This window comes from Ischnura elegans, chromosome 1 (genome assembly GCF_921293095.1).
Source record: "Ischnura elegans chromosome 1, ioIscEleg1.1, whole genome shotgun sequence".
In the NCBI taxonomy this organism is placed as follows: Eukaryota; Metazoa; Arthropoda; class Insecta; order Odonata; family Coenagrionidae; genus Ischnura; species Ischnura elegans.
This window is the reverse complement of record NC_060246.1, coordinates 156,495,632-156,639,810: the sequence shown is the minus strand read 5'-3', so window position 1 is coordinate 156,639,810 and position 144,179 is coordinate 156,495,632. Positions and strand designations below refer to the sequence as shown.

The window sequence follows — 144,179 nt, the reverse complement described above, 5'->3', positions numbered from 1 at the left end:
ACTTTAGATATTAATAATAAACAGCTTTGTTATAAGCATACCACAAGTTCTCAATCACTAATAATGTTTTAGGGTACTCAATGGTCCTGAGGTCTAGTATTAGTTCAGATAATAATCACTGGCCAGAAGTTATATTCCAAAATTAATACCATCGGATGAGTGATTAGAAGCGTTAATTATTCCCATATGTTTAATATTAATACCCACGGTTCTCACACAGTGCTACAAAGCGATGGATTGCGATCGGGAAATTTCAGACCCTTCGATCAGAAACTTGCTACTACGCTACTACTCTACTCGCAAGGCAACCAAGCAACCCACGCCCAAAAAATAAATTTTTTCTTTTTTTCATGTTTACCATCTATTATTATTATTATTATCATTAATATTACCACACACAAAAAAGATTTAAACAATATTCAAGAATCTTTTTTCACTTTTAGAAAAGAAAATAACATAAATCTGCTCGGAGACCTTGAGTCTTAATTCGCAAAAAAAACACGAACGTGATAGCAAATAAGAATTTACTTGAAAACAGTGGAATCATTTCCTTTATTGATAAAAGCACAGGAACAGAAATGTTTATGTTTATTATCACCTCTTTTTTATTTTCTGTTCTTGTCATAATCGACTATTTATTTTCGTATGCATCTTTTTGCCTTGCTCTGTGTCCAAGTTCCTTCACTCCTCCATTCCCAGTACTATTTCCTCCTTTGTCCAATGTTTCTTTATATTATGTACTGCCAACTTCACCAATTTACTTTTAGGTTGCATTGACTTTTCATAGTGTAATGTTATCCTACCCTTCCTCTATAGTCTGACCATCTCCAATCTCGCAGATACCATTGTTCACTAGTTTATGGTATTCTCTTCTCAAGACCCCTTTCTTTCTTTCTTCTCCTCCATTCCCAGTACTATTTCCTCCTTTGTCCAATGTTTCTTTATATTATGTACTGCCAACTTCACCAATTTACTTTTAGGTTGCATTGACTTTTCATAGTGTAATGTTATCCTACCCTTCCTCTATAGTCTGACCATCTCCAATCTCGCAGATACCATTGTTCACTAGTTTATGGTATTCTCTTCTCAAGACCCCTTTCTTTGGTTACATTTACTCTCCTTTCTGATTTTCCTCAGTCTTTGGAATTTTACATTGTATTTCATTATAACTAAAACTTGATCTGACTCCGCATACACCGCAGGGAAATAGTTTTTACACTATTCCTAAATCTCTGCATTACCATGATGTGGTCTATTTGGAATCTTCGCGTACTCCCTGGACTATTCCATACATACCTCCGCTTTATGATGATTGAATCATGTGTTTGTGATGAATAACTTGTTTTTCCTGCTAAATTCTACCACTTTCATTCCCCGGCTGTTTCGCATTCCTTATCAAAATTCTCCAATTTCTTTTCCAGTTCTTCCATCCCCGACTGAGGAGTTCCTCGTTAAAACTAGATTTTTCTTCCCCGTGCTTTCCCTGATTTTATCCTCGAGCTGTTAATGAACCGTATCTATCTCTTCCTTCCTATTGATTGGAAGATTGAAATTTGGGTGTTTGAGAAATGAAACATGTTTCACAATTTTTTTCCACCTGAAGTCCAGCATGGAGTCTTAAAAAATATGGCATATAAATATTAAAAATGCAAAATATATAACTTAATTATTTCAAGACCTTAAGTAACAAAGATAATAAATTGAATATGGTATATAATACGATAATCGTTGATGATTGAAGAGTTTGCTAATCTAGTTATGTTAGTAAATAGTTTCTAATCATCGTGTACCCAAAGAAGGGTAGTTTGAGCCCTCAGATCCGTTGAAACTGAAACAAAGTCGAATACATTTCTATGCTATGATCGGAATGAAAATATTTTGCGAATGCGTTTACAATTACTAACATCCTTGAGTTACGGGAAACCCACATAAACGTGTGATCATTCACTTTTATCTGTTTGGGGATGTATAAGAAAGCTCCGTCTCGCATTTTCCGGTATTGAGAAGGATATACCAATGGAGGACTCCTGCATATGTGTCCCTTTTCTATGCATGCTTTCTCACGTTCCTCAGACGAGGGCACGCATTCATGCGGACTATCCTGGAGGGCGATAGCGCGGAAGGGTCACCGAGGCCCACTCTTTTCATGGCGCCCTCCTATGTCACTTGACTCGTGAGCAGGGCTCTCACAAAGGTCTATTGCCCACGACACTTGAACGTCCGTCCCTTCGATGGCAAGTCATCGATTGTGGAAAGAAGGAACCTCTGAATACCTACTATGGAGAGAGAGCTCATATACCTCGCTATCTGCTGGGACCTCACTCTTCCAACTGTGTAGGATCATACACTTGACTCGGCACCATCTGTACTGTACCCAGTAAGCACCGGGTACTTAGCTGAGCATTCTTAACTTTCTCTTACCATTTTCTCTTATCATGTCTTCATTTAATTAATGATTAAATAATTCATGGAGCATAAGTCATATGTAAAGTTGTTTGCCAACCTTTCGGTTTATTTTAAAACCTTTATCAGGGCTATAAATGAAAAAAATGAGAGTACAATAAATAACAATAATTATAGTTCTCGTACTTAAATATTTTTCGGTGAAATTATTTTAATATCTCGTACCTGTTTATTAAAAATTTCCTTCACAAATTGATAATTACCTAGTTTTATTTCAGAGATGTGGGGAAGGGCTGAAATTAGATCCTCTAGCGGTACCATTAGAGAAGAATGACATTCATAGGAGTGAGGCTTCATGGGTGATTCTCGAGCCACAGCTTTTCCAGTGTCAAGTTGATTTAATCGTCATTTTTCCAGTTTTATGATTAGTAAAAAGTGTCTGGATGTTCTTGTTGTAGGATTATGATTGTGGTGAAGATGAATAGTAAAATTAGTTAATGAATAGCTCTATTATGGTCGAGATTTGGGTTTCCACAGCAGTTTAAGTATCATGGTTGGCATCTTGGAAGCTGCAGTCGCATTAAATTTTTTACGTTCATTCAGTTTTGTCCTGCTACAAATCGCCGCTATTCCGGTTGAGTATTAAAACAATGATTTTTTAAAAATAAGGCACCCGTTACGGGCATGAATAAGCAATCGAAGAGCCCAATGAAAAGTTGAAAATGTTCTTCTCTTATTCATTCATATATAGTAAGTAAAGCTTGCTGAGAAACGAATAAAATTCACGAATTCACGAAGGTTATCTTTCATATATCATTGACTCTCACTAGTTAATTTTAATTTTCGTAGAAATTTCTCATTCCCGTTTCAAGGGGAGGAAAAACCAATGTGACCATCCAGGAACAAGACGATACGGATCCACATCGCAGAGGTCTGAAAAAGTGCTGTTCCCTAAAGATTTGGATAACACAGTCACACCTCGCCTCACTTCAACGCGCTTTAGTGAATTTTACCTCCATCAATAGTTTATTTTAATGCCTTCACTTATCTTTACCCACAACCTGCTACGGACAATGATTGACGGAAGAATGGGATTTGAGTAATTTCACTCCTCGAATTGCGCGCGTACAATCAGTTCAAGAGATGCTGCTTACCAAAGGTATGGGAAACTAAGCTGGTGTGTTCATTAATGACGAGTTCCTTTTCGTACGCTGGCGACTCCCAATCATAGATAATGGGATTCGTGGAAAAGCTTAATCCAAGATAAAGAGGCCAGACTTGATGCAATGCAGCCAAATGGCTGACTATTCTAGCGGTAAATTCATTATTCGGTCCCAGCTGTGAATCGTTTCATTGGAATTGCGACTCAAAAGAAAGTTAATCAACTTCTGGAATAGGTTTCAACGATTTATTTACTTTATGAATTGATGAAAGCCATCTAAATTAGTAAGAATAAATATAAAAGGTAACTTGGTGTATCTTTCAATGGATAGTAGATATTTACCAAAAAATGGCATTTTGTGAAAACAACGTTCCTAAATCAATCTCAAGCAAGAGGCTGCAATTGTTTTAAAACGCATTAAAAATCTAATGTTTTCATGAAATATTGCTGATCAAAGATAGTCCCATTTTCAAAATAACCTTCTATATTAGCTGGAATAATTTACCTCTCCATTCATTAAATGAGTGAATTATGAGGAATGAATCATAATCGAAGGTAAGCAAGCATGGGGGACACATATTATGGCAAAGGTCTTCTGCAATTGCTGTTAAGATTCAGATCCATCAGATTAATAGCTGGTATATTACAGTGAAGTGAATTTTTATCGAAATTGTTTTAAAAAATTCCGATAAATTATGTCCATAGTGGAATATATTTTTAGGGAAAATAATAAAATTATATTGAAATTATTATTTTATTACGAGATACAAATTTCAAAACTGGCTTATATAAAGAGAAAATCAGTTACAAATTTTGGAAGTATGATCTCAGAATGCGTTAGAAATGAATAAGTCGTACGCTCGCGGTGCTAGTCAAATCTGAATTACATTAGAACTTCCTATGTTTCATACCCGCATGGATTTTATTGTACAGGGGTGAGTTCATAAAAAGTTTGAATGTATCAAATGACATATATTGTGTAGCATAATTCATATTCGTCCGACTATTTGTATTATAAATTATTTTGGTCGTATCTAGGACAGGATTTGTTATGCATTCGCATACAGCTCTTCATGTAAGAATGTTGCCAACTGAGTGTGTTAATTATGAATGCCATTTGTAACTCTATACGATCTGTCATCCTTCCTTAGGGCTTAAAGATGTTGCAGGAGGAAGCCCCTATGGGGACGGAAGCACTAGAGAAGAGGAAGAGATAATTAGAGCTCCCTGTGTGTGCCCGAAGAAAACCATATGACGCATAATTGGAGTAATATGGAGGAGGGAATCCAATTAGCTTTGTCGTATCCCGCGTAAAGGCATTATCCGAATTACTAAATGTTCCCAGAATACATACGGATTGCAACGAGATGGCCAAACTAGTGTTGATGTTGAAAATCAAATAGTAATCGTAATGGAAAACGGGGTGGTATTGTTCATGCAAATTTTAGTGTTCTCTTACGTTTTACTTACCGATGGCGACTTAATGACAGAGGGGGGGAAGGTAGCATTTTCCTTTGCAGCGAGGAAATTCAGCGGGCGGTATGATGGGAATGAATACGACTAAGAGAGTGGGATCGTGTATCCCAGTGGGAGGGAAACTAACTATAAAGGGGAGGGCGTCGGGTTGCTTCCGTTCCCTTCACTAACTCTTTGGGGAGGAGATGTTGGGCTATATCAGAGAGGGACTCCCACGTGAAATAGTCCCGGCCACCACCTTAGAAACTGCTCCTCTCGCACCCCGTTCCTTTGGAAAGCAGTTCTGCCCCATTACAATTACGACGATGGAATCCTTTCACTCCTGACTTGACACTCCTATCCTACGAAGCGTTCCCATGTTTCTCCAGGTTTTCATGTCCTGTAAGTATTTGAGACAAATTGGAGATGGCGGGGCTGAGTTTAATGAAGACATTTTTAGCTGCATTCTCATGGTGCCCACGAACAGAAAATACATATATACTCTGTAATATTGATTAAGAGAAGTGTATTTTGACTATAAGTTGGAGGATGAAGTTTATGCATGCGCATATAGCATCTTATTTTTTTAGGGGAAATAAAAATCAAAAAGGCTCTCTTATTAACAAAAAAAAACACAGTTACTTGAAGAAATAGCCCCAGATAAACGTGATTATACTTATAGTTTCAAGTCTGGTAAATGATAATTTCTTTTTAAATTATACTACTATTCATATCAAGGTTACCTTACATATATAATCCACTTATCAAATCCTGTGTTCATTCATTTTTGGATATTTCTCTGTAAGTTATATAGGACAGTGCCATGATGCCCATTATGAGGCAAACTCTCTCTCTTTGCAATCATTAATATAGCTATATGCTTAGAATTATTATGTGCCAGTCCTATACTATTTCAATTTAATTTTCCTCATCACTTGACCTAAGTACTGACTCTGATTATCTTCGGTTATTTTTTCTCGATTTCTCAATTCGTAATTTTTAGCATAGAAATTGCAACAAGAGTAGGTAAGAAGAGGAACGGTTCTAAATCAGACGGAAGACTTCCGCGTGAAAGTGTCCGGGTCACATCCTTGGAAACTGCTCCTCTCGCACCCAATTCCTGCAGAAAGGAATTTTGCCCCATTACATATACGCTAATGTTATCCGTCGTTTTTCGCCCTCGGGTTGACATTCCTATCCCACGAGAGATTACCACACTAAGGAGTGTAATATATAGGAATGTGAGGCACAAAAGATATGTTGTTTCAGTAAAGAAATTTTATCATCTGCATTTACTTGGCGGCGAAGTACAAAAATCCAAATGATTTCCAGGAATACGTAATTATTTTGACGATGAGTTGAAGAACGAAATTTTCGCACAAACAACGTAAATATTGTTTAAGGAGCTGAAATCCATGCCTATTTATATGGAAATGTAATAAATTTTCAATGGAACATAAGCTAGCATGTAAACTTTTACGGGTCTAGTCATGAGTGCCCACCAATGACGGTCGTTGGTTGAATTGTTGGCGAATCTCAGAAGCTGATATGCATATATTTCTTTTTTCCTTTTCCCATACATGCGCACTTACCTCAGACGAGGGCTTACATTGATGCAAATGGCGAGCAAAAGCGCGCCAGGGTTGCAGAAGCCCTTTCCTTCCACAGGGCCCTCGTGTGACGTGACTTGCAAAGAAAAGTCTCCAACAAAAGTCGGGCACTCATCACATCTCGAACGTCGTTCACTTTGATGGCAATTAATCGATTGTCGAATGGAGGCAACTCAGCACATTAAGGAGAAAGGACTCCCCTCAAGGGTTTCTGCTGGGGCCTCCTTCTTTCAAATTTTAAGGGTCCATTTGCCTGACTCGGGGTCCTCTATACTCTTCCTAGCAGTACTCGTAAGATACACTCATTTTTATCATTTGCTGGTAACCTTTTTTCGATGATTCGTTTATACCTTTTTCCTTTGATAGCTAATTAATGTTAACCATCAGTTTAACTTTGAGTTTTACCCGAAAACCTGGGGGTAATCAAATAAATCATTCTAGCGGACGCTATAGAAGAAATTCTTTAGAACGATGACATGCGCACTTGGTATTTAGGATTCATGCGTGATTACTGCGATCCATTGTTTACAGTTTTATGTAACTGTAAATGGAACAGTTAATTTTCCATGAAATTTATCGATTTTGAACCAGTTGCTGGATGCAGCCTGAAATACAATCTGTTGTGGTGTGATAGTTGTGAAGATGGATGGTAGAATCAGCTAATGAATAGCTCTATATGTGTCTTGGTTTAGGTTTCCTCAGCGTTCAATATCATGGTTAGCATCTTATACGCTGCAGCTGCATTAATATTTGTTCACAATATTCAGTAAATAATATTCAGTTTTGTCCTGATACAACTCCGCCATAACATCTGCTTGAGTATTAAAAGAATTATTTCTTAAAACTCACACACCCGCGTTGATGTGAATAAGCCATAAAAGAGCCAAATGAAAGGATCTTAGCTTAGTTATTAATAAATAGTAGAAATATTTGTTCTAAACGGAATAAGTTCATGAACGCTGTTGTTAATCACAATCCTATAACATTGTCTCTCAACAATAAATTTTAAATTTCGCTGAATTATCTCATTCCATTCTCGTGGGGAGGAGCAATAAGGATTCCTGGATTAAGTTATGATAGCACCGTCGCAAAGCATGCCTAACCTCTGAAGGAGCTGTTCGCTGAAGATTTCAATACTTAACTCACATCTCGCCTCACTTCAATGCGCTGAAGGGGATTTGATCTCCGTCAAAAGTCTATTTCAATGCCTTACCTTATCTTTACGCATATCCTGTCACGGACAATGATCTACGCATGAATGGGAATTGAGCAAATTCAATCATCGAAATGCGTGTGTACTATCGTTTCGAGCGTTGCTGTATGCCAAAAATAGGGCCATCCATCAACAAGCTGTGACATTGTTTAAAAACGAGTTCCGCCTCTCTCACCACTGGTTTCTCATCATAGATAAAAGTATTTATGGCGTTCGTTAATCCAAGTAATGAGGCTAGGGTTGGTGCAGTTCAGTCAACTGCCTGCCAGCTCTAGCGGTATATTCATAGTTTGGTCCCAACTGTGAATTATTACTTCATCGGAATTGAAACTCAACGAGTGTATGATTTTTTGGAACAATTTTCAACGATTTAATTCTAGATGAATGCAATTTGAAGCAGAATGAGCAAATAAAATATTCGACGCAATGCATATTTCCGTGGGTAGTTGATCTTTAACAAGTTTCAAAATATTGGATTGGGCGAGAAAAACTTTTTTTGAATTTATCGAGTAGCAATCCTTAATGAAATATTCTAACTCTGATATTTTGACGGAATATTGCTGAACAAAGTTAGTACCTCTTTGCAATCACCACCTGTTTAAGCTTAAGTAATTAACTCTTCATTTAGAAAATATGTGCATTATGAGGAATCAACCATAATCGAAGGTAAATGAACATAGGAGCCTCATATGGAGGCAAAGTTAATGATAACAACAAAGAGGACCTCAGAATTCGTGAGAAAGTCGATGAGTCGTACGGTCATATTTGTATGGTGCTAGTCAAATCTGGCTTGACTTTAAAATTCCTAAATGATTCACACCAATATGGATTTTATTGTGCAGAAGTGAGTCGATAAAAAAAGTTGAAGTGATTTAATTACACAAGTGCATGGCATAATTTATATTCTTCCAACTATTAGTATTATAAATTAATTAGTAACAGTATCCGTATCTATGTTTTTAGAGAAACTAGCAAAATATATTTTAATTTTTATTTCATTACGAGATACAAATTTCAAAACTGGCAAATCTAAAGAGAAAATAAGTTATAAAATTTGGAAATATGACTACAGAATCCGTGAGAAATCAATGAGTCATACGCATAAGTTATATTCTTTCAACTAGTATTATTATAAATTCATTACTGGCAGTATCTAGAACAGGATTTGTTGTAAATTCGCATACAGCTTTGCACGCAAGAATTTTGCCTACTGATCGTGTTAGCTAATTCTGTAAAAATGGTTTGTGGGAGAAAAATCAAGTATATAACCCTTAATTAAAATTACTGAAAGAATATTATTCTGAGATATACACTCAAGTTACTGATATTTTTTTAAATACTGTCAGTATAAAAATCAAGTGTATATGACATTTATTAAAATATTGAAAGAATATTTTCCTGCGATGTATACTTAAGTTACTGATAATTTGTTTTATACCGTCAGTAGAATCTCGAACTATGGTTACACGATGACCATGTATTCTATTACCTATATTTATACTCATGGACTTGGAAGCTAATGGTTATAGCGAAGCTAATATAATAAAATTATTAAAATGATCATTGCAAAGAGTCTAAGGGCAATGCAAGAATCTAGACGATCTTTCATCCTTGCGTAGGGCTTCAAAATGATGCTGGAGGATATCCGTAATGAGACGGATGCAACAGAGAAGACTTAGGGATAATCAGAATGAGAGCTCCCAATGTGCACCCGAAGAAAACCGTATGGCGCATAATGAGAGTAGGAAATCAAATTAACTTTGTCGTGCTCCATATTATATCAAAAATATTATCAAGAGAGAATCCTCACATTACAACACGTTCCCAGATAGTATACGGGTCGCAACGAGATAGCATGACTAGAATCATTCGATTAATGTCAAAGATGAGATGGTAATCATAGTGGAAAACGCGGTGGGATCGTTTTTAAACGGTGGTATAGCACTTGCAAATTTCACTATGTGATGTTCTCTTACGTTATACTTGCCGAAGGCAGGGAGGGAGTCATGGCGACGAGATGTATAGTTGGGGGAAAAGAAGGCTTTTTCCCTTTGGATGTGTATAGCGAGGGAATGTAGCGGGCGATAGGGCGGGAATGAATACGATTAAGGTAGGAGGGACACAGACGGGGGAGGAATAATTTTAAAGGTAAGGTCGCCAGATGGCTTCCGCTTCCTTTACTAACAGTTTAGGGAGTAGGAGGGGGTCTAAATCAGAGAGAGACTCTCGTGTGAGATAGTCCGGGCCATCACCTTGGAAATTCCTCCTCTCGCACCCCATGACTACAGAAAGCAGTTTTGCTCCATTGCAATTACGCTGATGGCATCCTTCATTTTGAAGTGTCCCTGGTTTCGATGGTACCCCTGAGTTGAAATTCCCAATTGCCCTTCCCGCAGTAATTATTGTAACGGGTATGCATGTTAGACGCAGTAAATATAGTAGCATACCCTTGGTACCAAAGTACGAAAATACACGACGATTTCAGCAAGTATGCGTGCACTTTGGCATTGAGCTGAAGGGTAAAGTATTTGCACTGAACCAGAATGTTATTGATGTGTATGAAATCCAGGGCTATTTATTTGAAAATAAAATGTTTTTTTTTAAGGTTATGTTAGCTACTAGTTTAACTTTTCGGAGTAACTCGTAATTTTACACAAAAAGAGCTTTCTGGCGAAGTTAGAAGCTTGGAATACCAAAGTAAGTAAGAATTATACGACATGCTTAGTGGTATTTTTATACCTGCATCAAACACTGCTACACGTGAGATAGTCTTTATTATGTTTGGAGCTATGTTATTCATCGTTCGTCACTCCCCACTATGAATATTTCCATTCCATGCCATTCACAGTGATTTTATGAGGTTGTTTTTCTCAGGTTTTCATGTCATGTCGAAATTATTGATCGACTGATATTCGTCGGAGAACTTCTATTGTAATGTTTCTCACCACAATGTTTTCAACGTGATCGCTGTATTGCGAAAGGTATCCGATCTGACTTGTTATTTCTCAGATCTTAAGAATGTATATTGAAATATTGTTTTAAATACAATTGAAATTGAAATTTTGAAAATTTGAAATATTGTTTTAAAACGAGGGATATCAAAATGTCTTATATTATTCTTCAGACATAGACGAGTTGTTGTGGAATTTTAATTCTCGCAAACAAAAGAAATAGATTAAAAATGAATTGAAGCATAAATGGGATTGTAATTGACATGAAATGCCTTAAATTATTTGATAATAACCGTATTTATACACATGGAGATGGACACAGATGAAGAGATAACCTAAGTGTGACGGTGACTGGTTGTGCCATAATGAGTAAAAGGTCGTCCGGTTATAGATGGGTGCATGTATATTTTAAAAAAGATACGTGCTGAGGACAAAGCGAATTTCGGAGGCTGATTTATTAATTTCTTTGTCTTTTCTAAACTTAGATCTTTTGTGGGAAGGCCGTTCGAAATGGAAATGAAAAGTATCTCTCAAAAACTGCCAACGAAACACACCCATTCATTGAGGTATTTTGGAATAAACTTTCAGCCTGATGCAAAGCTTTGCCATTGAAAAGGACGAATATTATGACTCTCAGGAGACATACTCATGCGCCAACTGGTGGTCGTTAATCTCTCGAGAGAAAGGAACCGCCGAGAACAAAGGGAGGCGGAGGGAGAATTAATCACGCATGTATAAAAGGAGGATGCAAAGCATGGGCTCTTGAATGTTTTCCTTCCTTGTGTGTGCTGGTCCTGTTTTAGCGAATCCGAATGAGATATTTGAGAGAGGATATGGCACATGTAGGGCTAACCATTCGTAAATTAAAGCCTAAGGGAATCCTTTAAAGTTGATTAGGTTCTTATCATATGCGGTGGTTTGCCTGTATGAGCTTATATAGATGGTATTTATATATTAATTCCTTACCGTTCTTGTAAGGATTCGATGAAACCTCAGCTATCAAAGGTTTAGTAGTAGTATATTTTACGAAAAAATGTAAAATTAATGATTTTGCACGACACAAAGACGAATTAAAATGATTATATGTATGAAATCAATGGCCGAGAAGCTTATTTTTTGTGGGAGAGAGAGGCATAGAAATGAGAAATGAGTTGCATTCCACGTTTAATCAAGGCATACGACCGGTTTCGAGCACTTCTGTTAATTATTACCTATCGAATGATTCTGGATTTTATTCATGTCAAAGGGTTCTTTATAATCTTTAAGAAATACTTGTGGATTTGAGATCTGTCTTTAGTCGGCCAATGATCTCTCCAGGGGGAATATGGAGGTTATGGTTGGTGAGAGAGGGAGAGAGTGAAGGGGAGATGAGAAATTGAGGGAGAGAGAGGGAACAGTGGGCTGTATCTTTCGATGTTTTCTCTTGTCTGGAATGCGCCATTGCCGTTTCCAATTAGGAATGAGAAAGAGGCATACGGAACAAAGGGCAGAGCAGTTGTTGCTAGGGAAACACGCGCAGCGGCATTGATATAAATTCAGCGACTGTGATCTTTACCGGATCTCCTAAATGCTCGCCGCTCGGATTATTGCGAGGCAGGCCAGGAAAACCCTCCGCATTAGGTAGGCGGATATTCCCAGGAATTCGCTTCCGTCTTGGTGCACCTACGTTGAACATGCTCGATGCTACAAAAAGAGATATTTTTCGCGGATATAGAGGAAAGACTATTAACTTTTATTTCCAGGGTCAAATCTAACTAGGACTCTTTAATGCATCATGTAAAGATTATTTCAACATATATGTTACTTTGAATGCCAAATTTTAGCTATAAATGGTTTAACTCGATCAACTTGAATACTAATCAAAATTTGTTAAGACAATTTATCATGGAAACAAAACTAAGCTACAAATTTAACTCTGGAAACTGATATTCAGTGATGTGATAAACTGATGAATAGGTTTTCACCATCATAGTTAGCATTTCAAAAAGTTAATTCATTACAGAGTCGGCCATTTCCATTTTCTAATCGCCTCACTTCCTATTTAAGTTTTTCTCTGCTGTCAGAGATCCTGCTCAAGTCTCAGAATTAAAACTGAAGATATTCTAAGAAGACTGTGGAAGTTATTTGGTATCATTTACTTGTCCAGCCTAGTTATAGCATTTTATGTGTTATACAAAAAAGATTTCGTTTACGAAAAAGTTTCGTTAAAAACCATAAACTGCTATATTCCTATTTTTGCTCTTCTAAACACTTAAATTTGTCTAAAAATGCTGACACTTTCCGTTCCCCCAAAAAGGTGTTATTTATTATTCTAAGTTAATATTATGCGGTATATCGAAAGCATTTTCATTTGATGTAAGGGATAGTCAGTCCAAGACATATTTGCCAATAGGAAGGTGGTTTCACTGACTGATGAACATTGCATGCAGAGGAAATGTATGCGTAGGTAAGGGCAGCCTGAACAGCCGAACTCGTACAATGCAAGGGAATACAGGGTACATAATATTCGGAATTGGAAGGGACGTGGAAATAAAAGATGTTTTAATTAACTGCATCGATTGAGAACAGGTCGCTTAAGGCTCGGAAGGGCATCACCAGAATTCTCGTCCTTACAAAGGTTGGAGTTTTATGCCTGCGGAAAAATTTTCCTCGAGAGCCAAAACAGGATGGGCATCCTTTTCATTTGATTTCTTTAAACATCTCGAGGAATGAGAGAAGAATATTTACCGTCCATACCAATAGAGGACCATCAATAACGGCGCTGAAAATCATCCGATTTAATGAAGCAAGAAAGAGGTAGTAGCATAAAATTTGAGATCTCTCACTTCGAAATTGTTTGTGTTATAAGTTCAGATATTTTAAACTCTCCCCTTGAGTTGGTGATTATGTTTCAGAGTTTTGCTTTTACCCTCTTTAATGACAACGGTGTACTCATTGGAGAATGAAACACTTCGTCAATTCGTCAACAAACAATTAGTCAAAGCTAATTAATGAAGAAAAAGCGGATTAAAAACCTTGAAAGAGACACAATCGGTATTGATCAGTATACTTGAAAGAAGGGGTACACGACTAAAAATCATAACATCATAGCATCCAAAAAAGTGAGTCAATAATATTCTTTAATTTTTCAATCAAGTAGGAGGATTAATTGACGTCTGGCCTCTTAAGAAGATGACTGTGCTTTTCGGACGCTGCAAAATCCTGATTTCACATCAACTCGACGCTGTAGAAGAATTAATTGCCTAGAAAAATAATTAAAATATATTGGAAATTATTCTTATTTTTTAAACGTTTCGTACAGTCACGTATGAGTCTCTAACAGTCGATCGGCCAACTTATAACTGTTAAGAAAACTTTTTCGGTACATTAATGCATCAAATATAGCAATATGTATAACATCAAGGCATCAATGGCTTTACCAACTACAGATCTGCCGATAGCAGTAACGACATTCGTCATACCTACGCGTATGCTTTTGCTTCACTCCAATGATTTCCACGGATTCCCTAATGTCGCTCGTTCGAGAAAACTTTTCAGCAGATGAGCCATGTATCATCTCATTGGGCTCAACCTCCCATCCGAACCCTCGTATCTTCCCAAGAATTCCGCCTCTCGTTCCCTTTTTCTCTTCATCCGTTCGCCGCCCTCCTCCTTGCCATGTGTTTCGCGTTTTTCTCATTCCTCCATTTATCTTCCATTCCATAACCTCTGCTCGTATCCCTCAACCGATGCCTTTATCCCTGGTACAAATATTTCTCTCACCTTTCTTATCTCACCCTCCACCAACCCACAACAAAGAAATTCCCCCGTGAATTCTTTTACGCAAATACAACCTCTGAAGAATCGCTCACAATCGTTCTCATGCGTCATGAAAATCTCTAATCCAAACAATTATGCGGCATTTCAGCCCCCTCGAAATCGAAATGAGTGAGAACATAACAGGCTTGGATAAAATACTAGCCAGATAAAACTTAGAAAGTGGAATTAATTAACATCGAACTAAAATGGTTTAGAGCCCCTCGCAAAATTATATTCCCCAAAGTTTGGAACAGTGTTAAATAATTGAAAATACACGGAATTGTAAGTGTAAGCAAATATCAAATGCGGTATATCTTATGAAAAGTAAGTGTAAAAAATATCTTATGTGGCACGAATTATTATAATAAATACGTTTGAATGTGTTTCCAAGCTTTCGCAGACGGTAGTATCATTTCCCGTTAGGTCAGAGTATTTTTACCGCTATTTGAATACAAAATAATTAGGTACTATTTTCAGTAAAATGGGAAATAAGTATTAATATATATTTGATTAATATATATACATAACCTTCCCCCTTTCGCCTTCTTCCCTTCATCAGCCCTTACCAATGGAATTTCCCCGTTCATTCTTTTAAGCAAATCATTTTCTGATGGTTGCCAAAATCTCCAATTCCAGCATTAATGCGGCAATTCATATTTCTTAATATGACATTTAATGAAATCATACCGTGCTGTTATATAATATTAACCCATTAATGCCCAGACGTATCTTTAGATACGTCACACTTTAAAAATTACTAAATACTCTGTGGTTTGTTGCTAATGCGATTTCTTTACGTAATATGACAGAATAAAGTCTTCAAATGGTATATAAGTGATTTAGATTATTTAAGCCAATATTTGCAATATTTATGCTTACTTACACATGGCTGGTCATGAACTACTCAGAAATCGCTACGCTATGGTCATGTGAAAATTAAATTTTCACATAAGCCATTGAGTTATCTGAATCCAGTTTTTACCTGTTTTATTTTAAATGTATAAGGAATATTATCTTTTTAAAGATATTCATTTTTCTTTCAAGCTCATCACAAAACTAATCAGTAAAGTTTTGACGTATCTAAAGATACGTCTGGGCACTTGTGGTACTAAAAATTCAAGTTTTGACTTATAGGCATGTTTCATTCTATTTATTGATTAAATGAATAAGTAATAATTTTATTAACCTAATTATGTGATAGATCGAAGACAGTTTTATATTCCTACTATTTCATGAAGTATAATATTGAACAATTAGGTAAATACAGCAAAACAGGAATTTTCTCAATTGTTGTGCATCCTCATTTGAATTGTGATAAAGTACCTTTATTGGAAGCAGAAAATGAGTCAGTATTGGATTTCTGGAAATGCAAAAACTCGCAATATCAAGTTGCCTATCCTGGCACAGTAGCGGATACAGAAAAGAATTCAAGGGGGGCACAAAAGATATCTTGAGCTATCTTTACTTGTATCGTAATGAAAAATAATCAAGTCACGTGCAAAGTTTAGGAAAGTTTTATTTATAATGATTATAAACGAGGCATTATTATTATTATATATATTATATAATTATTATATATACAAGGCAATGCCATCTTATGATATGAAAGAGTTACAATTGTAGTTCTGCCCTGTTAGGCAATGTGGGCGGCCACGTAAGAGGGGGGCGCGCTCCCCATTCGCCCCCCATATGTATCTGCCACTGTCATGGCATTACTTGTATTCTGTATCGCCGACGGTGGAATGGATTGATTACTTTGTTTCTCGTTCAACTTTCCCATGGCAATAATATCCAATTTGCAAGCCGGAAATCAGTGTATGAAATAAGCAACTTTGGTGAATATAGATAAAGAAACTTTGTACTACGCTCCATCACCAAAAACTCTGTACTTTGTATTCAAATTCGACTCTCCGAAAGATATACCTGACATAAGGAGGAATCTGCGCTTTAAAGACTTTTCAACCGTCTCTTCTGTAAATACGTTTTTGTTACTTTTGTTGCACACTGCTTGCTATATAAGTCAAGAAAACAGCATAGGGGCTCCCATTTACCGCTGAGAAGAGAAGACGTACCTTAGTGATGGAGCAGAGGTGAAACAAATCTGAAATAGCTCTAATATCAGTGCTGTCAGCATATAAAATTCAAGACAAATATTATGAACAATTGTTAAAAATGTTAGTACATTCTTAGTACGCACAAATCGAAGTGATTTATGAAGTGTTTGCAATATTGCTTCTCTCAGGTCACCGTCTACTTAGTTGATGGCTTTATCGGAGGTCATCTCCAGACTGCACCATCGAAATACTTTCTCAGTCAATGTGAAGGAACAGGTTTGAAGAAATTTTAAGGTTTCTGCATCTGGCAGATAATTATTATAATGGGAAGAATGATGGCAGAGGATAGGCTATATAAAGTTCAACCTTAGTTTGAGGTTTTGAACTAGACTTTCGAAATTGTAAGCGCTGGAGAATACTGTTTGGTGGATGAATCAATCAACCTCTACTATGGTAGATATGGCTGCAAGCAATGTATTAGAGGGAAACGAGTAATATTATGGTTAAAATTATGGTGTATTTTCGAATCAAGTCAACCTTTATCATGCTGTAGCCAAACTTCAGAGAACAGGTCTTGGTCAAGGAGATGTACTTTTAGGACTAGTGGATGAGTGAAAATTACCACCAGGTACAAAAATATTTGCTGACAACTTATTTATATCAGAATTAGCATTACTATTAGCATACATAAAAAGTGAAATCTTCTGTTTGTTAAATTCTCACATGGGTGGAGTGGACCTGTGTGATCAATTCCTGGCAAATTACCGGACAACAATTAGGAATAAAAATGGTGATTCAAATATTTCAGATGAGACTTGGATGTATCAGTTGTACAGGGATGGATACGGTATAAAAAACTCGGATACAGTATCACACTGCTGTAAAATTTCAAAATGCAAATGTAAATTGTTCACGTTATAATACTATAATAATACTCAAAATTATATTATGTGATGCATAATAATTCAAATTCAAGTATTAAAAACTACTGATGAAGGCATGGGTAGTTGGCATGAAGGCATTATATAGAAAAAACGTGCATAAACACAATTAAATGATAATGTGCATTTTTGACCCCTTAAGTGCCCAGATGTATCTTAAGATACGTGTAGGATTAAGTACTATGCAAATGTTAGAGATTTTAAAAATATTTTTTCCCGCATCAGGTATGATGCCTAATCATAATTTAAGCAAAAAAAGTGAAATTTTTAGAAAAAAATCTTCTGGGCATTAATGGGTTAACTAAATAAAATTAAAAAGAATGAAGCAGAAGTATTGAATTTCAAGCTAAAATATTTTCAGAAGACGTTGTAGAAATCTGCTTTAAAAAAATGAAAAACAGAACTTTTATTAACGGAAAATATGCTGATTGCGAATAAATTGAAAAAAAAATGTGGATGTTTTTAAGCGTAATGAAATCAATAACTCCGAAAGTTAAATTTCCGATTGCTGTCGCAATATTGTTAACATTTAAATAAAATTAGGAATGATAATGAGTAAATGTATAATTTCAACATTTTTAGTTTAAATGACAGCTGCATAAAATCATGAGCAATTGGACTCATAAATCATGAAAATTTTCACTGAATATCATCAGCTTGGATAATACTCTGCTTTTCATTCTTTCATTTCGGGATTATTCAGGTGATTTTTGCACACATTTTGCCAAAAATTGCAATTTTTACACAAAAACGTGGTTATCATGGGTGAAACAAATGTTTTACGGTTATATTGCGCTGGTTTTAAACCACAGCTGAAAGGAAAGGAGTTGTCTCTGAGGACATTCCCTATATCAGGGCTATTCTGTATATTGGGGGCGCTTTATTGCGCCGCCGCTATTTCCCTCTTTCAAATGGCATCGATTTTGATCCAGCAAATAGCATCGCGTTATATTACGCCGATTTTGGGGGCGTAATATATCGCCCCCGTGAAATCTGTAGTCGGTATGAAAATTAGTGTAGGGCAAGTAATATAAGTCGAGAAACTCATTGAGTTATTTATAAATATCTTATTATTAGACATAATAATGATTAAAATATCTTTTTTAAATTATTCCATCGTTATCTAGCAGTCAGCGAAAGCCAATTTTAGGTTTTATGATATTACCTACAAATCCAAGATCTCCGAGCTCCGAGAGCAAGATACAAATGACGGTCGAAAACAGTTCCGCGCATTGCAGACGACGAAAATTTCTTACAGAACTTATGATCAAGCTCATCAGCAGAGAATGGGATTTAACATGAAAATATCTCTCCTACCTTCATAAATGCCCTTGCGAGCATTCTATCACACAGCACCGCTGCAATTGACAATGCATACAAATATATACTATTAAGTACTTACCGTGATTTCCAACGGAAGAAAGGGGCAAATAAACAGAATTATTGCTCGAAACAAAGAAATATTTAATGAATCATTCATCATAAAACTGCATACATTTCATTTCAACATCATTCCTCCGGCGGCATATCACAAATTTACACTATTCCGCAGTATATTTAGTCCGAGTCATATCAACGTACGCTAAGTTGTTTGAAGTAACATGGAAATGGTATCAAAATGCAAACATTATAACACTTCCATAATCATTGCTCGAGAAATTGGTATTAGAAACCGTAAAGTATGTCACACGAGTTCACAATCACAACACTCGCGATGATTCCTAATTCCATGACATCCGCGTAATCTAGAAAACAGCTGTTTTCCTAATCGAATGTATTTAAAATGGCCTAAAATGTGATTTCAAGTGACAAAAATGTTTAATAATTAAATAATTACCCTTGTGGACAACTGTGGATTAACTGTGGACATCGCAGAATTACGGCAAGCAATGAGGCAAACGATGTAAACAAGCCGTGGCTGAAGATGAACGTACTAGTAAAAATAATTTCGTCACCACTAATCATAAGAGTATAATATCATTACAGGCGTAGGTGAACGAATAGTGCGTAGCGGACGAAGTCCTCTTCAAGACAATTATACTTGTAAATTCCGATATATTAAGCTCAAAAATTGGCGATATTCTTCCGTCGACGACTGTTTAACTCTTGAATATAGACGCTTATTTACTCAGGCTAGAAAATATCCGATAGAAAAAGAGCAAAATCTCCAAACACAAGCCAAATTGTATTTTTAACTTCTTCCCGGGCTGCCGAGTATCCTGCTGCGTTTTCGGAGTGTCTCATTTGTTTATTGAAAAGAATCGAGAAATATGATTGGACGTGTACAAAACTCCGCCCCCGGTAGGGGCCGCTATCGGAATAACGCGAGCCAAATGCTGGCGTTATTGTCGATGCTATAAAGCGACCCCAAATTCCGCTTGGGGGCCGCTATTATGAGATAGTGAATCGGGGAGGCGTAATATTGCGCCAGAAATAGCATCTTCGTCGTGATAGCGGAGCCGCTATCTGATACAGAATAGCCCTGTACATATGAAAATCTATATATATCTTTTCAAGACTCATTTACATTTTTTTTCACCTGAAACTCAATATAGTATTTCATATGAGATAAAAAAACGATTAGTGAAGGTAGTTATAACTTAAAACAATTAGAAAATCGAGCGAAAATATTTAATTTGATAGGAGAATAAAACTGATTTTTATATTTCCTTTTCGCAAATTATTCCTTATAATTTATTCTTCGTGCATACCTATATCTATAAAATATTAATATGCTGAGTGTGAAAACTGTGTAGGATCCATCAAGCAATTTGTTTCAAATTAGAGACTTGGAAATTTTTATAGTTCAAGCATTTCCTTTAGAATTTCAGCGTATTAATTGTTTTTATCCTATTCCCTTTCATATTTCCATGTTTGGTTTAGTGAGCTGATAACTGTTTATGCATACACCATCATCCCAAGGAATAAAGTTAAAGCTATTCTGAGGAATGCATGAAATCAACACTATGTCCCTCCGATTTTGCAAATTTGCTGTCAGAGCTTTTCCTAAAATACAGGATATTGCCCGGAGAATGTGAAGAACGTTTTGAGACGTGTTGGATCCAAGGTGAAAAGTACGCTCAGTGGTACAAAAACGTGTTATTATATTTAATGGCTTTGGATAAAATAGCTTTCGTACCTCACGTGAAAAGTTAGAATCGACGAAAGAGTATTTGAAATACGAGCAACGACAGTGGAAGCTTCCGCAGGAACTCCGATAGATGGCGGCCCACCCTCCCACAATGTGTCACGTAGCAAAATTAGATTAATTCCCGCCAAGAGCAGTCAAGTAATGATTCTCCTAACAAGACAATAAGATGAAAAGCAACCAGCGGGGACAGTTTTTTTTATTTCCAGGCCTTTTGCGATTGGATGAAGAAGATATCAACCAGAAATACTGTAATAGGCGTCAAACAAAGAAACCAGCTGAAAATAAACTTAAAATGGTGATTGTTTTACTGATGGCTTAATTAAAAGCAATAATTTAATAAAATCACTCTTCGTGCATATTCTTTGACTGAGTGGACCATAATCCTTTTGAAAAAATCTTTTTCTTTAATTGAAATACATGCCCAAGTTAAGAAGAATGAAGTAGAAAAAAGTGTGATTTCACGTGAAATATTTATTCACACATTTACACGAAAATGGTTTTACGTTAAAAATTACGCTGAAACAATAGTCGTGTAAATTTGTGAATTAATATTCCATGTGAAAGCAAAGTTTCATCTTTTTTATTCTTCAGGATGAATCGCTTTCACAAAGATACGCTTCAAACCATCAATTTTGCCAAAGTTAAATTACGTCGCAAAATAGTCATATAAAATGGATATTCCTTTGAACCGAGATTCAAAATGTATGCATCATTTTTTTTTAAGAAGAAAGAAATATTAGAAGAAAATTCATCCTAGCCCTGTCAAAAACAGAGTGGCTGTTGATATATAATTAACTCGAAAATTAATCAAGGATGACTAGAATTTCACGACGTCATTGCAAAAATAATAGTCAGCAGCATGATTTTCCGTGATATTTTGATCTAATGAATGGTGGGAATTTATTGGGGAATTATTTGAATCCTATGAGTTGCTAAAAAATAAATGAGATTTAATTCGAGAAATACTTCATTGAATGTGAATGCAATTCGTAAACAATGAAATTGAACAAACAAAAGAAATTTTGATGAGAAGGGAAAAACATGTTTTCCATTTCATTATCCCATTTCAGTCACGATCACATTTCGGTCACTCATCAATATCCTCTTGAAGTGAGGGTCTACCTTTTCCAAAAACCCATTTTTCTCTTCTCTATTTTGAGTACTTTTTTATTTATTGTATTTGATGAGAATAAGTCTTGTTTTTGAATGGAAAGATTTTTACGTGACGCAAACTTCGCTATGCGAAAGAAAGCTTCACGGAATCTAAAAATAAAACAAAATCCTCTCGGGAGGCTGAGTTTCTTTAACCGTATCCGATAGAGAAGGTAAAAAGCTGGCAGTTAGTTTCTGACACTGGATGCCTCTTTCGTTGAGCATTCAAGGAATGTCATGAATGTAAAAGAGGCCAAAAAGTTTTCCTCTTCAAAACAAACGCGTGAAAGTAAACTGATGAAATGCTCTGAAGGGGTCGTCGAAATTTCTCAGGGTGACGGCTGGGAGGGTGAGGAGTAACGGTAGTCCCCGATCGAGATAAAAAAAATAAATGCGTCAGATGACAGCGAGTAGGTTCAGTCGTAAGCCATTTTCATGCGCACATCACGAAGAGAAAAGAGAAAACAAGGGAAAGCGGACGTGAGATGTCACCCTGACAGGGATATATGGAAAACTCTACAGAAACTCGTCGCCTACTCTACGAACTGTCAACCCCTGCCCGTCACCTTGCTTTATGCTCCTTATTCCTCGCATCCCTGAAGCAACCAGCTATTGTAGTCCAACGGTATGGGTGTATTTCTAAAATAATATCACCGATTCAATTTTTATCACTACCAGTTTCATAAAACGAATTCCTTCACTATGCCATAGCTGATATTTGATTGTTCCACCGTCACAAATTAAAAAAAAATTAGAAAGATTTACTTGATTCCTTGAGCATATAATAAAAAAACCCTACACATTGTCGATGTTTTGATGAGTGACATGATTTTCGCGGAATAGAAAAAGCATTGTACTACCTCGCTTTTCGTCAAATATTTCTACATATTTCTGTTTTAAATGTCGTTTGCCTCATTATTTAGGGATTTTTTTTGGTACGCGCAGGTTTAGTGGAGCAGAGTCGAATGAGAAGGCTTTCACTAGCGCGCCAATTATATTGATTCCAAATGTATTCAGTTTCCTTCATCATGCATCGATGTTTCGAAAAATTTTAAAAATATTCTTATTCAGCAATTGTTGATTTACGTGTTTACCCTTGAAAAAAACCCTGTGTTATTGTAACTGCCACATGAAAACTAGAACAGTATAGAAGTTCACAATAGCTATACTAGATCCATATAAAATGACCTAGCATAGTCTCCAAATGTGGAAAAAATATTCTTTTTTATTTCATGCTTTTGTTTACTAAGGCTAAATTATGTTTTGTTCAATGTTTTTACTCCAAGAGCATCACACGGACACGGAAAATCTCGCGATTTGGCCATGATTCTCGCTATTGTGTCACTACAAGCAACACGGCTACAACCGGTTAAAAACACCTCCAACTAAACCCACATCTCAGCATTCTCAAATCCTTCCTCCTGCGGTTCCAGAGATCTTTCAAAGTCACCGAAAACAAACTGCTATCTCCCCTATGGGATTATACCCCATCACCCTCATCCAAGCACCAAGTCCCGAAAATCGCCCTTCACCATTCCCATATTCCCACCCCATCTAATTAATTAATTATCGACACTATGACATGATTTCACTGTGAATTTCAAACAATCTTGAATCCAAGCAATCCAGAGTCACTCAGTGGACAGCTGCAAAGCTGGGAACCTGTGTATCACAATTGAGAATCGAAGAAAAGGTAACAACCGGTAGCCTAGCAAGGTCCACCTGGGTGCATAGCACACCGGGCTGGGCTACCGGCTGGCTGAGACAAATGGAGGAGATGGTGTCATTGGGTTTTAAAATACTTTATTTATACTTGTATCATAAAATACTTTCTTTAAAATTGTTATATTTACGATCATTATCAATTATAATTACAACTAGTGAAGACTACATCATTTACATCCAGGCCGCAGAGTTCTAACATTTTAAATTACAACTATTGGATAGATTCAAGGTGGTAAAAACTTGAGATAACGTAAATCATTAAAAAAAACCTACATTTTTTCCCTTGCTAATAAGTGAGAATACTTTAGTAATGAGTTAATTACAATAAACAATTCAATTTTTCCCATGGTATTTTGGCGAATTTCGTATCCATTGAGTTCTCACATTCAGGAATATTTAGATATTTGGCTATATGATACTGAAAACCATATAAAAAGTAGGGGAGGTATAAAATTGGAAAAATGGATACATTAGGGAAATGAGTGTACTCAGAATATTGTGAAGGTGACAGTAGGAATATATGTCAAATTGGCCTGGACTAAATTTTAGTGAAATATTATGATTTTGATGGCATCAATGATCGTTAAATGCATTGCGCGCTCTTCTGATTTTGTCTAGACCCTCTACAGAATTTCCCTACTTTTGATAGGTCATAATTTTGGTTCAGTTTAACCTTCCTTTCAAGTCCACGCATACGACTCCTATCTCTCACCACTCTGTCTGCACTCTCCCTTCTTTCCATTTCCGTCTCATTAGATGCCTCTGCTATCTGAGCCCTGAATCTAATATTCACTTCAAGCCTTGTGATCCGTGCAAAGTTTACGCTGAATACGCACTTCAATTGAGTTAGTTTCGTTATTGACCCTCTTGCGTGTCCATTCTTTTTATCGCAATTTTGACTTGGTCATATTTCCTTTTCCTTTCCGACCAACCAGCATTACCTAACGCAGATGTTTAACCCTTTTATCGCCAATGTTTCTCGCGCGACTCAACCTGGCTAGAATGACATATCTCCACGTATTTATTTGAACTTAGTGCGATTTATATTGGAAGAAATATTCATATTATAAAGACAAAGAACACTACCGCCATCTCTTGGAGTTCTCGCGAAAAAATATTTTCATCAGTGTTAAAGAATATTTTCATCTCAAAATTTGAATTATTGACCGATTTAGGGTTAAGGCAAGACAGTCTCATTTTCACATTATGGAAATGCAAAGACCGACGTACGCGCTATTCTGCCGCTTCAAATATAACCCCAATTGAGATCGATTTCTGAATCTTTGGTGAATCACTATTTGTATTATTCCAGAAAGGTCTTTCTCTGTCATTTCGTAAATGCTCCGTTACAACTGCATCATCAGTAATAAATGAGGTATCTTGTTAAACGTTGAATTACCGGCTTCTGATGAAAATTACAATCTCTATCTCTTTCACCAATTATCCATTCATTTGACTTAAAAGCTTCGATTTTTCCATGTCAATTACTCGCTCGAGGTACATTGACTCCACAAATTTTTTTATTCCAAACTTCTAGAAAGTTTTAAAACTCGTTAAATCCATAGCTAAACCAAAGAAACGTTACATTAGTAGGTAAAAACATTAAAAATAAAATCCACGAAGTAAGAAAAAAGTTAAACGTTCTTTAAAAGAGACATCGTGTGTAAGGGACTTAAAAGATAACTCATATATCGAATAAATAAAAATATCATGTTGAAAGTATTCACGAATTATTTTAAACGGGAATTGACGATAAAAAATGAAAACAGTAAGAAATTGATATAGTGTTTATACATGGGTGAATGTTATTAAATTGTTATGAATAAGATGCTATTTCTTAAGCTGTAATTTATTTTGAATATGAAAGTTAAAACTTGTGTGATTAGGAGCTTGGGAAATTCAGGAACAATGGTTCCAAACCTTAGTAATATTATGTGTAAAAGGCACAAGCTCAAACTCTTTCATGAGGAATAACAAAGTAGAAAGAAATCAAAAGAAATTCCTTGATGATAATCAATTCAGGCGAGTTCCTTGTTTCCGTCCTCAATATAAGTATATTCTTTTGAAAATGGATCTTGTTCGCCTTGGCAGCAATGTCTCCGTCTTTCGCTCCCCGCAGTGTCTTTGATCCTTTCTTATTAAATCTCGTGCCTGACATCGCAATCCTTCCGGGTAATTTACTCCCACGCATTTTTCTCGACGCTCCCTCCTCATTCACCGCGCATCACATCCCTGGCTCATTTTCCGGTGCAGCCACCCCAATGACACCTTTCCCTTACTCTCGCACCCCATGTTTCGGCATGCATATTGCTTTTTCAGGGATACCAGCTTGCCGAGGCAGCCGTCTACCTCCTACCCTGACACCCTCTCCAAAAACCTCCCTTCTCCTACCTGCCTTCATACTCCCTGCAATAAGCACATCCTAAGGATGGTGCCATTTTTTAAGAACCCCCCTTCAGAAATTGTTCCCCGGAAATTTACCCCCTTGGACGATTTACCATCCGCGGAAAAAGTTACCCTCCGGACTTCAGCGAGAGGAATTTATGTTAAGGACATATATGAGAGAAGAGTTCTTGTTCTCGACTGGGCAAACTTTAGTAACCTCCGGTTCGAAAATGTTACGCCGCTGGACCCTAGTAAAGTTTTATCAATGATGGTGGACGGTTTCGAGTGCTCTGTCTGTACCCTGTCTTCTTTTCCTTTCCGGTTCAAAAGCACGCGCCCAACATTGACACTGTGCGTATGTATCGCCCGCCGCCGCTGTTGTGCGTTTTCGGCGCGTGCGCCGGGATAAAGGGGAAGGAAGGGGAATGTCGGGAACGGGGATGCCTTCGTCCATTTGGCTGCTCACTCACTCGCCCTGTGTCGGCCGAGGCGAGCGGTGGCGTGATGAACCTCGACCTGTTATCATCGAAGTCCTTTCGCTGCGGCGCGGTACTCCAGCGTAACAACATAGGAGGAGACGACGAGCAGTTAAACAACTTCGCGGCGGTAATTGGGCTAGTTCCCTCGGGGTGACAACCGGTGCGAGCCCAAAGAAACAACGTAGCATCATCACTTTGGACCAAATTAATGCGGGTGCGTGTAAAACTGAAATCGAGGTGGAATCGTTCGCGCGACCGGTGTGTTGTCCTTAAAAAAAGTGAAAGCTAAACTCTATTAAGGCTGAGTGAAATCGTAGCGTCCTTCTTCTTAACTCCCTCTTATTATTTTGCGCGAGAAATTACTCCAAAGTATATGTATTCGCCCTTTAGTAAACCTCTCCACGGTTCCTATCCTCCTATCCACGGATGCGATTTCTCCAGGGCGAAGAAAGTGAAGAATGCACTACGTTCTGTGGATATCAAACGAGAAATTGGATACGAGAGTGAACTTGTGGTGCACCTCACCCGCACGGGGACTCCCCTTTTACGGACCAGAGATAACCGTCTCTTCTTTGCTGTGGCGATACGCTCCGCCGATCACCTGGCAAAGTTTCGCCGCGCCCAGCCGGCAACTGAGCGGAACCGCTCTCCGCAAGTTAAAAGGGAGGAAGATAATCCCGGGGGACAATGCGCCGGCGCTATTATTAAACTTAAGCCGTTTTGATTTTCCTCTTTGGACCCTCCGGCGCCGTCTGAAATCACACGTCCTTCATATTTCGCGAGGCAAACAAAATTCCCCATCTAGAATAAAGAACTATTTTTCAGCTACCTCTAACAGCAAAAGCGAAGAGGAAGCGATAAATATAAACCGCGAACATTTTCATTGGAAAGAAAATATCTTTTGTAGCAACAATAAGTATAGTTAATCGTGACTGGTTCACACAAGAGTGTCTGGAAATATACAGGCGAGTATAAGTGGAGTGGATTAAATATTCATCGCACTAAGGAGTGGGAGGTAAACATCCTTCCGGGGCTCGTTCTTGGCGCCGGCGATTCCCCGCGTGGTCGCCCGACAGTGGGCACCACAGCATCCCCCCCCTCTCCTTCGCCATTTCCCCACATCCGTTCGCTGAAAACACAGTGGTGGTGATGACGGGAAAAGGCTTTTGTTGGCCGACGCACATGGAGACCAATGCCCCAACGGAAGGGATTCGGAGGACTTCTCGTGGTTTGTGCAAACGGTGAACAAAATACGAGGGCGTGCAAAAGAACCTAAGCGATTTCTGACGATGAGTGGAGGACTGGAAAGTGTTTTGGTCATATCATGGAAACCATTCGACGAACTCGATCGAGGTTTTTTGTTTTAACGAGATTTGGCAGGAAAAATAAAAACAATTCTCAGGGGAAAAACTAAACAGAGGAAACACGACTGTATTCTGGGGCACTCTTTCGCACGCAGGCTGCTGTTTACCCGCCACTTTCGACAGTCGCTGGCGCTCTTGCGATCTCAACAGTGCTTCGTGCTTCGCCACATGATCTATAGAATTGAAAAGGAGGATGAGAAGGAGGAAGAGATGGCGGAGGATGGAGGGAATGGACTGAAACTTTGTGATCAGAATGGAGAGGCAAGCAGTCTGGGACTGGTGTAGTGACAGTGATTGAAGAACCAAGCTGAGGATAGAGGGAAATATACACTGTGTCCTCCCGCTGTGCTGATTGCGATTGATCGGGGTCTTCTGAGCGGAAGTCCCCTCGATCCTCGGTGAGGGATATTCTAGGCAGGCGGTGGAAAGAGGCTGTCGGCGCAGTGGGCGCCTACCCCACTGCTCTTCCGGTGCGGCGAGTGTGAATGGTGGACGGCTTCTGGCCGCTGACCGTCCCTGCTGCAACACAGGCCCTCGCAATGGCTCGCTTAGACTTGTTGGACCTGTTGCTTCTGATGATGCTTCTCACTGTCAATGTGCGGCCCTCAACTGGAAGAGGTGAGTCGAGACCCCGGATATCGGGCTGAGGGGAGACTCTCATGTTAGGCACATACATGATACAGACATTTAAGGTTGTTGATGTTGGATATCAGAACCAATATTCGCTCGGAGACGATTTTGACTGGTCAAAGAGGGAATTGCGAGAATATTTTTTCCTTATACATTGCTCCAGATGGTTTCTTTGATGATATTGGCCGTTTCGTTTCAAAAATTCATGCTTTGTATTGCGTGTTCCCTTATTCAGCAATTAGTAGCTCAATGAGAGGGTAAATCTTCCCATGAAAATTTCATTATTGGTTCTCTTTAAATTAGTATTTTACCAATAAAATATAGTAATCACCTTTTTTTTTACTTTTTAAATAATGTTAAAATTATTGATTGAAAAAATAAAATTAATATCAGGGAACAGGTAAAATTTTACTAAGAAATTCTAACTCTTGACGCTTAAGCGATTAAGGCGGCAAAGGAGTAAAAATACCGGCAAAAAGTTGGCGCCAAAAATTAATAACGCCGCTCCTAGCTTAAAATATCGGTTAAGCCAGTATTAACGTTTCAATAGGCGTTTCAAAATGGCATATTTCTGATATGTGAAATCAACCAAAAATCCACTAATCTATTTTAATGAAAAATACAGAGATGGCTGAGGAAATGATAAAATCTAGCTATCCCCCATATACTTGATATCAAATGCGTTAATAACGTATATAACGTAAAGATTTCTTTTTCTCAACAAATAATGCATTTTCTTTGATATAACGTGATGATAATGGCATTCTGACGAGGTTATTTATCCAAATCCGAATGTGCCCTCTTGCCAGCCACAAGGTTTCCGAAGGTCAGTCTGTTAAGCCTTTATTAAGTCCCTGTTAATGAGAGAACCAATAAAGTTTGTTATTTATATCCTGATAAATTTTAGGTGAAATATTACTGACCAGCCCCCATTAGTTATATTCACACATATTACCCATTAGGATAATTTTTCAATCGATAAGGAAAATTTTTAAATCATTTTGCCAATATGATGTTTTTTAATTGGTTCGTGCGCTTGAATACGCAAACTTAATATTAATATGGGTATTATAAGTACTTAATATTAATAATTTTGCTCATTCAAGTACACTAATAAACATATACTTGGCTAAATATTTTATAAGTTTTCTTTGTTGATTGATAAAGTAGCCAAATGCGTCGTGTGTGTGAGTAAAACCAATTGGGCCTGGTTTGTAAAATTTCATCTGAATTCCTGCTTTTCTCCATTTTTCCTAACATCGGTCAACACAACACACCACTCAACAACTTACCATTGATCTCTTGTTTGCGTCCCTCCCATTTCCTGTGTTCCCCGTGATCTTAGTCCCCATTAGGACATCCAGAATGCCCCCCCTTTTCCTTCCATACTTTCCCTCACCCATTCCTCCCTCTTTCCACGCCCCTAAGTTCCTCTCATTCCCCTTCTCATTTTACGAACACTCAACCACCCTACGAGGCATTTTCAATCACTTCCACCCCTCTCTCTCTCCTCCCATTCCCCCACCCTCCAAATTTCCTCCCCTCCTCCACAATACTTCCCTCCAGCCTCTTCCCCCCACCCCTTCTTAAACGAAAGAAATAATAATAATGTTCCTGGAGTACGAACGTCCCTGATTCCCGAAGCCATCGATGCAACTATTCTTAAAATTCCTCCTCCATCCCAACTCCCCGTGGAGATTGATCGGCCCTTTGACTTCTTGCTCACCCTCCAAAAATGTTCCCCTTCTTTTCCCAACGAAGCAGAAAACCCCACCTGGGACGGACCCACCAAACTTTTGCATTTTTAGGTTTTAGGCAAAGGTCTCAGTCGAGGGAGTAAAATTTGGGACGAGTTAAAATTCTCTGCACGTAAAAACAAAAGCGTGCTTTGATTATGAAATATTGTGGCAGAGAATTTGTCGGGAAAGCAGGCGGTAGGGGAATGAATTGGGAGGAATGAAGACTGGAGAAATGGGGACTCAAGAGACTATAGGGGTGGTCCATGAACTTATACTCGGAGGGTGGGACAAAGAGTGAGTGGAGCAGAGAGGGGAAGGAGGGAGACAGTTTTGTTTTGAAGGGAGGGAAGTGTGTGGGAAAGAAAGGGAGAAATAGGAAAAAATGATGTTCAATCCATTTCCTGGCCGGGACAGCGATGGCTTAACTTCGGCCGGCTCAGACGAGCGGCAAAACAGTGACGACGGATTCGCAAGGATAATGGACCTGGCTGACTGCTTTTTTCGGCCATAAATTTGCAAATGAGCGCCACGTCAATGGTGATGGTGGTGGCCTCATAGCGACATTGCAAGGAGTTCTTCCAAAAAGGTACGTCTAGACAAAAGCGATTCTCCCCTTCATTGCGAACGCTGTGAACATTAACTTAGGTAAACAATCGCCTTAACCGTGGACACATTGGGTCGGACTACTGGCCCTCGGCATTGTATTTGGGGCTATTGGTCAGTCGCATAATCATGGGAGTTAATTGGTAAACAACATTAGAGTACGACAGGCTCATAATTCTATAGCTTGATCGGGATCCATGGAAATCTATAGATAGCCCTCATGTTATGTTCTAGATTCTGTATTCGATGAAGCACAGGGGGAAAAGGCGTCATCATTCATCATCACATGAATTCACTAGCTCGTGTGACACTTCTTTTTTAGTTGGTTATTACGTTCAAATGAAATGTTTCGATTCGAAATCAGCATGGTTTTGAAATTTTGATTACAGTTTTAAGCGTGAGGCACAGTAAAACTTTTGATTATAAGTCGTATTAGAAAGTTGGAATGATTATTGCTTGCCATTAAAATCATGAATATTTGCTTTTTACTCAATATTGGTTGCCTGAAGCCCTGGCTCCCCCAAAAATTTTCACATATTTGCCTACCTTTCGTTTTACTTGTAAAAATATTTTCGTATAATATGTATTCTGGAAAGAGCGTTTTATAACACTTTTGAACGACTATATGGCCATTGGCTCTCATAACTCCTCTATATACTGAAATAAATATATATTTCCAAAATAACTTCAGTTGCCAAACAATAATGAAGGCAAGCGTTAGTTTATTTAAGCCGCTAAGGCCTTTTATTTAAAGCGATGTCTATTCGCGATTAGTCCTTTATATCCTATTCACTATCTATTATTTTCTCCGACATACAAATTTTTTTCTGGAAATATGAAAGCCTCTCGGTTAGTAAAATAAATCCAATAAACGGCTGACTTATGAAGGAGCAACGTTGCATAAAATGGTTTTCCGTGATGTTTTTCTAAGACAGCAAACAATATAACTACATATGTGGGTTTAGAAACTATAAAAAAGGATTACCGTGCATAAAGGTAAAAATAAGGTAATTTCATATAAATTTTTTCGGTATGTTCGGAATTTCTTCGGAATGACGCACAGCGCGCAATTAAACCACATTAATATTTTTATTTAAAGTAGTATGATACTTCTTCTTTCTTGTCGAAGCATTTGAGGTCCTTTATTCAATGCTTTCTCGAAATGCGATTGGTCCAATGTACCCTATTGCCTGCTAACTGTACTTCTATGTATTCGATAAATCGAGGAAGTAATCATTCAGAAGAATCATTTATATAAGCTCCAAATCGATAATTTAGTTTCGTTATAGCCACCATATTTGTAAGAATGGACGCGATTGGATTCATGCTGCATGTTATCGATATCAAAACTGTGAGAGGCTCACGTTTTGCCGGAAATACGTCCGGAGGCGGGAAGCGAAAATGGAATTGGTATTTATACCGGAGTTTCGGGTGTAAATTAGAAAGATTTAATCGCGTAAAATATTTCCATTTCGCGGTTTTCGCATCCCAAAGGAAAATGCTCGGACGGCATGTTTTACGATGTCCACTCACACCCCACACATCGCACGACCGTTTTGCTACACACCCACCCCTTCATTCCATACCCACAATCCACCGCTTCACTCGCGCTCATTGCCTCCCCGTATCGACGCCGCATCCATAATTACATCCACGCATCTATTTTCGGCATCGGATTTCCGGTGGATTTCCGATTAATTAGATGCCTTAATCCACTGTGTCCACACGCGGAAAAGGAATTGCTACAAGACGGGGATGTAGGAAAACCACTCGCCAAATGCTATGCCCTCCATTTTTAATTGTTCTAACTGCCCATATTTTTTCATCATATGCTATCGTATCGAAACGGGAAAAAGATCACAAAAGAATGAAATGGTGGAAAATTTAGAAAACTGTTAGGAAATAATTTTTTGTAAGAAAAATGAGGAAGTCGCTAAATTGGCGATGAAATGATATTTAACGTATCACATTCAAGGTTAAATATGTAATTGAAAACAATTCCAAATTCAGTGAATGAGCATAAATATACATATGTTCATCGCTTATAATAAATCTTTCAGCCTTTTGCGGGAAAAATAAAATTGAAAAGACGATGAAAAAGCTCATGGACTAGTTGAAACTTTTAGAACTACTTACGCAAATATTTCATTGATTTCACTGGTATTCTTATGTCTACCCTCTTATTCCAATGTATAATATTTTTCTCAATGACTGTCGGCAGTATGCGAAAAACCTTGTTATTTGGCATTCTCAGTATGAGTTGTAATAAGCACCAGTAATTCAAACCTTTTACGACGCCAATGAAATGAATATGCATGAAAAAGACATGAATAATTGCAGATGAGACAACTTCGGTGTTGTGATTTCAAGCAGACGTAAAGATAGAGAATAAGCCTTCAAAAGATGAAAAAATAAAATGATAGAAGTCTTATGTTAGAGGGCATAGCGAAAAACTTCAACATTTTCGAGGGCTGACAAAGTATGCCACGAAGGAAAAGTGCCACTCTCTTAGTTCTCGCTGGCGGTTGAAGGGTTAACGACACCTCTAGTTGAGGGAAAAAAATGAAGGATAGAAAAACTGAGGTCTGATTCTTGGCCATAAGCGAAAGAAAGAGGCATGGATTGGAAAAAAATTCTACGTAAGAAGGGCTTGAGGGGTGTGAGTTAAGATTCGATGAGACGAGGAAAAAAAGCGACAAAGGGTACTTTATTCGGGGAAGGGTGTGTGGTGGTAAGGGTTGAATTGGGGCGGAGGGAAGGAATGCGCGACCGGAATCTTTGATTTAGCATCTTATGCGACAGTGGCGACGTCCGAGGGATTCCCCTGAGTTATCCTTTGGGATTGAATAGTGAACTGAAAAAAGCGCGGAGTCACCTGATTTTCTGGGCTAAGGGATTACGGGAATGTACACAGGAACATCTACGTTACTCATTGCCGAGCTCGCTCGGAGGATTCAATCGTGTCCCAGGCGACCCCTTCTGTTTCCTCTCGTTCGATTTTTATTTATACGAATTATTCTTAGGGAAAGCCTTTGATTCCTGCTTTATTTGGTAAAATAATTATAGGAAAGATTGTTAGGTTAACGGAACTGTAGACTAAAATACAAAATAGAAGAAAATATTATGCACTTGAAAATGTTTTTGTAACTGCTAAACTTGTCGTGCGAAAATAAATAAAAAGGAAATATTGCATGCCTTATTAAATTAATTATAATAATTTCCACCCCATCGTGCCACTTGTCATAAGAAATCCTCGATGGCTTCGGAAGAAAGAATAGTTAATGAAATGAATTAATTAAGAGACGAAATTAAAGCTTAAAAAGATTATTATTGACCAATTTGGTGTTTATGGACGATAAAAGGGACGACTTTCAAATATCTGCTGTCAGCAAGGTTAGACATTTGTCCCACCTGAACTAGAATTGATCTTGTCATAATTCATTTAAGATGCCTAATCAATTCATAATAAGGACGTCGATGCTCATTGAACTTACCACTCACCCCCAGTTTCGGTATTTTTTCAGTGAAAACAATTGAACATAACAGAAGAACTTATTTTTTTCATTCCAAGCTCGGTAGTGTGATATTTGTAGCATATTTTATTCTTTCGTTCGTGCAACCTACACCAAACAGTAGCTCTTCCTAATCACACTTAAAATGAAACTATCGATAATTCTCTTTGGTTAAACTATTGCAAAATCATATTCCATTCATTTTATGGATAAATATTTTTGGCAGTAATAGTTGACTGAATGGATGTATTTGCAGATTTATAATTAGGTAAAATATATTTTTTAATTCAATTTCGAAAATGAAAAAAAGAACGTAGTGCGCTTGACCTTTTGACCAAGCACACGAATCAACTTCTGAGAATGATTAAATAAGGGATGATGAATCCATATTTTTATTTGAAAGCGATAAATGAATCATTCCTTACCGGTGAAAGTGATGCGGATCAATGGGAAAAAATGTCTCATCTAGGTGCAAGGTGGAAAAATACCGAAGACAAATCTAAAAAAAATTTCAAGAATGAGTGAGAAACTGGAAGTCTCTTATGGAAGAAGGATTAGAAATGAATTCATGGAGCTTTAAGGGCTTAAAGAGGGACTAAGATGGAGGCAGAGAGGGGGAGGTATGTCAGTCTTCGCCGAGCATTTGGCGCTGAAGGAAGAAAGTTTCATTGACGGACGCGAGCCAAAAGGAAAGCTGAAGGTAGGGAAGAGTGGAAAGGTGAGGAGTAGAGATCAAGGGTGCTCTCGATCGACTTCAGCTCAGTCAAGTTTTTCCTTTGTGGCACTTTGAAGGATAGATTTGTGTGCGGGAAATCGTTTTTCATCAGCGTGGGAAGGAAGGGTTACCATACTTTCCCTAATGAGAGAAATACTCAGGAATAGGTCCTACATCTCTATCAGATTTTAGTCGTTATGAAAATAATCAAGTAATTTTTTTCTTAATGTCATTGGAAATTAAATAAAAAATGGCGTTCTGTGTATTTTTTCAATAGACAGTATTCAGTTGTTGATTTTTTACATTTCTCAGTCACGATATAATAAGGCAAACTAATACTTTATTAGTGTCTAAATTTATATTCTTGCCGTATAAAATCTCAACTGGTGTTTTTGCTGCAGGAATGTGGCGATTTTGAACAGTATGACTTGAATACAAGAAATTGCGGCGCATTAGTATTGGCTTATCTTCTTTTGGTAACGGAGGCAAGGAACTTACAGAGCGCTTCTCCCCCTTCACCTTGCTCGCCTCATATTTTCTGATTCCCCAGCTTCCCTTTTGGTTATCTCGACGACATTGCCATCTTCCCCTCCATGAACCTTTTTATCGTTTCCAATTTCTTCCGCGACGTCTTGAATTTTACAACTCCCATCATTTCTTCCGTAGACCCTCGGAACAAAACCACTCCTCTCCGACTCCACTCCTTTTCCTCTCCTCCGGGAGAAAACATCCCATATTTCAAGAAAGCGCGGATTTTTCCCGATTTGTGATCCAATGTATTTTGCCATCCTCTTCCGTCACGTCACGACCCTGATCTTGCCTTGCCTCGTGTCCCTCTATATACAAAATCTCGCCTCTTATATCCCGAGCCATGTTCCCGTTCGTCGAAATTCTTTGCACGAGCATTCAAACTTTTTGGTGCTGTACCTCAAGCGTTGTTTGAAATTACCATTCAGTAAAATTCTCATTTTTTCGTTGCTTTCATAAGAAAAGTTAGCTTATATCGTATTTAACAGATCGAATCAACTGGAAGTTCATTTTACCTTTATCTTTCGAGGTGAGACAGAATTTCTCGGCGAACTCGATTAAAATGAGCAGGTGTAGTTTGAGGTATTTGAGGTATTATTTACTTGGAATTGACTCAAAGGGACAAAGGATTTTTAAAAATAAATTCATGTAAAATATTGCGTAATGATATGTTTTATAGTATAATAGGAAATACGCACATGCATAAAAGTAATATACTTTCAAGGAGTAAAAATACTAAAACTAGGCGTGGGTCTACATTTATTAAGCTCGAACAAAGATGCATGGAGATATGAAAGAAACGGAATTTTCATTTGAGAGCATTTGGGTGCCTCGGAGCTCATCTATGTCATTAGAATGAAGGTCAGAAACTTTCAAACATTCATTGGTTTGCCTTCCGGAAAGACGTTGCTGCAACTTCATAAAATTGGCTCTATGTTGGACTGATCGTCTGGACTGTCGACGCTTCTTTAGAGAAGTCTTCCTGTCAGATAGTAGGTTTTTATTTATAACATGAATATACATGTCAAGTGTCGTGCATCAATTCGTCTCAGAATCCGGTTTTAGAAAGAAGCGAACATGGAACCATATGGTTCTTTGAGTGGGCCTTAGGCAAGAAACATTTGAGTGAGGATAGGGTATGAGAGTGACGGTGTCTGAATAGGGTGAGGAGGGGTAGTTGTGGCAGAGAGAAGAGAGAAGATTGTAGGCGGGTTCTATCTCCCCCACACCCTGGACTACTTAGTGGGGCGGATGGGGTAGACACAACAAACCCCAACCGCCCCGGCGCCACCTTCTCCCACCCCCATTCTTCCGCCCAATCCCAATTGTCCCAGACTCCCCACATGAATAGGTAGTATTTCCTACTAATTTCAGGAATATTCGGATTATGAAAAAAATTATCTTCCCTCTGCTGGTTTCGATCCTACGACCTTCCTCATCGCAGGCGGAGATGGTACCACTGGTCTACGAAGACAACTGAGTTAGAATTGTGTTTCTTAACGTATTTAACATCTTATATGAACCACAGGCTTCAGAGTTTCCATGCTCGCAGTACCAGAACTGACTGATAAATAAATTTTGGGTCTTCATTGCGATTAATGGGTGGATCATAAAGTTTCAAGTAAGAGTGACTGACTGGCCCTAATTACCAATGCCCTCTCCCTAAGATTAAATCTGAATGCTTTGTCTCATTACGGTGGTGGTGTGAACCAGTCAGTCCTCACAGCGTAAGTATAACCCTCGACTATTATGACAAAAGCTTTTAAGAACTAATTATCACATGCTTCCAGTTAAATAATGACTAACTATCACTCCTTCTCCCTGGTCAGCGAGTTATGTCCTCGGAGCGATGTCTCGTTGTGACGACCCAACTCATTATAACGGATCTTACATGCAGTCATCCACGTTTATCGTTAAAATCCCTCTCAAATCGTTGGTATACCAAAACTCATCCATGCTGGTCATGCACCGTTATCATTATCGGTCTCCTATACACTCTCCTTTTCTCTCTCCCGAGGTGACAACCCCATTATGACAAATGGCTGAAACACAAACTACACACAATAACGGAGATGATGTGATTCAATTAACGTTTAATGAGAGTAAGAGATTATCAGTCCTTTGAGTGCACCTCCGCTACCCCCAACACCATAACTATACCAAAACAAATCACTTTCTTCCCCATCCTCCACTTGCCGCTACCTCAAAATATTAATGTATAAAAGCACACGTTCCAGAAAAATAGCGAGTTTTATCCCGTCCCTTGACTAGTGCTCGTGATCTTAGCTCTTGGATTCTTCAGTAAATTGCTTTAAGTCTTCTTTAATTTATTCAAATGGCAAATCTAGTACAATCCATCTCTAGGGAGCTGTATATAATGGCAAGGACACGTTTCATGTCATATGAAATACGGTGCGCTGCTTTTGAATATATTAAAATGTTTGAGAATGAATTGGTCAAGATGGGGGTGAAATCCTCCCTTCTTCTTCATCTTGACACGGACCTTCCACAGACCGGAAGGCAAAGAACACATCAGACCCGTCGGTCTGTAATGACGGACAATGCCATCCCTGATAAGAGTCAGGAGGTCACACAGGAGACGCAGAAAACTAAGGATCTTCCACAGACCGGAAGGCAGAGAGCACATCAGATCCGTCGGTCTGTAAATACGGACAATACCATCCCTGATAAGAGTCAGGAGGTCACACAGGAGACGCAGAAAACTAAGGATCTTCCACAGACCGGAAGGCAGAGAGCACATCAGACCCGTCGGTCTGTAATGACAGACAATGCCAACCCTGATAAGAGTCTTCAGGAGGTCACGCAGGAGACGCAGAAAACTAAAGGTGTGATATTTTAATATAAAGGCATGATCTTTAATTATAATTATTCGTGTTTCGACATTGAATGATGCCCATGGTTACACAAATTGTTTGCTTTTAAAGCAATAACGATAGATTTCCGATTTTCTTTTGCAGAGCTCAATTGGGATGATGACAAAGGTGATGACGAGTTACTAATGAAGGCTGCTGATGAAGCAGAGAAGAAATTTCGTGGCCCTAGTGAGTTATTTTATATTCTCTCATTCATTCAAATAATAATGGTTCCCAAAAGATTAAGGCGGCGTTTATTACTTTTTTCTGTGAATTTCAGATTTTATTGTTCCGGAAAGGAGAGGGAAACGTAAGAACACCGGAGGTGAAAAGAGGGAGAAGATGCAAAAGAGAAGACGACGAATAATTGGTGAGCTACTATTAAATTTATTGAATATTGTTTTATCTATTAAAACTGATTGAAAGAATATGATTTATATGAGCAATGAATAACGAAAAAAAAATTGACTGTTGCAGTGTCTGATTCGTCTGACGAGGAAGATCAGGAGATCTTAAAAGAAGACGCAAGGGCGGATGCAATGACGAATGGTAAGTCTATTTGAACGAATTTAATTACTTTTTTATTTTAAAATGTTTTAAATTTCAATAAAGAAGAATTGTTATTACATTGCGAGTTTAATTAATACTGTAATTTTAATTTAAACTACTCTCTCTTATTGCTAGGAATTATGCATGAAAATAAAACGAATGCAATTCAGATGGGTAGAGGGAAGCCCAAGAAGTCCGTGACGTTTGAGGGTAAGATCTCGGAGGAAAACGTACCTAGAGATGAAGAAAAAATGCAGGAAGGGGAAAAGCGAGAAGCGGAGAGGGAAGAGGAGGGGATGGAAGAAGAGGAGGAAGAAGAAGAAGAGGAACAGGAAGAGGAGGAGGAGGAAGAAGAAGAGGAACAGGAAGAAGAGGAGGAGGAGGAAGGAGAAAAGGAGGAGAGGGATGAGTTGGAGAAAGAGCATGAGTCTTCTAATGAGGAAGTCCATGATTCGTCACAGCGAGATGACCACAGTGAAGAGACTGACACAGCTGATGATGACATCGATAGTAAAGGTAAATTTCAACTGCAAGGAGAGAGCGAAAAGTTTTACAAAAAATTTAATATTTTTGGTAGATTGTTGAAAATTAAGTTAAAAGAAACACCCGAAAATGTTTCGCCACTGGAATGGATTGGGGAGACGATTAATGATATTTTGAAGTACATTAAATCAAAAAATGTCAAAGACCATGACCAGCTGGGACTGTCAATATTTTCAGATATTTCCCCAGAAAATGCTATTGACATATCTTTCAGGCGATCAGACCAACTACATAGTGATTTGGTCTTTGATACTTTCTCTAAGTTTGCCCAGAGTAATAATAATTATTTGATTTCTCATAACTTAAACCTAACTGTGCACCATGTTGTAATGCCTCAGGGAAGAGGAAAGAGATTCACGCACCCAACCGCGCTAACATTTCATGATTTTTGTAAATCCAAGAAAAGTATCATTGTTATCAATAATGATGATTCGTTGTGTCTAGCGAGAGCACTAGTTGTCTCTATGTCTAGATATTTAGATAGCTTGCCTGATCAAATTAGGGTAAGAAAAAATACAGGTAACCTGCAGTCACTAAAGGCCAAGGAGTTATGCAAAAGGTATAATGTAAATTTAGAAAATGGTGGAGGAATTGAGGAAATTAAAAAATTTCAAGAGCAGCTTTCAGGTTTTCAAATAACGGTTTTTTCTGATAGAAAGGGACGCGACGTTTTATTCAGCGGTCCTGATTCCACTCCTGATCACCAACGAAAGCACATTGATCTGATTTATCTCAATGGCCATTTTAATGTCATCACATCCGTAACTGGTGCATTTTCTTGCTCGTACTACTGCCGCAAATGCCGTGTTCCTTACAATCAAAAGGATGCTCATAGATGTGAAAAACGATGCAGATATTGCCACTCAAACGAATCTTGCAGTGATGATTCGGTAGGGGCGACCAAAATCTCATGCGATTTCTGCAATAGAATATTCGTTAACCAAGACTGCTTCGAGAAGCATAAAATGTTAGGGAAAAATGGTGACATTACATCCTCAGTATGCGCCAGGTGGCGATTTTGCAAAGAATGCTCGAGAGTTTATTCTACGGAGGGGCGTTCATCTCCACATGTTTGCGGCGAGGTATACTGTGCGGCATGTAAATGTTTTCAGGTACCGCCACACTTTTGCTACATGCAACCAGACGTCCAGAAATCGATCTACAAAAGAGATGACAAAGTGATGTATGTCTTTTATGACTTAGAATGTCGTCAAGACACTATCCTCCAAAACGGTACATTTGAGCACCACCCTATTCTCTGCGTTGTACAACAGGTTTGTTCATCTTGTTGTCTCATTCACGAGTCAGTTCACACATGCCACACATGCGGATGTAGACAGTATGTTTTTGATAGCGAGGACCCCATTTCTCAATTTTTTGATTATTTAATGCTGCCAAGAAAACATTTCAAAGAAATAATTGCTGTGGCACACCACATGAAAGGTTATGATGGTCAGTTTTTACTTTCATACATGACAGTAAAAATGAATTGGAAACCGAATGTTTTGATGACGGGTACGAAAATTATTTCGATGCAGTGGGGTAATTTAAAATTCATAGATTCATTAAACTTTATGCCCATGTCCTTGGCTAAATTGCCAAAAGCTTTCGACTTGCCCGTAGATGTAAGGAAAGGTTATTTTCCCCATTTCTTTAATGAGAGGAAATACGCAGGGAATCCACCACCAATAGAGGCATACGGTGCAGATACAATGAAAGAAAATGAAAGAAGAGAGTTTGATTCATGGTACGAAAACCAAGTCCACTTTGATTATGAAAAGGAACTCCGCGAGTATTGTATTAATGATGTTACCATTTTACGGTTGGCCTCAATGAAGTTTTGCCGAACATTTTTTGAATTAACTAACGTGAACCCCTTCAGGGAATCCTTGACCATAGCTGGAGCGTGCATGGTCGCTTTCAAAAGAAATTTTTTAAAGAAAAACACTGTAGCAATTGTGCCTCCAGGAGGCTACAGATGGAAAGACCAACAGTCTCATACGGCTATACTTTGGCTTTTGACCGAGGAAAAGAAAAGAGGGGTGAAAATCAATCACGCGGGAAACGGACATGAAGTGCGATTCTTGGGACGGAAAGTTGATGGGTACCTCAAGGAGGGTGAGAAAATAACCGTGTTTGAGTTTTACGGGTGCTATTATCATGGTTGTCCGAAATGTTTTGAAAACAGAGATATTCCTATTGCTAATAGTACTGGGGAAAACATGAATACCAGATACGAAAGCACAATGAGAAGACGTGAAATACTCCTCCGTGGGAACTGCGATCTGGTGGAAATGTGGGAGTGTGAATTCCAGAGAATATTGAACGGGGACCCTCAACTGAGTTCCTATGTGATGAAAAACCCTGTAGCGATTAAAAAGCCGTTAGATCCAAGAGATGCTTTCTTTGGCGGGAGGACAAATGCAGGACGACTATTTTACAAAGTTGAGGAAGGCGAAAAAATGAAGTATGTCGATGTTTGTTCATTATATCCATTTGTGAATAAATGGAAAAAATACCCAGTCGGTCATCCTAAAATCTTCTTAGGTGATGAGATACTTCCGATGAATTTATGGGAGGGTATCGTAAAGTGCACTGTTCTACCTCCGAGGAATCTTTACCCTCCTGTACTGCCCTACAGATGGGGGAAAAAATTAACCTTCCCGTTATGTAGAACATGCGTTGAGGAAAGTGTCCAGGAGAGTTGTCCGCATGAAAACGACAGTGACAGGTGGATTATTGGTACATGGGTCACTGACGAGGTGAAAATGGCTGTACAAAAAGGGTACAAAATTATTGAAAAGTTTGAACTTTGGCAGTACGAAACAACACAGTATGATAAAAATACGGACTCAGGAGGGCTCTTTTCAGATTATATAAATACTTTCCTCAAAATAAAAATGGAAGCCAGCGGCTGGCCCACTGAATTGAAAACTGATGAGGACAAGAAGAAATGGTTAGAAAGTGTGTATGAGAGAGAAGGAATCATGTTAAATGAACGCGAAATTGTTAAAAATGAAGGGTTGCGAAGTATTGTCAAGCTAAATTTGAATTCTCTGTGGGGAAAATTTGCGCAGCGAGATGTTTTTTCGAAAACGGAATTTTTGACTGACATAGATATTTTATACGATAAGTTAACTGACCCAAATGTTGACGTGAATAGAATTTTGCCGATCAGTGAGACTATGCTCTGTATTAATAGTACAGACACTACAGACTCCCTTAAACCTAATGGAAACATCAGCGTCCCCATCGCTTGCTATACCACTGCGCATGCAAGGCTCGTTTTATTTGATTATTTAGATAAATTGGGAGAAAGAGCGTTATATTGGGACACTGATGCCGTACTGTTCATTGATAAAGGGGACCAGTGGTCACCAAAACTGGGGACATCATTGGGTGATATGACTGATGAGCTAGAATGCTATGGGGAAGGATCATATATCACTGAGTTTGTTAGTGGAGGCCCTAAAAATTACGCCTTCAAAGTTGCGTGTGGTGGTAATGTTGGAAATATAAAAACAGTATGCAAGGCTAAAGGCATTTCAATTAATGTTTCAAATAATGGCATGGTGTGCTTTGATTCTCTGAAAGATATGGTTTTTGGAAAGTATAAGGAATTAAGGATCCCAATCCCAAGGAAAATTACTAGAATAAAGCCATTTAGAGTCGTGTCCCGCGACGAAAATAAAATATACCGTGTGGTTTATACTAAGAGAAGGATGTGTGGTAATTTCAAAACTTTACCATTTGGATACAAACAATGAAAATGCTTTTTATGTGATTTGATGCTCTTGTCTATTATTGTAATAATTCAATGTATTGTATTGATGATGTTTTTGCTAAACTTATGTAAATATATTAACATTTATCCACCATATCTTATTAGTTTTTTTTATTATCCTATAGACCCCCCTCGTTCACCGACTCTTTTGTACCAAACAGGGAAGCAAGAAGCGAGAATGTTGGTGAGTTCCACGTGCCGAGAGGTGGACCTGATAACATTAGATGACGATAGCGAGGAAGGACACCGCAACACAGCAATAAATGAATACTTTTGCTCGCAAGATCTATTTAATCTCACTTGTATTTAAAATCTTTAAATAAATTTAACTTGTGTAAAAAATATTAGTCGAAATCATGATTCTCCCTTGGAAGCACCCCTTCACATCATGTGTCGCTGGGCCGACAGGTTGTGGTAAAACAATTTTTGTGGAGAAGTTCATTAATTACTTAGATCAAATGATAAACACGGATATATCAGAAATATTGTGGTGCTATTCGGAAGTAGCGTCTGTTCCGTCGACGATCAAACAAAATTATAAAGTTAAGTTACATGAAGGGGTGCCAAATCTCTCAGACCTTTCTTGTTGTGAGGGGGTGACCAGACTGATTTTACTAGACGATTTAATGAAAGAAGCTGATGGAAGAGTTGTTGACATGTTCTGCAAAGGTTCTCATCATAGGAACATGAGCGTTATTTTTATCACGCAAAATTTATTTCATCAAAGAAAGGGTAGACGTGATATTTCTCTGAATTCCCATTATATAGTTTGCTTCAAAAACCCAAGAGACAGAGGGCAAATCCATCACCTCTCCAGACAAATTTTTCCCGAAAACCCCCGGTTTATTCAAGATGCTTTTAAAGATGCCACATCTAAACCGCATGGCTATTTGTTAATGGATTTAAAACAAGACACCCCTGAAGAGCACAGAATTCGAACAAATATATTTCCCGATGATAAATACGCATACGTCTACGTACCAGCTAATTATAAAAAATAATATAAGTAAATAAACGCAAAAAAATCGAATTTCACTAAGCATTACGCTTTCCTCACTAATTAGTCATTTTATTTCCAAAAAATATTAAAAGTTATGTTGGATATACTAGCCCTTTGGACTTAAAGAAGTCGTTCAAGGATGACTCTGATACTGACTAGAGGAAAAAAAAACTGTTCGTAAACCAGTAATATAAATTATCAGCATACACAAAAACGAGTCACTCATTTATTATGTCTCGGAAAGTTCAGATGTGTGCAGAGTTATTATCAGCTCTGATAAAATCAAAACCTGATCAAAGGGTAGCAATTTTGAAATCATGTGACAAATACGAAATTGAAGCCATTCTTGAATGTATTATAAATGTTTTAAAAGGTAACACTTACCTGAAGAATAATCAGAAGCGATCTTTGATTCACCATAAAAAGATCCTCAGAAAATTAATTAAGCTAGGAGGTTGCTGGAAGAAGAAAAAGCGTGAAATTATTCAGTCCGGTGGTGGATTCCTCCCCATCATCTTGGGATCTGTTTTGAGTGGATTGATGAGCAGTGCGTTTAGTCGATGATGGAGCATGCTAATAAAATGGTATTAGTGCCTCAAGCATTGATAGAGAGACTGCAACAAAAACCCGAAAAGTCGCAAATATCGCGATTGGATGATGAAATGCGTAACATAATACGAGCTAATGATGAAGATAATGTTTCAGATTATGACAAGTGGATGAAATATAGGGAGGTTTTGGTAAAATATCTAAATTTAGTTGAAAATCATAGAAAACCAACGTATGTACCTATAATAGAAACTGATAAAGCGTTAATTACAGAAAAAACATCAGATAAGGAAAACAACATTGAAAACAGTTACACCGACGGTGAGATAATTAAATCAGTACCAAAGCTATTTAAAAGAAAAGCAGAACTTTTGCAAAATATGATTTCTCGAGAAAAATCTATTTCGTGGGATGATCATGGTGTTGTAAGTGTAAATGGTAACGTCATTCAGCGTTCGAATATAACAGACTTACTTAACGACGTAGTACGTCCACGAAAACATTCAAATCCTGAGGGCTGGGAAATATTTTGTTCTGCTTTAAGAAAGATGAACGTTCCTAAAGAATATATTGGTAACCCTAGAAGATTAAACTTCATTCAGAAAACAAATGACCAAGCAGAAACAGTTTGGGGCAATCCTCGCGAGAATAAATCTAAAGGTAGTCCTCTTCGTTTCTCTCCTTACCAAATTAGGAGGTGGGAAAAGATAAAATTATAATGAATATTGCCAAAGTTTACCTTGATCCGAGCCATCCTGCAGGATATTCGGGGGCTCGTAACTTGATGAAAGCTCTAAAAGATAAGCATTCGAAGGAAACAATAAAAGCATGGCTAGAAAGCAATGATGCATATACAATGCACAAACCTATACAACGAAAGTTTGTAAGAAACCGATATTATGTTAATAATATGGATGACCTCTGGCAGTGTGATCTCAACGATATGCGATCCTTACGGAAATATAACGATGGCAACAACTATTTACTCGCGGTCATTGATGTATTCAGCAAATTTGCATGGTGCATTCCTATTAAGAATAAGTCATCATCTGAGGTAATAAGAGGATTCAAAATAATATTCACAAAATCCAAAAGGAAGCCGATATACCTTCAGTCCGATAAAGGCACAGAGTTCACTTCAAGATCGATGCAATCTTTTTTCAAGGAAAAACAAATACATCACTACGTTACGCGAAACCCTGATGTTAAAGCATGCATTGTAGAAAGATTTAACCGGACTCTTAAAGAGCGCATGTGGCGGTACTTCACAGCAAAAAATACCCGACGATATGTGAATATAATTTCAAAGTTGGTTGATGGATATAATAGAGCTACACATTCCAGCATTAAAATGGCTCCCGCTGAAGTTAACGTGAGCAATGTTTATCAGGTGTGGAAAAATTTATACAAGAGAAATCATATACGATTTAATGGTAAAAAGAATAGCACTACACCAAAATATCAAGAAGGAGAACTAGTAAGAATAGTAAAAGAAAAAATACATTTCAGAAGGGCTATGAAAGTGCATGGTCGACTGAAATATTCAAGGTAAAAAATGTACTCGAAAGAGAGCCTATAGTGTACGTGATCGAGGATTTACGTGGTGAGGAAATACTAGGTACGTTTTATGCACAAGAGTTGCAGCGAGTACGATTGCCAAATGCAAAGGAGCACAAGATAGATAAAATATTAGGTTATAGAGGAAAAGGTCACAGTAAGGAGGCGCACGTTCGTTGGAAAGGATATCCTAAGTCCTTTGATTCGTGGATCAAATTTAAAGATATAAAGAGAATATAATGTTAGGTTCAGAATTTTATATTACTTTGCCAAGCAATAGCTCTTTTCATTCATTCCCCGATAATACAACGACAAGATTCAGAACTCAGTTACACCGTCATATAAAACTGGATGGTGAATGGTGCGTAGCCATTGTCGAATTTCAGTATCCGTGTTCTATTTTCACAGTTAGTGCTGCTAACAATATTATTCGCATGTGGAAACGTAACGAACTTGAGCATAAAGCTAAATTGGAGCCGGGAAATTATGAGAATATCGGTGATGTTATTCGGGGAATCAATAATATCAAGGAAATTTCCTCAAATTTTACCTTCAATGTTGAAGAGACCACAAAGCGTATCATAGTATCAAGTATAAAATATGCCTCAGATACCGTGCCCTCAAATGAAAACAATACAAAAGACACTGATAATCAAACTCCATATCTTACATTTTCACCACGGTTGGCTTTGCAATTAGGTTTTGATCCCAGACTTCGTGTTTATGGACTCCATAGATCTGCACGACCTGCGAACATTTTTTTGGGGTTTCCCATGCAGATGTACATTTACTGCGACATCGTGGAAAATCAATACGTTGGAGATGCGTGTGCACCCCTTCTCAGAATTGTGAATCTTGAAACAAGGAAATACGAATACGGAACACAAAAAATGATAATATTCGATACCCCACATTACATGCCTGTATTACGACGCGAATTTGACTGCATAGAAATAGACATAAGAGATGACATAGGTCATCACATACCATTTGAGTTCGGAACTTCGTGTGTTAAACTACACTTTCGAAGAGTAAAGCAACATGGTTAACAGGAGACCCATAATTTTACAAACACCGTACTTGAAGTACTACGAAAGTCAGACGGGATATGGAATAACGAATGTCTATAGGGGTGCAACATATCAACGTGGTCACGGAATTGGTAGTTTTTTGGGGGGTCTATTCCGAACAGTAATGCCCTTTTTGACCAAAGGGGCAAAGGCTATTGGCAAGGAAGCCATTCGTACAGGAATAAACATTTTAGGTGATGTGTCACATAGGACGCCGATTCGTGAGTCATTTCGGACTCGGATCGACGAAGCCGGAAACAACTTGAAACGAAAAGCTATCGAAACAGTTGACGAGCTCATGAAAGGATCAGGATCTAATAATAAAAGACGAGGAACTCTCATGAATTATTCATTCAATTCACGGAGTGCGAAGAAGTCACGAGCTCGTAAAGGTGATAAGAAGAAGAAGAAACAGAAAAAAGCTGTAACGAAGAGGAAGACGAAGAGGAAGACGAAAGGAAAAAAGAGAGACATCTCTCGAAAGAAAAGATCAGAGAAACGTTCAGTCGACATATTTGACTGAACCATGTCCTTCCTTCATTCGCATTCGTGCGAATGCGCAAAATCCGAACTAGACTTGTTTACCATCCCTCCAACCCAAACTAGCATTCTGAACGGACAGTGGATACACTATAAACCGCTGTCTTCTCTAAGCGATGATAGCCCCATCGAATTCGTTGTTCCAGGAAGTGGTGACGATTATCTTGATCTTACACAAACTCTTATCCATCTAACTGTGCGAATTATAAAACAGGATGGAGGGGAAATCACCGCTGATCACAAAGTCGGTCCAGTAAATAATTTTTTGCACTCTCTTTTCTCCCAAGTTGACGTCTTCCTGAACCAAAAATTGATATCGCCTCCAAGCAATACGTATCCTTATAGGTCATATCTCGAAACTCTTCTTAGCTACGGACCCGCTGCTAAAAAATCCCACCTGACCACGTCTCTATGGTATGGTGACGTAGCCGGACACATGGATAATGTCGATCATTTAAATGCAGGTTTCACAACACGAAAAGGGCTCACTGCTCTTAGCAAACCAATAGATATGATGGGTCGCATTCATAGCGATATATTCAATCAAGATAAATTTTTGCTCAACTGAATTGAAATGCGGATCAAAATGGTTCGGTCTCGAGATCAATTCAGCCTCATTTCAGATGTTTCCAACACAAAAGTGAATATACTTGATGCTACTCTTTTGGTAAGACGTGTACGCATCAATCCAACAGTTATGATAGCACATAGCAAAGCTCTTGAAGTGACTACCGCAAAATATCCTTTGACGAGAGTTGATGTAAAGGTTCTTACTATTCCGGGTGGAATTCAAAGCAAAGTCTTTGACAACATATACATTGGGCAACTGCCTAAGCGATGTATTATAGGATTGGTTACAAACAAAGCGTTCAACGGAGACATTACAAAGAATCCATTTAACTTTCAGCATTTCAAGAGAACTCATTTATCCTTATACGCGGATGGCATGGAAATACCATCAAAATCACTCCAAACAGATTTCACCGAACATAGACTATATGTTATGGCTTACCACACATTGTTTAGCGGTACAGGAATTCATTTTTTAAATGAAGGAAATTCTATTCCACGGAGTAGCTACCCTTATGGCTATTGTTTAACGGCTTTCGACTTAACCCCAGATCTATCGGCCAACATGGGATCACATTGGAATCTTATGAAACAGGGTAGTCTAAGACTGGACGTGCGTTTTCAGGAAGCTCTCGAGGAAACAATAACGTGCATAATTTACGCTGAATTCGATAACATCATCGAGATCGATAAAAATAGAACCATATTTGTGGATTATGGAAGTTAAAATGTGATGTAAGAAGAACGCTAGGCTTATTTTGTAGCGAGAAACCATCCAGACATGACGAATCTCTTCATAGACTTTCAAGCATGCTCTGATGACTTTGGAAAATTTGTAATCAAAGAAGTCGCAGTATTAGATGACAGTAAGAAAGTATTTGACCACTGGATTGTTTTACCACCGTACCATTCATCAAAACTTGGAAAACGTACCAGAGAACAGAATTTGTGGCTGACCGCACATTACCACGGTTTGAATTGGGATGATGGCTATTGCCACAGCAGCATTATAAAACGAAATTTATGGGTCATCGGATCCAAATATAGAAATATTTATGTAAAAGGATCTGAGAAAGCTGAGTACTTGACGGATTTACTCTCTAAAACTATTATTGACGTTGGAGAATACGGATGTCCTTCATTGAAGAGGTTTCAGAGAACAAACTTAAGGTGCTTTCATCACTCTAGGGATGGTGGTTGTGCCGAAAAGTACATGTGTGCTATGGAAAATGTTTTCAGTATAAGTAGCTGGTTTAGTGCGCATACGGGGAAAAATGAACTCTCTTGAACTTAAATCAATTCTCAAACACGAAAAGGCATTTTGCAAAGTTTCCATCGGTGTTTATGCTGCGGATAAACTCCCCGTGAAAAATCAGTTTCCATGTGCATACATCGCGAACACGGATCCACACCGAAAGCCAGGCGAACATTGGGTGGCATTTTACATCGATAAAAATCGTCATGGAGAATATTTTGATAGCTACGGAATGACCCCCACCGTTAAGAGCCATCACCACTTTATATCGCGGAATTCAGTTTCATGGAGATATAATTATTTCCCACTTCAAAGTTATTCTTCCGAAGTTTGCGGCCATTATTGTATTTTCTTTCTATATCATAAGTGTCGGGGGCTTACTTTGAATGCTATTCTGAAATATTTCGGTAAGAATAGAGAAAAAAATGATAGAATGGTGAAAACGTTCGTTAGAAAAATGTTGCGCCGTGTTTGTAAAAATATTTCAGAATTTCAATCTGAAATCTATCAAACTAATTGCTCTTACCAAGATGGAAAATCTTTATCTAAAGCAAACAACATATGCTATCGGGATTATTAAATTTCCAAAATTATCTTGAAAGTGGGTCGGGTAGCTTAAATATATCTCAGAATGTGTGTTGTTTTTGCACCTCAGCGAAATGTTTTCCTTCCCCACACATTGTGATTGAATAAAATGCTCTCATTTGTGACGCCCTCAGCGTATTTACCGTTTTAAGTGATTATCTCATGCACTGTATAAATAAAATGCGACGTGCTTCATAGAAACACGTTCAGTCTAGCCCTGTAAGCGGTGTCGCATCGTCATAGACATTGGTTATACCTCTGTTCACTGACAAGTTAAATCTTGTTAACGCAATGGAAACTGGCAAGAGAGTTCATCCTTATGCCTCTAACAGGCACTGCAGATCCAGAACCCACGAGGAAAGCAGAAAAGTAACCGGCACTAAACGGAGCAAAAGACACCGTAACGAAGAGATGGATCATGCTAATAATATCGGCACACACCCAAATCACAGAGGAAATAATCGGCAATCATCTGCTAGTGATACAGTATTCACTTCTTCAGAGAGACTTATTCCAGGGGGAGAAAAAATTAACACAGTGATGAATACGACGTACGACCTGAATTTCTCCGGGTCAAAGAAGGTGACAGTGGGTTTGGACCCCGAAAATGAATTTCTAGCAGCTATATTCATCGGGAAAAACGGAAATCTAGGCATATCCCTCAGACCACCGCAATGGCGTGAAATTCTTCAAGAGCAGAGAAAGATTGGTTCCTTCTTCGAAAGTGGAAGTGAAATGGATAAGATTTTAGTCGGTGATATCAGTGTGCAATTTTGTGAACTTTATGGTGAAAAACTAATGAAGTTAGTAAAAATTGTGGACGGAATGGAGAAATATTGCGTGTGGCTAGGGTCGGCCTCTTGGCGTGGTCTCCTGAGTTTAGAGAAATGTATCAACCATGCCATTGAACAGTGCTTGAATTGGGGGGAGGCATTTCCAAATGTTATGGATAATTTGGTTAAAATTATCAGCAGAAAAATCGAAAACAACTGCAATGGGTGCAGAGGTAAAACATCCACTCATGTGTGCAAAAATATAGAAAATATTTCGGATTACATATTTAAGTTTCTTGAAAATGTGGATGACGAACTATCTGAATACGGAACAGATTTGGACGTCTGCAAAAGATTTGTATTTGAAATGTGTGCAAGTTTCAATGAAAAAGTAATCGAGTTGATTTTGAAATAAATATTCCATGTGAAATATCTATAATTGTACAAATTGACAAAAATAAAATGAACCAATTAAAATCACCCCATATGTTTGACTTTTATTTTTGATGTGACATAACCTTAAGTCCTATTGATTGTGTGCTACGCGGTTGTGATCAAGAGTGAATATAGACTGGGAAAGATTCAAATCGCACCACCGTATAACCAGACTTGCTCTTCTCAACAAAGTTCTCTCTTTGTTACACTGATTTAAGTTTTGCGTGTACTTTAATTATTATGCATTGAATCAAATTGTGATAATTATTTCCCAAAAGCTTGTGTCATAATAGTCGAGGGTTATACTTACGCCTGTGAGGACTGGATGGTTCACACCATCACCGTAATGAGACATAGCATTCAGATTTAATCTTAGGGAGAGGGCATTGGTAATTAGGGCCAGTCAGTCACTCTTACTTGTCTCAATGAGGTTCTTCCGTGAGGGACAGTTGATGGTTGCAAAAAGAGGGGAAGAATAGGACACACGGTGCGTAAATGGTAAATTATCACATGTTTCAAATATTTGAGGGCACACTGATGAGGATCAGTAGGAGTTAACTTTATGATCCACCCATTAATCGCAATGAAGACCCAAAATTTATTTATCAGTCAGTTCTGGTACTGCGAGCATGGAAACTCTGAAGCCTGTGGTTCATATAAGATGTTAAATACGTTAAGAAACACAATTCTAAGTTAGTTGTCTTCGTAGACCAGTGGTACCATCTCCGCCTGCGATGAGGAAGGTCGTAGGATCGAAACCAGCAGAGGGAAGATAATTTTTTTCATAATCCGAATATTCCTGAAATTAGTAGGAAATACTACCTATTCATGTGGGGAGTCTGGGACAATTGGGATTGGGCGGAAGAATGGGGGTGGGTGAAGGTGGCGCCGGGGCGGTTGGGGTTTGTTGTGTCTACCCCATCCGCCCCACTAAGTAGTCCCTGGAATCATTGATAATTCACGGCGAGGTCCAATCAGAGCGTGTAATAAAGGGAAGGCAAGTACGCAACCAGAGACTACGCAGCGGAAGGCAAGGCTTGGAGTCGAAGGAAAAAGCTTTACACCGCTGAATGTCAGGAGTTGTAGAGAGGTTCAGGAAAGGATTGTGAAGTATAATGGCGGCGTGGGATTTCTCGTTCTGCCGAGATCGGGAGAAAATGTGTTTCCTGGTGGTACCAACGGACTCAAATGGGATCACGACTCATGGGAGTCGTACGTAGAACTTTTTTTCGTCGCGGAATCACGTATTTCTTCGTATATTAAACGACTTTTCCCGCGCTTTATCTGGATTTATTATGTTAGCATCATTTTGGGTTTTCCATCCTTATCCGTCCCACGTTCCTTACGCTCGCTCTTTGTCACCCAGAATACGCACGGTCTTTGTCGCTTTTCGAATTCAGGTCATAAGTATTTTGTCAGTTTTCCTATCCCATCTTTAGAACAGGCTACATTTAGGAAGCAGAAAAGAGAGCAGTTTTTGGTGACTGTGTCTTTCCTCACGCTCTTCCGGTTGGATGAGTGCTAAAATCGTTATACCCCTCAAAAGTGCTCGTTGTGTATACACCCATTTGAAATTGAAGACCCTATGTACCGATTGGTTGAAGCGGGCTAATGCCACAGCGGAACTTTTGGGAACAATAATGACGACTGTTATTTACATCATTGGTTGTGTTAAAGTAACTATTTTTCGTTGAGAAAACAAAAAGGTCACGTCTATATTTTTTACTACATGTATTTAACTATACGTATATGTACGGGCTACAGGCTTAGATAAAAATTAAGATATTTACTTAAGTATATATAATATTGTGTAATTTATTCCCTTATTTTTATCCGTTAGAATTTTTATAATTATTTATGTTCATAGGCGTTTCTTGTTATTTTCGGCCTTTTTCGTATTTGGTTGCTTATTATAATGTCAAAAAATTCGATAGAAATTATTCGGTTATACGTACTCCTAAATATTAATGCTGCATCAGTTTTGAACGTTTTCTTAGGCATCCAATTAATATAATTGCACTTGCATATGGTGAGATATGCATTATCTTAAGAGATAATGCATATCTCACCATAGAGAAAAATCGGGGATCATGAATAAAATATGTTTATAAGGAGAGGAAAATCAAGACCTCCAGAACAAATAACCACTCCTTACAATACATTAGTTTTTACTCCGGCAGCGTAGACTTTTCTTGGAAGACGATAGCGACATGTGCATAATGCAGTACTCTCTTTTGAATAGTATTTTACAATGCGTATAATTATATTGTTCCGGTTACAATTTATCTCGCATTTGTGTCCCTAAATATCATTTGTGAGAATTTGTAAAAGAAATAAATGCATAAATTTTGCTCGTAAAGGACTTGTTCCCCCAAGTAAATACCCCCCAGATGTTAATTTTACCTAAATCTCTTTTCTATCATTTAACTAGTAAAATATAATGCAGGACCCAGAGCAATGGAATGATTGACGTTCCTGTCGCATGCTACGAACCGGTCTCCGATTTTAATCACTCGTGAATCACTGCATTCCATGCACGGCCACGACCTTCATTAATTTCCAGCATCAATAATTTCTCCACAGCATTCGATGCTTATATTTTATGTTCAAAGGAAGCTGTGATTTTGTAAAAAATACCACAACTGAGTAAATCGTAAACGTATCATAAAAAGTGGCACTATTGACGGGATTTGAAAAAGGAGAACGACATACGCGTAACCACGAGGGGAACTTGTCCCTTGCGCGGACTAAAATTTAACTAAGAACATCCGCTCGTTCTCGCCAACAATTGTCATACCCACACCCAGTGTTGATGTTCCTGCCATCTTCTGCGCGCCAGAGGGTTCATCTTTGGTCGGAATCCCATATACCCTTTCCAAACGCTCTCAACGTTCCTGGCGACCGCTACAAACTAGTACCCGATTTTAATCACTCGTGAATCACTGCATTCCATACACGGCTCATGCCACGACCTTCATTAATTTCCAGCATCAAACTCTTTTTCCCTATCCGAGACAACTGAAATATCTCATCCTTTCTACCACATTCCTAAACCCGCTAATGCGACCGCGGATTCTTTTTGTCGGACTAAAAAAAAAAAAAAAATTGGGAAAAAGTATTTTTTCCTGAGCCCACAATAACTCCCGCGTTCGGCTCACTCATGGAATGCGTTTGTCTCCCTTAATTCACCACTTCACCAGACGCTCTCTCTCGCTGCAATGCATCAAGCCGTCTAGATTGCGAAAACAAATCATTCGAAATAGGATTCAAGGAGCACATGTTGATCAGTCAAGATGTCGAAAAGGGCCTTCGGAGGATAGTTTTAAATTTTCTGCGCCTCATACATTTTGGGCGGCAGAATCTGAATCCGATGTGTGTTAAAACAATTTCATAACGCAAGATTGCGAATGATGGCATAGAATTTTGTTTGTAACTTGAAATATATCAAACACCAAAATACGTTATTGAATGGAAAACGTTTTGAACACTTGGAATTTGCATAGTGTATTTACTTTTCGACTTTTCCAACTTTTTAGATTTATAATTTGTTAACTATTCAACATTTTGGAAGAAACCGAAGTTAATATTAGGGTAAAATTATTTCAAATTAAAAATCACAGCCATCGTCGGGTTTTCTAGGCAAGTGCGAAGAATTTGTTATTTTGTGGAGATAAGGGTAAAAAAAATATTTTTGTAATGCCGCTGGAGTTTAAAACTTTTGTCGTAAAAATATTCACATGGATAAAATTAGTAGAAAATGTATGTACTTTAGCTTATAACTGAAAGCTGTTCTAAATAGTTGATAGGTTCCGACTTAAAAAAATCTACAAAAGCAACAATTTTTTATATATTTTGCAATATTGCGTCTTGAAATTTTTGTTTACAAACATCAGATTTGGATTCAGCAGCCCCAGACGTATGAGGCATTGACAACTCAAAACTATTTCACATCCTCCTAGCGAAAACATCTTCACTGGACTAATAAAGGCTTCCTTTTCGAAGGGGGAAAGCCGCAGCCATTCGTCGTATCCTGAAACATCTTATGAAGTATAAGTTGGGCGAACATGCAGCGCGTAAAAATAATGCGGGTTTCTTAATTCCAAGGGGAAACTGGAACTGTTATCGTTGCATTCGGTCTCACGCGGTTGATGAAGAAAACACATTAATCGAATGACAAATCGATGGCCGAAATTTATTTCGCAGGTCATCACGATTATCCTATCGGCTGAATATCCTTTATCACTCTAAAATTGTTGAAGTCAAATCATTAACAGTGAAAAACTTTGATATTTAAAACCATAATTGCAGTCGATATTAAAGCATTTCCCCTCCACTTAAGATTACAATAGACCTGGAATCATTGACATTTTAAAAAAATCGATGGAAGTCATTTCTATTTAAGTAAAATGCTCGTGGAAATCGAAATTACGTTGTTCTTTTCAAACTGTATAAATATGAAATTTCGTTTTTGTATGAAGCGGGATCAAATACACGTTAGAACATTGTTGATTGATTACTTTTATTCTATAATCCCTTATTTAAAAATTTTCAGGTGTCAAACTGGAAAGTTACGAAGTTTCGTGGGAATTTTAAGCAAACTTTGAGGAAGCGTCATGTCAACCTGCTTGTTCACTTCGATTGGCGAGAGCACAAAATAAAGCCGAAACCTTAAGGCTGTTCCAAATTCACTCCGATACAAGAAAAACTGGGCCACATGAGCAAAAGCCTTCCTCACCAATGTGCGGACCCCGCCCTTCCTACCACCACTTCGCACAGCACTTGCTCGACCTAATCACCCAATCCACTTACCCATCATGCCCTTCGGCTGCTCTCTGTCGTACCAGGGAGGAATCTGTGATGAAGGCCTGCGTGGGTGGGTGGGAGAGATTGTGAGAATCCGCCGAGATCCGGCGAACCCCATCTCACCCGCCGTTCTCCTAACCCAATCGCACAATTTACCGGAGCTGTGAGAGTATAGCCTCACCAGACAAAAAATGAGTCCTCCATCATCCTGCTATTTTCATTTTCTATTTGTCTGATTTTATGTCGTATTATTTTGATATTTTACTCAAGGGTTCAGCAACTTTTACGTTACTGCGGCTTACATTTTATTTTATTGGCTGTAAATCATGTAAATGCTTGGTTTTCTCAAGATAGGTATTTCGATATATTACCAAAAGACGCTCAAAGTAAAGCTATTTACTACCTCAATCTCTAAGTTTTTAACATAAATTTCAAATTGTAATTAGCTAAGCAGGCTGCAAAAATATCCTGAGGACACATGTGGTGTACCGCACCATTTATTTCATGATGGCGATTAAGTTTAGTTTACCGACACAGCTATTTAAATAAGGTTTAGCCTGTTAATACATATTCATTGATTGTGTCCACTTGTAATGTTTAGTATTGAAAGTTCTCAAGGGATGCACAAAGGTTAAGAAAAGGCTTAGCTGTTTCACAAAATAAAATATATTTGCGACCGGTTTCGATACAGCGTATCATCATCTGGCAATTACAAGTATCAGTACATAGAATTTATACCCTTGAAGGCGTTAGAGGGGTGGTAGAGTGGATGTGGGGAAAGGGGGGAACTTCGGAGTACCCATTATTGGATGCAATTAGTTAATTGTGTTTATCTCCTTCATACTGTTGTAATTCGACAATGGAATCAATCATAATCTGTGAAGCATACAATGTATTGCTGATATTTTGTGAGAGAAGTGGTGTCGTGAATTGCGGTGTATTATTTGGTGGAGGGGGTAAGGGAAGGGAAGGTAGGTTTGGGAAGTACGTCGCTGATGGGTCACTGCACGGGGTAGCCGAGGGTTGGTGTATGATGGCTACCCCGTGCAGTGACCCATCAGCGACGTACTTCCCAAACCTACCTTCCCTTCCCTTACCCCCTCCACCAAATAATACACCGCAATTCACGACACCACTTCTCTCACAAAATATCAGCAATACATTGTATGCTTCACAGATTATGATTGATTCCATTGTCGAATTACAACAGTATGAAGGAGATAAACACAATTAACTAATTGCATCCAATAATGGGTACTCCGAAGTTCCCCCCTTTCCCCACATCCACTCTACCACCCCTCTAACGCCTTCAAGGGTATAAATTCTATGTACTGATACCTGTAATTGCCAGATGATGATACGCTGTATCGAAACCGGTCGCAAATATATTTTATTTTGTGAAACAGCTAAGCCTTTTCTTAACCTTTGTGCATCATGAAGGAGTTTCACCATGTTACGCCAACCACCATCGCATTTTCAAGGGAATTGATTACATTTCATCTTCATTCTGAGATGTCATGAATGGCTAGAATTTAAATGATAAATGCCCATCCTACTATAACACAAAAGGATTGGTTAATCTAAACTCGAATATTTACACACCGTACTCTTCAGTCTTTTCATCAAGGCGAGGAAGAAGAAAAGTACATCATCGTTTTTATGCATGCTTCCATTAAAAACCTAAACTATATAACTAAATTACTTTATTGTTTTTTTTTATTAGAACTTGAGAATTCTTAGAACTCAACACCTCCGTCCTCCAAGTTTCTCCCACCAATTCATCCTCGATCCGCCTCCGGCTTCTTTTTTCCCTTTTTCTCTCATAGTTACGTGGTAGCTATGAGAGTAAAACATATTATAATTCTCAACCCCACCTTTAATGGCGGTATTTTTCCTCAATGGCGTCAGAAAGAGAGAGTGGGTGGAGTAGTTTTTGGTGTGAGTGAATGAGTATGAGATGTAAAAGTAGAAAATAGAGGTGCGGTTATGGATAGATCCGATGCTCCTAAAGATAGACACTGCCTATTAAACAGTTGATGTGTAACTTGGCGGGGGACAACAGAGGAGACAATAGTACACTTTGATTCATACTGCCCATTCACGTGGAAGTAATCAAAGAAAACGAGCGGCAATGAGTAAACAATTATGAATGCTCTATTGAGGAGCCACCCTAATCTTCCACGGATAATTCATACACATGGAGATAACCAAATTAGATAATAGAGCGGGAAGAGTAATGAGAGGGAAAGCATGAAAAGCGATTAATTTAGCCTTTAACTAGACACAGAGAACTCGTGAATACTTGCAGCTGCGTGAGCAGGAAAACAAGGCATTGAAAAGTTTAGTTGCGTGCCTTGAGAGAAACTTTAGTGGGTTCCTCTTTTCCTTTTCACTATTGGTTTTCATTTCATTTTGGAGTTTTTAGCAGCTTTTTGAGCATTGTGGTCGATAACTTGAGGGAAAAGAAGCCTTCACGCGATCTTATTGTTTTATCGAAAAAGAAGCGGTTGAAATATCGCTACTTTTCCGGCGTAAAGAGATGAACCAGAAGAAACTCGTCCTTTCATCCCGCTTCTTCAATCTCGTCCTTCGCCTCGATTTTTTTCGTCCCGTCCCTCCACATTCGTCACTTTGAAACGACGAAGCGGTCGGGAAAGAGACGGAAACGCCGATAAAAGATTGCAGGGCGATAAAGATGATGGGTGTTTCCCATCCACAATAAAGTTCCCTCCAGGTAAGTTCCACATATGTCCGAGCTGCTCCTCCGGCGCCACCCTCGCTCCCTTCCCCCCCCCCATAGTGGATGGACAAGGATGACTGGACGAAAGCGTAGACCATTCCATACGTTCATCGTCATCCGCTTATAGTTGGATTTTTTCTATATGCGCATCCACTCGTTGTTTTGCAAGAATACCACGGGGTTATCCATGCCACAATATGGAGTTCTAAATGCACTTCTTTTACTGGTTATAGCCTTCAAGGACCCTTAAATATCATCAGCGAGAACAAATGTCTACTTACTTGAAAACGAAAAGAAAAATATAATAATGAATTATATTAGCAAAACACTTTTCATCAACTCGATAAAACCTCATCCGCTTGAAAATAATTGGCCCTACCTGTATCTTAGGGCTTTGTGCAATAAAAAAGCCGAGGTGTTTAAATAATTTTGTTTTGAAAACAACGCCTTGATTAAACCGCGAGGGGCACCCAAGTAAACGCGCGAGAGTGGCATAAAATGAGCCATTCCGAGAGTGCAGCCCCTGTTTACAATCTCCCACGGCCGTTACCTTTGGAAGCCAAGGAGAGCACAGCGGCGTCTGGACCCTTTATTTCCCCAGGGCTGCCCCTCGCCACACCCCTTCTACGCTCCCCAATGAATCCCTCCACACGAACCGAAAGAAAGAGATGGGTTGCTCCTATCCTCGTCTTCCCTTCTCCAAATCCTAAGCCTTGGTGAAAAGTACCGAGTCGGGGTTCACGATTTAAGTGAAGTTGCGGTGGGGACCTGCAGCTGCGGCGACCTCATCGCCTGACGGCGGAGGAGGAAATTTCGCGTGTAGAGGAAGGAGGGATGCGCCCATGCATCATATTTTACCAGAGACTGGTCCCTGCAAGAGGGGATTTACCTCCTTGCATTCACAGGGGATGTTGCGTGGGAAATAGTGGGGGAGCTGCGTGTGCTATTATAGGGGATTTAAACGCAGAGGAGAGGGCGCAGTGAGGAGAGCAACTCTTCTTTGAGTGGCCATCCTATTATCTCCATAAAAATGCACCATTCTCTGCCTTATTACTCCGCGTAACCACCCCCAGTGTATATCTTTTCATTATGGCTTGAAGTAAAGCGCTAGATATTCATCCGAGTAGAATGTTTTTTATAATCATCATCCATGGAACACAAAATACTCTTTTAACTATTTATCTCTTTTCTTGCTGAAAATAATATAATTTTTTTGGAATGAAAAGTATTTCGGCCAGTGAATATAGGCTTTTAACGATGCCACGAGTAACAGTTATTTCGGAGATGAAAAGGAACTCATCTGAGGCGCATTAATGTCATACACTTCTTCCATCAAGTAAGCTTCCTTCTTGGTATCTACTTATCGACGTTATGGATCGTAGATTCTTCCAGAAATGGCTATAAAACTACTCCACCCTGGCATAGTCAATTTGGTTGAGCGAAAGTAATTTGTTTATAAAGAAACGTTTTCAAAATTTCCCTTTTAAGACCGTAGAGAAAGCACCTTTTTGTATAAAATAATGCCGTGGAAGCATCAAAGCTCCGTACGCCATCAGCGTGATTACGGCTCCCAACGGGAAACATGATTCCGGGCCATGAGGGGATTGCACGCGATATCCTCCTCACAGCATGCGTTCCATTCTTCGGTGAGCGAGAGGCGAACGATCACTTTTGGGCCCCTTTCGAAGGGAAAAGTAAGCAGGGAAAAACGGAGAAATGGGGAGATGAGCGGTGTTAAGTGGGAGATGTGTAAAGTGTGTGTGTGTATTTGAGTGCTAGGGTGGAGGAGAAGATCCTTTAGCAGATGTTTGGCGAATGGATTTTAAAGGGGATGGAGACGAAAGAGGGGACAGAGTTAGACGGAGATAGAGAGAGAAGGGGCGAATACAAGAGGAGAAGAGTTTTCTCTTGAAAATAAGAATTTGAGTGAGGTTGGTTCTTCTTTGCGTGAATGGAGATGGGGAAGGATCAGGCGAGGCATGAAGGGTAAACTGGGAAGGATGGATAAAAATGAGAAGGCGTGGGAATAGGTTGCGTGAAGAGGGGGTGGGATGTAAGGGTGTGGGGCAGTGAGTGAGGGCGAGAGGAGGAGGGTGGAAGGGGGAATTCAAGGGTCAAGAGGAGGGGTGACAATGGGGGGAAGTGCTCTCTTCACCACGGACGACAAAAGTGTCCGACCGCTATCCAGCATCAGCGAGGAAAAAAGGGGAATGCGAGCAAGGCTCAAGAAAATATTTGGCTTAATACCACTCGGTGAGGAGACAGGTAATTGACGTCACTTGCACCGATGAGGGTGTTCAATGCGAATAAACAATAACGAAAAGTCGATTTCGTAGAATTATAGTTACATTGCATGGCAATATCTGGTAAACCACATGCATTACAAGAAGGCTTTGAGGCATTCTTTTTCTAATCAAATGAAGACGATTTGCCAATGTTGGTCGAAATCGGTGACCAAGGGAGCAAACATCCTGGTCGAATATGGGTGGGATAAGACATATAAATCACGGGTATGGCTGATATTATTAATATTGTCCTTGTAATGGTAGCTCTGAGACTATTTTTAATGGTAAGCAGATTGAATGACTTATACAAAAGCTGATCAATGCCAAAAATAAAATATGAGCACCATTCATCACTGCTCGTGATAAAGGTCAGAGTTATTATCTAGGATGCTGAATTTTACACTCATGGTAATTGAGAAATAGCCAAAAAAGCAATGGCTTCTGTACAATGTATTCCATTAGGGTCCCTTCCGTAGGAAAGAAAATATTCAAATGCGTGACATGAAAAATCGCAGTGCTTCGTTTTGAATTCAAGAGCACATTTGGCAGTCTATCCAGTTTCACATTTGCGGTAGAAGCATTCTCGTCTCCCTTCATACAGCTCAATTTGGGTGCTCAATGGCCGCTTGGGCATTTCAATTCCTATCCCAAAATAAAATTGAGTGAACTTTTAAGATTGATGATGAATAGGTTGCGAGGATCGTTAGAAGTATTTTTCATGTGAGCCTCAAGACTTTCTCTGCCTTCGATGGAAAAAGATTCCATAAACGTAGGAACGCGAAAAAAAGAGGGACATTAAATGGTGAGACGGATCGGCTGCGCCCGCCTAATAGGTTTATTTTTTATTAAACCGGGCGGGCGGGGAAGATTCCTGATACTGTTTGCTGATAGTGTTTATGTATACAATATTTATGGTTGCGATAAGTTGGCCTACCGATGGGATGGTAATTCCGGGAAGGGTGTTGGAGGCAAGAGGTCGGCCAGCGGTAGCTACAGCGGCAGTGTTCTCACCTACTATTTGGCGGTATGAATGCGAGTCCCTTCCGTAGTTTTTCTTCTTCTGCTTATGCCCTTCCTGAATTCCTTGTCTCTCATTCTACCCTTACAGTCCAGTCCTACTCACTAAATTCACTCCACTTCTATATCCCGATTCCCGGTGATGAATGGGTGAAACTTACAAAGACTGTATTATCGGGACCCAGTATTCTGAGGGAATCACTCCCTTTTCCTAATTCCCTTTTCCTTATCTTCCCTCTTCCGTGTGTGAGCGGGAGTATTCCTCTCACACCCTTCTCGCACTGGCGCCCAATTTTTCTGTGCTTCCGTTTAGTCCTGGCCTTGGCTAGTCTCCGGAGGCGTCACCGTCATAATAATAGTCATATGAGACAAGGTGGGAAAGGTGGGAATGCAGGCGGAATGAAACGAACCGATTCGAAGATGAAGAGAGGTTGGAATGAAAAATGGTGGAAAGAGGTTGGCAAAGCCTTTAATTGACAAAGATAATCAACGTGTTATTTTACAGACGGTGATGTAAGAGGGGTTGTAAATGCATGAAGTAGCAAACGATGGGGGGGGGGAGTTTCGAAGGAAATGGGAAGGGAGGATAGAGGCGCCGTCTACGCCGCACGGCGCCAAGAAGTGTGAGATAAAGGAGGTTTGGTTGAGAGCCAAGCTGGGGAAGAGAGCTAGCGAACGTAGTAGTGGAAGCAGTAAATGGTAAGGAGCACTAGAAATGTGTTTGGGTTGAAGTATAAAGGAAGTATGGAGGAGAAAATAGCTTTGAAGAAAGAAGTGCTTTTCGTTTGAATTATTCATTACCGCTTTCATCGGCGCCAAAATCAAAAAGGGTTTCTCTGTAACTTGAGCGCTCGCTTAGGAAAGATATTGCTTCTTGTCTCCAAATACTTTGATATGCAATATATATTACAGAAAAATTCTGCAACGTTTTTAAGAAGCTAATTTGCACTCCATTTCCTGCCACAAAAGTAAAAAATTGGCCACGGAGACGCGAGAATTATCTGTTAATGATATTTATCGTCTTCATCCAGTAATATAGAATGCAATGATTTTTTTCGAAACAGAGTTTGGAAGTCCTGCAGTTTACAATTAAAATAATTTTTATTCGGACATTATAAAATCCTTCCTTTATCCTAATGCAACTTCAGGGTAAATTTTTTACAACCATTTCTCAGCTTGCATTTGTAAATGATCTATTTATCGTTCGAGATCGTTTGTAAAAATAAGTTTGGCGTGAATTTAATTTCTATCCATGAAGGTACGAATTATTTCTGCTATTACTGTTTTAATTGTGGTTTTAATACTATTTTAAGAAGTATTCAAGCCTCAAAAAACAGATGAATATCAAATTCTTTCATTGCTAAAAATGGCGTTATTCTCCGAACCAATGGCATTTTCAAATTAATCCTATTCTCACAAATTACTTTCATAAGGCAGTTTTCGTTGTACCAATGATAATAGCAGAATTGATTAAATTAATGATTCATAATTGCACATTGACAAAAATTGTAATCCGTCAAATTCGCCATGAAGTATGAGATAAATCTCAGTTCAAAATTCGTCGAAGTCTGACGTTTTATTTTTCCGTGGGAGTCCTTAGTCGTTGGATGGTGAATTGGGGAGTGCGTTGGAGGAGGAGTCTTTATGGCAGGCGGCTTTGAAAACCGTCTCTTCCTCTGGTATGCACTTAATCGAAATGACAAGTGTGAGCCCTCCTCTTCCCCAAAGCGCTGTAGACTTCCCGATGGAACAAATGTAATGCTTTCCAACGCGCCGTGTCGCGCCTCGCACAATGGTGTTCGAAGCGACGGCGGAACAGCTTTGGAGATTGCAATTTGACTGAATGGGGAGAAGTCGAGTGAGATGCTGCATTGATGGGTTTTCAACCGGGGGAAGACTTGGGTAGAACAGTTGAGAAAGGCAAACAACGTAAGTTTCAAGATTGGCATTCATTGTCTTACTGATGATATGATTACTAGAGAAATAAGAGAAACACAAAACATAAGTTGACTTTTTTTCCATTTTTTGAAAGTTGAATTCTATCTTAGAACTTGAACAAAAAACACGTAGAAAAACCATAATGGTACCCAATTGATAGCTCATAACGGTTTTCACCAAGTAAAATTTTGCAAAACCTACCTAAGCAACAGAAAACATGACAAAAGTTTCAATGGCTCATCAGCTTCATATTTCGACGGTTAGGTATATGTTGGAATGGCGATAAGACTTTGTTTTTATTCCAACTTTTGTGAAGGTGGTAAAATCGAGAACGAGATATAATCCCGCTAATCATCAAATCCTATTCATTTTCCAATCCCAAAAATTAGTTGTATATCCGCTGATTTTGATTTTTGTCTACAGATTTAAGTAGTTAATACACATGACACTAGAGTTCAATATATACGTATGAGATGATTCTCTTACTATCCCAAATTTCTATCCTAGTTTTTTTTTTTCGGAGAATGGATTCCAAATTCAAGTAACGTTTGAAATGCTTATCGGGTGGAATCTCTCCAAAATTGTAATCTTCTTCTCTTTTCGTTTCACATTTAAGTTCATCCGTTAGTTTTTTAGAAAAGCTACATTTATGTTTTCTGGACTAATACGGCAATGCCTTAAAGTATGTTCATAATTATTTTTCGTTACGTCTTCTTTTCCTTCATCATCAAATGCTTCTTTCTGGGAACATGACATGTGTTTACAATAGAATTTGACCCATAATAGCGAATACACTGATTAATTGGACGGAAATACTCAATGTCACCATGAAATTATAGAACTGATTTTATTAAAAAAATGAAATATAAAAAATAGAAATAGTGAATGAAAATGGAATGGGCTTTGAAGTACTAGATTAATTATAAAGGATGTAAAAATCAGGTGTTATTTTACGAAATAACTAATAGATCAGTATTTACTTCATGTTGCAATATTATTTTCGTATGATTTAATGTAGAAAATATTTATAAGGAGGATCAGAGCAATAAATTTTTAAAAAATCATGGTAATCGGGGTCATATATGGTGATTATATCTTCATTTTAACTCTTGTCCATGAATTAAGAGAATGTTGAGAATCACGGGTTTATCCTCTATTTAATACACAAAATTTTCAGAGCCCATTCGTTCATCCGTTCCAACCACTCGGTTTCCTCACTGTTTCTCTCTCCTCGTCACCTCCACTCGCATTGCTATTCCGCAAACACACCCAACATCCATCCATCCTTTTGCCTCCATCCGCATTCACACACCATATCAAAACCCCTCTTCATCATCTCATCCCTCCTCTTCCCCTTCTCCCTCCCCTCCATCCTCTCCATTTCCTCCCCCTGCCACACCAAATCCCATTCTAGCCGTCTTCATCGTACTCACACCTCCACTCCCCTCTTCCACACTCCTTGGAAGTTAGTGGGTGTTCTACTCTTCCCCTTACCACACCTATAAGCTCCTCTTTTCCCACTTTTCTCGTTCCCGACCCTTCCCACAACTCCAAATCCCCTTTTGGCACAGTGGGGGAGTCACTTACGGTCCATCATCCCACCGCTCTTACCTCTAACGGAATGTCCGAAGTCACCTCCTCGCCCCACCTTCTGCGTTCACCACCTCTTCTCCTATTTCGTCCTCTGGGCATTCTTCGCCCCTCTCACCCTCTCTCGCAACCCCATACCTATATGCACGTCTATTCACACTTCCTGTGTATCCTTCTCTCTATATTCCCACACGTCCGCTCCACAGTTCCTAATACGCCCCATCCCCTTTCGAATGCAGCCCGAACCTCCACCCTAACAACTGCCAACTGTCTTCATTGCTCACACACAAACACACATCACCTTGCCCTGCGGAGCAGTTCCTTCTCGTGAGACTCGCAGTGGGAAAGGGGAGAATGGTAGAAGGGGCCACTCATTCCACGTTAGTCTCCATGTAAGATCGCAATTTTGTGTCGCGTCGTCCATTCGAGTGGGTCCTTACACGCCCCAACGACAATGGGGAGGAAAAACGCCTTTGCGAAAGAGCTGACTACATGCAGCTGCTACCCCGTCTGCGAGTAGCTAAGGAAAATAAAAAAAGAACCTATAGTACTTTCAATCGTTGGAGAGATATATGGCTACTAGTTTTGTAAAGAAATACGAGGCGACTAGGGATTTTTTTATTTCGAAGTTAGAATATTGGTTAGGGCAGTGGACTGAATCATCACGATTTTAGAAGATGGAGAAGATAAACCAGTGTCAGTGATAACGTGAATAATAAAGTGATATTTTATCAAGCTAAATTTTATAAGAAAAATATGAGGTAAGAAGGTACGGGAAATAAAATTATAGGAGAGAATACTGAGAAATATCGTTAGCTAGAGAAATTTCGACGAAAGTATTTAAAAATAGGCTAACGGAGCCCTACAGCTTGGAGGAAAATAAAAATATGATTTTTATTTTCCTCCAAGTTCTCCACCTGCTCTGCTCCATGTTTTCATTCTGAAAATAAAAATATGATTTTTATTTTCAGAATGAAAACATGGAGCAGGAAAACAATGATGGTAGCATTTGAGAGGAGGCTTAAGGCTGCAAAGTTGGAAATCTTGTGTCAAGACTCGGGACCTGATGAAACGCAGGAGAAGCTCAGCTTCCGTATTATTTGGCTGGCGCCTAAAAAATGATCTTACAACGGTATAACTGATGCGTCTCTTTCACATACTCACGCCCACGACTACTTCCTCTCCCTCTCTCCATTCTAACCTCCTTGGCGTTCCATTACTGCTCCCCCTTTCTTCGTCGACAGCTCTGGCGCCCCGCGCTGTATGTGACCTAACACACGCACCTACCCGTATACCTTTCCTCCACCCAACTGCGCCGTGCCCCCCCATTAACTGCTTTCCTGAACATTCTCGAAAGCACATTCGCCCATAAGTCACTGAGGCTGCTCCATGGGAATACGTATCTATGGACGCCGAGTCCAGTACTGAATTATTAAAAAGCATTCCTTCGCTGGAGTGAAACAACTTCCTAAATATATTTACCTACTCACTGTCCTGAATAAATGCTCCCCCTGATTAGGTACCAGTTTCTTGCAATTGAAAGCACGCATGTCAGAGTCAACAATGATTGAAATTTCAAGCCATCAGTGGCCGTGTTTTTTATCGGTTGATTCCTTTGTTTCCCCCAGGAAAGAGAAATTATTATAAATTTCCGAGAAAATAGATTTGAAATACTGGACTGGGAAATAAGAAAATATGGATCTATCAAGGTCTCTAAAGTTTGCATGAAATTGTTTCCACCGAATTTTATATATCTAACGTACCTTTGCGATATATTTTATGATGTGCATGGTTGGAAATTATTTGATTTTGAATTTGGTATCCTTATTAATAAATCTTACAATCAGAATAAGAAAAAGAATATTTATGACGTTTTGAAAATAAAAGGAAAAAATTAGCTAGTGGTGTACTGGTTGAAAGTTGATATCTAGTGTAACAATACATGTAACTATTTTTTCACATTATACATCATCATGAAGGTACACCAAATGCGACAGCCCCTATTAATTTACAAAAATTCTGCACAATATGCTGCAATTATCGATTACAAGTTTCTTGCCAATATTAACTTAGTTTTATCATTTCATCACTGGCAATCCATAACGAATGATTTTCAAATAATAATGAATACCACTTGATCATAAGGAATGAACGCATTGTTCCATTCTCCGTCGCTCCATTCCACTTAAAGTTCCACGTGACTCCTTACGCCAGGATATTGTTTCTACACATCAGTCTGACCAGACTTTCTCTGTCCCTCTTTACCCTCTCTGGCCATCTAACCCCTGATCCCCCGAGCAACCCCTAAGTTCCTCTGAATCACCATCGTCTTCCATCCAAACGGCACGAAACAACAACCCTCCCCATCATCCTTCACTGTCTTCAACTTCGTAATCTTTTTCTTCACTGATATTCTCCCTTAGTGTCTTTTTTTCTCCTCAGGGCCGGCTTCTGACCTCTGGCGGCCCTGTTGCTAAAATTTTTCACGCCACTACCTTCCATCATTCAGTTCCGTAATGCTGAAGTAAGGAAATAAGATTTATTCTCGTAGTCATAGGTAAATATCGAAAATAAATTGTTCTGATTTACGTGCAAAAGCAAATAGTTAACTTATACTCGCAATTATCTGTTGTTTATTCATAGTTAGAGAATATTAAATGCATCTTGTTTAGTACACTCAGCTAATTTCTACTTTCTGAGGGCTAAAATTTGACCACGCGCCCGATCGAAGAACTAAATATGCTTAATTTTCAACACCCATTCATCGTTTTAACCTGTCGATGAGGATAAATAATTATGCATATATGTATATTTGACGTTTAGTTTAAAAATTTTAATTGATATAAAATTTAACAATGCATCGACATTTTTGACTCCATGATTATTTTTCTCAGTGGTGCATCCTTCATTATATCATCGCCACTAGCGGGGGCACTGAGCCCATCGTTCAATATTTCCTCCCTTCCGTTTCTCGGTTTCATTTCCATCCCCTGGCGTCGCCTCCTCCTCCGTTCTCCGCCTCAAACTACGCCCTCTCATTTGCAACGTCTCGCCCGCTTCCTCCGAATCCCGTCGAGAAATCATCCAAAAGGGAATAGGGTAGTTAGGCTGAAAACGGCCTACCGCAATTCGGGCCCGCTCCATAGCACTACAACTCCTCCTGGCCGGGAGAATACCCTCTCTTCCCTTTCCTCATCCCTAAAGGAAGCAAACCACCAGAAGGGAAGGGAGCCAACGAACTCTCCACGGGGTGAAACAACAGCGGGTAGTCGACATGGACGTTAAACAACGTGGGAGAGACGGAGTTTGGAGAAGGAGGGAATTTGAGTATTTCTGTCAGTTAATTCCTGGGGTCTGTTTGCTTCTCTTCCGTTCCAGTCCGGTCGAGGACCCGTCGAGAGGTTGGAATAAGAGTCGTTGCGCAGTTCCCAGGTTATGTGCGGTCGGAAAGGGATATAATTGATCCTGAGAAATGGACAATTACGCAGGTGGCCCCTTCACCACTTGTGGTTACGCACAAATCATACCTAGCTTCGACCGCTCGAATTCGTACGGAAAAGGAACGAGGACTCTGGCCGTTAATACCCTCAATGGGCTGAATAACTTCTCATATAAAAGGAAACAGTAGGAAGTATTGGGTGAGCTTGAACCATACATCCTCATAAGTGATCTTTCGGAAATATCATTAAAAATAAGTAGTAGAGGTAGAAATGAGCGTTTGGGTGCGTCGACGGCTAAGTTATGCTGCACCACTACTCAATAATTTGGTTCAAATAGTATAATAAAGGAACCGTCACTGTAAAATTTATTTACATAAAATAGACAGGAACTTTAAAATTTTATTAATTAGACCTATTTACTTGAGAAACAAAATTGTACTATTTAAATTAGTAGGGTGGTCTCCAAGAAGGAATTCAAGGTCTCCCCTACATTGAACCATATACGCAATTCGCGGTATTTGTCGCACTCTACCAGGATATGTCATTAAAATAATTAATAATAGTATTTTCGTTAAAGGTAAATCCTCTAGACGTGAAACACGCTAAAAAGCTTCATTATATATATGAGATCCTTAAAAAAGTTTTCACTTAAATTAAGATTGTCTCTCTATCAACGTAGGCATTCAATGAATTAATATGAGCAAAATAAAAACTCTTGGGCCCCTTAGATATATTTCTTCCTGTATCAGTAAATTTTATTGTAAGAAAAATAATGGAATAATCATTATAAATTTACGAAACAAAAGCAAATACATACATCTCTCTAAACGAAAGACTTTAAAAGTTAATTATAATTTTTACCTTAAATAATAATCGTAAAACAAGATAAGATTATGAAACACCTTTAAATTTGAATTTTTTAAAATACTATAATTTTCGGAGGAATAATATTCAGAATGCTACGGTAGGAGTCCCTGGGATCCTGCAACAAAAATATTGGAACAAATTTTCTGTGCGACTATTGATAACCCGTATAAAATATTCTCTTCAGTGAAGGATTATACACAATGTATCTTGTTCGATTAATCACGCAAAGCTCTCTCTCATACGTCATGCGCATTGGAGCGCAGTGCCGATTCAATCTGGGCGATAGAAGGTATTCATCGTAGAGGGAACGGAGAGGAAACTTATTTTTTGCCCACGGCTGACTTTGATATCCTCCCGTAAGCCACTCTTACCTCTTTCATGGAGGTGTCAGAGACTCTGAATCCATTCATTCCGCCTCTGCGACAGCAAGAAATTACTTTGCCTCCGGGTATCCCCCCTCCGTGTTCAAAATTCCAGATCATTCGAAAAAGATACGGGAGATATCATTTCTGGCTCCCGGGGTTTGCAATCGTGTGAACGAAATGGAGCAGATGAAGGGAGAGGAAGGGAGCAAAGACTTTTAAATATGTCAATCTTCGGCTGGTGGCAAACTCTCACGGATATTTCACGATATCCACCTCCTGCGCATATCCACTAAGTATCCACCATCGGGACGCCCTGCATTGCGAAGAGGTGGAAAAATTTTCCCATTCATTCTTTGACATTCCCCCAACCCCGTATCCGAACTCTTAATGCATCAGGCCTTCTACCTTTGTCCCTCCACACCCTATTTGGCTTCCTCTTCACCCAATCCACTCTCCGTCCACTCCCCACCAACACTTCTTGCATTGTCCTCTCTTTCGCTCGCTCGCTACTCTCTCTCTCTTTCGTTCTCCGTCTCTTTTTTAACTCCCCCTGTCATCCCCATTGTCTGCCCTCACTTCACACGCGTACACATACAACCCTTTCCTACCCGAAAACCCTGATTACTCTGTTGCATTACTTTGGAATGCCTCCAACAGAGTGTCCGTTTCAAATCCTCGACCGGGCGGGGGAGTCTAACAGCGCGAAGGGAATACTTGCCTCGCGTGTGAATGTGTGTGGTGTGAAGTTGATATCGGAATATGTTTGCATTAGAGAGAGGAAGTCGGATTGAAGTCATGGGGGTTTTGGAATGGGTAGAAGAGAGACATGAAGTGTGCGAAGGGACCCATCGGGAAGGGAATGCGCAGAATAAATCGGACTTCTCTCTTACAGTGGAAATTGTTTCTAAATCGGAATCATGAGTGAGTCCCCTCTCCGGCTCCATCGATTTTTTTCGCCCTATTTCCATTCTTCCCCACACAATTCTTCCGAGAGCGTTTAAAACTTCAACTGCGTTTAAGGAGAAGATCGGCAGGGGCGGGATGAAGAGATTTACAGGCACGGGGATGGATTAAAGTACTTTTCATTTAACTTATCTTGGATGGTTAAAACTAACACTGATCACGTTCTCATATTATGGTATGCAACATCCTTGTTTTTTTCGACATATTTGGTGGAAAATTTGTTCGAGGTAAATGGGATGGAAATTACTTATGCTTTCACTTTATTGCCAGTTATGATCATTTTTCTAACCGGTTATTTTGTTTAAAAAGCTATGCGTATGTTTACAGCAAAAAAGTTTTTCTGCGTATCAAGGTTTCTTGCGTGGTAAATTTTCTTTTGGGCAAGGAAGGTATCGTTATTGATACCTGATATGTCTATATATCCTGGGGACTAAAAAAGAATACTCCCCTCTCGTTGCTCCAGATGGACGATGGCTAGAACAAGGGAGTGCCACTCAATATTTGATTGGAAACCTATGTATTAATCGAAAACATGTCACAAACAAATAAATTTATTTTATTTGCTGTTTTCAACAGGTTCCGTATTGATAATCTCATTAGTTACCAGTGCTGAACATTTAACAAGGCATTTATTTATATAATTATTTTCTGAAAGCCTTGTTATATATCTAATAATTTTCATTTCAACACATCCAGAGCTGTATTTGAAAGACACTATGCAAATTCTGCTCATATATATTTGCGTAACCACTAATTGTTTTGACGTCGTGATATTATTTCAGAAACAGTGCAATTCTCACCGAAAATTTGTTGGTACTACCAGCTCAATGACAGTTTCCTTAGTGGTTTTTGAAAGTACGACAAGTTCATTACAAGATTTAAAACATTTATTTTTAAAGCCATGTTCAAACGTGTAGTGCGTAAAATAAAGTTTTACTAGTGGAATGCTTACAACATTATTCATTTATGATCGTACGGTTCCACCAGACCTTATAAAAACACCATGAAACCGGAAAAAAACAAGTTATATTGATTATGTAGCCTTCTATATGCTTGGAGTTTTTACATATCTGTACGGTATGTCATAGGCATTTTTCACTGTATAATTCTGCATAAAGACTTTATAGATATTCGTAAGCCTGAAAATATCTACTTTGCGCTCAAAATCGCACCATAACGTATTTATGAAATCACATGTGGATATCGGCCAACGCGACGTCCCATAGTGTCCCATAGTCTTTTATTTTTTAAGACATCGTTGGGACTAGGGTGGCGAGTAACGTATGAGTGGGAATGTGGAGATTGCATTCCCAAGTTGAGCCTCGTGTCGGTGTCTCGGCATCCGATGATGCCCGATGGGAGTGGACGGAGACGCTCGGGTGGCCCCGAGGTATTGGCCGAGAATGACGCCGCACTGACATAGTATTTGACTCACGGCTCAGAGAGACTGGCGTCTCGTGAATGCGTTAACCGATCCCCATTCCTCAAATATTTACTTGGCTCCTTCACATTCTAAAGCTTTCAATACGCCAATATCTGATTTGCATTACCAACCATCGTTATTTTCGTTGGATAAATTTTCACCATCGCCTAAGTTTTCAGCCAAAGAACTTCATTTGATCAACGGCCAATCAACGGTTTCCTGAACGTACATCACTTAGAGCTCAATGAATGACGTATGTGTTCGCATTTGGCTTTCTTACATACTCAGTGTTCCATTTTGAATGCTGCTTAATTTGCTCTTAGTTCACCCGTTTTAATTATGCACAAGGGAATTTTTAAAAAATGGTTAGTAATTTTGTTAAGTTCGGGAAATCTTAATTTAGTCTGTAGGAAAGCTGGAATTTTTTAATCACAAAATGTAATAAAATTGAAGAAGGTCTGGAACTCACTTGTTATTTTCTTTTTAAAATGGATATCTTATTTGTGAAAGTGCACCGAACGAAGGATATACTCAATGAAAGCCATTCTAATTCGAATAATACTTGATAAGTGTAAAGGAGTAGTTATTATGCTTCTATAGAGCTCAGAACAAGTCACAGTGGTAAACATAAACTGATTGTATAATTACAGGAAGAATCTGAATCTACCCATGTCACCCCTCTCTTTGATTGGGAATCCATCCTGTCATTTCACCCCTGGCTCTAAAGGGTTTCAATAATAAGCGCCCGTTTTACGCTTGCTCTGATGCCTGGGTTCAAGATTTTCCCTTCTTAAGGTATCTTTTAAAAGACGTAATTTATTTACCCTCTCACAGGGTAGGCGAGGGAAAAGGAAGGATGGAAGAATGGATCTCCGCTTTAGTTTTCTTGTGAGATGAAGTAAAGAATGATACACTCTCGTTGAAGTACTCTCTTCCTTCTCTTAATTATTCCTCTCCTCGCCGTTTTATTTATCTTCCCTCCTTAAATCTCGTTAAATGGCTATAAAAACCCTTTTTCTCAATCCCGAAGAGGAGGATTGGACCAGGGAAGAGGAAGTTGGGGTCGCGGACTTAGCTGGGATGGGAAGAAGAGCAATGAGGTAAGAGAAAGGGGATAAAGAGAAGGAGCGAAGAGGGTGTGGAAGGATAAATAATGAAAGGATATATGGCTCGTGGGCGAACGGGACCCCCCCTCCCCCCGCGCGAGAGCGTAAACAAGACGGAGATATCGGCGGGAAAACCGAGAGTTTGCAGGGAAGAGGGAAGGATAGGAATTAAAGAGAGGGAAGAGACACAATGAGAGGGTTGGCGTTTAAGTGTTTGGTTTCAGGGATGATGGAAATCGTTGTTTAGAAATTGCAACGGAAGAGGATTAGGCGTCGGAAGAGAGGCATGTAGGACCAAGGGAGATGACTTAAGAGTGAAAAAAGACGTGAGATGGGCTTGGGAGAGAAATGCAAGTCAATTTCTTCCTCTTTAAGAAGAATTAAACTTCTCACCCTTGCTGGCCTTTAGTTGTTGGTGCGGTGTTGCCCGCTACTTCAGCGCTGATAAGGTCACTGGGCTGGCTGTTAGTGAGTGGCCATTCCCGCCGGAGAAATTGGCCGGTTGTATCGGTCCCACCTGTTTGGGTCGTTTGATGCCAATATAACGATGGTTTCGAATTCGTTGGTCGCTGCTCTCTCGAATAACGTCGTCACCACATCTTTGAGTCTTCTTTTAAGCGGCGGCTTTCCTGTCATTTATTGGAGGACGTCAATTCCTGCCCATTTTAGTGTCTTCGTGATGAGGAGAAGAGTATTCCGGATGCGAACTTGAAGTCTATGGATTCGCCCGCGCTTGCTTACTCCTCACTAGACTGGATGAAGTGTAGTTTTGAAATCAGGATTTTTCGGTAGAGGCGGAGACGGTTTGTGGTCGAGATGGATGAGACGAGGAGGAGGCGATGGATTGGCTGGGCGGTGGCGTTTGGGGGAAGATGGTGCTGGTGCGCTTTGCAGTCTGGGAAGAAACGATATCTCTTGTTGATGCGTTCGCGAGGGGATGATGAGAACTGTGATGGAGGAGGGGAGACACCCTAGTGATGGAAAATTAGCAAACGCTCAGTGGAAGCTGCGATTCGAAAGGGGTGGTAAGAAGACACATTGAATAAGCTCCACGGATCTTTGTTCCTGACGTGTTCATCATTATCGGTAGTCAGCAAACCTAAAATTTCTTTGTCGCATCTCTTTACTAACCTTCGCTAATATTTTAACACTTGCACATCTTTTACTCCACATCATTTTCCACTTTCTTTATTTGTCTCATTTTGGACTCTCCTTCTGTGTTATTTCATTCTATTTTGTCTATGAACCATTTTGTCTATGAACGCATGGCTTCGTATCATCATTACTAGCCATGTCACATTTTTTACCGTTTCTATATTACTCTCTTGCATTCAACACTTAAAAAAATGAACGGAAAGCGTAATCAATTTATTTTAGATTGATTTATTAACGGAAATTTATCGCTTTCTCTGTCCATTGCGTTGAGAACTCGTGAAACTTAATGGCTTCGATGCTGTGATGTGCAATCAATGTTCTATCTAATGCCTAGGTAATATTCAGATCTATCTGATTCAATTTTCTTGAGTACCATTCGTGCTGCAGAAGGAAGGGGTTTACTAGGAAACCTGTGGATGAGGTTCTCAAGCGCAACCACCCCAACTGATCCCCAAGGACTATGACGCCGCCAGTACTAGAGGAGTAGGAAGCAGGGTTATGGGTGTGCGAGTAGTACTCTTTGATCGAGTCGAGTTTGGTCATTTATGGATCTGGCAATATGACTACATATGCCACAACTTATTCCCCTTTTTCTAACCCTCTTGGACTGGCAATGTCCACTAAAACCTGAGAGTTACATATTTTATTCTAATAATCTAAACAATTTTTACGTATTGTCTCGATGTTAGAGCAAAGAAAGTAGGGTAGGGTATAATATTATTGCACATCTAAGTGATAGCGACGCAGACGTTCACTTCGATATTCCGAATATGCCGCCTGGTTGGAAGACGGTCGGCCGCCACGGCTGACGGAAAGGTTGGCGCAATGTGATGTACAATCAATGTCCTACTGATGTTCAATGGTTACTAACTGCTACATACATAGCAAGCTGAAAATTCAGGGCCAAGGCATTAGAACGACTTATTGATTTTGTAAACGATATTATTCATAAAGGTTCTATGATATTTCTTTCTTGACTTTCATGATAGCGTATCCTATCGGCATATTTCTGAACTTACTGGCCTAGGGATCTTTGTAACCGAAACTACTCGACTCGATATTCGTAATGCTACTCGAATCACTCGAGTCGAGTTCATACTACTCGATTCAACTAGAATTTTCGAGTACTCGCACATCGCTAAGCAGGCTACGAGTGATTACTCTATCTCACGGAGGAAGCAGGTTGATGGACCTGCTTCCCATGGACGAGCGAATCCTTAATCACTAAAGCTCTTAGCTACTTGAAAAGGATGGTGCCGTGAGGCCTCCTTCGGATTAGCTGCTCTTTCGTGGTGATGACTTCGCCCTACTTCACGGTATAAAAAACCTCATTCATTCCGTGTTATTCTTTGGCAGCAATGCGCTTACTTAAGCTACTCTATATAACGATCGGGGGAGAAGGACCTGTATCAACTCCGCGTGATTACGGCTTCATTGCTACCGGTGACTGTCATCAATCACTTAATGAAACGTTCCCAAGCAAAAGCAAGTAATGGAGATGGTGAATATCGTGAAAATAAAAAAATCTGACAACTCACCCTTGGGAAAGCTACTTCGCTTATCGCAAGACTTTCCATAATGATCCGAAAATTATTCGTATTCGAATGCAAGATATTCTGAATATTATTTGCGATAGGTATTTGGGGCCCCATCCCTGTGTTTTGGAGTCTATAACTTTTGCGCTCGAACAAAAAATTGGAAATCCCGGTGCGAATGCCGTTGATTGATTTTAGTCCACTAACTCTCTTTGTAATGAGTACAACTGGAAATCGAAGTAAACTAGCCTTCAGTCATGAAGTTTCGCATGACGGCATGACTGCTGGCTCTTCAAATTCTATGCACAAGTAAAGGTTTTGTGGCTAAACACAAAATGGTGCCTTTATGGAATAAAATTTAATTCCCTAAGTATTTTTGCTGGGGCTTTTTATGCTTTCGACAAGGCGGATAGAACAACTGTTTCTATTATTCCCTAGGGTAGTGGAGTAGGTAATTTCTACAATGATATTACTAAGTAGCAAACCTGAGCTTAAGGTGATGGCGTTATTTATAAGCTTTAAATTTATAAAGTTTCATCGTAAGAATTACACAATATTCCTTTCAAAAATAAAATGTATTTAAAGACGCCGATAAGAACAATATATTTTGTCTGTTCATTTGAAACTTTCGCGGTAGTTTTTTTTATAAAATAAAGATAATGTGCATAAAAATAATCATAAAAATATAATTAACTTATTAAAAACCATTTTGAATTATAAATAACGCTTAAATTTAACGCTTACAAACATCAATGGCATAAAAACACAGCGGTATTACAGACCGCGTACCACTACCTATGTTAAAAAGAAGAGCGCCACTCTAGGAGTATTGAATTATCAGAGGATTGAATAGTTATTTCCCAAGGAAAATTCCTTTTCAGGCCTTCATTGAATGCTCCATAGATAATTCTTTGCATTGAATGTTTTCGTCCAAATGTGAGGTCTCGTATGCGGCTAGCTTTGCTTCCGTGCGTCTCCATCAAGTCTCCGCACAGACCCCACCACCTCATCTTCCAAAGCGATGAAGTGTGGAGTCCCTCTCGCTCGGCTGCTGACCTCGCCCAACCTCGCTTAATTCCACGCTCCACGGCGCGGCGTCTCCTTTCCTCTCCTTCCCCTGTCCTTAACTCCACCCCACTCTTCATCTTCCTTCCCTTCATCTCCTAATTGCGTCACGTACAATCAATTGCCCTACTTTTCTTTGTCACTTCAGTGGACCAATCTACACATTAAGTAGTCCTCCTCCTTATCTCTTCACTCCCCCTAGCAGTCTTCCTGGAATCAAATGCGAGTATCTCATCTCTTTTCCTCAACCTCTGATATCTCGACACATCTCATTTTCTGGCTCTGGTACACAGTTTATTTTTTACGAGGTGAATGATCGTTTCGGTACTGAGAATGGTTCTTTTTGGCTATAGATAGTACCTTTCCAATAAAATTTATATTTCGTCTTGCATCAGAATTTGGATAAACCAAAGTGGTTGTCTTACGTAGAAGACTACATGTATTCGGAGTTATGAAGCTTGATTTACCTCTATCCATCTTTGTGAGACGTAGGATAATAGACTTACAATGAGAGTTTTTTCTTTTAACTAGGCTCAGTGATAGAATGATTGCTTAGCTCATCATCTATTTCCCGTTTCATTCGAACTTCACAAGGTATTCTATTATGGATGCAATAATTAATTTTTTAGAAAAATTACTTCTCAGGCTATCTCGAGCAAACAAAAATGTCAAAGGTTTTTCGAATTCATTTTTTCATCATTGTTATCAAATGAGTTTTATTTACTCTGGACGTTCTACTTCTTCTATTAATTTACGGAAAAAAGAATGCATGATAGATATTATGATAGGTATTTATTTAAACCTTTAGATATGATTTTGTGAATTACACGCAATTAATTTTAGAAAAAGTACGATTTTATAATCAAAATTATGAAAACTAAGGTTTCGATAATCACCAAAGCTAAAATGAATTAAATACCCGCCAGTATGAACAAATAAATCAATGCTGCCTGTATAAAATAGGGTGAAAATTAGTGAAATGACTCCGTAATCAGAGTATCAATAATAAAGCCGTAAAGGTAACTATTGAAAAATGGCTTATTATCTTATTATCATAGAATTATTCTCTGATGGTGAACACTCAGTCACTCAGGAAAGCGTGGATATCAATTTGTTTTCCCTTATTTGTATTCCCTGATTAATTGCTCTCGGTATTGTTCTCATACATTCGATGCCTATAGCCGAACAATACCATCACGCTGATGAGAGATATCTCTGGGACAGAGTCTCTTCTTCCATCAGTACGTAATCCCGGATGCAAGATTGGCAGCTGGAGGAAGAAGTGGTCTCCGCGATCCTTAAGAGGAATGCGAATGCCATTCATCAGCCTTTCGCGTTCGTCTCCTTCCCTTGATTACCTTCCGGCCCCAACGGACGCAGCATGCTTCTTGGTTAATAACCCCGTTCAGCAGACTCGCCAAACAATCGCGTCTCCTTCACGACCATCATCCTCAATACCCTCCGATGCAAAATTCTTAAATTCTACCTCTGAATGCCAACTCTTTCGCCACGGGATTGACCGCCTTCTTCTCACCTCCATCCCATACCTCATCCGTTTATTTCCCCACCCTCCCTTATAAGCATTACTTTTGTCGGATCCCCCATTTTTACCTACCCGTCTCTTCAACTCCCCACCATATCTTCCAGAACTTTCCGAAGACGCCAAGTCTTTTTTCATACAACGAGGCAGGAGTGAAATGAATTTCGATCCTCTGCGGGCTTTTATTCGCGTCGTCGACTCGGCCAATCAAAATTCATTTCGTCCATTTCTTCTCGATACCCGGGACAAAGTCGATCCCCATCTCCATCCACCAGGATTGAAAAAGATTTCCCAGGCACTCTACGGGTATTTTGAGAAAACGAAAGCCTCTTTCCGATAGAGAAAGTGCCTTCGTTTTTAGGTAGATTTCTTGAGGTTCAATTTTTTTGCGCCCGTAGATCACCACGTGGAGAGCGACCCGCCGCATCGTAATCCGATGAGTTTTTGTAAGCGGAGATTATTGGCGTTTCCACCGCTGACATAACAAAGAGGCCATCTATAAGTATCTGTAGTTGCCTCCACAGAAAATCTGAATGACTGCAATGATAGCGACTGTCATTATGGCTCTCAGAATGAATGAAATGACATCCTTATGCAATGGATTCCCTTGGATGTGGTGTAAGGAGTAAAAAATATTCTAGCCTGATCTCTGACACTGCATGATAAATTTAGGAACCCTATGAATATCTTCTGACCCTTAGAAATATCGTAAAAGATAAAGTGAATCACTCATCATTCCGACAATTTTTTTTGGTATATGAATCAATACATAACTGGCAAAATAGATGATAAGTTATAATTGACTTGATTGAAAACCTGAGGATACAAGGTATTGGAGACATTAATGGACTCTTTTATTTAAATATTTTAATGTATTATCAAAGAGTATTCCGTTTGAGCTATACGTAATCACAATGTGTTTTGTCGGAACCTTGGTATAAAAATAGTGATTTTTTTAAACAGAAAAGAAATGTGTTCTCAACATGTAAATTAAGTTCCTTCTAAAAGTGAACCGGCTAAAACATTTAAATTTGTGATGTTAAAAAGAGTTACAATTAAAAAATGATAGTTGAAGAAAAGAAACAAACCATAAATCCCTGAAATCTGCTTTATTTCCCGTTGATGCTCACAGCCATCGACCCTCTGATAACCGCTGGATGAACGATCGCTTGCCATGAAAATTGATGAATGCAGCAGCATCGATATATGAATAATTGTGCGGCCATTTTTTTCCAATTTGTTGTTTCTTCGGCTACTTTAAACCAAGCTGATTCATTCCATTCATCCGGCAAATCTAAAAACTTACCAAAGTATTGGGTATAACAAGCCTATTTGTAAAATTAACAAGGACAATGGAGAATAGGCATACATATATGATTATACAGCGCTGAAATGATCAGTTAGGTTGGGCCAGTCAGAATTATTTTTCTGAACTTTTGCAGGGATGAAGAGTCTTTGAAGGGGAAATGTTGAGGAAGAATGTTCTCTATTTGTGAGGTGGCAACGGTTGATGATTTGTGAAAATTAGTTTACCGATAATGTGGTACACGTAGATAGTTGGATTCATATATAATAACAACACGTAGCATAAATTAGGTAAAGTTGTTCTCTTGGGATGGAAGACAATGATGTACTACGGTTCATTTTTTTAAATTAAGTAATTCACGAAAAAGGCCAATTTTTAATATTCCCCTTGTATTTTATCTAAAAGAGCTAGTTTAAGTGAGGTGTTACATTTTAATCCTTCTGCAAGAAAGAAAAATGTTGTGGGTAAAAATTCCCAGTTTAAAAACCATGCTAAGCATCATGTTTTCTATTACCATATTCAACTAACTGTAAAATAACGTTTCACAACGTTCAAGTCTTCGACCGCTCAACAACCAACTTCAATAAACGGTTCATTCTGGGTTCAAAATAGCTGGCTGCGAGGAAACAATTTACACTCTTATACGCTATTATCTACATTAATACGCCAAACTATTACTATTATTTTCATGAAATTTTTATTTTAAAAATTAATTTCTCAATTCCAAAGTTCTAAGGGGCAATACTGACCTAGTGGGTAGTCTTTGCCTATACTCAATTCGGTACCCTAATAAAGCTTTCTGACACCTTAGCCGCAAATTCTCGTTGTGCGATGTAACCCAAGGAAAGAACCCGCCCCTACATTGAATGCGCGAAGTTTATAAGTCCACCCCTGGCCTGCCTCTCCGTGGTCTGATATGATCTCTTAACTCACCCATGAAAGCCGACCAGATTGATTAAATGGTTATGGTGCCCGTTTGATTAGTGTTTTTTCGTTGAAATCTATTTTACGTTTTGGTACTAATCTACATCTTTTAATCGCATTGATAATGCATCCCTTCTATAAGAGACATGAAAATAGAATAAATCGGAATACAAAATACTTTACCTTTGAAGTGTTTTGTTTGAAGTCCATATTTTTAACAAGAAATGACAGTTTATCGTAAAAGACCACAGTAAGAAAGACTAATGTCAGAAAGTGTCGCATTTAATAAGTGCGCAATAAAAAATAATTTTTATAAAAAACATTATATCTTATTTTCAAATATTTTCATTTGCATTACCATCACTCTCACTCACTCAGTGATTAAACGGGAATGGTTGTTTGGATAGGTGAGGGCAGCGCTCACCTTGAACTAAGCCATATGCGTGTGAATTGCACGCATTCAGGGTAACCAGAGGGTATTCAGGAGGCCAGTGCCTTTCCGCGCCTCCCCTATATTACCGTGCACCCATACATTTACATATTTTTTATATTCATATTTCATAAATTCAAAATATAGCAATGAACTTTGATCCACGGCTTTGCAGTGTCATTAAAGTAAACGATCGTTAAATTTGGGAGATCCTCCCGTCCACTTATAGTGCACAATGACTTCGCCGATGTATTTCTCAGTGGACACCGCGACTTGTCCCAGTCATTGCTTTGCAGAATACATACAATCGCTTACAATGCCACCTTCCATCCTCTGCCACCCCTTACCCCCTAGAATACACTATACCACACACGCACGACCCCTTCCTGTGCTCCACGGAAGCTTAGTGCACTCTCCCAACACATTAAACCAGTGTTTCCCAAACTTCTTCGAGCAACCGCCCCCTTGGATCCATAAACCTAAACTCAGCGCCCCCTGATCGGTAACTTTAAAGTAATAATTAGAATCATAGACTAAATAACCAAATGAGTAACATTGCAATAGTGAAATTAAAAACAGTGAATATACGAATATTTATTTAGAATTCAATTTATGTATAGATTTCATAGCACATTTATGCAAAAGGCTTAATGCACAACGAAAGGAACTTAAGTAAGATTATACTTTTAACATAAAAATATTTTGTCCCCCTGCCGCCTCCTTAGCTCTTTTCGCCCCTAAAGACTAGAACACCGCCCCCCATGGGGGCAGTAGCGCCCACTTTGGGAACCACTGCATTAACCCTTTGCCACTCGGCTACACTGCGCCCCGCCACATCCCCGCTGTTTGTTTGGTTTGGTCCCCAGTGAAGCGGAGGCCTTGTCATGCTCCCGCTGATGAATAAATGCGACCTTCCTGCTGCTCTTTCGAGGGCATGAGGGGCTTACTTTGACAGAGGGTGAACCCAATTAAAGGAGCGCTGAGTGGCAATCGACTCTGGAATGCTTTTCGCGTGATTTTAAAGGGGGCTTTTCGTCTCCACGAAAATGCCTCACTATCTCTCTCACCACTCGTATCTTCTTCCCTTCTGCTCTTTCTCTTTCCCTCCTGACATTAGACATAGAGAGAGAGAGAGAGAGTCTTTCATGCAGAAGCAGAGGAAAAGTTTTGCCGGGCGTCGTGTGGATTACTCTCGTCTGCCCCTCTCCGAGTTCCTGGAATTATTTTTTCTCCTCGCTTGCTCATTCCGCTGCTTCCTTTGAGGAAAAGGCTAATGCCAGGCGGGCTATTCCCATCGGAGGTTATGTTAAACATTGAGCCGAGAGAGCGCTGCTTGTGTTGGCGAACTCCGAAAGAGACGCATCTGCTATTCACACGCTTTGAGTCGATCTCTTCCGCATCACATGGTCAAGTACTCCAGATTTCGTGGGAATACTCTAGTTTAAAAAACTCAAAGTGATGGGAATAACGTTTAAATAAATTATACCCTTTTTTATCTGCTCTTTTCTTCTTTGATTTAGATAAGTTAAAAGTACCATTCCATTATTTTCTGAGATGTACATACTCTGCAGACGAGAATTTCAAATTTTAATCTCAGAACATTAGATGAGTATTGGGAGTGCTTCGATGGCTTAAGTCATCACCAATAATGTTTTAATGAATAATTTATTACTTTTTTTAACCGTTTCCTACATCAGTGGCGCAGTGTTTGTGGGATAAACCACCCCACCAGAGCTCAGAGAATTTTTTAATAAAAATATTTAAGCATGACAAATTTTGTGATTAATATTAGGGGGACGGATGACTCACAGACAAAACATCAAACTATTGAAACTGCCCTAAAACTCACCATTTTTGATCATTTGCCTCAAAAAATTTCTGGGGGAGGGTCCCCCACCTCCCGCTTACTCTGGCGGGTACGCCATACCCCCTGACTCTTCAGTATTAGTTGCGCCTAAAACCTCCCCTAGACTTACTTCCTTACCGCGCTGCTGTCTAGCTTAATTAGGTAACAAGCAGAGGGAAACTAGCGCGAGGCGAATATATAAGTACGCACGATTTTATACTTTCCTTTTGCATGGTATTTATTAAGTTCACTTAAGAAGCTAAACATTGAAAAATGTAACTAGAAATTCGAAATGATGACTACAATATTTCATGTTCGATTTTTACATTTTAACTTATTTTCCAATATAATCAGGATTTCCAGGATAATATAGAATTATTTGAATAAAATAATTGATAAATATATTAAAACTTACGTTTAAAATAAATGTCTTCAAATAAAATTGATATAAAATCTATCACCGCGCAAGGATGATGGTTTTTGGCGATGCATTTTACGAATTGGTAATGAAGCAATTAACAAATTATTACCCATCCAAACAGTGTAATTTGGTTTCTTGCTGAGAAAAAAATGCAGATAAAAGTAGAAATCCAGCTTTTTGACTGCAAAAATTTATTTTATGTAAGGTTAAACCAGTTTAGAGAGGAAATAAATTATGGAAAATACAGTTACAAGTTATTGAATGTAAGATTAAACTAGTTTGGAGAGGAAATAAAATTTGGTCTTGTATATATATATATATATGGTCAAGATATAAAATATAACATATATATACAAGCATTCAGTGGTACATATCACTTTGTCGTAGGTGCTGCTCAGTGTCATGTATATTTACCAGCTAGTTGTGAAGTGAAAAGTGCTTTGTGTAGCCACTTCTTAAAAGATGCCAATGATGATGAGTTCCTAGTTGAAAGGTTAAGATTATTCCATTCCCTACACACAGTAACGGTAAATGATTTGTTGTAAATGACAGTTCGGTTTAATGGTTAATATTCACGTAAAATTAAAAACGTTTCAATGACCACATTGTAATTTATGCTGAGACTTATAAACACAATTACCTACGACGAGCCTCGTCCTGCCGCGAGCTCGTCTCGCCTGTTGATGATTGCGTGTAAGGGTGCCTCACCATAACCTGTATTTGTCTGCTCTCCACCGATTCCGTGCTCCGCCAATATTGGACAAAACTGACCAATCTTCGCCCATTAGCCGGTAAACATTCACGGGTGAGCGGATGCAGTTACTGTTTCCGAAAGGTGGAAGTAATCGACGAAAGTGCGTGTCCACTATGGCTATCGCCTTCCATCCGGATTAACTGAAAAATATACTTGCCTGAAAAATCACGTGAGAGCTTTCTTTTTTTCGAAGTTTTCTTTAGAAAAGGTAATGATGCAAGTGCCTACCAACTTTGGACGATATTCTTAAATTTAGGAACCCAAGCAGATTCGTGGTTACACTACTTGATGCTTTGATAAGGAGTGCTTTCGCATGAGGGCGAGAAGCCAGTAAATTTGCGGCGCTGGCAACTTGAAAACCCAGAGTAAGGTCTTTCGTGTCCCGATTAACGAGCCGAGAAAATTAAATCCAGTTTGGTCTTTAAAGGTCAAATCGTTTCTCTGCCTTTCCCTTTAAATTCATCTCTATCGCCTCTTCCCTTTAAAATCCTTTCCGACCCGCAGTTCCCTCATCTCATAATACCTTTCTCTTGCTATCTCCATTCTATTCAAGCGAAACTAAAATGAAAACGAAGAAATAAATGGTGTCTCATGAGAAAAGTAAGAGGAAATAGAGAGAAAAGATGACCAAATTTCATTCAGCCCTTAAAAAGGATATGCGAGTTCTGTTCCATGAGAGAGCAGAGCAACTGTTGAAAGAAGCGTCCATAAGCCGAGTCCTGGTGATAAAAAGATTCTGGGGAAAGTATTTTCTTCCCCCTTTCACAGATTGTTCAGTCTGCTTCCTCCCAACACCCACGGTGGCATTACCCCAACACAACCGCCAACACCTCTGCGGTGTGCCGGCCTCTTCAGACTACACACTATACCATAAGTCGCACCCTTCCCCTGTCTCGCCCGCTTTCCGAAGAAGTCCGGCCGTTCCATTTAATGGACGCCCTCCTCCGCCAAAACCACCGCTGTTTCACCACTTGAACGGAAGTATTGTGCAGCAACCTCCCTCGCTATAACAAGATTCTCGAACATATCGTTATTAGCAATAATATTAGAACTTTCCTGGTCAGTCGTAACTTCCTACTTGGCCGTCAGCACGGCATCCGGAGAGGTAGATCATGCGAAACACAGCTCGCTCTTTTTATTTTAGACGCCCTTCAATGTGGTAAATTGGGAAGACAAGTTGACGCATGATTTAAAGAAAGTTTTTGATACGGTGCCTGAAAAAAACTTTTACACAAATTACCGTCATGCGGATGAAACGAAACAGAAGTGAATTTGATACGTGACTTTCTGAGTGATCGTAAAGAAAAAGTAATTCTTTGGGAAAGAGCTCTGATGTAGCGAAAATAACATCAGGTGTTCCACAAGGTCAACTGGGGAGGGTTGCAGGATGCGGTGGCGCAGCGAGGGGGGGGGGGGGTTGGGGGATAAAACCCCCCAGCGCTCAGAGAAATTTTTAAGTTTAATCTATTTTACTATTTGGATCAGTATTACTAATATAATAGTGTTAGTATTTGTCAAATATCCCTCAGAAAGCCGTAAAACCCGCAATTTGGAACCATTAATCTTATAATTTTTCTGGAGTTGGGCCCCCGCAACTCCTGCTTACCCTAATGGGTATGCAATAACCCCACACCCGTAAATATTAGTTGCGCCTAAAACCCACCCAAGCCTTAATTCCTAGGTGCGCCCCTGGCAGGATGTATATGAATTACCTATTGCTCACTACTTTCTGAAGACCCACCGAGTCAACAGGACGAACCCTACCACCTCTTCCCTCACTTCCCCTCCCTCCATAAGTCTCCGCTCAACTCTCCCGGGTCCATTTCGACCCCTCATAAAATGTTGAGACCGCCCATTCGGCTTTCGTCGTCATTGCCACTCAGAATTGCACCATCTTTACTCGAGCCTTGACCTTCACGAGCGGGAGAAACATATTTTACGACATAATGCCAAGTTTGGAGAAGAAACATTCTATCCTTGTCCACTTACCGGGTAAATGAGGAAATATCTTCCACATTGCAGCGAAAGTACACAAACACATATCTAGTAAACCAGGAAAAAGTGGCTGTGGAGAAAATATCCTAACTTCTAAACAATGAAAGATCGTAGGGTCCGTATGATTAATAATTTAACTGCGAGTAGAATGGCTCCATCTAACCCTATTCTATTGTTGAAAAAAATCGTTGAACGAAACATTTTCCTACGTAGAAACATTGCTAAGCTACTTTCCCGGTGAAAATTGAATGGCTATTTAAAATGAAGGCCATAAAGTAGTTTGGTGGGATTCAGGAAAAATAATCTTATCATACGGCGAGATTATTCAAACAAAAGAGTTTAAATTATTCAAGCTTTAAATTGTATTCAAACCTTTAAATCAGAGATAAAGCGTGGCAGAAACTTATAAAGTTAGCACATTGTGCTTTGTTTGTTAAATATTTCAGGATTTATGAATAAAACTAGCTTAAAATTGAGTTCGAGACCGTGCGCATGAAAAAATCGCAGGTTGCAATTCTATGGAACACGCTATCCATGTTCTATTTCGTTATGTGAAATGTGTCAACCAAAATTTTAGCCAGTCATTAGACAAATTTCCATAGGTGAATAAAATACCCCATTATAATAAACAATAATGCGCTACCTTGCCACCTCTATTCTGTCTCAGCGAAATCTCCTTCCTTCCATATCTTTCCTTGAATTTGACTTTACATCGCACCCGATTCAAAGTCCCTCCTACCGTATTTCTTTAAGGAGATTCACAATTTATTCATTGCTACCGCCCCCATATCGACTATTCAAATAAACTATCTCTTCTCGCCGTCATTCATTAACCATCTCCCTCTGTCGTCCACAGATATCCCAATTCTTCCGTTTTCCTCCATCTTTCCGATTCTTTCATTCTTCTCCGCTTATCTTCACTCCCTTCTGTGTCCCCAAACGGAAGGCTGCATCATGGAACCAATATTTTCGCTTCCATCACCATTCTTCTTCCTTATGAATAGTTTTAGTTTAACGGATCATTAAAAGAGAATTGACTGCCTGCTACTCCGTGAGATATTTATTCTCAACTACTCACCGCTCTCTTCTCCCCCTTTGCGAGGGAATCCAGGTCCTTTTCTTCCTTTCCCTTCAGTGTTTCTCATTCTGCGAGACAGCTTCTTTGGTGCGCACCGTAAGACACTCCCAAGGAGGGAAAGAAGAGAACGCAAATATCGGGAAACCGTTCAAACAGCCGAGAAACATTTACACGTCGTCACTCCAATTTCAGCGATGCGTCAATTTTCCGCTTCAGCCGATCCAATGAAAGGATGTTTGTCGAAGCACAGCGATCCCTATTTTATCTTACTAAAGCAACGACTGCATCAAATATATCCGTAGGAACTATAACGTAAAAAATCAAACACTCTTGATTTTTTGTGTGATAAAAGTGCTGTAATTTTTAGTACATGCTTCATGATTCTCATAAATTACCTCCTTACATCATCAAATGGGAGGATATTTGAAGAAAAAATAAAAAGAGGAGTAAAAATATTATGCTCTTCAAATTTTTATTATCCTCCTCTTTGTTTCAAGTGCAGTTCCCTCTTTGTCGCTCTCAGTCGCCGCCAGCGGGAATACAAGGTGTCTGTGACTTACTTGATTGCTCGACAGGGGGACTTGTTAGAGAACAGAAGGGGAATTTTAGGTAATAGTCGTACGAGTGGCTATGGCCTCGACACGGCGGCGGCTCCACATTGACTTCCCCTCCCTTTCGCATAGGGGTTGAAGTGATACCGCTTTCTCACCCCACCACTCCTCATTGCCAGATTGAGACTCACCGCACGTCCGCTTGTTCTGGAGGTTTCCGACATAAGTTGGAGATTGCTTTCCTGCCGAAGGGGCAAAACGATCGCTTTTGCCGACGAAACACGGGACACCGTGTATGAGTACGGCTTTATGGTGGATATAGAGGGGAGGGGAGGAGGAGAGGTGTGTGGGGGACGGAGGAGAGGGGGTTGTCATGGAGACCTACGATGTAAGATACTGTAGCCATGTAACTCATCGATTATAAAAATGACCCATTGATTTGGTCTCTCACAAACATCGTCTTATTAAGTGATTAACTATGCTTAATTTTTTGCAAGTTTTCGCTGACCATGGATTCTACTTTTTACTGCTGCTATACAGCTGAAATATCTTGCTAGTTACATTAGAGCCAATACTATGAATGTCTTAAAGGTATCAGATAGTTACTTCCTCAGACCATTGAAATTGAGTACATTGATTAATGTTTTTGCGTTGATAAAATGAACCGCCAAAAACCAAAAATAACTTTCAGAAATGACATCTATATTAGTCAATATATCTCAGGTTTCACACCTGGTGAGGTTTTCCATCTCTCCCTCCAACGTTCGCCGAACGACACACTCATCATCTTCAGGCTAGAGAGCCGTGTCGCATACTCGAGCGATTCCACCCCTAACACTCTACCTTTCTCGCACACCGCGTTGCGAGCTTTAAACGAGGGACATCATTCTTCGAAGGGGAGACCCAAACTGCTTCACAGCCCCGGGGTCTCCTTTCTCTTACGAGGGCCGGGCCTCGTCACCTCCCCTGTCATTCACCACGCAAGACAACCTCCCCCGTCTTCCAACTCCGCGCACCCCGAGCGGTTTTGCGACACGATACGAGTCTGGGGGTGGATGAGAATGAGACAGCATATCTCATCCGTTTCCAGCCACCCCTTTCCCCCCATCACCAACACCCGAGAGACAATGAGTAAAATAGCACGGCCACCCGCCCCTGAAAGATGTCCTGTGTTTCACTCCCACCGCCTTGTGAGTGAAACACGGACCGCCATTCCGATAACAATCGGAAGTTTTGAAAAGGAAGAGAACGGGTGGAAAGGGAGAGAGTATGTCTAGCAAGAGAAGGAGAGAGATTTTGTATGTGTGTAAGAGTGGAGCAGATTAAATGGTTTTTGTGGAGAGAAGGAATTTTGAAGGTGGGATCGAGTGGTGAGGGGAAGAGCTGAGAACCTCATTTCGCCGTCGCTATCGAAGGAGTAGGTGCTTATCCTCTTCGAAAATGAGTTTCAATATTTTTTTCTCCTGGCCCATGAATCAAGCTTTCTCATCAAAAGTAGTGACTATGTTTCTCTGAGTGCTCAATCCGCTTGTTTTTACGTACATCATGTTATTATTTCCAATTGGAAAAATAAATTACATAATACAAAAATAGAATATTATACAAATAAAATGAGGGAGCCATAATAATCAACAATTTTCTCTGGATAGGACATGATATAGTGCTCCAAATTACTTCGGCAACGCACAATTTAATCTTTCGTTGTCATAATTATTTTGAAACAAAAAAATAAATTCATTGTGAAGCATTTTTAAACGAAACTATGCGGTAGATTTTCCATAGAAATCGAACGCCTCAAGGTGGATTTTCCAATAGAAATATTGTGAGGTATACTGTGATAATTTAGTATGTGAGGTGAAGTAATGGATAAACTTTGGATAGCGAATCTATGTGAAGTTTTTAACCCATTTATGCCGAACGGGTCGTTTTCGACCCATTCAGAAAAAAATTCACTCCGAGACAAAGTATCACATTAGAAAAATTTGGCTGTATGGACAATGTTGCAGAAAGATATTTCGAGGGATTCGTACCTTTCAATGCCCATCATTACAACTAGAGTCTCTGGTGTGTACGCTCACATTCAGGATGGAAAAAGAGCGGTGTTCTCGTCGCGCTAAATCGTAAGTAGCGTAATATGTAATAATCATATTTGCAATTTTTGCACATTTAAGAGTTACTAATATATGAGGGTGTACAAGTATGAAATTTTATCGTAATATTTTGGTTCACGGTGGAGTTACTGCTTTTGATACTAATAGTGGGTCGGTAACGACCCTTTCGGCACAATCCCGCAATTCGCAATTTTTCCCGTTTTTGGAGCTGGCTACCACAAATCCGATAGATAACTCACATGAATACATGTTGAAACGCTTTCTTTGATATTTTTTCAGTATATATTTATTTCTTACAATTAAACTCAATTTATATATTTCATATTCACTCTCACAGTCTGATTTTTTTGCATTTCAATCTAACGAATGCCTCGTTTGCGCGTAATAGTTTAGATCAATTCTGATTTTGTGCCTCAAAATATATTTCATAACCACAAGTCAGTCCATGTGACAGTTACCGAGATAATTGAGGTATTGGAACAGGATGGCGACCAAATACCTCTTTCTGCTGCAGATATTTATATCACTGCTCCAGACGACGATGGTGAGGCTACTGATGAGGACTCAGGGGATGAAGAATGCAATAACCCTGACAGTTTCAATCGGGGCCAACTGCAAGCGCAAGCGGAACTGGTTACTCTATATCTGAATAATGGCGGTAGCTGTGATGAAAATGATGGGGATACCAGCGAATGCGGTGAGCCTAATCCGACGACGGGATGGAGTACAAGATCAAATCCAACAGTAAGGAAATGGGAATCTGGTGACCTGTCCTCTCATACTTTTCAAAACGCTCATATTTGTCACAAAAATGCTGCCACTATCTCAAAGAGTGACCATCCTCTCGATTTCCTCCAAATATTTCTTAGCAAAGAGTTTATAGACGCAATTGTTGAATATACCGTCAATTACGCTGCTCATAAGAAAAATGAATCACGACAACTCTCTCGAGATGAAATGTATGTGTTCATCAGAATCCTGTACCTTATGGTTAGGCTTGCATTAGTGGTTATGTCCCACTCCAGGGCCCCGAATGTTTTGGGAAACTACAGACGATGTACACAATGTAATGGTCTCAAACTCCATGCGCAGGGATCGATTTGAAAAGATCTTGACTTTGTTACACGTTTGTGATAATGAAAACCTACAGGTTGGCGACAAAATGGCTTAAGTTAGACCGCTGCTAGACAAACTAAACGAAATATTTATTTGTAATGCACCTGATGAAACAAATGTTTCCGTCGACGAATCGATGATTCCTTATTTCGGCCGACATGGGTGCAAGCAATTCATCCGCGGTAAGCCAACCCGTTTCGGATACAAGGCTTGGGTGCTTGCGCAGCGTCAAGTGTACTGTCTACCCGCAGATTTGTATCAGGGTCGCCGATGCAACGGGACTTCTGAGAGGCCTCGCGCTTTAGGTCTGGGTGAATCAGTGGTATACCAGTTTGCAGACGTATTAGAAAAAAACTTCCCCGGAACATCGTTTTCTTTTTATTTCGATAATTTCTTTACTAGTGCAAAGCTCATGTCAGGAATGCGACGAAAATGTATGAAGGCGACAGGGACAGTTAGGGTAAACAGAATGGATAAATGTCCATTGCCCGAAAAAAACACCATGAAGAAAAGATCAAGAGGTTCCTTTGAATCCGTAGTTGACAAAAAGGATAACTTGGCCGCTGTTGCATGGAAAGATAATAATGTCGCGTACATGCTGTCGAACGACATGGGGGTTTTCCCTCTTCAACAGGCTCAGCGTTACTCAGTTTCGATTAAGAGCAAAATAAAAATCAATCAGCCCTTTGTTATTTTGAATTATAACAAGAACATGGGGGGTGTTGATGTAATGGACAACAACATTTCCAATTACAGAATAGGAATCAGGGGGAAAAAATGGTATATGCCAATAGTAATGTGGCTATTAGATGTTTCCATGAGCAATGCTTGGATTTTAAGCCGGGAGAAAGGGCTTACACTGGACTCCCTTGCATTCCGCCGAGCAGTAGTACAAGCTCTTTTACAGAAATATGGCGTGGCACCCAAAACGCCCGGTCCCCAGAATTCCTCCTCCCGCATTCAAAACCCAGCAAGAGCAGGACATGGTGGCCATCTAATTACGACCGGTCAGGCTAGAAGACGGTGTGCTGAGTGCAAGAGTAAGACCGTAAAAGCATGCCTCAAGTGCAAGGTTCCGCTTCATGATAGGTGTTTTTGTATCTATCACCAAAAATAAATTTCATTAAAAATGTATTATTCTAATTGAGAAATTCAATTAATGTAATTATATTTCATAAAGAAAAATGATTTTACATTAATTATGTAATATTTTCATATTTTGTACATTTCTAGGATGTAATAAATGTTTTTTGCGTGTATTAATTCATTTTTTCTTTTAGGAAAATTTTCACCATTAAATGCGGATATGTGCCGAAAGGGTCGTTAACGACCCATCCTTTTTTTCCTAAAGTAAAGGGCACAGAATTTTTTTAGTATTTTTTCGATGATCAGGATAAGGCAATGATACAGAAACTGAAAAAATTTATTAAGTTTTACAAAAAAAAAGTTCTCGGCATAAATGGGTTAATGTCTCTCTTAAGGTCATGAAGATTTGATTTCAGCGACTAATACAAACGCCACGGAACCGTAAAATTATATTTTTTCGCAGGAGAGGACATAATCTAGAGCTCCAAATTACTTAGGGGGTGAATTTTTTAATCACTCGTTCTCATAAATTTATCGAAGAACAAAAATACTATTAACAATGACGCCTGCCATGCCTTTACATTCAACGCAAGATGGTAGATTTGTTGCGGAACTCAAACTTTTCTCTCCAAACTTTGAAAATGATCGCTCAGTAATCTTTATACGTGACACTTTCATCGATTACTGCCGGTGTTTGTATTTCATCGTTCAAACTTACCGGTTTTTAATCAAATAAATATTCAGACTGTTGTTTTGCATGTGCCAGGGCCGCAAATACGCTCCCGGAAAAACGTTTTAAGCCTCATCTTTCTCTTTGCATCTTCAATTCATCTCTGATTCGGTTGAAAAGATTTAAGTCGTTTCCTTATTTTTATTTTCATTCATCCCGTTGCCCACGGCGGTCGCTGTTAGATTTCAGTGAGAGAGACAAGACACACGGAGAGAGAAACACCAAGTGGACCGTAGAAACCTTTCTTGATTCCCTGCCTCGCTTCTTCTACTCATTCTAATCCTTTTCTTCCTTCAAGCCTCTTCTCTTTCTTCGGGTCCCCACTTCTGTCCCCGACGCGTGCGTTGAGGCGAAAACGTCACAAAAAGCACGCGCGTTCGCTAGCCTGTGACAACGCGCAAGCACCCTCCAAGTACGAGTTATTCCTTTTAAACGTCTCGTTAGTCTCTCGAGTGCTTGTGGGTTTTTGAGGGAAAATACTCATTACGCGCTCATTAAACCGCGCGGTCTTTGAAAAAGATAATTTACGCAATGAAAATGGAATGAGGCCGGATTCCCCGACGACGATTATCAACGAGAATTAATGAGGGGAGAGTCGCATCAGCGAAATGAAATCGAGATTTAGAAAGGAGATGGATGCGCGAGGAAGCGCTTCTTCTCTTAACGCCGACCACTTCAAACCCCTCCTCTCCTATTTCCTGCGCCTCTACCCCTTCACCCTCCACCGTTCCTACCGCCCCTCTCCATTCCTCAAGCGCTTTCCTTTCCGAATGAGCAAGCCCAAGGCTGTCTCTCTAAACCACGACGTTTGCCGCCGCTCTCGACAGGACAGCCTCCGTTTTACATATTTCCTCATACCTCTTTCTCTATGCCCTTCAACCTCTCTTCTGCGCCTTATATTCTTACTCATCCTCCGCTATTTCCTTATCTTACCCATGTGCATTCTTCTCTTTCCCTTCCCGTCTCTCGGCGCTATCCCGATCTACTTGTAATAGTGCAGTAATCCCCTTGTAAGCCTTTTCAAATGTGGTATCTCGCTGCTTTTGTTTCTTAAATGAGGCGTGCTATGTTATCGAGGAAGTCACATCATCCCTATGTGCTATGTCTTTAGCTAGGATATTGCCGAGGCATTACAATGGATGCGTCGAGATGATCAAACCGTAGCCAAACAGAGAGATGGGGTAAGTGAGGGATGATGTGAATAGTTGACGACAAGAGAATAATATTACCCCCTAAAATGTTGATTTCATGGCTAGTGATCAAATTTGTAACTTGTATAAAGCTCCCACATTCAAAAATTAAAAAAAAGCTAAAAAACGGCTTCATACTTACTTGGCGCTGTTACAAAATCTTACCCGCTTTGAATCCCGAGAAAAGTTTTTTCATATTTCATACAATTTGGTGTGCATAGTAATCGAGCTATCATCACACACGAAGTTTAGAAACCGTTTTACATGAATCACAATCTTTATAACTTGCTATTGTGTACATAAATAATAATAGATTACACTTTCATCTAGAGAGTACATCGATCGTCATTATCTTTAGATTTTATTGAAATCTATATCTAACTAGAAACAATATCTCCACCTAAATCTCACCATCACTTCCTATTCGAATTTTTTTTTCTTGAGGCAGGGATCAAGATAAGTGAAATGCGATTTCCTTCTCTCCAAGACCTTCCTTCCGTCTGCGGAATATCTCCACCCCGTCGGTACAGGCATGGTGGCCCTATCTCCCCTATATCAAGTTATCTCCCCTTAATCCACCAGTCACACACCTCCGATGTGGCCTGTCACCTGTCCAGTGGGCGCCTACCCCTCTCTCACCGCCACAGCGCATATCTGCCATTTCCCCTAATTAACCGTAGCGTGCACAAACGACTAACCTCAAAGGAACCATCCCCAAGCACAACCCACTTCACCAAAATCTCACTTCCCCCAAAAAATCCGTATGTGCACTGTCCGGCTTTGCCCACCGCCAGCAGTCATCCCCTCACCTCCACCCTGCTCCTTGCTACGGCCGTATTTCATTCCTTTATCTTTGAGCTTCCTCTCTAACTCCCCCTGCACTATTAACCCCCAGCCCTTCACACATCCCCGCCAAACGCAATCCCTCTTCAACCCCGCCTCTTCCACACCCGCTCACAAGCCTCTCCAATGCCCTTACCCCATTCTTACTTCTATTTTACTCCCCTCCCACCCCCAATTGGGAATCCCCGTGTCTCTCCTATTTATCCTCCCCGCCTCACCCACTCTCAGCCCATCACCCCTTTAACTCCACAGTCCCATAAAAAAAAAAACTCACCTTCCCTCCATCTGCATAACCCCTCCACCATCCTACCCTTCGACTATATCCTCCCCCACACTTTCTCTCTCTCTTCCACCACATTCTCTTTCCCTTTCCACTCAATATATTCTCATTTTTTTTCAATTTCATACATCCGTCAATACCGAGTACCTGAACTTTTTATCTAAAAAGGCACGATTAACTTTCAAATGGAATTTTCAGATCGTCGGCGTTGAGAATATTTCTCGCTCAGAGCTCGGCCTCGAGCGGCCCTAACCGCCACTGTGATTCCAAAGCCCTGACTCCCGCTTTTCTCCCTCCCTCTCAAAATAGTGAGAGTGCGGGAATAAAGACCAGAGCAAGGGCCCTGGGTGTTGAACATAGGTCAAAAATTGGCTATAAATATATGGAGAAATCTTCTGCAGATAATTGTTATTTAGGCATCCTTAGCCAATAGTAGCTTCTAAATGCATAAATATGGGTATTCAAATAAACAAACACTTTCCCGAAATAATATTAATTTAAATTTGTTTTTGCGGTATAGAGATTCCAAAGCACTCCATAGAATCTATCTCGGACAAAAAAGTGCCCGCAAGACACATAATCGCATGGAGGATATGGAAGCGTGGCAGTTCTTTCCCCACGCGCCTCGGAGGCACGTGTTCCTCTTACAAAGAAAAATAAATCACCCTCTTTTATTTTTCCTGGAAAAAGACTGAATTACGGCTTTGCTGGCCGTCACGAGGGGTGACGTTAGTCGATCATACCATAGGCTGCAACGTTTAAAGGTTCTATTCGAGCTTTTACCCATACATCTCCTCCCAAATATCTAATCAACTATGGTAAATGTACGATATTATCCTTCTCCCCTTTCCATACATGCCTGCCGTTATTCATTCGTTAAATCGTCCCGCAAGTGATCATAATCACTTGCGGGACGCTTTCCTCCCCACGCTGCTGCCGGGAGCTCGGAATCCACCCACGCTCCCGTTATCTGCTCAGCCAATCGGATATCGCTACATCTCCACAGCTGTGGAGCCAAGGCTAGATGGATCCGATATTAGCACACAATGTCCGGTTGAAAGGAAGAAGATCGCCCCCACTTCCCTCATCTCCCATCTTAGACGTGGGATTTAACGAATGAATAACGGCAGGCATGTATGGAAAGGGGAGAAGGATAATATCGTACATTTACCATAGTTGATTCGATATTTGGTGGGAGATATATGGGTAAAAGCTCGAATAGAACCTTTAAACGTTGCAGCCTATGGAATCAAAGCTGAGCTCCTCAATGAAATCCTGTGACACTGGCAAAATGGTGATATTGCCGATTAAACTAATAGGAAAAGAGAATTGGAAGCCCACGTTGAAGAAACACTTTCACTATTTTTTCTAAAAACAGTATAAAATGCACTAAAAAAGGGGAAACTTAGTTTCCGGCTTTTAATTTCGACGGCATAGGCAGAGATATTAATCATCCCTTTTTCCTGCTCGTATACTAAGATAGAGAGTACTCTCCCAGTATTAAGAGTAATACATACCGTAAACATAAATTATTTTTGGCATTAAAATAAATTATGATGGATAGCTCACAATGCTACAATGGAAAGGGAAGATGATCTCCCCCAACTCATCCATCTACCATCTGAGATGTGAAATTCAATAAATGCCTAACGGTAGGCAAATTTGGAAACGAGAAAGATTATAGATGTTGCGCAGTTGGTGCAATATTTGGTACCAATGCTCTCGATGATCATTTTCCATCGGTGGTATACATGTTCCCATTTTTCCGGGACAGCCGTCCGTTTTCGTACTCTAATTCTGTTAATGTGATATATCCCGTGCCAATTCCCGCTCAACTAATCTCTTTTGCTCTCTTTCTCTGAATCCAAAAATTTCCTCCTCCCCTTGCGTTTTGGGGTAAAATTACAGAGTGCAGCCTAGTCGTCGTTAGTTTCCATCCATGAAATCCGTCTCGGCCCTTCTGCTGAAAACGAAGAGGGGGGATCAGTCCTCAAGGACACTAGCTGACAGGGACGAAAAATAAACTTAATGGCATTGAGTCTTAAAATATGAGGGCGGATGTTACATTTCAGGGAATGATTGATCCGGCATATTGTCTGTTGGGATGTCTTCCACGAACGCAATGGCTAATGAGCTTAATCCATCAATAGCGACAGATTAATCAACGCGTTGCTTCAGGATATCAGTTTTAGACACAGCAGTGCCTCAACCTGATGTCCATAAGCTTCCCCTTTGATGACTGGATCTTTTAGTATCAGAGCGTGAACGAGTCAACCAATATAATAAAGAAATATACTCATGAATGCTGTGACAATAAAAAAATAAATAAGCGTTCTTCCATGCCTTCATTGCTAGATAATAGACTGCGCTCATTATAATGTAATTGAAATTTATAGTTTTTATAAATTTTATATGATTCTATTTCAAAAAACTTGCCCTAGTTGAACTACTAGTTTGCTATGCACTATTTGTGGTGCTTATTTATAACTATTATATATTTTATATTATTATGCTCATGTATGGCCAAGCCTTGGCTTAGGCTCCGTCACGAAAACGGCAGGGAGGGGAAAAGAGACGCCTGCGGAAGGAGTAGAACCAACGTGGGTGGGAGCGAGATGGGAGGGTGTGAAAGTGTTTATGTAATATCCACTCGATTTGACTCACTTGGCGTGATTTCTACTCTCCGCAATCACCCTTGTGGGCCGTAAAACCACACGCATCAGTCGATCCTATTGCCACGTCTCCACCATCGCACCGCAGGAGGCCACCCAGCTAAGAATACCAAATCTTAAATTTTTGCTTCCCTCAGACAAGGAGCGTGTACTTAATATTACCAAAATCTGACAACATGAAGGTGAGGCTATATTTATTAAGGCTGTGTCCAAGTCTATGAAACGCACGCTTTCCGGTTAAAACTCCATAACGAGATTGTAAGGTTAAAAATAAACGATTTAAAGAATTAATTGCCTAGACAAATCATTAATTTATTTCCAGCTTCCTCATCGCGTCTAAGATTCTAAGGAGCCAACTATTTTCTAGAGTGTGTCCTGACAATTTCCCCGACAAAGTTTCGGCAGTCGCCGATCAATATGCATTAAGACTGCGTTCCAGTCTATAAAACGCAAGTTTGCGGGTAAAAATAACACAAGGGAATGAAATGTTGCCTGGGAGTCTTATTTTTCTCAATTAAGGCAACTTACTCGCAAATAGGTAGTTTAAATTTGCATGCTATGGAAGGAAAAGATGGCAGATATTACTAAAGTAAGATTAAAAAAATTCCGGGAATTCAATGCATCCTGGTTAGTCAACTTTTCATATCTGAAAAATGAAGCAAGATGTTGACAGTTGTCTACAGTGTGAACACAATATAGGGTTTCCATTTTTAAATGTAGTTGCTGGAAACATTGAAGACAGTATTTTCATTACACAAATTATTAATAGCTAAAGTAAAACTCGATGGGTATTGAGCGTTGCTAGTTCACCTCTTGTCTGATGGAATAACTCTAAAATACCTAATATTTATTATGTTTTTGCGTATTTTGATTTATATAAATAAATTATACTACTGTCATCATAACGTCAAGTATGCTCAAATAACCTTTAAAAATCTTAAACCCTTGAATGTCCTTGTATATACAGGCATGCATTACCCCTACAAATAAATTTAAATACTTTCGGCAGCATTTATTTATTGGATACCATTTTTCTTCTTTCGCAGGCTGCAACAAGACCATCCGCACCTCCAAGTTAATCGGCAGCCCTCGTCTCACGATAAGCAACAAGGGAAAGCCAATGCACTGCGTGTACCGCCTGGAGCCTCCCACGATCGACCCCCGTGACGTGTTCGAGATCGCCTTCCGCCACTTCAACATTCCCACCGTCTCTTCCGAGTCCCCCGTCGACCCCTGCTCACCCGCCGCATATCTGCGCATCGCCGACGCTGGACGACCGCCCGACCAAGTGGGCTCCTACTGCGGTAACCTGCTCTCTTCCTACGCCACCCGCGCATCGCACCACCCCGGCCGAAGGCGCTTCTTCCTCTCGCCAGCGACCTTCGGCCCCCTCGTCATCGAGTTCTATGCAGAAGAGTTCAGTCCGGAGACTCGCTTTGAAGCCGCCATATCGGTCTTACCGCGTCGTCTTGCCATCGAACGGCACAAAGAACTCGCCCTTCCGCAACCTGGAACCCCGATATCCCACGAGAACGGCCAATGTGACCGGATTTTCCTGAACTGCCGCGGTCCCTGTGACATAACATCTCCGGGGTACCCAGGGTTCTACCCAAGGAACGTGACCTGTCGCCACAGGGTTATTTATAACGAAACTTCCGAGATGGGAGGAAGAATAGCGGTGGGTGGACAATATTTCGACGTGTTTGATGTCGGGACTCCGGAAGTCCGTCACCTGCAGGGGCCCAGGGGATGGCGGCGTCGGCGGAGCGGGGAACAATCCGAAGAAGTCGCGGTGGACGCGTGCCCCGGTGATTACGTGGCAGTCAGGGATTGGTTGGAGGACACCTCATCCTCAGAGGAGATCGCTAGGTTCTGTGGGAAGGGCCTTTTCCCGTCCGTGGTCGCCAGGGGCAGATCCGTCATTATCGAGTTCCACTCGTCGCCACACGGTTCGATGGACCATGACGGTTTTTACTTAACTGTGGGCATCGTCAGGCCGGGCCCTCGACCGCGGGTCGGCGAGGTCATGCCACCTTCTGGATGTTTCTGGAAGTTCACAGCGATGAAGGAAGACTTCCAGGGTGAATTTCACTCGCCAGGCCACTGATATCCTCCGGGAACTGAATGCACCTATCTCATTGAGGGTAAAATGGGACAGAAAGTGCGAATTTACTTGTCCTCCTTCCAAGCGAAACGAAACACTTGTGATATGGATCGCCTAACTCTTTATGACGGCGGTGACCTCGTGGGTTCGTACTGCAATGGTGAACGGACATCTAAGAAGAGACTAAAGGGGATGTTCAGGGATTCTTCGAACAATTCCAAGGGAAAGAAAGCGGAACAGGTTCCCTCGTATGGAAATTCCCTCTCGCCGGCGGAACCTTACGAATCCCATAGTGATGTAGTGAGATTAGTGTGCCATAGTGAAGGGGGGTCCTTCGACGGGCGACAGTTCATTTTCAGCGTCTCGTACGCGTTCTTGGAGGAGGAGAGGTTAGGAAACCAAATGCTAGTGGGTTCCAGTGGTTGCCAAATGTTGGTGCGAAGCGAGGACGCTATTTCAGGTCCTTTCTCACTTTTAGCAGATAGGCTTCCGCTGCTGTTGGCAACCAAGACCAGGTCTTCCAACTTCGATAGTAGCGCAAACGAAGGTGATGGCGACGAAAATTACTCAACGATGGCAGATACGAGTGGCTCGGTTGACTGCTACGCCCGTTTCGTCGGTAAAACGGGTGAGAGGGTTAAGCTAGAATTTCACAAAGTGACATTTGCCCACAACAGGTCCGCCACAATAACATCTTGCGATAGCGAAGACTTTCCTATCACGGACGACGTGATATATGTAATGGACGGTGGTCAGCATCATCCGTCGAGGCCACTAGGCTGTATTAGGTCATCCACTTTCTTCGGCACGCACGACGCCCCGATTGTATTCTACTCCAGTGTCAACGAAATACGACTCCGTCTGCAGCTACACCGGATCTCGTCTTCTGCCCACGCGGATCCTTCTACTTATAGATTTGAAGGTCTGTATCACTTCCAGAGGGCCGATTCCGGCTGTGGAGACTCCTCCGAGTTGTCTCAATCTGGACATCACGGAGTGATCAGATTCCCCCCGTTTTTGGATGCCACTGATGCCGACGACGTCGAAGCAGATGGACCTTTGAACTGTTCTTGGTCAGTACAGGTCACTCCGGGAAGGCAAGCAATTTTAAAGCTACAATACTTGTTCCTCCCATCGGACTGCCGCCTAAACAGAAAAACGATCAGGTTCTTTGGTGAAAACCCCGTGACCGAGGGCGAAGTAGTTCTCTGTCGGGAGAACGCCACTTCACTAATGGAAATACTTCCGCCGGATTGGGGTCGACCATGGCCAGCGGGCTTGGAAAGACTCGGTGCCTCAGTGGAACTCTGGTCGCAGTCTTCTAGGGCCCGTTTCCGCTTCGCTTTGAGGTGGAGCGAGATCTCTCCGAAGAATCTGATCGTGGTGCGGCGGATGAAGAAAGGGGGCCTGGTTTGGGAGGAAGAGGAGATGCTTGACAACCCAGACTGTGATTTCGAGTGTCCAGACGGCATCTCCTGCCTCTCCTCGAGGGCGTTATGTGATGGGTCAATTGACTGCCCCCAGACGAACTTCACCGGACTACCGCTGGACGAGCGTTGCGACGGGGGTTCGAACCCAACGAACGGAGAGGTGGATATCGGAGCCACGTTCGCCGCCCAGTGGGTTCTCTTCGTTGCCGCTTCAGTTGGAGTGGCGTGCGTGGTTCTCTTGCTTGCGCTCTCTATTGTCATGGTGATACCCAAAAAGCAGGGATCACAGAGTTCTCTCCTGAGGTCCTCGCTCAAGGGTCCTGTGAAGTGACGTAGGCTAATCGAAGACTTCCACGTGCCTATGATGGTAGTGGTGATACTGATGTAAAACGAAATGTTCTTCCTCTCTCCTGAGTCATGCGTGACAGTTTAATGACTCGTAGGTCAATACGGGTGGACGTTGCATTCTGGGCTAATGCACGCTAGAGTGGCTTAAAATATCACTTCTTGTTCTCATCTCTGAAAACTTTGACATCCAAGAAGTCCGTCAAAGTGAATGGTATTCTTTGAAAGGAACGTTGCTGTCTATCAAACGACGAGTGAAGTATTTTATTTTTTCGAAAATTTCTACAGTCAAACGCCTAATTTTTACAATCTTGGAATATTAACATTCATGGTAATGGTTAATTAAGTTCCATTGCAAATGGGGAAATACTGGAATTAGTTGAACAAGGTCCGTTGCAGCATGCAACAGCGGAAAAATTAAATAAGCATTCATCGAGTCATCGATGAATTCGTAATTGTCATCATTTTAGTGCTGGAATGTTTTTATAACCACGGCATTGGATTACTCAGCGAGCATTTCTGAAATGATTTCCTTTTATTACCTTCTTTGGAAAACATTGGCATCCACGAATGGAGCAGAGGTGGTATTTGTTCTTAATGGTCACAACTGTATCATAATTCAAGTGGAGTAGTTCGTTTCTCAAAATCTTTTTCAGACAGAGGCAAAAGTGTTTGCCGCAAAAGTGGTATTTTTAGAGCGAAAAACATACCAAGTGGTACATGTATTCATAACGAATAGTGACGACCCACATTAGTAATCACCTGATGCCATTGCTGATAACTGATTCATTCATCTCACATTATTTCTAGCTACCAAGCCTAGAGTAATTTTCAAAAGTCATAATGGATGTAGTATTCTTCTAAAGTTTTTCATAGTTTCTCTCGATCAATTACTGCAAGTTTTGTGATCCTCAGAGGTTGTGCTATCCTTCACTGCCAGCCTTGTCATTCCGTTACAAATCAAATCACCGTCGTCAAAATCGTCAAAATCACCCGTGATGTACTGGGAAATCATTTTCTCTGACACTTAACTTTGACGACATAAACGTTTCGATCCGGTTAACTCTTGGGAATACAATGCGCAGGAGGTCGCCATGAGAAACCCTCCTCCATTTTATAATTTAATTATTATGCATCTTTCGTTACTGAGTTACTTTTTTTCTGTCCATTTAACTTACTACGGACGATAACTAAAATGTGTTAAAAATAGCCCAGAGAAAATAAGGAAAAATACAAGTGCATCCCAATAAACTTTAATGTTTCGCATTTTCTCTCATTAACTCAATAAAATGAAATACTCATTGCTGCTCACGTGAAGTGATATTAACTGCATTTTAATGCTCAAAAGAATACGCATTCAGTCGATTATGGTATTTTTGCGCGATTAGATACTTTACAGGGTACAGTTGTGTAACGTAAGTAATAAGTTATTCCAGCCAGGTTAAAAAAATTGTAACAGTTTCCCGTGGGACCATTACAAAGCATTGAAAAATCGCCAAGACACTAGAATTTCATGGATTACAAGATTAAAAAGAACGTTTTAGTCGAATATGCCATTCTAACAATTTCCTTTATTTTATGAATCACATTTGGTTAATATTCATTGGATTGGACTATTATCGATCTCATATTACACATCTTCTCCATGGTAAAAACACAAATGTTAATTTCCACACTTAAATTCAAAACTCAACTACCGAGAATGGTTTCAATATATTATGTAATTTTCAATGCAATAAACCTTTAAAATGTATATATGTATATAGTATATAATACGGATATATGGAACTGCCTCAAAATAAAGCGTGGAACGATTTTACACATCTTGATTTTATCTTGCTTTAAAATTGTGGGTGTACATTCACCAATGTGCACGGGTAAAAAACGGTGGTAAGATTTCAAATTGGATAAATGTCAAAGTGCCAAATGAATAAACTAAAAATATTCGGAAACGGAAAAAGTCGACTGAAAAAATAAGAAGACTTGTTACTGGAGAACATATTTGAGTTACTCATTGCCACGAATGATATGTAAATTTGTGTTTCCATGAGATGCGAGCTATTATTTTACGTGAGTTACGCTCTTTTTTTGTACATGAAAAGTGTTTGCCAAATGTTTGATAAAAATAAATATAATTTATGAAATTTTGTTTAATTTCTTTTTTAAATGAAGACGTTTTGCTGACCAATTTTAGAGTAGGAAATGAATACATCCATTTCTCTCTAATTCATGTACCTACTTGAAAAGATAAAAATTCTTTACAATTACATAAATTTTTACATTGGTTCATCACATTGGAGTAGCAGGTAACAAGTGACTTGTTATGTGAATGTTAAGCTGCTTCAAACATTTTCAAAAATCAAAGAAAAATTTAATGGCTGTTTTGAATGAATAGCCAATATTTTCCCTGAATCTGAGACCGAAAAAATCCTCCAATAGTGATAAAAGAAATTGCTGGTGTTGGGTATACATACACCATTAGATTATCACCCTGAACAACGGTAAGTACCATTTATTTTAAGTACAGACTTTATTCCTGAATTTAGGGATGATGCATGGAATGACATTTGACGGCCATGGTTATTGCGATGTACTTCCTGTGTTCCTTGATCAAATTCATTACCATTAAAGTATTGCTTAAACATATTGTAAAGGTACATATTTTTCCTAAAATATCATACCCATTCTCTAAGTAAAAGCCGTGTAAACTCACAAGTGTCGTTGACGATTTTACGACTTAAGCTACCACATTTTTTTATTTAGATCGAAATTTTCCTCAGTAAAATCGGTGACACCTCGTTATATGAGGTAATTGATCAATCATTGTGAAAAAAACAATCGCAGGGGATGTATGTTGTACTAGATCTATTGCAATCTCTAATATAAACTCCAGAGCACCCGTATGAACTCAATGATTGTTTCATATATTCGTGGGTAAATCGAAAACTTCACCCACAAAATTTGGAGCTCTCTCTTTCTCGGCTACGGTAAAAGGTGCATCAAAAAGGGCATTTTGCATGAATTGTCGCACCATAATGATATCATATGTTCTTTCAGACTTGAGTATTTAATGTTGTTGGTTAATAAATTTTAAATATACTCAAAACTTCCTCTTTTCCACTGGGTATATTATGGAACTATATGACATTAAGATGATTTATGCATCAAATACTCCGTTTTTTTCGTTCAAATCTTAAATGCAGAAATAAATTCAGTAATGCCGGGTAGCCGTCTTTGTAATTATTGAACCGATTGAACTCTCTCCCTCATGTCTTCCTTCGTGCTCACTCGCTCACTATCTATCCCCAGACGACGACAGCCCGCTTCGTTCACGACCGCTTCTGGCCGTGGCTATTATCTCGACTTGAATCTCGGTCTCAGAGCCCGCATTGTTGCTAAGGGATTTGGCTCGTACCTCGCGTCATCCATTTTATCGCTCTCTAACCCATTACCTAATCGGGAACGAGTCGATGGGACTTACTGCCTTTGGGTTGGCTCAATCCTCAAAGCCTTGAGAACGCTTGGTGCACGACAATATGAGCTTTTAAATCCGCAGGGATACCGGTCCTGCTCGTCGACTACTACGGGGATATGTATACCCACACATGAAGGCCGTGGATCGTATAGATCAGAAAAGAAAGATCTACCGTTGATCGAGAGATTTGGGCAGGATAAGAATCCGATATGTAAGACCATCAGGGATGTGGGAGAGTTTTACCCGTAGCTCCTCACGAATGTGAGTTTTCCCTTATTGATTATCACGATGTTTAAACGTGCTTTTCAATAATTTCAAAACCAAGACACACAAAATAAAATAAAATCGAACCCCGCACACGCAAACGTAAAGCGAAAATTCGCGTTTCGCCCTCCTTGATCGTAACACCGGATTCCTTCGGCATTTACATGAAAAATCAGGGCTTCCGGCTTTCCCGATAAACAACGTCGTGAGGAGACCGTCATCGAGATAAAGAAACACGGATGATGTGGGGATGAGAGCCCTCGTTTTGAGACGGTGAGGGAACGAGGGAGAAAGAGAGATAGGTGGAAGTGAATGGGTTGGAGAGAGCGGGGGAAAAGGGGTCCATGGGAATAAATCATCCTTCGGAAACCAGAATCCCTTCCGATCCGAGCGGCATTGATTAAAACCAACGGAGACGAGGTTCGCCTACCTTCCATATTAGGCCGAGCGACGGAGTAAGACGAGAGGGATAGCGGATATTGGTGTTTGCTGGAGAGGGAGTGGATGTAATGCGGTCGAGGCATGCAAGAGGGAAGGGAGTGAGTTCAATGGGAGATGAGATTTGTACCGATCGTGAGACAAAGAATGAGGAAGTTGGGGATAAGGAGTGTGGTAGTGGGTTGGATGAGGGGATAGAGGGGCCACCGTATGTACACGAAATCGAGCCAAAACTGCCGATTTTCAGAACCAAAAATTAATGGATTCGATTTTAATGTTTGGTCACCATAACCATATCTCCTGAAGGCACCACCAAAATTATAATAAAAGTTTTGGCCAATGGTTCACATTAAAAAGGTAAATTCAAGTAATTCATGTTGTATCGATTAAATTTTCCGAAGAACCGCATCCAAAATAGTAAAAAAATTAAAGAAATATTGACAATTAACAATTTTATACAGCGTATTTGAAAATGTATTATTTTTAAATTGTAAAACGCAAACATATCTCTTTTGAATGCACTTTACAGTTACCAAGAAAACTGTTTTTCCTGGGTAACCTAGAGCCTTTACGGCATTTTATTTGATGCAATGGATTTTAAAGGACGTATTAACGTTTGACGAAAATACGCTATAATAATTGCCCCATGTACTCTTGCAGATTCCTCCTAAACACCATTAATCGATCTGGATTGAATCGTGCCGTTTTCACTTTTCTGTGAAAAGTATACATTTTCGTGAAGAATCTTTGAAGTAATTATTGGTTTAAAATTTAATGTATTGAAGCAAACATATCTTCAATGTGTTGCTGTTTGTATCGAGGTTTTAATCCTTTTTTAACACTAGAACTACCGATGGAGTCTTTTTGACTCCTCGCGATATACGTGATCGCCTGATATACTTTCGAATTTCGCATATCAAACAAAAATGATTACCTTAAGTAATGTATCAATAAAAGCCGAAATAATCATAAAAAAACATATAATGCTAAGGTAGGAGTCAGAATGAATCCATTCGGTAGTTCTAGGAGGGATATCAAGTCCGGTATTGCTAGTGTTAATCGCTTGCTGATAATGGGAGGCAGGTGGGGGAAAGAACAATGGGTAGATAACGTTGCGTTGGCAACGTGTGGGAGAGAAGGGCAGAAGTCAATAGATGTAGATTCTAATTGGAAGGGAAAGGGTTGAGAGTGGAAAAACGGGAATAGGGAGAAGGGTTGGAGTAATTAATATCAGTGATAAGGCGGGCGTTCAGCATTAGGGTTGGGGCTCAACTCTTAAACGAGTAGCTATAAGGTTCAAACACGTTGGGAGAATACGTTGGGCCAGGAGTACGAGCCCCCTTACCACTATTTATCTTCATATGCAGGATATGTCTATCCTCCGTTTTTGCTCTGAAAAGCATTTTTTCCTTGGTTTTACGATAAGGACACTCCAGGGTAAGCAGAGACGTGGGGTTTTTCCGTGGAGTGCGAAAGACAAAACACTGATAACGGATCTGATTCTCCAGGAGCTGAGCTGGTAATCTCTGAAATCAGACCCTAATCGGAATCTTAAGCATTGCCATGGAAAATAGGATGGCTAAAGAAAATTTGTTGTCCCATTTCTTCCAGAGGAACCCAATTAAAGTTGCCAAGTGGTCTAAAAATGATATTGCTATTTAAGTTTCAACTCAACATGATAACGTTAACACCTGACTCTATGAAACTGAAATTTTGGTAATTCGATTGTTTAGAAATAACTGAAGTTTTTCTTCATTAATGAAAACTATTTTTAATAGAAACTTAAATAATATACAATCAAATACAAGTGAAAAACAAATAAGTTATCCCTTAAGATATGCAATACACGCACAAAAAACATTCTCCAGAAATGCTAAATGGTACACAATCAGATTTATCAAAATGTGTTTTGGACAAAACTTAAAGATACTAAAAATTACTAATTAATGGCATTATATTTAGGTTTCTATGACTAATTGTTTTCATTTTATGGAGGTAAACCTTCAGTTTTATGCTAACAATCATTGGTATTTTTTTCCAGACTTTGTCACTTTAAACCATGTGGAAGCATAAAGGGGATCCGCCGTCAGATATTATGAAAATAAATATATGTTTCCCATATACCTTGAACCGCCCTAATGGTGGATGCATAAAAAAATAATTTCGGCAAAGATAAAAAACAATTTAAACGGTTCGCCGATCAAATGATTATGAATGCTTTCCACAAAGTTGTATTTTTGAGTGGTTTAGGTAAATAGTCTGGAGAGTTTAGGCCTAAAAATTAAGATTTTTATGTTTTTGTACGTAATATGCTCCTCTAATATGCTCGTCATTCTCTTATGCGACACACTGAAGTGCACGCTAAAGCATTAGAAGATGACGAACGCAAAATATTCTTTTTAAATAATTATTTATTTCTGAAGGAAGACCGAGAAATTTAATTGAAATAAAAAATACTCAATAATACATAATAAAATGTAATTACTACGTGGTAACCTCATCGTGACAATGCGGTACCATTTTCCATGATATATGTGTGATACGGCAAATGAAAAACCTTTTACAGGTTGAACAGTTAAACGAAAAACTTAAAGTTCTTAAAAGAAAAAGAATAATTTTCGAGTTACTATTGTTCATCGCAGCGTATTGTTGGTTTTCGAAAGGATAAATAAGTGCAATATTCTGTTTTCATGAATATAACAGCTACACGCTAATCCTAAATGATAGTCAGCAGATTTAGTTGGTTGAAAAGGACTGGCTTTTACCCAGCAATAACATTTTGTAAGAAACTGTGACAACACCTCTTATGCAGTTCGAATGAATCTCGGCGTAACTGATCTGTAGCATCACAGGTTATTCAAGTATTCATTCATTGCTCAAACTCCTTTTTTAAAATTATTATTACTAGCAAAATTGATTTGCTACTTCCTTCCCTGAAGCCATGGGGCCACAACGTATATGACACTGTGATTTTCAACTACATGATGAAACCAATATTTCTCAGTATATAATGCATGGCAACAATGGTAAAAAATCCACACAATGCTTCACGTTTGGATGGGTTAAGCTACGTAAGATTCCATCAAGATACTGGAAACTTATGCGGTCGCCCATCCCGTTTGTTATATTGAAGCATTTAATATGATAATAAATTTTTATTATTTACAACTTTGAGGCACATACTTGTGAACAGCTCCAACCAAATGTATCATTAAACGCCTTTGTTCTTTTTGGAATAAAGAGACCCGCTGTGAAAAGAAATACGTATTTTCCTTAGCAGTAATTTCGTCAGGTTGGTTTTCAACCTTAAAAATCTCTTTTAACCTGTCCCGCACTGGGATTTCTAAGGCTAAAAAAAATTAAAAAAGAAAAATACTCAATCTTCACATTAATATTCCAAACGCTTTCTCAACTTTGGTTAGACGCCAAATGAGAAGCGAAAAACTGTGAACGTAAGAATTGAGAGACGGAATGTGGTGGATTGCGGCGAACCAGTCACAAATCCCCCCTCATCCCACAGAAGAGTACGCCACGCGATAGGCCAGAGGTGATCAGAATGTGATAGCTAGGCAAGGAATTGCACGCGAGCGAAGAAAAGGAAAAGTATGATAAAAAGGCTCTCGGAAACGAAAAGAGAAGAAGGGGGATGACGGATGAAGCGTGCCTTTAAGGAAGAATGTGTCGCAGGGTGAGAACGAGGGAGGTAGCGGGAGGTGGGGAAGGGAGGGATTGGGCGTGGCGGGTGAGGAGGCATTGTCGCCGCGTGGCTGCGGATGGAGATGAGGGGGAGGAGGCTTTGGGGGTTTGGTTCCACGGGGGCAGTTGAGATGGATTAGGCTGGGATGGGGTCTGGCGGCAGCCAAAGCGCTGACTGTGAGAGGGGATGACATTTTTTGGGCGAGAGGATGGAAATGGTCCGTGCCCGAGGGCGGGCGGATCCGAGTAGGGGGAGAGGAAAAATCCTGGTAGACAGGGGTGCAAAAGGAAAGGGAGACTCAAGAGTTGCATTTATTTCCTTTGGGAGCATAAAATTTAGCCAGTAGATACCTTCAATTAAAATTCTAATTTTGCTTTTTATTTGAGTGCCAAGGGAAATGAATAACGTTGATATTTTACCAGAACAAAGATTATATATGTGACGCGTAAGATTTATTCCTTTTTACAAAGTAAATTGCTCAGATTGTTTAAATGTATGCTATACCTGAGTTTGTTGCACATACTGTATACATTGACATTCCCAGAATCATTTTACACGCCAAGTAAGCTCATTTTTCATTTGGCAAATATATTTCGTAAAGCTTAAGTTATATCTACTCAGCATTTATTGAGGTATTGTTATTTACATTTCAGGATAACTGTTAAAGAATGGTGAACTTTGACTTATTCTATCGTAAAACACCATTATTAAATACATTGTATATAAAATTATTGGTGGCCACCATTCCCACTTCACGTAAAAACGGAGGAAAAACTAAGACAAGCAATGACGACTGCTCTTCAGGACAAAATCATCACTCACTCAGTGATGACATCAATTCTCAGTGATTCACTCCGAAGGATAGTTTGGTTAGGTGCGGGTAGAACTCACCCCGGGGTAGCCCAGAGGTATGTGAGCTTTAAACTTTCAGGAGATTTACCTTTCCACATTTCGATTTCTGTTTGGGGGAGACCGAATGCGTCACTCTGCATTTGAACCTGCGACCCTTCCTTCAGCAGTAAAATGATCCATCCACTAATCCATCAGGACAAGTTATAGAGATAGTAAAATTTGTTAAAAGATACGAAAATAATTCTCACAAGCTTTAAATTTTTTGTCAGAACTAGGAAACATCACTTTTCATGCAATGTCCTCAAATTATTACAGAATATTATTATCAATTAATCAGATCTTTAAAATAGTTACAGGCTTATTTACGTTTATTATAGTTACTATTAATAGTTACGGGCTTACGTTTCCTGACTCCGTTTTACGGAATATATAATAAAATAAAATACAGTAACAACAACAACAGCAAGCAAAAACAGTAATGTGGAAACAGCGAGATGTATGAGAATAAAGCAGAACGGAATAATTGCTACTTCAGGGCGTGAATCCACGATAAATGGTCATTGAGGAAGTCTTCGATTAATCAATGGAATATATGGAGGGAAATAGATGAAGTAGTGATCCACGAGCTCATATTTGCGTGCAATGGGTAATACTGTATGTATAACACCCGGTTAAGGCACATTAGCTATTGGGAAATTGTTAAGGAATAGTGAAATTGCATTATTTAAATCTGGAGCTGAAGCAGCATTTAATGGATAACTAACAAGGGGAATATCACAAAAGTGGGTCTCAGATTTCAGTCAAAATTTGTAGTGGTGTAGTCCATCGGGAGCTGTACACGAATCACCCCCCATATGGGGTTACATAACCAGTAGTTTAAACAAAAACTCTGTTAAACATTTAAAGGTCTATTATATTCCCTTTGTAATGACTATAAATCATATATGAGCGATGGCCCATTTGCGTTCATATCTTGGAAGCGGCGTTTTTTTCATTATTTGTTTCTACTATTCATTTTACAAAATTATATGTATTTATACATTTCCATGATTTTCGATGAAAATTTTATTTTGTAAAAGAAAATGTAGAAAATTTTTTTTACGGAAATAACTTAAATTAAACTAGGCTTCCGAGTGAAAAAATGATAAAAATCTGACGATTCCGCATTCCAAAAAGATTTCCACGCAGAAAAATAAAATTTCAAAAGATTTCTTTTCATTGTATGATAATCTTAGAGAAATTCTGTCGAGCATATTAATAGTAAGCTCGATTGGTAAGAGATTAAGAAAGCCCATTCAGCATCACTCTACCGCTCAAAGCTAATATGTCATTGGCCTATTAACACTGGCACAAAAAGTCATACGAGAGACGAATCCAGACACTACGTATTGTGATAACTAATTTTTACCCCATAACTCCCACCTTTTTCACGAAGAAATATACGTTGTTATGCATAGTTGAAATGATTTTGAAATATATGGCATGCATGCGAATAGCTGATTATTTACATTTACCGTGATCAAAATATTTACGACAGAAAAAATAAAGTTGAGCAAGATTCTTGGCTCTTAGATTCTCGGAGGAGATGACGTACCTCTCATGTCCCTACGCCTGGCTTACCCATAACCAAAGAAACAATCAAAATGCAATAAAGATAAATTTAATTGAGATATTGTGTAAGGGCATTAAAATTTCAAAAATTAGGAAATATTTTTGATCCTTTCGTGAATAAAAAGCCTAGATAATCTCATAAAATAGTAAAACCCGTTGTGAAATGAATCAACCGTAATAATTATTTTCAAAAAGCAGGAGTTGTGGAATTCCACTAAAAACTACTGTTTATATAGTGAGTGATCAACAAGGGATGAAAACATTTGTGCCTATAACTTCCGAAACTAGTATTACTTCAAAAGGGGCTGACGTATCTGTCACTCATTTTAAAGGGTTCAGAAGTAATTTGGATCTGGGATCACGATTTTGCTTTCCAGTAAGAGACAGGGATGAAAGGTGGTAGGATAGGCTAGCCGAGAGACACAGAGGAAAAGGCTCTCTTGGACGTATGTGCTGGTTTCAGTCAGGGGGAAGGTGACTACAATTGGGGGAATTTGGCATACTTTTCTCAGGAATCCTTTGGTCACTGAGAGGGGACGCTGCCGCTAATGGACCGCCCACACCCCTTGGTTCTCTTCCTCTTTGGCTCCTTCACCGCAACCCCACCCACCCCCTGGGATCGTGGGTCTCGCATTTCTCCTCTCCGGCGGACTCTGAATAAACTTTGTCCTTGCCTCATCTCCTTCCTCCCACGCACGCTGCTTTCCTTCAGCGCCTCTCCTCTTTCAACCCTTCGTGCACCCTCCAAATACCCCTTCTTAGAGCGCGTGGCTGGGTGAGGAAAGGGTGCGGCAAATGAGCCGGAGGAAAGGCGACACCCAAGAAAAATCGGGAAGGGTTCTATTCTAAAGTATATCATATTCATGGTTAAAATCAATGCATAGTCAAATAAGAGCTATTTTTGAGACACTTCATGGCGACAAGACGACAGGTTGGGAAGCAACGTTTGTGATTACCATTGTCAGGGATATCGACATTTTCAGGTGGGCGGAGGGTGATTTCTATTCTTACCTCCGCGTTCCCTCTCCGCATTTAAGCCGTCAGTTAATGGATGGTTTCGTGGCCATGCTGATTTAAAAATCCTTTCGGATCGAGATTCGATCGGATAAATTAAGGATCGAGTGGACATTTTGCAGTCCAGATAATATGTTAATGTTTTGAGCCATTTTAGACGATTTAATTATAAAAAAAGATTACGCAATAAAAGCAGGCAGTCTTGGGATAAGTGGACAACTGGTGCGTGGGCCGTGCCCGTACATTATTATTTTTCCTTCCCTTTATCGTTCATTCTCCACATTCCTCCCCCCTTACATCAGTGCCTCAGATGCATACTCTCTCATTATGATAGAAGCAAGGCGTCTTTTCAAAATATTAATAAAAAGGTTCTCTCGAGAAGCTTTTCTAGAGGCACTACAGGACGCAGATTCGGTAAATGGATGTTTCCCTTGGAAGTCTCAGGGATGCGTAAGCCTTCGCCAGGGGCTATCCAAGATTTCCAAGCTCGAACCCAGTAACTACTAAGTGTTAATGTTTTATTTATTGAAAGAAATTCTAAATCTATGGGAAAGCTGTGGTAGAGAGCAACAGGCTGTTAAATTCAACCGGTTGAGGTAGGTTTACATGGATTCATAATATAAAAATACTTTGTTCTATTCCACACTTTATTTTAAATGGTACGACCCGGGTTTCTGCCCATCATGCCATCAAAAGTTGCATGACCTGATGATAGTATGATATGCAGAAACCCGGGTCGTGCCATTTAAAATAAAGAGCGGAATAGAACAAAGTATTTTTAATTTATGATGAAGCAGGTCCACAAAGTAACGCCGGAGAACGTGTCTTATACTTACATGGATTATTTTGCGAATCACCCCTCCGCGCCGGTTCCCCCCTCCCCAGATTGAGCGCCCCTCTTCGATTCTTTGAATGCACAATTATTACCTCTCAATTACAAGATAGCTATGAAAATTAGCTACTGCGGTAATTTAAGTACTAAGTACTAATTTTTTCATCACGACTGTCAAAAGAGGCAGCTTGAATTTTTATCAATTCTCTCGAAACAATGGTGATGGTCAAATTTAAGATATTCCATGGCACAAGCCTTCAAATGCCAAAAGTTCGAGGACCACTGTTGCAGTTACACCGATAAGAGTTTTATATATTTTGAACAGTCACTCGGAAGAGGTTCATGAATTGTTTCCCAATATTTATAATTGATGCTTAATCAACAACATGGAAATAGCGCAACATTATTGCGATAGAGATTTGAGACTATCTTCGGGCAATCATTTATTTTCTTAACGAAACATATTATCGTTGATGAAGAACAAGAAATACCCTTTAACAGAGAAATATATAAAATTAACGATACTTAACGCCGGCTATACGTGAGTTAACTATGTGATAATGAACTAAAAGACGCTAAGCAGCGAACAAAACTAAATTAAAATACTTTTTTATTACCCTGAAATAAACGATAAATTAGGCGAAACATTAATCCAGCTATTGTAAGATATTCGAGGAATTAATTAAAGTGCGTTATCATTCATTTTATAATAGATTTTCAAAACTCATGCTTATATATTTTTGGGGGAAATACCTCCGCGACTAATTTTGAAATTAATTAATTGAAATTATTTTGTCAATTAAAATGAAACTATTTAATCAGATTTCTGAGAAAAAGTGCCTACGAAAGGGAAAGGCCATATAAAAACCATCTTGCATCTATAACTAATGTGCCAAAGTGGCCAAGAATAGTTGGTATTTTCTTAATATTCTTTATTTTAACAATAATAATAGCCTATCGCTGTTGCTGTTATACTAAGTAACTTTACTGTTTTCATCTATTACGGCTAAAGTTGGTACAGAAAAAAAGCTGCAAATGTGCAGCCTAACGTAATCAGATTCACAGGTGTCTTGTCCCTCCTTGAAAACAAGAAAAGTAAAGATTCTTGACCAAATTTATTATTATTTTCTGTTAGTCTAATATTCAGAAAGCCACTGGAAGATATCATAATAGATAGCGGTCGTAGCTTATATTCACCATTTTTTATTAATCCTGGCAACCAACCGGTCCTTTCCTTTGTTTTTATGTATGTTTTTTTTCCATTTTTTTGTAAATCACGCCGCGGCAACCCTCCGTCCTTTAATTTCTTCTCTCCCTCCACCGTTGTACCTTTTGCCCTCCAAGCCCACTCCTCCTCAAAAACCACCCTCTCTCATTTTTATCATCTCTCCTCCCTCCTCACTTTAATAACACTTTCAATATTTGGCAACACTCTCTTTAGGCTCTGCTGTTCACCAGGCAAGGTATGCTGAGATGCTGCGCTAAATTACTTCGTGGAAAGGGATGTACACCCAAGTCCCTCTTCCCTCCCACACGTCGACCACCCCTCTAGTGGGGGGGATGCAGGGGAAAGGACAAAGGAAGAGACGGGGAAAGAGAGAGGGGGTTGGGCGTGGACGGGAGATTACATTCCCTGATGACAAATAGAAGTGCTTGTAGAACGTGACTTCATGTCTTCCCCGTTCCATTCCCACTTCCGCCCGCGGAAAACTCCCACTTTCGACCTCCAAAACCTTCCCTAGTCCATTTAACTTTTCTATACACGTCAAACCTTTGGTGCCAATGTTTGAGAGGGTAATATATGCATGTCGAAATATATAAAATAGTGACGACGAAAGATCGAGGAGTGTGATTTTTTTCACAAATATTAAAACATGTGTGTTCCACTTTGGACACAAGTATAAAAGAATATAACTATTTTTGATACGATATATTGCAGCCCAAAAATAAGCACAAGAGTTACATCTAAATTTATATTAGATTAAATAATATATTCATAAATGAAAGTCTCTGATATTTTTATTCCTTGATATGTACATATACCGGGTTTTTATAAATGAATATCGGGATTTTAACGCTTTATAATATTTATTACATTATACTTACAGTTATAAATTATATATCAAATGAAATAGCTACTCAAACAGTTTTTTTTTAGCAACAATGCACATGTGCTTTCATGGCTTTCGAGGAGTTGTCTGAGATGACAAGATAGACTAGATCGATTTCACTGTTTAGTAATTCATAGTTCAGCACCATTCGGTAATTACTCCATAAAAATAATTTAGTAATTAAGGCCTTTGGAATTCACAAAAATAATGTATTATAACCAACTCAGTTCTTTTATCGACATATTTTAACAAAAGATATTGAATGTTACTCGTCTAATAATAGTAATGCGTGGTTTTATTTAGCTCATGAAATCTTGATTGTTGATTTAAGCATGAAAATTTGCTAGGTCACACTATGAAGGTATGCTAAACCCAAGCTAAAATTAATTATCATTCATTCAATTATAGGAGCACCGTAATTTCTGTGATATAATTCCACGCTTGAAATAAAAATGGGGGTATAAGCTGAAAATATTAACTGGTTAAATTCCGTACCACTATTGGAATACTTGATACTTATCTGCATTAACCTAACGTATTTATTTTCCGGATTTCTGCAAAAGAAAAACGTGGACGCTTCTCAGGGTATGTGTGGGTGAAATTTAATCACATGAATGCAGAAGGAAATAATGAACCAAATTTTTTTAGTTGTTGGATTCGGCTGGTCAACAAGTGCACATTATATTTGGCCGTATTACTTGGGCTGAACTCGACAGTCGTCAGGGCATCCAATTTTATAAAGCTTCATGATATCGAAACATTTGTTTCTTAATGCTATGAATCATTCAGTGTTATTTTAGCATTTGTAAATTTCTTTTACACTTACTTTTCACATGACCGTTATTAAGTCTTTTTATTATTATTATTATTATTTGAGTTTTTTGAGTTTTTTGAGTTTTGCACTTTCTCAGCTGATTAGAACCAGCTGGAAATATTCACCTATCCTAAGGTCAATTTAGGATTAGGCTCGGATGCTAAGGAAGAGAATTCACCCTATCCTACACTGTCCGATCATGCCCGACCCAGGAATCTTCTCACGATCTGGCAGGTCTGTAGTAAAACAGCTTTTTGCCCGAGGTTAATCAGTTGTTTTTTTTATTCCCAGGTCTTCGACTTCTTTTATGAATCTTTTAGACAAGACTCCCTCCGCAGAGATTATCAGTGGGTGTATGCTGACGTCTTTCAACTTCCAAATATTTTTTATTTCACCGGCCGAATTCTGATATTTTTGTTTTTTCTCTCTTTCCGTAGACTCAACATTGTGATTTTGTGGGCGAGATTCAAAAGTATTATTCCACTCCCCCTCCTGCGTTCGGTAGGCACTTCCGTCTTGCTTCCGAGCGAGATGTAACCGGTCCATTTGTCGGTTCGAATGATGGCAAAAAAAGAGAAGGAATAATATTCCAGTTCCTTGAGGTATTATTATTATTAAGTATTAAGTTATGAATTAATCTGTACTTTTGTAAAAGAACCAGTCCATTTAGATATAAACTAAAATAAAAAAATTAAAATGTTCTTATTGAATACAGAATACGTATAAGCTACTTTTAAATGGAATATTATAATACTTTCAAAGTTGTGAGTTATTGAAACAGATTGAACAGGGTTATGGAATATTAAATCTGCACTAAACTGAAGAACAGTCTTCCCGATGCGTGCATTAAAATAGCAGTTACCGAGAAAAACTGCCCCATCAGGCTTAAAGAGGGGTTGAGATGATATTTTGATATGGTGATGCTTCAATTTTAACCTGATCTCTAAAATACTCATTAACTTTCGACAAATGGTGTGAGAATATTTATTTTTGAAACAAATTCCAAAATTATTGTACCTGTGCGAAGCTTTTAATGATTTGTTTTTGGTAAACTGAAATAAATAAATCTTTAACGGACATGATTCCATGATTGAAATTCTGGCTTTATTCATAAGTTTGTGTTATTTTTATTACTCCTACCTATATATAAATAATTACCTTAACATTTATAGCCGCCCGCCGCGCCGTGACAAAAAGATCGGGGCAGCCAACTTACAGAATGAAAGAAAACATACAAAAATGAATATGGCTTACCACCGAAACAAGTAATTTAACAATAAATATTTTGTTAGGCAATTTACATATCTTATTGACAGGGCGCAGAATGAAATCCTTTGAAGTTTTTTTTTTAATTTTAAATGAAATTTAGTAGATTTTATCGCTGCCTCCCATAAGCCTCCGAAGTGCGGCACGTACGGTGGGATAAAGGTCCACCGCGTCCCCGTGTTGCTCAGCTGACAGCCGACTTCTTTATAGAAGGATGAGGATTGCTGGAACATTGTCTTCAATTCTTGCGCAGCTCCTCGGAAGGTTGAGGCGTTGTCGCTGTAGAGGAAATAACAAGCACCTCCTCGCGAAACAAATCTGCGAAAAGCAAGGAGAAAAGTGTTAGTGATAAGATCAGATACACATTCAAGGTGAACGGCCTTCATTACCATACAGATAAAAAGGCAAATATATCCTTTATATGCTTTGTGCCCCCGACCCTTATTAGCCCTCAGGAGGAATGGACCAGCATAGTCCAGTCCAGTAGATAAGAATGGTCTTTGGGGTTTAACCCTTTCTTCTGGAAGATCACCCATGCGTTGCACCAGAGTCTCTCCACGAAACCGGGCGCAGGTCACACAGGTCCTGATTTCTCGCTTCACCACCACGCGGCTGCGGATGATCCAGTACCGTTGCGCTAGGTACGCTGCTGTAGCTTGCAGACCGCCATGAAGGGTGACTGCGTGTGCGTGGCGCACCAGCAGCACGGTGAAATGGTGATCCTTTGGAATGATGATGGGATGTTTCTCGTCATAGTCCAGCACTGCATTTCTTAGCCGACCACCCACGCGAAGTAGTCCATCCGCATCGCAAAACGGTCGAAGGGGTAGCAGGGGTGAGGACCTTTTCAGGAATTTCCCAGACGTCAGGGCTGCAAGTTCGTCTCGGAATGCTGTGGACTGCGTGCTCCTGATTACCGCAGTCAGAGCTTGGGCACGCTCCTCGGGGGAGACAAACCCCGAGCGTTTGTGGCTTTTATCCCTGACATTGTGTAACCATCTTAGGCACGGAGACATGACGTTTAGCAGGCGCAGGTATGATGAAAATCTTTGGAATACATCACCTGAGTTATGAAGGGAAGTTGCAGAGTGGTTTACGGCCATCCGCATCTCCGAATCCTCAGCACCTGATGATTCGGGTTTCCCACAGCTCCACCCCTCTTCCCGGCCGGCAAGCCATGGTGGTCCAATCCACCAGAGAGAGGAGTCCATCAGTTCGTCAGGGCTGATCCCACGGGTTGCGGCATCAGCTGGGTTGAGCTTAGTGTTGACGTAGCTCCACTGGGCCCCCGGAAGCGACGTCTGGATCTCCGCGACGCGATGAGCCACGAAGGTCTTCCACCTTGAGGGGTGGCCACGGAACCAGGCCAAAGAAACTGCTGAATCTGTCCAGCAGAATAATGGCACAGACACGAACTGAAGGCCCTCCACTATTTTCACCAGGAGGCGAGTTAAAAGTACAGCTGCACATAATTCAAGGCGAGGCACACTAACAAGCTTTAACGTTTTTAACGTAACGTAACGTAACGATTTTCGTTTTAGCGGCCAACAGGCTAACATAGCCATCCTCCCCCTCCCCAGCAATACCCAAATGCACTGCTGCTGCGTATGCCCTCTCAGAGGCATCGCAGAAACCATGGAGAGAAATGAAAGACACATTCGCCTCTTTAGTACCTATCCATCTAGGGATACTGATTTGCTCTAACTTGGATAGTGAAGACCTAAAACTCTGCCAACGTTCAGTAAGTTCCAAAGGTAGAACTTCATCCCATCCTACCTTGGACAGCCACAAGTCTTTCAATATAATTTTGGCCACAATTAGTACAGGCGCCATCCAACCTAATGGATCAAATAATCGGGCTATCTCCGAAAGCACAGTTCTCTTAGTCACTACTGCCTCTCAGCCGGTCAGATGAGCAACCCTCGCACTAAATGTATCTAACACTGGTGACCATCTTACTCCCAAGGTAGCAACCACTTCTGAGTCAGAAAATACTTTCGTCGGATTTTCATCATCCGAACAAAGACTGGGTTCGTTAGATGCCCACTTACTCAATGGAAATCCTCCCCTCGCTAGCAATTCAATTAACTGTCTCTTAACGTCCATAGCATCAATTACATTAGCTGCACCACAAAGAATGTCATCCACGTAAGAATGCCGTGCCACTGCTTTAGCTCCCAAAGGGAATGAATGACCTTCGTCAAGTACCAATTGCCGGAGTATTCTGATAGCTAGGAAGGGGGCTGGAGCCGTACCGTAAGTAACCGTAGTCAGCTTATGATCTGAGATTATTCCGGAAGGATCCTTACGCCAAATAACACGTTGAAAGTCTGAGTCGTCCTCATGCAATCGAATTTGGCGGAACATTTTCACTATGTCCGAAGTAAAAGCCACTCGAAAAAAACGCCAACGCGTTAGAATCAACCACAAATCCGGTTGCTGACGAGGTCCACTTAACAATAAATCATTCAAAGAATTACCAGAGGCACTCTTAAAAGATGCATTAAATACAATTCGAACTTTACGCGTTTCGTCATTTTCTTTCGAAACAGCATGGTGTGGCAAGTAATATAATTGATCGCTCGCACTAGTAAGTTCCATGTGACCTAGATTTAAGTATTCCGTCATAAATGCGACATACTTCTCCCTCAAAACAGGTTGACTTCTGAGTCGATTCTCGTTTCTCAAAAATAATTTCATAGCTGACTCCCGAGAAGGATACAATTTCAGCGAAGTGTTTGGTCTGAATGGCAAACGTACTACATATCTCCCATAAGAGTCTCTGCGGTGAGTCGTTTTAAAATGATTTTCACAATAAGAATCCTCTTCTGACGGCGGTGTTACCGTGGAAACTTCCTCAAGGGACCAACATTTCTGAATCTCATCCATCACCCTTTCATATGCTTGCACATGCATTGCGGTAGCACAGTAATTTTGAAATTGCATATCCTTCGCACGCGAAACAGGTCCCACTAACACCCATCCAAAAGGAGTTAAACGAGCAGTAGGACTTCCTACAGGCCCTTCGCGAACTTCACTTAAAAGTATTTCCCCGCAGACATCGGCGCCCAAGATGAGGTCAACTGATGAAGGAATAGCATGAGTTGGATCCGCAAAGGTCAACCCCTCCAGATGAGACCATGGGTGCAATTTTGCATAGTGGGAGGGCGTAAGAGCGGTTAGCCTTTTAAGCACCAAGGCTTGAAGATCTAGTTTAAAGTTTCTGTCGAAGGAAGATGTAACTGTCACGTTTACCATGCTCAAAGCAGTGCCCACTTCATGACCTTGTATACCCATGATCGGAACGCTGACCTTAGATCCCCGAAGTCCCAGAGTTTGCGCCAACCATTCCGCAACAAAAGACGTATCAGACCCAGTGTCTATGAGTCCTCTCACTGTGATACATTTTCCCGTAAGTGATTCAACCTGGGCATAAAAAGTCGCTAAGAGAACCACTCGACTTGTAGAGCTTGCGCGATATAATACTGCGCCGGGGGAAGTTGAAGGGGAAATCGTGGGCGACTTTGATGGTATGGCATCAGACGATTGAGGATTATCCGCGAGTCTCGGAAATGCTTCATGCAGTAGCGTATGGTGCTTGCTGCCACACGCTAGACACCGACCTGATGATCGACACCGACTCGCTTCGTGATTACGAGAAAGGCAATTTAGGCAAAGAGAAAGCTTGATGACTTCTTCTCTTCGTTCCTCAGGTTTAAGAGCCTTAAAACCTAAGCAATAGCTCAAAAAATGACCCCTTGAACAGAGCGGACAAGCGGCATTATTTCTTCTCGAAGACTTTAACGACACTGCATTCAACATTTTACTCGCCTGATTCGGGGATTTCACTGAGTTATTTCGACCCCTTTTTGACTCTGAATTTGAAGCCGAATCGGAAGAAGCTACTTCTCTTGAAGCGTCCAAGGTACGAATTCGGTTTTCAAGGAAATCAGACAAACTCAAAAAGGACGGCACCGCACTCATTTCTGAGTGAGATAATTCCCACTGGAACCGTGTAGAAGAATCGAGTTTACTGACTAAAAGGAATACGAACCATTCGTCCCATGCTTGAACTGGCTTTTGAAGGCTTTCAAATACCCTAATAGTTTGGCGAAATTGATCTAGGACTCGCTTCAGTTCAAAGGAAGTCGCCTTTTGCATATTTGGAAGTTCAAACAAACTCTTCATATGGAAATTTGAAAGAACTCTAGCGCTACCATACCGCTTCTCTAAGTCATTCCACGCCCCTTGGTAATTCGCCCCAGAGATAGGCAAATTCTGTATTACTTCAGCGGCAGGCCCACGTAGGTGAGTTTTAAGATACAAAAGGTTGTGCACATTTGATAAGGCTGGCGCCTCGTCCACTAGCTTTTGGAATTGCTCTTTGAAACTTTCCCATTCTAACAATTCGCCAGAAAAAAACAGGTTATTCTATTTTCGGAAGATTAGAATTAACTGAGGCGCTACGTGATACTTCATTTTCACATGAATTCGATCGTTTTAATTGAGACACGTAATCAGATATGTTAGATAAAGCGTCGATATAAAGCTCCTCCACCCGCGAGAAGTGATAATTTTTCACGTACTCTGTCTTAGCGGCTTCGGCTTGCTCCAAAACTACGTAGTGGCCCGAAAGAAATGCATTCCAAAACGAATCAAGCAAGTCCTTACGTTTCTCGAGTAAGTTATCGGTTAGTCTGTCCTTGCCCAATTTCACCGTATTTGACCAAAAATGAGAAATAAGTTCACTTTTACTCATTTGAGTTTGCACGAGGCTTTCTAGATCCTTCGAAATATTTCAAAGGGAATGATTGAACACGAAATAAGACGATCGAAGGAATAAAAGTTTCTGAGGTCTAGTCAATCTCAGCAAGAACCAGATGAAGTTGAGGCAGGCCGTGTAGAGCAGAAACTTTTTCAAAGTCCTAGGGAAGCACACACCCTGGCAGATGGAGTCGTAGAAAACCCATCACTATTGAAGAAAGATGACCGAACCACGTGGCTTCTAGAAATTTCCACCTTAAAATAAAATTCCATTAATTGCCGAAAAAAGTAGAAAAATTTCACAATACTGCACGTATTAAACGCTGGAATCGTAGTAAACACCGGAATAGATCCGGCCCAAAGGACCAAACTCTATGTTGAAATAAAGTGAAATTTGTATATTCAGCTGAACTTCTTTAATAGTGGATAAGAATGCAGGCCAACTTTACAAGGTACGGTTCGGCGTAAGAGTGAGAGAATGCCGGGCGAGACGATACTCCTGGTCGGCCCAGCGCATGCGCACTAGACCTCTCCCTCCCCCTCCATCGCCACCTGGAGGGAATTCAAAAAGCCTAAACAGAACCACTACTAGTTCACAATGAAGACAACAAAATATACAGCCATCACGAAGCCCCGAACCCTGCTTTAAACGCTACCACTACCCCACCTGACCCGTCTGCTGACTGGTGCGATATCATGGAACTATACGCGGCTTGTGAAAAGTACCGCATGAAAATTAATTAATTACAGCCAAACTAAGGCCCATTCAACGGAACCACTACTTGTTCAGGGTTGTGCTCGCTATTCCGAAGGGCATAAAAGATAGGGCATTGAAAAAGGCGGAGCAAGTTTCGTGGTCTCCCCTTGTTAGTACCCGTCTAAGATAATCGTCCCACTAGCGTGTTTTAGCGGAAATCTATGAATATGGCTGCTAGTTTCTAATATTTGAGGACAGCATCAATTCGTTGGAGGAAGTGGAAGAGACCATTTATGCTATCGTATGCATAGGAGTTTCAGATGTCCCCGACGGCCCCGCAATTTGACGAAGAAGCTAACACCTCCGCTCACCTCCCCTCTCTCGACTGCAGCCAATTATGTATATTGACCAATTGTCCCCCACCCTGGGGCCACCCCCTTCATTTGCTTTGTTTCCGCGAGCCTCTTTCATGTTTGCCTCTATATCATTCATAAAGCGGAGCTACTCGACGGACCGAATTCACAATGTGGCAAAATGCGAGAAGAGAAAGGCTCACCACCATATTTAGAGGAGACACTGCCCTCTCCCTTCCACCACGGATAGGGATTTACTCATTCCTGAACTCTTAAGAAAACTGGAGCCTGATACTGGTTCTTTCTGGGTATAGCCAATGCAATTTTTTGATAAGATTGGCGAACGCTGTATGCACTCGTATTATCATTTTCTTTCGCAAACTATTTCGCCAGAAACGCTTCGCTTGGCATCGTGTCTCTGGCGACGAAAAAGTTATTTTCGTGCTGACTGGCGAGCATATAGTGAACGTAAGCATTTGCCAAGTGCGAGTATCGCTAGCGACGACAGTGAAATCGCTCTAGCGGCTTAGCGAAAGAATTGACGACACAGACTCATGATTTTTATACCGCTTTATACCATTATTATGTTGTATTTTTGATCCCAATGACTTTAATTGTTTTTTAAATGCTTAGTACCCAACCTGTGTGCTGCTCAACTCTTCTTTTTGTCCTAAGTTATTAAATAAATAGGATTAAAAGTGGGTTTGCATTTGAATTAACCGCGAAGCTTTTGTCTGGCAAGCGTACTGTGTTATTATGGTAGTGCTGTTATTCTGAGCATATAAATGTGTTGGACTGCCTGAGAAAACTTGTTGTTTCGGTTCTTATGCTCGTGAACGTTTCATCAGAAACAACAAGAAAGAGACTGACCGGATCTTTGTCACATAAGAATATGTCGTATGGTAAATGAAGTAGTGGTGTAGTGGATAGCACGGCTATGTGCCAATCTTAAGGTTATAAGGTCGATTCATGACGTGGTAACTTTTTTCTCTCAACCAAAAGAAAAAGATTCGTATACTATGCTTTTCATCTTCAGAGGCAAGTCGCTTGAAGTTGTCCATATATTTTCTATGTACAGGAACATATCTCATCAGTTGTTCACCTCTTATAATGACTCACTGAATTTTACTAATAGGCTTCACATTTATGTCCAGCAGAGCTCTAGGCAGCATAGGATGTGTAGTACTCTGTTATGCCACCTTTGGTGCTCATCCAACATCAGAAAATTATTTTAATATAATATGTTTTTACTGTATACCTTGTCTATTCTTCCCTAAAATCTTATTTTTGCCTTACACAAGTTCCTTATGCCCCGTTCACACTACCAATATTGTCAACCAGCGTAAATATGACGTCAGAACCAGCGCGTGTTCGCTCACAACATGGTTAGACACTACATCTGATGAATAGTAAAGTAAGTCCAAGTGAAAAAGGAATTTACAAGAGCGAATAAACCGTTGGAAGGAAATACAGAATGTGCTGGGAAAAGTTCTCGTGTCAATTGCAGTGATTTTAACGTATATGCATATTGTGAGCTGCTTATTAATTACATAATTGCATTCCAGTGTCGTCGAGCAATTTTCATACCTACTTAGAAGTTAATTCAGATGTGTTTGTCCAACTAATCATTTCATCGATAGCGTGCTTCGCATTTTTCTACTGCTCTATTGAATCCGAATTAAAGTGTCTACTTGTAATAATTTGGTTGGTATCAACAACATATACTTCTACTTGCCCTTGATTCATATGTGTTGACAAATCATTGATGTAGGTGAAGAAAAGAGGACCTAATCTTGAGCCTTAAGCGTCAATCTAGGCACACTTTTGGTGATATGGAATTGAGATACACTTTTCACTGCATTGCGGTCTTAGTAGTTCTTGTTTTCTGATTTTGACAAAGGACATGATCCAATCTGAAACTATACCATAAATTAAAACTATTTTACTTCAATTAAATGGTTGAAGAATACCTTGCAGAAATGTGACTTGAATATTGTTGAAATTAATCTTGTGAAATAAGAGAGAGATAACGTGGTATATTTTGTGATATTTAGTATCACCCGACGTTTCTAACTTTATAGTCTATAGTTATATCTAACTAGCAGTTAGTCTGATATTGTATATTAGTTTGGGAGGAACTTTTGTTCAAGGATGAACATAAGTTATCTTTTTTAAACTGGGACAAAGAACTCTTACCAAAACATTAAAATCATAGTGACCATCAGATTATGATTAAGGTAGTTTCGCACATTAAGCATTATTCTAGAAAAGTATTTATAGAGATTATTAAATATGCCCGTAATAATACAATGCGAACCAATAGCTAATTCATAACAAATTCGTATTTACTTAATTATAGTAAATCGCATAACTTACATCAAGTTAAAAATATATTAATGCTAAAAAAATTACGGAATGAATCTGTAACACTTTCCTTCAAATTAATTCTGACGAATATAGTTCATCAAGACCGGCCGTCTCCTCTTCGAATGCTTTACTTTCTGTTTTCTTTCCTAATTCACAGTGTCCGGCGATATATAGTGGAATTTTTTAATAGTCCTGAGGATAAAATAAAATGGTTTACTTCCACACACTTTTTTATTAACAAACTACCGACCCGGTTTCGACACGTAGTGTCATTATCAAGGTACCCATTTTGGCTTCCCAAGGTCTATATATACCGTCCAGTGGGGGGAAAGGTGGGGTGGAAAGGCTATTTCTGCTAAAGGCTAAGGCTAAAGAAAATTCCTGCCCGCTCTTAGATGTTTTTAATTTCTGACCTTCGCCAACACCCGCTCCTCTCCTGGTTGTCATGACTTCTCTTCCTTCCTCACCGATTCACTAATTTACGTAATCCCTATTCCCAACCCCTCCTCCAAAGACCTTCCTTATTGCGCACCTTTTAGTCAAACTGTCCCCCCCCCTCCCTTGCTAGCCTTTCCACCCCACCTTTCCCCCCACTGGACGGTATATATAGACCTTGGGAAGCCAAAATGGGTACCTTGATAATGACACTACGTGTCGAAACCGGGTCGGTAGTTTGTTAATAAAAAAGTGTGTGGAAGTTAACCATTTTATTTTATCCTCATGTTTTCTTTCCTCCTATCCTACCTTGTTGCTGCCTCGCCTTCTTCTTTTTCTAACCAGCTTTTAACCAACTTGCGTTCACACACGCATAAACTACCGCCAACGATGGTCGGAAAACGGTTGTCACAATCCCAACCACGGTTAACGGTAACTTACGTTCTCACCTCGTTTTGTAAACATGGTCGGGACTAACCGGCGTAAAAAGAGCGTTCTGTGAACGGGGAATAAGCGTGCGATAAGCTGCTTGTTAATTTCTTCCGTAATAAAGCCATTAGAAACAGACGACTGTCTTATTAAGTGCCATCTGGGTTACGGAAAAATTGAAAATATAAAACCAATAAGTTTCATCGGAGTGACTTTTGGACTCATCGTTTACATCTACGAAAAAGATGATAGAGAAGGGTTTTATGTTAAATAACCGAAAACCACTAATAAACAAGCAATTTGCACAACAATACTTTATGTAGTAATTTGAGACTCATGCTATAAAGAAAATATGAAATAATATATTTTAGAAATAAGATTTGCACTTACCAACGTGCTTCGCGCTTTTCCATTGTTTCGGAGTGCGGTGGCAATGTGTTGTTCGCTGAAATTTTCTTGTGTCCATTAACTTATGGGTAATTCGTCATTGCCTATGTCACAGTATTTCGCCAAGAGAACGAAGTTACCCGAACTTAAGCGATAGGCGGGGTGAAAAGAACGAGAATAATCGCGGAGAAAATTTTCGCTTCGCTTCAAGTTTCCGTGGCGAAGCAAAGACCCAGGCGAAATGAGAATATGATGCCCAGGTTAAAGGGCGTAATATTTGTCCACATTTGAGTCAAAAGAGAATTTTCCTAGCCCTTGTTACAGAGACAACTATCCTTCCAAATGGCATAATTTGCCTCCCTCTAAGTCATTACCTAAACTACAGACAATGGGGATCTTGCATCGGTCGTCGATTGCAATAAAAGTATTTTGAACAAGTAAAACGTTGAAATTTAGCAAAAAAATAACTCTCTCTTTAATTTTTCTCCAATTATCATCAACACTAGCAAAAAATCGACTTATAAATCTAGTATGAGTCGTCCACTGTGCAAAGACACCCGAGCCCTTCCGAGGACAGGTTTGACGTCATCGGTGCCTATACTGCCGTTTGAATAAGGAAATACACTGAATGAATACTGCTAGCATTGTTTTAGAGGAGAATCTAGTCGCTCATCGTCACTTACGGCCCTATTCATAGAAAACACGCTAGTAGGGAGACTAACTCAGTCGGCTACTGACAGACTTATATTGAAAGACCTTTAAGTCGCCTACTAAGATACGGTTTCATGGATTCTTTTGTGTGACTTACTAACTTATTATGTTACTAGCTAGCTTGGCAGCCAATATTCGGTAGCGATTTGTGTTCAATCTGCTAGGCTACGATTGGCAACACTGTATCCGACTCCTCCGCAGCGCGGAAAATTCGTAAAACCACAAAAAAAAATTGATTCAGCAAAATGCATCGATATTTTAACTTGATAATGGATAATTCGATGTGATATCGCATTGCAGACGTATTTTTTGATTGCTGTACACAAAAGTTATGCTATACCACTGGGAAAGGATAGATTTATAATAATAATAATAATAATAATAATAATAATAATAATAATAACCCGTGTGGGGTTTTCCGTCCCCCATCGGGCGCGTCCCCAGGTGGCGGATAGGGGAATGCTCGGCAGATATGCAGGGTAGGTGGGAAATAAAATACCACCCGCGGACCAAAACGGAACCCAAAATCCAGGCGTGTCTGTTCCCACATTGGGCGGCGTCCTGGTCAGCGTCTGTTGTCCATGTGAGGACCGGCTGCATTATAAACCTGGCTGTAGGTATAAAAAGCTACACCCATACATTTTGGATATGGAGAATATTAATTTGCCTCGGAAAGGGTCGCTGCCTGGGGATCGCCAGGGCAGGTCTGGAGCTGGTGCTGGACCTGACAGCATACGGACCACCAGTGATGAGAATGCGCTGTGGCAGGCACTCATCGGGACACCCGAAAATACTACTGCCACCGAAATTGAGGGAAACCAACAACCACTTACCTCTCCTGCTGAGCGTGCTTTGCCTGATAGAACTCAAGCAACCACAAAAGCAGGTAGACCGAGGCAACGTATTGAATGGACTACTAGCCTCAATGAAGAAGTCATGCGTTGCTACTACATCAGTACTAATATGGAGACCGATTTGATAAGATATAGATCCAGGATGCTACAGTTATTTATAAATGCACACTCTGAATTGGCCGGTAGAATCTCGGAACAGAACCTTGCAGATAGGAGAAGAGCAATAGTCACGCGCAACCTTCTCTCCAATCTTGAGCTGAATAGAATCAAAGCACAAATCGAAAGTGATAACGCGAACCAGGAAAACGTGAGCACAACAGAAGGTATCAACACCTTGATCGAACAAGAAAGAGAAATAACTCCAGAGATGGATCCAGTTACATTACAAGATAAGGAAAGTGATAATGAAGAAAAAATTATCTTGCGCAATTTTTATGAAACAAAGGAGAAATACTTTGGAACCGATCCCACACTTAGACCCTACATTCCAAAGATCACAACATCTAATAAAGCGATTGGAATAATGGAATACATCAATAATAACATACTTCCAAATCAAGCTTCGAACTGCAATAGCATAGAAGAACTTCAACTGCTTCTGTACTGTGCTGCAATATGCACAGTCACATCACTAAACATGAAGGTGGACACTTTCAATGGAAGACGTAAGCCGAAGACTGAGTCAGCTCCCCCATGGGAGAAAAGATTAACGAATCGGATTGAAAACATACGGAAGATACTGGGCCAGCTAACACAATATAAAAGAGGAACACATACAAGAAAACTGCTCAAAAAAGTCAAACAGATAATTTATCCTGCTCGTGAGGAAGATCTTTCTGCTCAGAAGATCACAGAGGTAATTGATAAGTACTCACAGCAACTGGCCGTCTACTCTAAAAGGCTAAGGAGATACAAAAAATGTACAGAGCGGAAGCGCCAAAACAATCTCTTCCAAAAGAACGAAAAGCAATTCTATAGAAATTTAATGAACGCAAAAAGTAAAACGCAAACCGAATATCCCCCCATAGCACACTTAACAGAATATTGGTCTAATTTATGGGAAAAAACAGATACACACGACAACAACACCGAGACACTCTGTGAAGAACGAAACAGGGTCGCTGATGTAAAAGATATGCCATCAGTCAGAATAACAGAACACGACGTTCAGGAGGCCATTAGAAAAACACTAAACTGGAAATCACCTGGCCCGGACAAACTTCAGAACTTCTGGATTAAAAAATTCACTGCTTTGCATGCCACCATAGCAAGAATATTTTGCCATATATTACAGAAACCAATAGATACTCCTGAGTTTTTGGTTAGAGGATACACTTTTCTCCTTCCCAAAAACGATGCAAATACAGATCCTGCAAACTACCGACCAATAACCTGCCTACCAACCATGTACAAACTACTTACTTCAATACTCACCAATAAAATCCAAGCTCACCTCGATGCGCAAAAAATAATGACAGAAGAGCAAAAAGGCTGCTACAAATTTTCAAAAGGATGCAAAGACCAATTAATAATAGACTCCATAGTAACGCAACAGGCCCTGAAGAAACAGCGAAACTTAAGCATAACTTACATAGACTATAAAAAAGCTTTTGACTCGATACCTCACTCTTACTTACTGGAGGTACTTAAAATATATAAAATTGCCCCAAATATATTAGCCTTCCTTGAACTGATAATGCAAAAATGGTCAACAACAATTAAATTGAACACAACAAATGGAACGCAGCAGTCTAGAACAATATACTTCCGCAAAGGGATATTCCAAGGCGACTCCCTCAGTGCTCTATGGTTTTGTATGTGTCTAAACCCTCTAAGTAAAACACTGAACCATACAGGTTATGGGTTTAAGATAGCCACAAGCCCGAAAAACAACAACTACACCCTAAATCATCTGTTATACATGGATGACTTGAAGCTGTACGGGAACACGCCCATGCAGTTACAAAAACTGCTAACCATAACTAACAATTTTACTAAAGCCGTCAGAATGGAATTCGGTATAGACAAATGCAAATCCATTCATCTACAGAGGGGAAAACTAACAGCCACAGATGGTTATACCCTCGATGAAAACACTTTAATAGAAAACCTTAAAGAAACTGAAAGTTACCGATATCTAGGCATTGCCCAACTAATGGGCATACCCCATACACAGTTAAAAGACAACATAAAGAAAGAACTTAGCAGCAGAATAGAAAATATCCTGAAAACGGAACTTCACGGGCGGAATAAAGTAAAAGCCATCAATACTTTTGCAATACCAATCCTTCTCTATACCTTTGGAATTATCAAATGGACCTTGACCGATCTTAATGAAATAAACAGAATTGTGAGAACCCTTCTTACAAAACACCGTTTACACCACCCAAAGAGCTCCACAGAAAGAGTAATACTTCCCACACATGAAGGAGGACTTGGTATTCTTGATGCTGTACAGCTTCACTATAAGCAAATTGCTGATCTAAGACAATACTTCTATGGCAAAGGAGTCAAATGCAAACTTTTCGAAATAGTATGTAAAACAGACACTCACTACACACCACTACATCTAAGCAACCGTGAACTAGACATCCCGAATCAAACTACAGAACAACTAATCAATCAATGGAAAAGTAAAGAGCTTCATGGGCACCATCCTCATCAGTTAAACATGCCACACATAGATAAAGAGGCTTCAAATATATGGTTGAAACAAGGGAATATATATGGGGAAACAATCGGATTTATGAGGGCCATTCAAGATCGCATAATATTGACGAGGAACTACAGAAAGTTCATATTAAAAGAAAACATAAACAGCGATCATTGCAGAAGATGCAAGAAGCAATCTGAAACAATAGAGCATATTATGGGAAGTTGCACGGCTCTAGCAGCAAATGAATATACCAGTAGACATGACAATGTAGCTAAAATCATGCACCAAGAACTGGCAAGAAAAAATAGAATCCTGGACACCAATGAACCATACTACAAATACCATCCACCTGATGTTTTGGAAAACAATGAGTGCAAACTATACTGGAATGCAGAAATAAAAACTGACCGAGCAATTAAAAACAATAGACCGGACATAGTTATAATAGACAAAATAAAACGGCACACTACCCTCATAGACGTGACAATTCCCTTAAACCATAATGTACAGAAAGCACAATCCACCAAAATTAACAAATATGCAGAACTAGCAGCAGAGATCAAAGCCTTATGGAAGATGCAGTCAGTAGATATATGCCCAATAGTGATAACAACAACAGGAATCACACCGTGCGAAGTTCTACACCAGCTAAAAAAGCTAAACTTGGAGAAAACTCTACCAAAAATACAAAAGTCAGTCATCCTGGACACCTGTCATATTGTCCGACGGTTCCTTTCAATAGAATAATTACGGAAGTAATAACAAAACACAGCTGAACTTGACTTGGTCCGTTCACTGTGAAAAATCCTTGTAAGATAGCAAGAGGGAAAAATGAAAATAATAATAATAATAAATAATATACTTATATTATACTGGGACAACACAATTTACACAGACAAACCTGTCCAGCATAACAGACCGGACATAATCTGGATTAAAATAAAAGAAAAGCAGACCTTTATAATTGAAATAGCAGTTCCGGCTGACCACAACCTTAAGAAGAAATACGAGGAAAAGAAACAAAAATATCAAGACCTCGCAAGGCAAATAAAAACTATCTGGAAACAGGACGTGGTCACCATCATCCCCATAGTAATATCATCAACAGGAATAATACATTCATCACTAAATTTTGGAATTGAACAATTAAAAATTAAAAGAAACAATATATAACATTCAAAAATCTGTAATACTGGATACATGTAGAACAGTTAGATTGTTTTTAAATGAATTGTAACTTGAGGCAGCGTCTTGGCAAGGCCCGACGCTGGCAGACCTCCAAGTAAATCTTGTGGAATAAAGAATAAAATAATAATAATAATAATAATAAAAGGGGGGAGGGAGTCTTGTCTAAAAGATTCAAAAAAGAAGTTGAAGACCTGGGAATTAAAAAACAACTGATTAACCTCGGGCAAAAAGCTGTTTTACTACAGACCTGCCAGATCGTGAGAAGATTCCTGGGTCGGGCATGATCGGACAGTGTAGGATAGGGTGAATTCTCTTCCTTAGCATCCGAGCCTAATCCTAAATTGACCTTGGGATAGGTGAATATTTCCAGCTGGTTTTAATCAGCTGAGAAAGTGCATAAAAAAAAAAATAATAATAATATAATTTATTATTCTCAGATTTACATCCGTTAGAACATTTATATGTAGCCAGATTTTAGCTCAGCAATAAATTAAACCAAATAAAATATTAGCAATTAACAAAAAATGGGATTATACAAAAACTTCAAGACAATTTAAACACAACAGAAGTAAATAAATTGTACCAATCAACAGAAACCAACATGCACAAAAGGTTCAAGTCAAACAAGTGCAGCAGAAAATAACTTGAACAATTTAACAAAAATTAACAAATAACAAAAATTTAAGGTCAATCTAATACAATGGAAGGAAAATAACTTGAAACAATCGACAGAAATGAACATTTACAAAAACTTTCAAATTAATCAAAATAAAGCGTAGGAAAAGTATACAAAACATCAATAGAGAACACACAAAACACGTCTATGCAACGTACAAGCAGCCAATCAGGATGAGCTGCCTAACACCAAGTATAGTCTATTGCGGAACACTTGTAGGGATGAAGATTCCTTAAGTGTTATTGGGAGGCTATTCCATAATTTTGAGGCGGCAACTGTAAATGATTTTTGAAACGCCGTGGACCTATAATGTGATATATGGAGATAGTTCGGATCGGCTCTCGTAATGACATTAGGTAAAGTAGTTCTCTTGGGATAGAAATCTATGATGTATTGCGGTTCATTATTTTTAAAGAGAGAAAACATGAAGCAGGCCAATTTAAACTTTCTTCTTGTTTTAATGTCCATCCAGGAGAGTTTTATAAGATAGGGGGTTATATGTTCATCTTTTCTCAAGTTGTATATGAATCTTACTGAGGAATTCATGAGGCGTTGAAGCTTAATATTAAGTTCGGCTGTGAGATCGTAAAACACCAGGCAACAGTAGTCGAAGTGTGGAAAAATTAGTGTAGAGACAAGCTGCTTTCTTACATGTATAGGAAGTAGTTTTTTATGGAGTTTTAGTTGATGAAGAGCAGCATTAACTTTATTTGACACGTATAAAATGTGATCTTTCCATGAAAGGGTATTGCTAAATATGACCCCTAAATTTTTAGCCGCTTTTGTGTAAGGTATTGAAATTCCTTGAACTTCAATCGTTGGCATATCGGCAATATTTAGCCTAGAAATTATCCTAGAGTGGCCGATTATCATTGATTTGGTTTTGTTACTCTTAATTTTTAAGCAGTTGTGTTGAGCCCATGACACAATAGCAGTTACTTCGTCGTTTACTAATTTAACAGTTTCGGAGAAATCGTGGGGGCGACAGTGTGTATAAATTTGGAGATCGTCAGCTTACATCATGTATTTGCATTTTTTGATACATGCAGAAAGGTCTCCCACGTACAACGAAAACAGTAATGGCCCAAGAACTGATCCTTGAGGTACTATATGTGAGATAGACGCCCATTCAGACAAATTACCATTGGAGTCATTTACTGATTGGCGTCGTCCGGTTAGGTATGAATTAAACCAATTTAATGACGAACAGGAAAAATTTAGATTTCTCAATTTTTGTAGGAGCAACTTATGGTTTACACAGTCAAAGGCTTTGCTAAAGTCATACAGGACCAGTATGGTCAACAATTTTTTGTCAATAGAAGATCTGATGTCATCAGAAACTTTGATTAAAGCTGATTGAGTAGAGAAGTTTTTGCGGAAACCTGACTGAAATGGATCAAATAACTTATTTATTGTGAGGTAATCAACAGTTTGTTGAAATACTATCTTTTCAAGACATTTAGACATGGCGCAAAGTATTGATATTGGGCGATAATCACAAGGGGAAGACGGACTTTTGACTTTCTTAATCGGACGAATAAGGGAAGATTTCCAAAGTGTGGGAAAAATTCCAGACATCAGCGAAGAGCTGAATATTTCAAGAAGAGCAGGAGTCACAACTTCAGAAGCAATTTTCAAATATTTAACAGAGATGTCATCTATACCAACTGAATTAGATTTCGACGCAGTGAGTACCTTACGCAGAGCGTCTGGCGAAACACAATTAAAGTAAAAATTTTTTATCGTTATAAGGCACAAAGGCGATAAGAGAAGGAAAGTTTGTCAGGCGAGCATCAGCTGAGTTCAGGGGAGGAATACCACTCGTTGAAAAGTAGTTCTTTAGTTCATTTAGAGAGAGCCCACTTACGATTGAATTGTCCGGTTTTCTAATGAGTCCCAGGTTTTTAAGTTTTCTCCAGAGTTCATTGGGATAGGCTGGTTTAGAGGGCGCATTTGTGTAGTACTCTCTTTTTGAGTTCATCAAGGACTTTTTCACAAGGTTACGTTGTATGACAAATAATTGGTAATAGGCAGGATTTTTCGTCCAAATGAAATTGCGTCTAAGTCTCTTTCTCTTTCTTTGATTCCCTCCTTTATTGCTGGGGTAAACCATGGAGCTCTGGAACACTTAGGCTGCATGAGTCGTTTTGGAGCATGACGATCAAGGCACTCATGGAAAACAGAGTTGAAGCTTTGCAGCATTGTATTAACATTGAGAGAGTTGCACACATTTTTCCAATCAATGCTCAATAAGTCATCTTGGAAAGCTTCAACATTGAAACACGCATTACTTCTAATAACCAGAGGAGGCTGAGATTTTTTGGTAACATTTAATTTATAAGTTGCCATAATTTTATCAAGGGCCGACAGAAATGGAACTGGAGATTGACTAAAAGAAGAGACTTTATCTCGTGAGTCAACAATGAAAAGATCGAGGAGTGTGTGGCTGTTCTCAGTATGATGAGTGGCATTCAACGGTAGAAGGTAAAGATCATTGGAATATATAAAATTATGCAAGAATGTGCTGTAATAGGTATCGCGGAACAAGTCTGCATTGAAATCACCAACAATTATAATATTTTTAAACGTTGGGCTAAATTTAGAAAATACATTTTCAATATCTGACATATGCCCAACTTTTGGAGGTCGGTAGATAACGAATAATAGAAGTTTAGAAAAAGTTACCCCGCTATTTCGATGACCAGGAACTCGGGTCGTTTCTCGTAGACCTGAGGCGATGCATCCAGGACCTTTGAGTGCAGATTTTGGTGTATAAAGGCACCGACTCCACCACCAACTTTGTTAATCCTATCGTGACGGATGAGGTGATAGTTGTCCAGTCCCACTATATCGTCAGAAATGCTAGGCTTCAACCACGTTTCAGTCAAGCAAATGATATCAGCTGGATACATGTGAAGTGGTTTCGAAACTCGTCAATATGACCCATCAGAGACTGACAGTTAACGAGGCTTACTGTTATTTCACTCACAGATGTTTTGACTTTGGGAAGCAGCGGGGGGGCCTCATGTTAATATATATTACTAAGATAATCTTCCTTGGAGATTAGAATACGCTCGCCACCGTCGCGAACTCGCGTATTTACACGACCATTGCGTACGCATAAGTATTAAATCTTCTCTTCCGATTTTAAGTTTTTGGCGGCGGCGTACATCTTCCTGTTTAATGGGGTCAGCGATTCGTTCACATAAATCAAGTTGTCAACTGAATCGCTCCATTCAAGGTCTTTAATTGACAAATTCCTTTTCACCCTGCGAGCCTCGAGTATTTTCTGCACTAGTGTGGATCTTGTAAAGCGAACTATGATAGCGGGAGGCCTGCTTTTGTTGAATTGGCTATTGGGGTTAAGTCCGTAAGAAAAGTCTATATCCGTTGATTCAATTTTAATCCCCAGAGCGAGCCCAACTTGACAGATTATAGCTTCAAGCACTTCATCCGGTTTTAGCGGAATACCGTGAAATTCCACAACATTCCTAAGAGAGTCCTGCTCTACAGAGTTAAGTTGAGCTTCAAGGTTATGCAGTCTCTTTTCAAGATTTTTGTTTTCAGTCACGAGGCTGTCAAATTTAGCATTGACATTGGTAAGTTTACTAGAGAAATGGTTTCGCTGTTCTCTTTGATTAAACACTCCTAAGTCGACATACCTTTGCGAAGTTCACTTAGCTCGTTTTTTATGGAATTTATAAATTCACATTGATCATCTTGAGTCGCCTTTACACGATTCAGTAACTCATTTAAAATAGTGCTAGAACTCACGAGTTGGGTATCACCGGTAATATTATCAGCTCCTAGGTATTTAACCGGGGTATCATTGCCTCGGGCGCAGCGGTTTTTTGCGGTGCAGGTGGAGCAGGTCCAGGTCTGATTTGTATCCACGAGTAATTGCAAATCAGCCTCATTTATGGCGGCACATGCAAGATGAAAAACTCCTCTGCAACTGCCGCAGTCCACCGTTTTCTGGGTGCGCTTGGTCACAATATCACACTGAGAGCACACAGGCATTTTGGAAACAGCAGAAGACAGCACTTGTGAGACACACTAAATCCGTCAAGGCAAGGTTATGAAAGGAAAACACCACACCTCCGTTCACCACAAGAGCTCGAGACTGAACTGAGTAATACTGAATAATTTATGAGTAATACTGAAACATATGTGTAATTTAGATGCAGATATTCTTGTACCGTCGGCCGTGTATTCATTGATGATATATATTGCATATTTTTTGCACATCCGATATTTGTTTTCATAAGTGTATGCGTGATGAGTATGGAAAAGCATAACTATCAACGTCAGTATTATACACATTTGCATTCGAAAAGTAGAAATAAGCCTCAATGTCGGAGTAGAAACGAAACATTTTACAATGCAGAAATGGATCATAAAGAAAATAACGTTAACGGTAATAATAAGGTTAAGTGCGGAAACATAGGGCATATACGGTAAAAAACAAAGCATAATTAACGTAACTTGTTTTAGTTATTTATTGCTGATCACATCTCAAATAGTACTACAACATGCACAAAATTTCACGAGCTGTCTTTATGGTACTTATAATCCGTGCAATCCGAATCAACTGATTCAAAGAAAAACTTGACTCACAATAATTTAAAACACTATAAAGTAACGCAAATAAATCATGATAATCAGTTTTACAATCACTCTGTACACTAAAAAAATTTGTACTCCTTGATGTTCGAAAGGATTCTTAACATCCCAGTTCCCGCTCATCACCTATGATTTATAATCAGTTCATGTAAATTCACATTAACATTACGTAAACAATGAAATGAATAGGCTGCAACCAATTTCTAAGCCAGTAATTGTGACATCAACAAACTTCCAATGTCACTATCACTCGTGCCGTAACAAAAAAAACAGCGTAATGAAATCCGTGAAGTGTAAACACTGACGAAAGCTAACGATGAAGAGACTAGAATAAGTAATAAATTCAAACTGAACTTATAAGCGTGCAAACGAAAGAAAATTTATACGGGTTTGCTTTATCCCTAAATAACAACTACTTCAAATATTAAACACATCCCCTTCGCAACAGTTAGTTGAACGAAATGATTAAACCAGTGCGGAAGTAATAAATAACTTTTCTGAACTCATACACTCACCAATCACTTCACTTGTAGCTCACTCTTTACTTCATCGTCCATATGCAATCAATTCACTTAGGGGTTTACTAAATGCACAAATTGCGTACACTTATACTAGAGGCACAAGTTCACTGCACGTCGTAGTTTTCTGGCAGCAATGAAAAAATTTCAATTCCTGTCAACAATTACCCTACACACGTTACCTGCCTTTCTTGAAGAATTGATTTTCGTGTTCCATTTTGGCACGAATGCGTATAAAATATATATGAGAACACAAATAAAATCGCAGTTCAATTATCCACAACAGTCCGCCATATTAAGTACCTCCCTTGGACAAGGCTGGTGGGCGACTAAGAGCCGGCTACTAAGATAGTAGGATACTAATATTAGTAGCCCTTAGTAACGATCTATGAATACCATTCCGCTAGAGTACTCCTACCTAGAACGCTATTTAGGCGTTAGTAGCTTACTTAGGAGGCTATGGATATGGCCGTTAATTTTTTGTAATTCTAGAGTAAGTTATCCTGATGTTTTTGTGTAACGATTATTTCCTGGGATATTAAAAATACACCATCGGGATGATAAAATACAAGTTTTTTTGCCTCGTGTATTTCAGTTACCAGAAAAATGGATGATTACGTTGTCGCTCGTTCGGATACTATGCCTTTCAAATTTTATGAGGTCTTCTCTTAGATTTTTTGTAGTAAGCCATGATTTATTTATCCATAAATAAGTGAGTAAATATTTATAATTCTATAAAGTTTTGGCTTGATTAGACACGCGACACGATTGGCCACAGCTCACGAAATTGGAATTTTATCCGGGAGACTGGGAGAGAAAATTAGAAGTTCCCTTAAATTAAGGATAATGTGACTCATGTTTATTTCTATGCGAGTCAGGTAGTTGTATACACTATGAATTGAATCGAAGACCCTCAACACGGCTCGCGGATCGACTCCGGCTGCTGGCGGGCCCGTGCGCCACCCTACGGTGTATAGACTTTAATTCTCTGAAACTTCATCTTTCTATTAGTGATGGTACTAACGACTCTCTTTGTGGGGCTGCCTCATCGCTCAAAGCACATTTCAGAGATCCGCTTGTGCAGTGCGGCTCAGCAAGGCGCTTCTGGGTTGAGGGGAGGGGGAAGGTGGAAGTGGAAGAAAGGGCAGAGGGGAAGGTGGTGAGGAAAGGATTTCTGAAAGAAACATACAAAATGCAACATTTCTGGGCCACAATTTGAAAAATTGATTTCAAATCAATCACGTATTGTAAAGGCCTTGTGCGTAGTCACAATGTTAAACAGGTGATATAACTGAGGAACCATTTCTACCGATACGTTATCTTTCATGGAAGACGGGAAATGTATTCCATCTCCTGCGATTAGAGATGACGACAATTTAAAAAATTCTGTTGATACGAAATATTCTCTCCGAAACTACATGATCATGTTCAAACTTCATTATTAATTTCCTCGATTAGTTTTTGTTTTTCGTGCTTGAACAAATTTTTATTTTTGTATCATATTATTTTCATAAATTTGCCGTTTCCGAAAAATTTTACATGAGCATCTTACACCATATTTCTTTTACGATGCGTGGAACATGCAAGAGAGAAAATTACGATAGAGGTCGTATGAGATTCTTTCGAGTAATACTCAGAAGATGAATCAGGAGAATCTTTCCAGCGGCGTGAAAAGTTGAGCTCCCCGCGAATAGTGCCATGAGCTCCCTTTGACCCGCCAAACGTGCGATTAGCCACATACGAAAAATGTTTGTGGAAGGAGTCGTGTGCACATGGAGCCGACTTCTACCGCTCACGACTCCAACACGAACAGTGCGCGGAGGGAGACGTACGCGGACTGCGGAGGGGTGGGAGTCGCGGCTCACCAAATGAGACTCTCTCGCCTCACAGCTCTACTTGCTGAGTCGCACATTTGAATTTACTCACTCGTACAGTTCCCATCACTACTTTCTAATACACCACTGTTAATGTGTGGATTTAAAGGGGACACGGGGGCAGTTGCTCCCCCCCAGGCACTTAAAAAATAGACTTACTATTACCATTAATTTCGTTTTGTTTTTTAACATTACGGAGCCTCAATCATTGAATTTAATATTAATAACTTTCACATTAAAATAATAGAGAATATTTCGTGCAGTAATTGTTGTAACCGGTTTTAATCTCAAGTATGAAAAGATCGTTAGCTCTCAGACCCTTGTGTACCCTCAGAAAAAATCCTTGATCCGCCCCTACCAGTGTTCATATAATCCATGACATGAAACCAAGGAAGGGACATGTCTTCCAAAGGGGAGCCCAGTCACTTCAATCGGCCAAAAAAGGTGAGCACTCAACGAAATTATTTACGAATGAGAAAGCCTTAAGGAAATGAAAATGAGAGCTTGTGTTTGAGTTCACTCAAAAACTTTGAGGCTTTGATCAACTAAATTCTCATTTAACGTATATCTAACTCACCATTGAGAACATGGAGAGCAAGAAAATTGCGACAATAAGGAAGAAAACCCTTGTGCAATAGGGTGGTTTCCTATTATTTTTTTATAGCCTAAATCGAAAGATTATTACTCCTGGAGTACGTATTTCACGCTTTAACATTTTTAAATGACGATATCTATTTTTCGCGATCAAATGAAAAGTGAAAATTTTCAGGCGCGCGAAAACGCGACGCGTAAGTAGGAATTATGGGAAAAAAGTCCGTGTGACGCATTTCTGGTTCCCCCTCCCGCCTTGTGAGGTGACCTTGGAGAGGCTCTGAGCGCTGATACGACGCAGGATGCTGGCGGGTAGCTGAGTACCATGCTATCTGGTAGCGCTTGGCTTAAAAAAGGTTTATTAATACCTTATCAAACGAAGAAAACTTTCCGACCTTAGCCAGTTTTAATAGGTTATTATTAAGACATGTTCCCCTGAGCTCTGTGCCTCTTGCATGCATTGGTAACCGCAGACGATGTATAACTCCTATCCTCTCGTGTAGAAACTGGGTCCTTGTGACGTCACGTGGAGTGGCATCGCATGGGCGCCAATCTGGCCTTTCCAAATGAGGATAAAATTTGGCCCTTGCCATTCGTCTAAACCGGTATTTCTAAAACCAAATAATTTGTGTATTATGAATACACTAATGGTGGGTAACGAATCGCAATCAATGACTTTCGTTTTCTTAGATGAAGGAAACTACCCTATTGATATCCACGCTAATCATATGTATAAAAAAAGAAAATGTTTAAAAGATAAAGCAATAATGTTGCCTTTTAGAATCGTGAAAGCGGATGAAATCCTATTCCAGAGGTCGATATCTGCCCTAGATGTTAATTGATTGTGCAAGTCGCCATGTAAGGTAGCTGAAGTATGCAAAATTAATATCCCCTTTAATTTAATGAATGTATCAACAAAATATTGACGGAACCGTGTCGCATTCTCAATCAAACTATGAAAACTTATCGACGTTGACCCAATCACCTGGTGTAAACAAAACCCGTCACATTCTTTTCATAGGGGGTCCCTACGGTATAAAAGTTACAAGTGTGGCACGACTACCAACCTAAAAAAACACTCTGTCATCGAAAGACGCATTTTTTCAGAAACACTATTCCATGATTCCACGTTTATTTTAGTCATATTCTCTCAGTGCTTTATTCGAAGAGCATATTATCAATAAGCAGGAAAATATTTTTCTTATTTTTTAAAGATAGTATTTCCAGAGAGAGGGAACTCAACATAAAATATGGTGATAATTCCAAATATGATAAATAAAATTCTTGCTGCTTGAGAATATGAGAAAAGTATTGGCTTGATCGCGCTATGCAATAACTTTCAAATGACGAGTTGAAAAAAAATACAAGAGCAATATCCTGACCATTATAGTTTATTGTCAGCAAGGACGACTTCTGGTTTTCCCAGAAAAAGGTGTAAACAAAAAGTACTTGCAAATTACTAAATCGAATTTAAAATACTGCATTAATTACTATTCATAAAAGAAGTATAGGTACATTTTTTTGTAGAACGATCTTTCCATTGGGTCACCCATAGATTTCTTGAGCGAACAACAACAACAACGCGCTCTATGTTTGAGTGGAGCGTATTCATTTCGTAATGAGTACTATCTAGGACGAAGAAGTTCCGCTCACTTTATCCTGCGAGTTCAATATTTTCAATGCCAAATATGCTATGAAGGTTAAAAATACCTTCAGAAAAATGGCGAGTGTGAAGAGGATTTAAAAAAAATGCTAAAACTTAGATTTAATTTTATTATTGCTATCATTTTGAGAATTATTCAATGTATCACCACGTGAAAACTATTGATACGAAAGTAAGTTTCTTGAAATATTCATTCCATCATTAGGAACTGAATATGAAAAAACAAAATACCTTCCATTCGATACATAAATGAATTGCTTTGACACTTGATTACCGTTGAGTCTGTCTCTTGCATGAATATTGCACGGCGGAAATAACGAGG

At 39.5% G+C, this 144,179-nt stretch overlaps 2 protein-coding genes across 2 annotated transcripts; one reads left to right on the top strand and one right to left on the bottom strand.

Annotated features, from left to right (window-relative positions):
• Positions 1-27,672: 27,672 nt before the first annotated feature.
• LOC124172576 lies at positions 27,673-100,925 on the top strand. The gene is made up of 2 exons (XM_046552020.1): positions 27,673-28,461; positions 99,865-100,925. The coding sequence occupies exons 1-2, from the start codon at positions 28,329-28,331 to the stop codon at positions 100,923-100,925; spliced, it is 1,194 nt and encodes a 397-aa protein (XP_046407976.1). The 5' UTR covers positions 27,673-28,328.
• Positions 100,926-119,309: 18,384 nt separating this feature from the next.
• On the bottom strand, positions 119,310-125,003 carry LOC124168736. Its single transcript, XM_046547036.1, has 3 exons — positions 124,904-125,003; positions 119,466-120,533; positions 119,310-119,389 (listed from the first exon to the last, which is right to left on the bottom strand). Exons 1-3 carry the CDS (start codon positions 125,001-125,003, stop codon positions 119,310-119,312), a joined length of 1,248 nt encoding a protein of 415 aa, XP_046402992.1.
• Positions 125,004-144,179: the final 19,176 nt, after the last annotated feature.

Bases quoted from the DNA above. Each gene is read 5' to 3' on its own strand.
- LOC124172576 (XM_046552020.1), top strand. From the start codon at position 28,329: ATGGTGGACGGCTTCTGGCCGCTGACCGTCCCTGCTGCAACACAGGCC. The intron at 28,462-99,864 runs GTGAGTCGAGAC...CTTCTTTCGCAG, and splicing joins GCGGCCCTCAACTGGAAGAG to GCTGCAACAAGACCATCCGC.
- LOC124168736 (XM_046547036.1), bottom strand. From the start codon at position 125,003: ATGAAAGAGGCTCGCGGAAACAAAGCAAATGAAGGGGGTGGCCCCAGG. The intron at 120,534-124,903 runs GTGAGCGGAGGT...AATTATGTGCAG, and splicing joins CTGCAGTCGAGAGAGGGGAG to CTGTACTTTTAACTCGCCTC. The intron at 119,390-119,465 runs GTATGGTAATGA...TGCTTTTCGCAG, and splicing joins ATATATTTGCCTTTTTATCT to ATTTGTTTCGCGAGGAGGTG.